This window comes from Moschus berezovskii, chromosome X (assembly GCF_049115385.1).
Source record: "Moschus berezovskii isolate FMDL1 chromosome X, NW_MosBer_1.0, whole genome shotgun sequence".
NCBI classification, from domain to species: Eukaryota; Metazoa; Chordata; class Mammalia; order Artiodactyla; family Moschidae; genus Moschus; species Moschus berezovskii.
The window spans coordinates 1,777,924-1,922,102 of NC_142488.1; the positions used below are offsets into that span (position 1 = coordinate 1,777,924).

At 49.5% G+C, this 144,179-nt stretch overlaps 1 protein-coding gene across 2 annotated transcripts; it reads right to left on the minus strand.

Annotated features, from left to right (window-relative positions):
* Positions 1-29,788: 29,788 nt before the first annotated feature.
* Positions 29,789-92,460, minus strand: LOC129564405 (cAMP-dependent protein kinase catalytic subunit PRKX). 2 transcript variants are annotated; one of them, XM_088833684.1, is made up of 9 exons: positions 91,952-92,455; positions 69,186-69,354; positions 57,576-57,839; positions 48,462-48,581; positions 41,801-41,896; positions 39,929-39,986; positions 38,096-38,173; positions 35,936-36,084; positions 29,789-34,924 (listed from the first exon to the last, which is right to left on the minus strand). In XM_088833684.1, the coding sequence occupies exons 1-8, from the start codon at positions 92,082-92,084 to the stop codon at positions 35,959-35,961; spliced, it is 1,044 nt and encodes a 347-aa protein (XP_088689810.1). In that variant the 5' UTR covers positions 92,085-92,455; the 3' UTR covers positions 29,789-34,924; positions 35,936-35,958. The 2 variants fall into 2 exon arrangements, with proteins under 2 accessions (XP_088689810.1, XP_088689811.1); XM_088833685.1 differs by lacking the exon at positions 38,096-38,173 and having other exon boundaries at positions 91,952-92,460.
* Between the last annotated feature and the right edge of the window lie 51,719 nt (positions 92,461-144,179).

The window sequence follows — 144,179 nt, forward strand, 5'->3', positions numbered from 1 at the left end:
TTTTTGTGGTTTTCATCAGTTGGACCACAGGCTCAAGAGTTCAATGATCCTTTAGGTTTGCCAACACTCAGAATGGAGATTCCTCAAAAAGCTAGGAATAAAACGACCGTATGACTCAGCAGTCCCACTTCTGGGCACATACCCTGCTGCTGCCAAGTCGCTTCAGTTGTGTCCAACGCTGTGCGACCCCACAGACAGCAGCCCACCAGGCTCCCCCGGGCCTGGGATTCTCCAGGCAAGAACACTGGAGTGGGTTGCCATTTCCTTCTCCAAGGCACGAAAGTGAAAAGTGAAAGTGAAGTCACTCAGTCGTGTCTGACTCTTAGCGAACCCATGGACTGCAGCCCACCAGGCTCCTGTGTCCATGGGATTTTCCAGGCAAGAGGACTGGAGTGGGGTGCCATTGCCTTCTGCGGAGCATATGCCCTGAGGAAATCATTAATAAAGACATATATAATCCAATGAAAAAGACATGGGATTGAAAAAGACATATATAATGCAAAGTTCACTGCAGCACTTATTTACAATAGTTAGGACATGGAAGCAAGCTAAATGTCCACTGACAGATGAACGGATAAGTAAGATGTGGTACATATACACCATGAAATATTACGCAGCCATGAAAAGGGACACATTTGAGCCAGCTCTAGAACCTAGAGCTTATTATAAACAAGTGAAGTAAGCCAGAAGGAGAAAAACAAATACTGTATTTTAATGCATATATATGGAACCTAGAAAGATGGGACTGATGAACCTATTTGCAGGGCAGCAGTGCAGAGGCAGACATAAAGAACAGACTTGTGGGCATGCTAGGGGAAGGAGGGAGTGGGATGAACAGAGAGACTAGCACGGAAACAGAGATACACAGCACATGTAAAACAGCCAGTGGGAAATTGCTGTATCACTTCAGGGACTCAAACCAGGGCTCTGTGACAAGCTACAGGGGTGGGGTGGGGTGGGAGGTGGGAGGGAAGCTCAAGAGGGAAAGGCCACGTGCATACCTGTGGCTGATTCACGCGGATGGATGGCAGGAACCAACACGGCTTTGTAAAGCCATTAACTACGCTTCAAGTAAAAACAAGTAAATTTGAGAAACGGCCGCCTCACGTGGCAAGCTCATTCCCTCGGTGACGTGTCCTCAACCTTCACCTGATTCCTGCTGTCAGCCCTCACAGCCTACATTTCACCCCCCACTCCAACCCTTGCAGTCTGCTTGACACATGTCTTCCACGATGCCTGCGGCTTGTCAACCCCATCACGCTGCTCTGCGAGGATGTGATTTTCATTTATATAAATAGGACAGTGCTGTAAATCTCACTCTGCTTTCTAAATGTCTCTCACTCAGCAAGATGCTTTTAGGACCTCATCATGGAGCCGAGTCTCCATCTGCGGATCTCAACGTCCGTCTGTAGCGTCCGTCTAACACGCTCGGTGAGGGTTCGTGGGGTGAGGACCGCCCTCGGGCAGCCTGGAATTCCCTAAGCCACGGGAGATACCTGAGATGTGTATGTTAAAAATTCCTGCACACACGTCTATTAAGAATTCCTCTGGGCTTTAGACCTACACGGGGCTACGGCTGGGTCATGAGACAGTCCACTGGGTGAAGAATCTAAAGTCTGGCCAGAATGCTCTTCACGAGGGCAGCTACAGTGCTGTCACCCTCACTTTAGGGGTGAGCCCCTTCTCAGGCCCTTGAGAACGTCAGGTGTGTTTCCATCATTCACATCTCGTAACATCAAGGCACACAGAAATGTCTCTTGCTGTTGCTTTCCTCTGCAATTCTCTGCTCATTAAGTCATCGCTGAATAGGGCTTATTCTTTTGTGTAATGGAAACAGTGACAGACATTATTTTCTTGGGCTCCAAAACCACTGTGGATGGTGACTGCAGTCATGGAATTCAAACACGCTTGCTCCCTGCAAGAAAAGCTATGACCAACCTAGACGGCATATTGAAAAGCAGAGACGTTACTTGGCCGACAAAGGTCCGTCTAGTCAAGGCTATGGTTTTTCCAGTGGTCGTGTATGGATGTGAGAGTTGGACTGTAAAGAAAGCTGAGCGCCAAAGAATTGATGCTTTTGAACTGTGGTGTTGGAGAAGACTCTTGCGAGTCCCTTGGACTGCAAGGAGATCCAAACCAGTCCATCCTAAAGGAAATCAGTCCATCCTAAAGGAAATTTCCTAAAGGAAATATTCATTGGGAGGCCTGATGCTGAAGCTGAAGCGCCAATCCTCTGGCCACCTGATGCAAAGAGCTGACTCATTGGAAAAGACCCTGATGCTGGGAAAGATGGAAGGCGGGAGGAGAAGGGGACGACAGAGGATGAGATGCTTTGATGGCATCACTTACTCGATGGAAATGAGTTTGAGTAGACTCCGGGAGTTGGTGAAGGACCGGGAAGCCTAGTGTGTTGCGGTCTGTGGGGTCGCAGAGAGTCAGACACGACTGAGCGACTGAACAACACAATTCCTTTCTGCACTGTCTCTTCCTATACGTCACCTGTTTCTTTTCTTTTTCAATAGAGCTTCCAGTGTTCTTTCCCCACTAATCTGCAGGACTCTCATGTGTCTTCGAGAGAAGAATCTGTTTTATTTTTTGGATTTCTTTATTTATTTTTTGTTGGTGGTGCCATGCAGCCTTTGGGATCTTGGTTCCCTGACCAGGGATTGAACCCACATCCCCTGCAGTGGGAGCACAGTGTCCAAACCACTGGACCTGCAGGGAATCCTCCTTTTATATATTTGGATATTACAAATAACTGGTACCAACCACCCTCTCAACCATGCACTAAACTTTGCTTACGATGCGCTTCACAGAAAAACTTCATTTTAATTAAGTTCAGTTCAGTTCATTTGCTCAATAGTGTCCGACTCTTTGCGACCGCATGGTCTGCAGCACGGCAGGCCTCCCCGTCCATCACCAACTCCTGGAGTTCACTCAAACTCATGTCCACAGAGTCGGTGATGCCATCCAGCCATCTCATCCTCTGTCGTTCCCTTCTCCTCCCACCCTCAATCTTTCCAAGCATTAGGGTCTTTCCCAATGAGTCAGCTCTTCGTGTCAGGTGGCCAGAGTATTGGAGTTTCAGCCTCAGCATCAGTCCTTCCAATGAACACCCAGGACTGATCTCCCTTAGAATGGACTGGTTGGATCTCCTTGCTGTCCAAGGGACTCTCAAGAGGCTTCTCCAGCACCACAGTTCAAAAGCATAGCTTCTTTTTAATATGCTGTCTAGGTTGGTCATCGATTTTCTTCCAAGGAGCAAGCGTCTTTTGATTTCATGGCTGCAGTCACCATGTGCAGTGACTTCGGAGCCCTCCAAAATATAAAGTCAGCCACTGTTTCCACTGTTTTCCCATCTATTTGCCATGAATTGATGAGACCAGATGCCATGATCTTCGTTTCTGAATGTTGAGTTGGATTAAGTGAAATGCCTCTATTTTTTTCTTTACTCATAACCTCTGCTTTTATTACTTTAAGAAATCTCCACCAAGGGACCTCCCTGGTAGTCCAGTAAGTAAGACTCTGAGCTCACAAAGCAGGGAGCCTGAGATTCAATCACTGGTCAGGGAACTAGACCTCACATGCTACAGTTAAAGGGTCCTGCATGTTGTAACTAACACCCAGCACAGTCAAATAAATAAATATTTAAAAAAAAAAAAAGGAATGAAAGATTTGCCTACTCCTAGGTTAGAAAGATTTTGCTCCTTCAATTTTCTAAAACTAATTTGTCTACCAAAGTACAGTCGATGTACAATGCTGTGTTAATTTCAGCTGCACAGCAAAAGTGAGTCAGTTATATAAATACACACATGTGTTTTTCTTCACATTCTTTTCCACTCCAGGTGATTAACAGATACGGAGTACAGTTTCTTGTGCTATACAGCACATCCTTGTGGTTTATTTTATATATTTCTTGTTGATTGTTACTTAGCTGCTAAGTCACAGATGACTTTGTGAGCCCAGGGACTGTAGCCCGCCAGGTTCCTCTGTCCTTGGGATTCTCCAGGAAGAATACTGGAGTGTGTTGCCGTTTCCTTCTCCAGGGGATCTTCCCGACTCACGGAGAGATCCCACGTCTCCTGTGTTGGCAGGCGGATTCTATCCCACTGCGCCACCAGGGCGGAGAAGGCAATGGCAAGCCACTCCAGTACTATTGCCTAGAAAATCCCATGGATGGAGGAGCCTGGTAGGCTGCAGTCCGTGGGGTCGCTAAGGGTCGGACACGACTGAGCGACTTCACTTTCACTTTTCACTTTCCACTTTCACACATTGGAGAAGGAAATGGCAACCCACTCCAGTGTTCTTGCCTGGACAGGGACGGGGGAGCCTGGTGGGCTTCCGTCTATGGGGTCACACAGAGTCGGACACGACTGAAGTGACTTAGCAGCAGCAGCAGCAGCGCCACCAGGGAAGCCCATTTTATATATGTTCCTCTTGTTCAGTTGCTAAGTCGTGTCCGACTCTTTGCAACCACACGAACTGCAGCACACCAGGCTTCCCTGTCCTTCGCTATCTCATTGATCTTATACATAGTTTATATACAGTGGTGTGTTTCTGTTAACTATTTATTCTTCTCCCCTTTCCCCTCGGTAACCAAAAGTCTGTTTCCTATGTCTGTGAGTCTCTTGTTTCACAAGTAAGTTCATCTGTGTCATATTTTACAGTCTGTTCTGGGACTCAGGACCGCAACAGCAAATAAAGTCTGGTGACATCATAAATCCTAGAAAACCTGGTGACCTCTGGTTCAGAAACAGCAAGAATCTAAGGTAATCAACGAAAAGGCAGACAGATCCCATTACTGCGGGTCCAGGCTTCTGTGTGTTCATTTAAACAATGTTTTCAGTGTCTGAGCCCTGAAATCCCTATGTCTCCCTGGTAGGGGATCTCCAAGAGAAGAGAAGGCAGTCACACAGTCCAGTGCGGTCCCCAAGAAGGCATTTCAGCGGACGCCTGTCGACAGAAAACCATCACGGGCGATGGTCATCCGTGAGGAGTTTCCATGGATACAGAGCGTGGCCCCGGATGCAGAGATCTGAATCCTCAAACCCATGAACGGAAGGTCTCTCAGTGGCGACACCAACTCCCCCCTTGGCACGTCCACCGGCCACTTCCTTCTGTTCATCCCACGAATTCTGGATGTTCGTGAATCAAGACCGTCCTGTCAACTAGACCACGAACATGTAGTGAGTATGCGTGCATTAGTTGCTCTGTCGTATCTGACTGTGCGACCCCATGGACTGTAGCCCTAGCCCTACCAGGCTCCTCTGACCGTGGGGTTCTCCAGGCAAGAATACCGGAGAGGGTTGTCATTTCCTCCTCCAGGGGATCTTCCCGACCCAGCGATGGAACTTGCCCTCCTCCAGGGGATCTTCCCGGCCCAGCGATGGAACTTGCGTCTCCCGCACTGGTAGGCAGATTTTTTCTTTTTAACCACTGTGTCACATGGGAAGCCCCACAGCCTGAATACCTCTCACCAATATCTATCTCCTTTTCACTCCCTTTATTAAGAGCAGGAAGGTGGGCAGACAGACAATGGGAAGGTGCAAACTATTGTTTGCCTTCCCTGTTTTCTAGAATCTCAATGAAAACTTGGTTGTCTCCAGAGTCCAATGATGCACACATTTTTATCGGTTGCAACGATGTTGACTGCAAAGCAAATTACGTACAGGTAACCTACACAATTCATCAATAATGTTGGACCATAAAGAAGGCTGAGCACCAAAGAATACATGCTTTTTCAGACTGAGGTGCTGGAGAACTCCTGAGAGTCCCTTGGACGGCAAGGACATCCAACCAGTCCATCCTAAAGGAAATCACTCCTGAATATTCATTGGAAGGACTGATGCTGAAGCTCCAATCCTTTGGCCACCTGATGGGAAGAACTGCCTCATTGGAAAAGACCCTGATGCTGGGAACGATTGAGGGCAGGAGGAGAAGGGGACAACAGAGGATGAGTTGGATGGCATCACCGACTTGACAGACATGAGTCTGAGCAAAGTCTGGGAGACGGTGAAGGACAGGGAGGCCTGGCATGCTGCAGTCCACAGGGTTACAAAGAATCAAGAGATGACTTGTGTGCATCTGTGTTTGCAGAGATGGCATACCTCATTTCAAGACAAAATGATAAAACCCTGTGACTCAGTGTACACTTTTGCTTTCGAGGACGCTGCTTCATGAAAATAAAACGTCTCAGAAGACGGAAAGCCATCGCATGAGTTCATTCAAAACGTTTTCCTTTGCCCGGAGAAACAGCTCCCACCTGTGTAAATATCAGATGGCCAGGAAAGGATTGTTTGCTTATCATCAGAGAGCCTTCAGGACACCAGGAAGAAGAATGTTGCGTTTATTTTTCAGCACGAAGTAACAGTGAAAGCGGCTGCCACGGCAGGATGAGACGGGACAGTCCGCGCTGATAGGAGTAGTTACCAAACTGCAACCACAGCACAGATGTATCATCCGGTACTTAGTGTATGTATATGATGCTGAAACCACCTGCGGTCTCTCATGGGTAGCGCTGATGGCCCTGACACAAGCTGAAGCCCAGTGTGTTTCTTTTTTCGCTCTCTGGCATTCCGAGTGTTGCCGACCGGGGTCAACGCCAACTCACAGAGGAGAATGAGATTGTCAGCCAAGAACCACGAGGGTATCTCGGGTGGACGGACGATGTCATTTCAAGCTATCTTAAAGGGCTCTTTCTTTCTCTGCCAGACAGTCCCCTCTCTTGCGATGAATGGGAGCCTTGTCCTCTCACTTGTGAAGGTTTGTTTTCTTTAAGTCAATCCTATTGAGACTTCCTTCTGAGTACAAGCATCTGGGGACGGTGACATGATTATGCATCTTGGCACAGACGATTTGCAGCAGCGGCGCCCTTTGCCGACGGCGGCTGGTTTAGCGAACTAAATTACAGGATGCCCACGAAGACAAGGCTGTCCCCGATACTGCGTGCAGGACACACGTTCACTTACCAGCAGTGGTAACCACCAGTTACAGCTGAAGATGAGATAAACAGTAAATGCTTTTTTTTAAGCACGTCTGTGAATCAGGGACAAACTTAGGATTTAAAAATTCATTCAAAGAGATACAGAGTCTGGGATGGACATGGACACGCTGCTGTATTTAACATGGAGAACCAGCCAGGACCTGCTGGACAGCACAGGGAACTCTGCTCAAGCCTCTGTAATAACCTTATGGTCCCCAGGGGGAAGGGATAGTCAGGGAGTCTGGAATGGACATGGACACACTGCTGTATTTAACATGTAGAACCAGCAAGGACCTGCTGGACAGCACAGGGAACTCTGCCCAATCCTCTGTAATAACCTTATGGTTCCCAGGGGGAAGGAAGGGGGAAGGGATAGTCAGGGAGTCTGGGATGGACATGGACACACTGCTGTATTTAACATGGAGAACCAGCAAGGACCTGCTGGACGGCACAGGGGATTCTGCTCAATGTCACGTGGCAGCCTGGATGGGAGGGGAGTTTGGGGAAGCATGGATACGTGTGTATGGATGGCTGAGTCCCTTCCTGTCTACCTCAAACTATCACAACATTGATATATACTATACTCCAATACAAAGTAAAATGTTTAAAAATAAAAAATCATTTACCCCAACTTGAAATGTAAACGAGTTTCTTGTATTTTTATTGGGCGCCCCTTCTTCTCTGAGCTGAAAAAGTACTTTTTTTAAAGTAGCAGATTTGTTGTTCAGTCGCTAAGCTGTGTCCATCTGTTTGTGGCCCTATGGACTCCAGCAGGCCAGGCCTCCCTGTCCTTCACCATCTCCTGGAGTTTGTTCAGATCCATGTCCATCGAGTCAGAGATGCCATCCGACCATCTCATCCTCTGTCGTCCCCTTCCCCTCCTGCCTTCAATCTTTCCCAGCATCAGGGTCTTTTCCAATGAGTCAGTTCTTCGCATCAGGTGGTCAAAGTATTAGGGTTTCAGCTTCAGCATCATTCCTTCCAGTGAATACTTAGGGTTGATCTCCTTTAGGATGGACTGGTTGGATCTCCTTACAGTCCAAGGGACTCTGAGCTAGATTCAAATACACACGTGGTGGTCCCATGGCTAAGACTCCACGGTCCCAATTCAGGGGACTTGGGTTCCATCCCTACTCAGGGAACTAGATGCCACGTGCCTTAACTAAGAGTTCGTAAATCTACCTCCTGGTGCAGGAGACGGGGGTTCGATCCCTGGGTCGGGAAGAACCCCTGGAGGAGGGCATGGCAACCCACTCCAGGATTCCTGCCTAGAGAATCCCATGGACAGAGAAGCCTGGTGGGCTACAGTCCATGGGGTCGCAGAGAGTCAGACACAACTGAGCCGCTCAACAAAACACGCGCTGGAACTAAAGATTTCACGAGCCACAACTAAAACCCAGCACGGCCAAATAAACTAATGAAGTATCTTAAAATTAAAAAAAAAAATAACACATCCAATGGCAGCCCCCACAGCAGAGGGTCCTGGAGGAGGTGCGGAGGTGATGGAAGGATACAGAACTTAGAAGATGCCTTGTCCCCTTGAGCCTCGTTGCCACGGCAACCCATTTTCGGCGGAGAGATAAAAGCAGACCAATGCTGGTTTGACGGGGACAAGAGAAAACAGACTCACATCAGTTGCTCTGCATTCTTGGACCCAAACACATTAAATCACTTTGCTTCTGTGTATGGATGTGAGAGTTGGACTGTGAAGAAAGCTGATCGCTGAAGAATTGATGCTTTTGAACTGTGGTGCTGGAGAAGACTCCTGAGAGTCCCTTGGGCTGCAGGGAGATCCAACCAGTCCATCCTAAAGGAGATCAGTCCTGGGTGTTCATTGGCGGGACTGATGTTAAAGCTGAAACTCCAATCCTTTGGCCACCTGAGGGGAAGAGCTGACTCATTTGAAAAGACCCTGATGCTGGGAAAGATTGAAGGCAGGAGGAGAAGGGGACGACAGAGATTGAGATGGCTGGATGGCATCACCAACTTCATGGACATGAGTTTGGGTGGACTCCAGGAATTGGTGATGGACAGGGAGGCTTGGCGGGCTGCAGTCCATGGGGTCGCAGAGAGTCGGACACGACTGAGCGACAGAACGGAACGGAACTGTGGTAGATCAAACAAATGGACAGAGATACTTCTAATAAGGTTCTCATTCTAAACGGGGAAAATCGGCTTTGGGCCTTCCAGGAGCAAGCTTTCTAGAATTGGATCCGATGAGAAAGAGCTGAGTTTTGTATGAAACAGGAGAGAAATGAGGCTTTGATTCCCGCCTTATATTGTTATATAACGACACGGGCGAGACGCTGGCTATGTATGCCCAGCCACGACCAGCTAACCATCCAGTCCGAAATGGAAGAAATATGCCTCGAGCCTTTTCTGGATCCCCAAAAGCACTGGGAAAAAAAAAACCAGCATGTTGCCACATGTATAAACAATGATAGGATGTACTGGTGGTGTTAAAATTATTTATTTACATGTTGTCCCTAGCGGCCTGGGGGAGTTCCTTCAGTAAGTCCATTGCTGGACACAGCTAATCCTTTTGAAATTAGCTACACAGACCTCTTGGGATCAGCCCTGTCCGTGAAAACCCTGAAATAGGACATGGCTGTTTTATTTTTCAGTAACTGTGATTTTGGTCTCTCTGACTGATGTTTGGTCTTTATTCTTTTTAGCCCATCCTGGGTTTTTGTTGCTGTGCATGACCTGCTTTAGTTGTAGGGAGTGGAGCCTACTTCCTAGTTGTGGGGGCTACTCTCGAGTTGCTTGGGCTACTCTGCAGTTTCAGAGCACAGGCTTCTCATTGCAGTGGCTTCTCTTGTTGCAGAGCATGGGCTCTAGGCGTGCAGACTTCCACAGTTGCAGCACACGGGTTCAGAAGTCGTGCACAGGCTTAGTTGCTCGGTAGCACGTGGAATCTTCCTAGACGGATCGAACCCATGTTCCTTCCACTGGCAGGAAAATTCTTATCCACTGGGCCACCAGGGAAGTCCTGTCTGTGTTCTTCTGTATCCAGTGTTTTCCAGTGAATGGGGCAGAAGAGAATTGTGGTTAGCAAGGTTCTTTTGCCTAATGAAAGATCTTAAATTCGATCATGGAAAGTTCCGCATATACCTTTGGCCGGTAATGGCTCCCTTGATAGCTCAGTTGATAAAGAATCTGCCTGCAATGCAGGCGATTCGATTCCTGGGTTGGAAAGATCCCCTGGAGAAGGGATAGGCTATCCACTCCAATACTCTTGGGCTTCCCTGGTGGCTCAGTGGGTAAAGAATCTGCCCGCAATGCGGGAGAGCTGGGTTCGATCCTGGGTTAGGAAGATTCCAGTAGAGATGGAAAAGGCTACCTACTCCACTACCCTAGACTGCAGAATTCAGTCCGTGGACAGTCGCAAAGAATCAGACACGACGGAGTGGCTTTCACTTTCACTTGGCTGGTAGATATTCTCGCCGTTGTGTCACTTCCTATTGGCTGTTAAATTGCTCAGCCGGACGTGGCTCAGAAATAAAGGTTTTTCACCGTTTACAACAGCCAAGACAAGGAAGCAACCTAAATGTCCCCTGACAGAGGAACGAATAAAAAATACATGGTACATATATACACCAGAATATTCGTTGATCATTGAAAAGAATGAAATAACGCCATCTGCAGCAGCATGGATGGATCCAGAGGTTGTCACGTAGAGTGAAGTCAGTTGCACAGAGAAAGGAGAACTATCCTAAGGTATCCCTTACAGGCAGCATCGAGAAAGCAATGATACAGAAGAAGTTATTTACACAACAGAAACACATTCACAGACTTAGAGAAGGAACCTTTGGTTGCCAGAGAAGTATGGCAGGAAGGGATAGTCAGGGAGTCTGGGATGGACGCGGACACACTGCTGTGTTTAACATGGAGAACCAGCAAGGACCTGCTGGACAGCACAGGGAGCTCTGCTCAGTCCTCTGTAATAACCTGATGGTTCCCAGGGGGAAGGATGGGAGGAAGGGAGAGTCAGGGAGTCTGGGATGGACATGGACACACTGCTGTGTTTAACATGGAGAACCAGCAAGGACCTGCTGGACAGCACAGGGAGCTCTGCTCAATCCTCTGTAATAACCTTATGGTTCCCAGGGGGGAGGATGGGGGAAGGTATAGTCAGGGAGTCTGGGATGGACATGGACACACTGCCTTATTTAACATGGAGAGCCAGCAAGGACCTGCTGGACAGCACAGGGAACTCTGCTCAATACTCTGTAATAACCTGATGGCTCCCAGGGGGAAGGATGGGGGAAGGGATGGTCAGGGAGTTTGGGATGGACATGGACACACTGCTGTGTTTAACATGGAGAACCAGCAAGGACCTGCTGGACAGCACAGGGAACTCTGCTGACTGTCATGTGGCAGCCTGGATGGGAGTGGAGTTTGGGGGAGAATGGGTACATGTGTACGGATGGCTGAGTCCCCTTGCTGTCCACCCGAAACCATCACAACATTGTTAATCGGCTATACCCCAATACAATATAAAACTTAAAAAACAATAATAATAATAAAGGCTTTTCTATCCAATTCCCCAATGAGAGATACCGTGGGGCAATTACATATTGATATTTGCAAATTTCAGTCCCTTTCTCCAGGTAATAATAACTCAGAAAGTGATCTCACATATTTTGGTTTTTTTACACCTAAACCGTGTGTGCCCTCCTCATCTGCAAAAAAGGGTGGAATTCGGAAGACACTCTAGCCCAAGCCCACGTCAATTCTTCACTCACGTCTCGGAGGGCTGGCTCAACCACTGCGAAGACAAAACCACATCTTCCAACGACATGAGCGAAGACTCGAGATGCAGGCAAATGTATTTCAGAAATATACGATGCCTTGGAGTTCCAGAATTTTCCGAAATAAATTAAAACATGCGACGTGTCTCACATGCCACAGAGACCACACTGTAACCTCTAAATAGATCCTACAACGGTCTGAGGAAGAGGCATTTATGAAATAATGAGCAGACCTGCGATCTCAGGGCCCCATAAAAAAATGAGAAATCGTAAAAACCTATAATAATAATTCCCTCTTTTGTGAGCCAAAACTCAGAATGGAATCACTCCCCACCCCTGACAGTTTGTAATAAGCGGGTTGCAAACCGCCTCCTCTTACATGTCATCTGTCATTATTTGGACTGAAATTTTTAATAATAGTCATTTTCCTATTATTCTGACTGAAGAGGGGTCCGATGCCTATTTTTAAGGATGGTAATTTATCCTTTTTTTTTTTTAAATTTCGTTGCGCATGCATGATTATAATGTCTAACACATGTGCATCTCTGAGCCTCCCCCCACCCACCCACCCTCCCGAGAAGATGACGGGGCTGTTAAAAAAAAAAAAAAGGAGGTATTCAGCTCAACTCTGCTAACACCGAACAAAACAAGGCATCAAAGTGAACTCGCAGGGTATTCTTAGAACACACAAGGGGTTCCCAGCGGGAGGCAGCAGCCACAGGGCTGAGAAGGACGTGATATCTTCCCGGAAGAAGCTTTCAGTCAGAGACAAAGAGCCCTCAACCCGACTCCCAGAGAGAGCGAGCCCGGCAGGGTCATGGCGATGGGGCATATTTCAATGCAAAGGGAGGCTTCATGAAAAAACGCGGCCGAACTGGAAAGCAAGTGGACTTCTCAAGAAGGAGTCTGGAGAGGTGGCAGGATGAACCTACTTGCGGGGCAGCCGGGGGAGACGCAGGCGTACAGAACAGGCCTGTGGACCCGCCGGGGGAAGGAGAGTATCATGGAAACGTACATGGGACCGTGTGCAAAAGGAACAGCCGCTGGGCATCTGCTGTGTGCCTCAAGCGGGGCTCTGTGACCGCCCAGAGGGCTGGCATGGGGAGGGAGGTGCCAGGAGGGCTCAGCAGGGTGGGGGCCTGTGTCTACCTGTGACTGATTCATGCTGGTGCATCCACGGCGGAAGGCCCCACCGCATTATAAAGCAACTGTCCTCCAATTAAAAAACACAGACACTCAGATTAAAAGGCAACGAAAGCGCTGTACCAGGAAAGGTTACCTACTCTTGGCGGACGACCAGCAGAGCTGCACGCTGGAATCCTACGTGCCAAGAGAAACGAACGCGCCAGAGAAAACCAGAGACGTGAAAACAGGCCCTTCTAACGCTCTGGTGGGATAAATTCGGGCGGGCGTATTTTAATGTGGGGTTTGCTTTCCAAACTCAAGCCACAGGGGCATAAAAGGGAATAAGCCGAACGTTTCTGTTTACGATCGCCTTCAATTTCCCCCTAGCTCGATATGTCCCCTCCTACGTCTTCCCTACGGACTTGGGTCTACAGACACATTTTGCTGTTCACTTTCTAGTCGATAACTCACGTCTGACGCTTTTGCGACTCCATGCACAACTGCAGCCCACCAGACTCCTCTGTCCATGGGATGCTCCAGGCAAGAAGACTGGAGTGGGTTGCCATGCCCTCCTCCTGGGGATCTTCCTCACCCAGGGATGGAACCCAGGTCTGCCGCACTGCAGGCAGATTCTCCACCACTGAGCCAGCAGGGAAGTGAACGTCGCTCAGTTGGGTCCGACCATCTCTGTGATGGCAGGAACTGTAGTCCATGAGATTCTCCAGGCAAGAATACTGGAGTGGGTAGCCTATGCCTTCACCAGGGGGTTCTCCTGACCCAGGGATTGAACCAGAGTCTCCTGCATTGCAGGTGAATTCTTTACCCACTGAGCTATCAGGGAAGCCGGAGCCACCAGAGAAGCAACCCCCCCCCAAAATGTATGAAGATGCTGAAACGTGTAGTTTCCCAAGACACATCACTTTCACCCCCATACAAATAAAGCACATCATATGCATTATTCTGTAAGTTGCTTTTTGACATATACCAATAAGTCTTAGAAATCTTCCTTCAGAATACAGGGCTTGCACCAACTTTCTTTTAAACTCTTGAAGTTTACTCTGTATATTGCTTACACTGTGATTTATTTTCAAATCCCACCCTAATTGTATGATTACTTCTCAGGCCACTTTTTTCTTGTTTTGGTCGCTAGTCTATTTCTCAGTATGCTTAACACAAAAGAGTCAAAGAGCTCAAGCTCTATGGCAATTGCGTTACAGAGAAATTTTTGTTGCCTGTTGTTGAAAATAAGTCATGTACGCCCATGGCAAGAAAACGCCAACCGTATGGAATTCCTTCCTTATCATATGCTGTGGATACATCAATTATTAAGAAAAGATAATTACCACAAAGAGCAGATGGCTTTCCACCCATTTTAAAAGCCACATGAACAAAACAATATGTTACAGATGGGCAGTGCGGTTCATCTAAACATGTACATCACGGAGGAGGAAGTGGCAGCCCACTCCGGCATTCTTGCCTGGAGAATCCTACGGACAGAGGAGCCTGGCAGGCTGTATAGTCCACGGGGTTCACAAAACAGTTAAGACATGACTGAGCTCACACACAGCAGAAGACAGGATCACAGAACGTAGGACGGGACGTTAGAAGATACGGAAGCGGCAAACCAATACAATAATGTAGAGCCTCCAATTAAAATAAATGAATTAAAAAAAAGAAAAGAAATTAGGCATTGGAAGTCAGAAAAAAAAAGAGAAACGGGAAAGACGATTTAGGAACACAGAGCCAAATAAAAAATACTCCCCGCCCAAAAAAAAAAAAAAACCAAAGAAAGGACACCAGTGGCTTGGAGAACACTGTGCTGAATGAAATAAGTCACAGACAAGTGAGAATCCCTTGGACTGCAAGGAGATCCAGCCGGGCCATCCTAAAGGAGATCAGTCCTGGGTGTTCATTGGAAGGACTGATGCTGGAACTTGAAGCTGCAATCCTTTGGCCACCTCATGCGAACAGCTGACTCATTGGAAAAGACCCTGATGCTGGGAAAGATTGAGGGTGGGAGGAGAAGGGGACGGCAGAGGATGAGATGGTTGGATGGCACCACTGACTCGATGGACACGAGTTTGAGTGAACTCAGGGCATTGGTGATGGACAGGGAGGCCTGGCGTACCACAGTCCATGGGGTCGCAAAGAATCGGACACGACTGAGCGACTGAACTGACTGACCATGTATAGGTGGAATCTAAAAAACTTAAGACATTCATGAATAGAACAGAAAAGAAGCAAACTCAGAAACACAGAGCAGAGACTAGTGGTGACCAGTGAGGAGAAGGAAGCGACAGGGGCAACATAGCAGGAAGGGACTCAGAGGCACGAGTCACTATGTGTAAACTCAATAAGCTACAAGGAGATACATTGCATGTCACAGGAGATACAGCTGCGATACGTGTACATCACAGGAAACGTAGCCAATATTCTGAAATCACTGTAAGTGGAGTATAACCTTTAAAAGTTGTATAAAATATAAAAATTAAAATAGAAAGCAGTTGAGAGAAAAATAAAAGCTATTTTAAATGCCCATCGAGGGAATTTCCTGGTAGTCCAGTGGTTAGGACTCTTGAGATTTTGCTGCCAAGAGCCCAGGTTCAATCTCTGGTTGGGGAACTTAGACCAGTTCTGGAATTGAAGATTGTTGCCGCTGCTCAGTCGTGTCTGACTCTCTGCGACCCCATGGACTGCACCACGCCAGGATTTCCTGTCCATCACCGTGTCCCAGAGCTTGCTCAAACTCATGTCCATCAAGTCGGCGATGGCGTCCGACCATCTCATCCTTGGTCGTCCCCTTCTCCTCCCACCTTCAACCTTTCCCAGCGTCGGGGTCTTTTCCAGTGAGTCAGTTCTTTGCATCAGATGGCCAAAGTATTAGCGCTTCAGCCTCAGTCCTTCCAGTGAATATTCAGGGTTGATTTCCCTTAGGATGGACTGGTTAGAGCTCCTTGCAGTCCAAGGGACGCTTAAGAATCTTCCCCAACACCACAGTTCAAAGGCAAGCCGTGATTCAGTTCAGTCGCTCAGTCGTGTCTGACTCTCCGCGACCCCATGAATCACAGCACGCCAGGCCTCCCTGTCCATCACCAACTCCCGGAGTTCACTCAAACTCATGTCCACAGAGTCGGGGATGCCATCCAGCCATCTCATTCTCTGTCGTCCCCTTCTCCTCCCGCCCCCAATCCCTCCCAGCATCAGAGTCTTTTCCAGTGAGTCAACTCGTCACATGAGGTGGCCAAAGTATTGGAGTTTCAGCTTTAGCATCAGTCCCTCCAATGAACACGCAGGATTGATCTCCTTTAGAATGGACTGGTTGGATCTCCTTGCAGTCCAAGGGACTCTCAAGAGTCTTCTCCAGCACCACAGTTCAAAAGCATCAATTGGAAGGAAAATTATGACCAACCTAGATAGTATATTAAAAAGCAGAGACATTACTTTGCCAACAAAGGTCCGTCTAGTCAAGGCTATGGTTTTTCCAGTGGTCATGTATGGATGTGAGAGTTGGACTGTGAAGAAAGCTGATCGCCGAAGTCATGATTAACTATACCTAAAACAATCAAGACGACGCCGGTCCAACCACTGATGACCGATTTCAGCATGACTGTCGGAGCTGACCGTGCTGTTTCTGCAAGGAGACCCCTACCTCCGCCTGTGACCTCCGCCTGAAACTCCCTTTCAAAAATTCTTGTCCACTGCTGGGCAGAGGGGGGAGATGGCTTTTGGACTTGAGAACGTTTTCTCCCCCGACATCCAAAATAAAGCAAACTTTCCTTCCAGCCTGCATGTACCTCTTGAGTACTGCGTTTTAATCGGTGAACCTGAGTTCAGTGACACCCCTGCAGTAGGATCCTGTATTCTTGGTTCTCGAGAGAACCCAGAATACTTATGTTTGGGGGTGGAGGGGAGTAGTATTTACGGCGCTCCTTATGCCTGGAAAGCCACTGGACGGTTTTCTAAATGTGATCAGGATGCGGCTGATGGTGGAGAAAGATGGAAAAATAAAGAAGGCGTGAAACTCCGGAAGGCTTCCAGGAAACACTCTGAGTTTGCTGAAAGATTCGGAAACCAAACCAGAACACCCAAGACCTTCCACATAAATTTAGGAGGCAGCTGCCTCCCATGGGCAGCTTGCAGGTCAACGGAAAACAGAAGAGTCAACTCGGCACAGGAATAGTCTCCATACAGAAACAGACCACACTGCAAGCCCCACTGTTCAGACCAATCGGCAGGAATGGCAGCAACGTGTCTGAAAACATCTGCGCGCTGACCGTCACAGGTTACAGAAATATCTCAGACCTACGTCTGCTCAGGTGTATTCAAACGCTGCTCACGGACTGTAAAAAGCGTCAAGTGGGTGCTAATAACAAAAAAATAAAATTAATACAAGTTTTATGTGGCATTAATTACCTAAAATAACGAGAAAGCCCCTTTCCACGGAATCGTTTGCCAAGTTCAGAAGTCGACGAAACAGTGAAGGGTGACTTTTAATGATTTCTTTAAAAATTTTTGCCCCAATACGGAGAAGGAAATGGCAACCCATTCCAGGATTCTCGCCTGCAGAATTCCATGGACAGAGGAGCTGAGCGGGCTACACTCCATGGGATTGCAAATACTTGAACATGACTGAGGGACTTGCACTTTCATTAATTAAATTGATTTTTACTATACTGAGTTTCTTTTATGAATAACAGACTATCTCATGGTGTACCCTAAATTGGTCAATACATATTTTATTTCCCCTTAAGGGAAAAAAAAGACATATACTTATATTCAACCATATGAAAATACGGTTTTGTGTGTGAAATGTAGGCTATCTTTAAAATTGACAGCAACCTATGTATCTTATGTTGAATAAAGTTAAATGGAATTTAAAAAAAAAAAGAAATTCTTTGCTCCAAAACAGGACTCCATTTGAGTACAACTATTTTGAGCAAAGAGAAATGAATTCTCAGATATATTATGGGTACAGACTTCAGACAGACTCATGGAAGCAAATACAGAGACTTAAATACTTTGGGAAGCTATAATGTGGGAAAAGCTGGTTCCTTGCTCAACAGGGAAAAGATGGACTATTTAATAAATGGATTGGGAAAAGCCATCCATCAAAAAAAAAAAAAAAAAACCATACCATCCTTCACCTATCAATAAATAACAAACGCTTTAGCATTTTGATGTAAAGATAAATAAAACCAGAAAACATGTTGAGCATAAAATAATTTGAATGAAACCCTAAGTGACACCCGAGTGTGAGAAAAGATAAATTTGATAAACTTAACTTTTTAGAATTATATATATGTTGTTACATGCATGCAGAGATAAAGATACATAAATATTTCGAGAAAAAATATGTATAGATATGCCGTTATTCAGTCGCTCAGTCGTGTCTGACTCTTTACCACGGCAGATTCTTTACCACGGAGCCACCTGGGGAGTCCCTGATTCTGTTTCTTTATAAGATGTGCTACTGTTTAGTGACTATGTCGTATCCAACCCTCCTGATCCCACGGACCGTAGCCCTCCAGGCTCCTCGGTCCATGGGATTCTCCAGGCAAGAATACTGGAGTGGGTGGCCATGGCCTCCTCCAGGGGATCTTCCCGACCCAGGGGTGGAACCCGCAGCCCATGAATTGGCAGGTGGATTCTTTATCACTTAGTACCACCTGAAGAAGTGATGGCAAAGTCGCTCAGTCGTGTCCGACTCTTTGCAAGCCCACGGACTGACTATACAGCCCGTGGACTATACAGGCCAGAATACTGGAGGGGGTGGCCTTTCCTTTCTCCAAGGGATCTTCCCAACCTAGGGATCGAACCCAGGTCTCCCTGCATTGCAGGTGGATTCTTTACAAACCGAGCTATCAGGGAAGCCTCATACCACATCCTATGTATAAAATAAATAAGTAATGAGAGCCTACTGTTTAGCACAGAGAACTCTACTCAAGGCTCTGTGATGACCTAAATGGGAAGGGAATCCAAAAAAAAAAAAAAAGAGGGAACATATGAATATGTACAGCTAACTTTCTCTGCTGTACAGCAGACACTAGCACAGCATCGTAAAGCCATTATATACTCCAGTAAAAATTAATTAAAATGAAAAGAGAACCCTCCCAGGCACGCAGCACTCCCAGGTCAGCACAGATCTTCAGTGAGAGCTGCAGACCTCTCTTGGAGGGGCCTGGCTGCCTCGTCCCCAGCCGCCAAGAGCTGACGAAGACCTTCCACCACCGTTAAGGAAGGCAAATCCATCCGACCAGTATCCCAGAGCGGGTCATAAAAAACTAACGGCCGCAGGGACGGCCCTGGCAATTTTGACCCAATGGTTGTAAAAGAAGGAGAAAAAGAGCTAACTGAAAAAAAAAGAAAAGAAAACCAACCCTGGACCAACTTTTGGTCAAAGTACAAATGCTGAGAGATTGTGAATACAGGCTAGAGAAAACTGTGCCTCCCCACAAAGACAGCATGGTCATAAACATGATCTAAAATAAATGCACAGATGCCTGGCACTTGTCACGGTGAACTCAGGGAATGAAGAGAAGAAAAGGCTCACAGTTTTTAATGCACAGATGTGCTGGAAAAGGACCCACGGCTGTCTTCTGCACGCGTGCTAAGCTGCCAAAATCGTGTCTGACTCTTTAGCGGCTCCATGGACCGCAGCCCGCCAGGCTCCTCCGTCCGTGGGATTCTCCAGGCAAGAAATACTGGAGTGGGTGGCCACGCCCTCCTCCAGGGGATGTTCCCGACCCAGGGATCGAACCCGCGTCTCCTGAATTGGCAGGCGGGTTCTTGACCCCCAGCGCCACCCGGGAAGCCCGCAGCATTCTTCAAGCTCCTCCCAACCATTCGGCCCCTGGTGAAATCGGAAACGCAGAGCTCGGAGTTTACGTGGAAAGAGCAAAGGATTTGGAGCAGTCACGTAGAGCGTTCCCACAAACATGAAGCAAGGTCCATGCCTGTGTCCGGAATGGTTCTGCGAAATGTGCCAAAGCGGTCTGTCACCACGACCACAGTGAGAGGTCTGGAAAGCACGAATTAAGGGCTCTCTGATAAAGGGGACGACAGAGGATGAGATGGCTGGATGGCACCACCGACTCGATGCTCATGAGTTTGAATAAACTCCGGGAGTTGGCGATGGACAGGGAGGCCTGGCGTGCTGCAGTCCATGGGGTCGCAGAGAGCCGGACACGACTGAGCGACGGAACTGAACTAACAGAGCCCCGATTTCTCTTTACAATGACATTCTGAAAAACAGGATAAAATTCAAACTATTAGGATACCAGAGGCCCCCTTCCTCAGGGGTAGCAGGAAAAGACAAGAAATCCCAAGAAAAAAAAGCCAAGGAGCTAAACATCTGGCCACCGGCAAACGGAGAGCTCTTGGGTATCAGGACATACTCTGCAAGAAGTGAATCCTAATTTGGGCCGAGATTCTCCACGTGGGCAAGATGAGCCAGAATTCAGACCTCATTGGGCCAAATTATTCTTTGTTCCTCCCTCACTTACTGGAATGACATCATTGAAAAAGTGCTGCCTTTTCTGCATTTCCTCCCCACTCCCACCTTCCTCTAAGACACTGGTGTTTAAACAGCCTGCACACAGACTCTGATTCATGAGGAAGAATGACTGTTCAGCCAGTGGCTTTCCAAGACACGGGCCCCCCCTGCCCTCCCCGGGGAACCGTAAATGCTGAATTTGCAGCCGGCTCCAAGCCAGACCTTTGTAACCCAGATAGCAAAAGCTGGAGTCTATTGTCCGCGATGTTCTTGAGAACTGAAAAAGGTTTCTGGGGAAATGTGAAACCCGGCCCCAGCGGTGGCTGCCAGGGTCAGCGGGTAGAGGGGAATGGGCGGGGCAGGGGGGGAGAATGGGTCACTCACTCTTTGACGGGTGTAAGGTTTCAGTTCTCTGAGTACAGTGGATCCTCAAGAGCTGCTGGCCCACACATCGGTCTATGAAACAGGGAAGAGCAAAATCTGATTCCATATTAAATCTGTTCTTTTTAAACTTTTGTGTTTCCTCTGCTTTCTCGGGCTGTCTCTGCACCTTCTGTAAAAGAATTCTGTCTCTAGCCGGAAATATACAGAGTAGCGCATCCTCAAGGCATCCTCAAGGCTCCTGACTTTCAGAGTGTAACAGTTTTCCATTCCTAAAGAGATAAACAGTTGCAGAAGAGACGATAACATTTGTCCCCGTTGGAGGTTTACAGCAACGTGCAGCCCTGACCCACTGCGGTCAGCTACAAGAGCAAAGGATTGCAGCACGAGAATTTTGCAACAACTAACCACGCTCTCCCTCCTCCTGCCTTGAAAAGTGCTTTGCTGACACCATTCCCGGAGTTTGGGGGCTTTCTTGAGCACAAGCTCCTGGTCTCCTTGCTTGGCCCCGCAATAAAACCCTTCTCTACTCCAAAGTCTGACATTTTTTACTTTGTTTCACCTCACTACGCATCGGGCACATAAACTTGTCTTCAGGAACATCTATACTTAACAACAGGCCATCCTAAAGGAAATCAAACCCTGAACATCCACTGCAAGGACGGATGCTGAAGCTGAAGCTCCAATACTTTGGCCACCTGATGGGAAGAGTTGCTGCTGCTGCTAAGTCGCTTCAGTCGTGTCCGACTCTGTACGACCCCATAGACGGCAGCCCACCAGGCCTCCCCCGCCCCTGGGATTCTCCAGGCAAGAACACTGGAGTGGGTTGCCATTTCCTTCTCCAATGCATGAAACTGGAAAGTGAAAGTGAAGTCGCTCAGTTGTGTTGGAAAAGACTCTGATGCTGGGAAAGACTGGGGGCGGGAGGAGAAGGGGACAACAGAGAATGAGATGGCTGGATGGCATCACCGACTCTGTGGACATGGGTTTGAGTGAACTCCGGGAGTTGGTGATGGACAGGGAGGCCTGGCATGCTGTGGTTCATGGGGTCGCAGAGAGGCGGACATGACTGAGTGACTGAACTGAACTTAGCGACCCCATGGACTGCAGCCTACAGAGCTCCTCCGTCCATGGGATTTTCCAGGTAAGAGCACTGGAGTGGGTTGCCATTGCCTTCTCCAGATGTGAAGAGCTGGCTCATTAGATTGATGTTGGGAAAGATTGAAGGCAGGAGAAGAAGGGGATGACAGAGGATGAGATGGTTGGATGGCATCACCGACTCAATGGATATGAGTTTGAGCAAGCTCCGGGAGATAGTGAAGGGCAGGGAAGCCTGGTGTGCTGCAGTCCATGGGGTCGCAAAGAGACGGTCACAACTTACCCGCTGAACAACAAACAAAATAGTTAAGAATAGTGTACTTCTTGCACTTAATATTTTATTGAAGGTAGATCTCATGTGATGGGCTCCTTACCGATTCTTTCCTTAAATCGTAGGAACACTCCAGGTAATTTTAACTAGAAATAAGCAAAAACAAAAAACTACGACATGTTCAGACAGAGAAATATTGTAAACACTCTGTGGAATCTAAAAAGAAATTATACAAATGAACTTATTAACAAAACAGAAACAGACTCACAGACTTAGAGAAAGAACTTATGGTTATCGGGGGGAAGGATGGGGTAACAGATAGTTAGGGAGTCTGGGATGGACACGGACACACTGCTGTGTTTAACATGGAGAACCAGCAAGCGCCTGCTGGACAGCACAGGGAACTCTGCTCAATCCTCTGTAATAAACTTATGGTTCCCAGGGGGAAGGGTGGGGGAAGGGATAGTCAGGGAGTCTGGGATGGACATGGACACTCTGCCATATTTACCATGGAGAACCAGCAAGGACCTGCTGGACAGCACAGGGAACTCTGCTCAATGTCATGTGGCAGCCTGGATGGGAGGGGAGTTTTGGGGAGCATGGATACATGTGTACGTATGGATGAGTCCCTTGGCTGTCCACCTAAAACTATCAAAATATAGTTCATAGGCTACACCCCAATTCCAGCTGAGCTATTTCAAATCCTGGAAGATGATGCTGTGAAAGTGCTGCACTCAATATGTCAGCAAATTTGGAAAACTCAGCAGTGGCCACAGGACTGGAAAAGGTCAGTCTTCATTCCAATCCCAAAGAAAGGCAATGCCAAAGAATGCTCAAACTACCGCACAATTGCCCTCATCTCACACGCTAGTAAAGTCATGCTCAAAATTCTCCAAGCCAGGCTTCAGCAATGCATGAACCGTGAACTTCCAGATGTTCAAGCTGGATTGAGAAAAGGCAGAGGAACCAGAGACCAAATTGCCAACATCCGCTGGATCATCAGAAAAGCAAGAGAGTTCCAGAAAAACATCTATTTCTGCTTTATTGACTATGCCAAAGCCTTCGACTGTGTGGAAAATTCTGAAACAGATGGGAATACCTGACCTCCCTGAGAAACCTGCATGCAGGTCAGGAAGCAACAGTTAGAACTGGACATGGAACAACAGACTGGTTCCAAATAGGAAAAGGTGTACGTCAAGGCTGTATATTGTCACCTTGCTTATTTAACTTATATGCAGAGTACATCATGAGGAAGGCTGGGCTGGAAGAAGCACAAGCTGGAATCAAGATTGCTGGGAGAAATATCAATAATCTCAGATATGCAGATGACACCATCCTTATGGCAGAAAGTGAAGAGGAACTCAAAAGCCTCTTGATGAAAGTGAAAGAGGAGAGTGAAAAGGTTGGTTTAAAGCTCAACATTCAGAAAACTAAGATCATGGCATCTGGTTACATCACTTCTTGGGAAATAGATGGGGAAACAGTGGAAACCGTGTCAGACTTTATTTTTTTGGGCTCCAAAATCACTGCAGATGCTGACTGCAGCCAGGAAATTAAAAGACGTTTACTCCTTGGAAGGACAGTTATGACCAGCCTTGATAGCATATTAAAAAGCAGAGACATTACTTTGCCAACCAAGGTCCGTCTAGTCAAGGCTATGGTTTTTCCCGTGGTCATGTATGGAGGTGAGAGTTGGACTGTGAAGAAGGCTGATCGCCGAAGAATTGATGCTTTTGAACTGTGGTGCTGGAGAAGACTCTTGAGAGTCCCTTGTACCGCAAGGAGATCCAACCAGTCCATTCTAAAGGAGATCAATCCTGGGTGTTCATTGGAAGGACTGATGCTGAAGCGAAAACTCCAATCCTTTGGCTACCTGATGCAAAGAGCCGACTCATTTGCAAAGACCTTGATGCTGGGAAAGATTGAGGGCAGGAGGAGAAGGGGATGACAGAGGACGAGATGGTTGGATGGGCATCACCGACTCAATGGACATGGGTTTGAGTAAACTCGGGGAGTTGGCAATGGACAGGGAAGCCTGGCATGCTGTGGTTCATGGGGTCACAAAGAGTCAGACATGACTGAGCGACTGAATTGAACAGAAAATAAGAAGCTTAATTTTAAAAGTTTAATCATATACACATTACTATACATAAAGAACCAGGCGATCAGGGTCTACTGTATAGCCCAGGGAACTCTACCCAATACTCTGTAATCACCTATATGGAAAAAGAATTTTTAAAAGAGTGGATATATGTTGAATAAAATGTAAATCCTAAAGTGTGGGCTGATGGAAAAATTGTGGGTTGAACACAAAACACGCTTTCCGTCCTTACGAAGCTCAATGCCCCTCACCTATGTTCACATCAAAAGCAGTATCCATCAAAGCCTGAAGTGTTAGGGAAGGATTAAAACCATCATTGAAAATTTAAAGGAACAGGGGCTATTAATTCCCTGCAACAGTCCATACAACTCTCCTGTTTGGGGTATAAAAAAGTCAAATGATAAATGAAGACTTGTTCAAGATACACGAATAAGTAGGGTCTAATCCTTATACTGATGGAAAGTTTTGACCAACCTTGATAGTTTATTAAAAAGCAGAGACATTACTTTGGCAACAAAGGTCCGTCTAGTCAAGGCTATGGTTTTTCCCGTGGTCATGTATGGATGTGAGAGTTGGACTGTGAAGAAAGCTGAGCACTGAAGAATTGATGCTTTTGAACTGTGGTGTTGGAGAAGCCTCTTGAGAGTCCCTTGGACTGCAAGGAGATCCAACCAGTCCATTCTAAGGGAGATCGATCCTGGGTGTTCATTACAAGGACTGATGCTAAAGCTGAAACTCAAATACTTTGGCCACCTCATGCGACGAGTTGACTCACTGGAAAAGAGTCTGATGCTGGGAAAGGTTGGGGGCGGGAGGAGACGGGGACGACAGAGAATGAGATGGCTGGATGGCATCACCGACTCTGTGGACATGAGTTTGAGTGTACTCCGGGAGTTGGTGCTGGACAGGGAGGCCTGGCGTGCTGTGATTCATGGGGTCGCGGAGTCGGACACGACTGAGCGACTGAACTGAACTGAACTGAATCCGTATACGTTATTGTCTGTAATTCCTGAACGAGCCAAATATTTTTCAGTCGGTGATTTGAAGCTTGCTTTCTAGAGTTGAACCTATACTAAACCATCCTCTGCCCATAACTTTTAAGACAGTTGAGGGGATTCTTGGCCATTATAGGATATTGCCTCATTTGGATTCCGGGTTATGGGGAACTTGCGCGGCCTTTATATAAACTTATAACTGAGATTCAGCAGGTCCAAACACAAACTGGTTTGGTCCCCAGAGACTCCAAAGGCTTATTTTAAGGCTCTTCAAACTGCTCTCTTGAAAGATCCTGCTTTCAGCTTGCCCACAGAATCAGTTTGTTTGTTACTGAAAAAAAGGCTATGGCCACACTGGTTAAGGGTAATTGCTACTATTGTTTTGCTAATGCCTAAAGTATGGATGTGAGAGTTGGACTGTGAAGAAAGCTGATCGCCGAAGAATTGATGCTTTTGAACTGTGGTGCTGGAGAAGACTCTTGAAAGTCCCTTGTACTGCAAGGAGATCCAACCAGTCCATTCTAAAGGAGATCAATCCTGGGTGTTCATTGGAAGGACTGATGCTAAAGCTGAAACTCCAATACTTTGGCCACCTCATGCGACGAGTTGACTCACTGGAAAAGACTCTGATGCTGGGAGGGATTGGGGGCGGGAGGAGAAGGGGACGACAGAGAATGAGATGGCTGGATGGCATCACCGACTCTGTGGACATGAGTTTGAGTGAACTCCGGGAGTTGGTGATGGACAGGGAGGCCTGGCGTGCTGTGATTCATGGGGTCGCGGAGAGTCGGACATGACTGAACGACTGAACTGAACTGAACTGTAAGTTCCTAAGTTTACTAATGAGCAAAATCTTACAGTACTGACTGCTCAAGATGGAAGTGGGATCTTAAACTCTAAAGTTCAGAGCACCTTAACTCAAGGGGTGTCAAAAGCTCTAGGAATAGAATATCATTTACACTGTTCCTGGAGACCCCAATCTTCAGGAAGAGCCTTATTAAGAGGCGTCTGCATAGAGCTAACTCGGGAAACACAAGACGGTTGCTTTCAAGTTTTACCCACAGTTTTAATGAGGGCTCAAACTGTTCCTAAGAAGGGATTGTCTCTCCAACAGAACGCTTTCACGAGCAGATATTGTCACAGATCCTGAAGCTTTAAAATTAACTATGTGACCCAGCTTTCAGCTTTTCAACTGCCTCATCAATTGAAGGCTTCCCGTGGTAGGTTTCTCCACCTCAAGGAAAGGACTTTCCTCAACTCCATGATGACATCTAACAATCCTAGAGTGGACTGGTATAACATATTGTACCTTAACTATGGACATACTGTAACTGTTAATTTTGTTTATGTTTTAACTTGGCTTAATGACTAGTGACTTAGCAGCAACAGCAGCAATGACTATTTTGCGTTACATCCGTAACCTTATAATGTGGTTTGTTTCTAACCATCTGAAAGCTTTTAAGTCACAAACGGTTTGTCCAGGCTCCTTCAAGTGCCACAACCTCCTCCACCATATCATCTTGGGGGTCCCTGGATCAGAGACCCTCAACATGAGGGTCAGGAGAATACGTTGCCTCAACAATTTAGGGTCGACGCCCCTCAACAGCAGGAAGCAGTTATGGAAGGAAAATGACGCCCGTTTCCCTTGGCAACATAATTCTCCTAAAAGAAAAGGAGGAAATGAGAGAGTCAATTCCTAGGCGGACTGATACGTCTGGGGTCCCTGAGGAGGAGAAAGGGGTCGAGGGTCCCCAAGAATGAGACGGGACTGGGGCTCTCGAAGAGGAGACAGGGGTCTGGAATTCTCAGGGAGGAGGAAAAGACAAACGGCTTTTTTTTTTCCTCTACATTCCTTAGTCTTAGTCACATAAAACGTTTTTTTCTGTAAGCCGAGAACTGATGGTTACACAACAGCTCAGTTTAATTCTGCGCTAAGGATTATATAACCACCCTGTATCCTGCGTGAGGGCAGTTTCTCCTGCCTGAAAACCTTGGGACTAATCCTGATATCTCAGAATGTACATTATGGGAGTGGGTCTGCTTAAGATCTTTCTATTGGGAAGTTCCAACCCTCTCATCTTAAAACGCAAACTGTGGGTGTGGGTCTGGTAAAATTTGTTTACAACCTTGAGACCCTCTTTTGAGTTATTGTAAGAACCAATTAAAAACGTCTAACTCCCTGGCTAACGCTAGCAAGGGGGGCTGGCAACTCTCCATCCCTCTTCTGATATTTGATGAAACAAACCATCTTCTGATGAAACGAACCGCATTATCCGGTTACAGATGGAAGGCAAAATAGTCATTGCCGCCGCTGCTGCTGCTGGATCGCTAGTCGTTAAGCCGAGCTTTCCCAGTCGCTTTTCATACTTTAATAAAACTCTGCTTCACACACACACACACAAAGAGAGGGGATGTATGTCTATGTAGAACTGATTCACTTTGCTATACACCTGGAAGTACCACCACATTGTAACTCAACTCTACTCCAATTAAAAAAAAAAAAAATTTAAGTTTATCTGAACTTGCAGCTTCACAAGTTTCTAAAACAGTCTCTGGTCTGTATATTTTTTTGGGAAGGGAATTTGCCAGTAATAAATGTGTCTCTCAACAGGGTTGACGGACCCGGGTTCAACTAGATCAGGGCTTTCTGCCTTAAGGCAAACCAAAGCATCCAATGGTCCGCAGCGATATCCTGACTGGAGGTCTTCGGCATCCAGTGTTGGATACAGAGAAGCTAGTTCTTTGTGGCTTCAATGACCATCCCGGTATTTTTATTACTGAGATGTCATGTGGTACTATGGGATGAGCAGAGATCAGCTGGGAGTCTGAACCTCAGCCCCACGATTTATTAACTATGAGACGTTGCATGACGAACTTAAGTCTTTCTCAGCCTCCATTTCACTACCTTTAAAGGATACAGGGGGAGGAGAAAATAACTGTGTTTTAAATGTTAAATCATAGCGTCCGCCCAGGAGTGGAACTGCTGGATCGCATGGTAGTTCTTGATTCCCCTGGAGGAGGAATTGGCATCCAACTATAGTGTTCTTGCCTGCAGAAGCCCACGGACAGAGGAGCCTGGCGGGCTACAGTCCACGGGGTCGCAGAGAGTCGGACACGACTGAGCACAACAGCAGCGGGACTCCTACTTTTAATCTCTGAGGCGCCTCCACGCCGTTTTCCACACTGGCTGCACCGGTCCACGTTCCCACCCACGGAGCACGAGGGCTCCCTTTTCCCCACATGGTCACCAAAATGTGTCACCTCTCAGCTTGTCGATAAAAGCCATTCTGACGGGTGTGGGTGAATATCTCCCGGTGGGTTTGACTTCCATTTGGAAAGAGGTATCTGGAGTGGCGGGTTCACCGCAGCATGACTCGCGACAGCTGGGATATGGAAGCAATCTCAGTGTCTGTCCGCATATGGATGGACAAAGAAGCTGCGGCAGATCCATACCACGGAATATTCACTCGGCCATGAAGAGGAAAGCCTCCCCTTTTTACACAACGGAAATAGACCTGGAGGCTATGATGCTAAGTGACATAAGTTATACAGAGAGACAAATACTGCATGATCTCATTTAGACGTGGAATCTAAAAAGGCTAATTAAAAAAAAAAAGTACAATGGTGGTTATCAAGGGTTCTGTGTGTACTGAGTGGCTCAGTCATGTCCGACTCTTTGTGACCCCAAGGACTGTAGCCCACCAGGCTCCTCTGTCCATGGGCTTCTCCAGGCAGGAATACTAGAGTGGGATGCCATTCCCTTCTCCAGGAGATCTTACCAACAGAGAGATAAAACCCATGTTTCCCGCCTTGCAGGCAGATTCTTTACCTTCTGAGCTATCAGGGAAGCCCTGTGAAGTTTGATACTCAGCTGCAACAATGTGATTCAACTGTTACAAGTCACACATGGGTTTGACTTACAGTGAGAAAGGCAGGATTATTTTTTATTTTTAAAAACCAAACTGCAAAGGTGACTTGGAAAGTTGAGTGTCAAGCCAAGCTATGTGAGTGAGTGAGGAGAATGAAATTTTATAATTTTGTAATGACAAGGATGAAGGCACACTTTGAACAAGCTGCAAAGATGACTTGGTAAAGATACCAACAGGGCACCAGATGAGAGACTGGCAAACCCGGCCCCCCAGCCTCCGTTTATAAATAAAACTTTATTTCAACGCAGCCACAGCCCTTTCGTTTTACACACTGCCTGAGGCTGCTTTTGCACACTGCACAGGGAATGCCAAAAATACTGGCCATCTGGCCCTCTGCGGAAGAAAATACAGTGCTGTATCATATACCTGCAACTTGTTTGAAAGGAGTAGAATGTGAAAGATCTCAGCACAAGAAAAACATTTTGGAACTATGTAAGGGGATGGATGTTACCAAGATGTACTGGAGTGTTTTTCTTCATTTTGCTTTATATGCATATATAGAATGACTTATGTTTTAAACCTGAAACAAAGATAAAATTTTGTGGTCACTTCCATCTCAGCAAAACATAAAAATTTAAAAAGAAAGATTGCCACTCGGGGCTCAATGAAAGCAGAGAAGCTATAGTTTTTCCATGACCAAAGAAACAAATCAGAGTCAGATTTCTATCTGAAAAGATACAAAGTTTTATTAAACAAACCTGGAATCAACAGTATTATTTCATAAATTAGACAGCAGTAAAATCTTCCCAGGGTGTGTGTGTGTGTATATATATATATACACAAATCACAGTGATTTTCATTGTGCAAGGAATGGAGAGGTGTAGAAACAGGCTTTTTTTTTTTCTTTCTTTCTTTCTTTTTTAAACCACATAAGAAGCTGAGACGATCAGGGCGGGGCTCCCAGTATGACTCGGGCAGGAAGATGGCACCAGCCCTGGATGCTTCATCTCTCAAGAAAGAAGGAACCTCCGACTGCCCTGCAGAGCCGGAGAAACCGTCTCGGGGAGCCAGGAAAGGCAGCCGGTGAGCAGAAACGCTTCTGATCCCAGTTGCAAAAAAAACACACGTGCCATGAGTTTTATTTAAATAACACAGGAGTCCACACGGAAGAGCAAAGAGAATATCAACAGAAAACGTCTCCAGACACAATAACTTAAGAGGGTTCCAGAATATTTTCCTTTTTGATTATCAAGGATTGTGTGTGGTGGTGACCACACGGGGTCAGCAGGAACAAGCTCGGTATGAAAACGTGATGCTTGGTGGAAGCATCGCTCACCACTGAACCTCCACCAAGACACAGACAGACAGACAGACAGACACACAGACTCAAATATATTATTTAAGACAATCATACACGTGCTCTTCTGTTTGTTCTTGGTGAGTAGAAACGACCGCTCAAGTTGAACTGATTAGTCAGAAACAGGTCAAAGAGTATACAGTATACACAAAGTTTCAGCAGGTACAGAATACACGCCGGGTAGATGGACCAACGGGAAAAAAAAGAACACAGGCACCTCATTTCAAATCTCAACTGGGAACGAGCAAAAGACTTGCACGATGCTGTCAATTTTGTGATGCAAAATCAAAGGGGTGGGAACCAAAAAAAAAAATAATAATTCCAATCTTTCCTGCACCTGAAGCTGCAGGGAAGACTCTGTTGTGGGGAGTGAGTGCAGTCTGCAGCGTTCACCCAGGTGGGGAGGCCCTCGGTGCCTGCAGAACAGGGCGCCGGGGGTCCTGCATGAAGAGGATGGAGCCAAATCTCACAGCTAAAAGTGGTTCCAATCGAGAGGCAACGTAGGTCGGAGGCAGAAACGGCAAAGGCAAGTCACATCACTCAACTGCTTGGCGCGGCCGGTGACTCGGATGGGCGGCAGGTGGGTCCCAAAGTGCAGATGGAGGCAAGGAAACCAAACATCGCCCGAGAAGGTGAAAAGCAGGTGAAGCCAGACCTGCTGGAGGAGCCAGAATGGGAGGCGTTTTAAAGCGTCGTGATGCTGTGACGTGCACGCCGGTTATCTGGTGACTGCGTTCTTTTTTCCTTTGCATATTTTGACAAATTGACACCAGAAATCATGGTTGCTGTTTTTTGGGTTTTTTTTTTTCCATTGCTGGCCAATGATACATGTCTGCTGAGCAGGATATCCCAACTGCCATGACCACGGGCAACACGCCATTATGACCGACTGGCGTTTTATCTCCTTGTGAGTTTTACAGATGGCTCTCAAAGCAGGCTGGCTTTATTCTTCCCTGAGGAAAACAAGACCCACTGCGATCCACCTCTTGAAATCAATGCATTTCCTAAAGACTTTATAAATTTTTTTTTTTTGGGGGGGGGATAAGGACCATTTTTAAAGTCTTTACTGAATTTGTGACATTGCTCCTGTTTTGTATTTTTGGCTTTCTGACAGTAAGGCCTGTGGCATCTCAGCTCCCCCGACCAGGGACTAAACTCACACCCCCTGCCCCCAACATTGGAAGGTGAAGTCTTAACCACTGGGCCACCAAGGCGGGGGTGGGCGGGGAGTCCGAAGACTTTTTAAAGAGTATTGTCACTTAGGGAGATATTGCCGACTTGTCAAATGGCAGCAAACAAAAACCAGATCTCTCCTTTTCCGGTCTGAAATGTTGTCACGGTGGCCGTGAACTTTCTTCAAAACCGTGCACACCCTGATTACTTTTGATCCAAGACGCGAACGTGACAGAACGCCTCCAGGGAGTGAATGATTCTCTGGTTGTCTGCGGTGAGCCGTTCACGTGTTTAAGACTCATTTGGATCACGCCCAGCATTGCATGACGTCAGACCATGTAATTTACGGCCCAGCCACCAGCACACAATGTTTTCAATGACTCAGTGGGCACCAGGGGTGTGTGAAAGGTGAGGTAAACCCCGCCTGGCAGTGTTGGAATTCCTCCTCCCTTCCAATTTGCTTTGTGTGGCTGATGGTCAACCACCATGCTTTTATGAAGAAGCAAGCCACCCGCGGTATTTGAACCTTTGTTTTCCCTGCATAGTTCTTCAAAATTAAGGCAAAATTAACGCATTTCCATGCGTTCTTGTGCTGTTTCCATTTCATAAATTAAATCCTAGAGAAGAAGAACAAAGCCAAAAATATATGCATCGGGATCAACATGTGTATTTACAATTTTTGTATCGTGTTCAAGAAAGGTGTTTCATTTATTTTGTATTTTGTTAAGCATAAGGCTCCAAATAATACTCATTTATTTTTATAGTCAGAGGACTCAAGACTTAATGTTTTTCCTGGTGGGTCTGTATCTCTGTGCAGGTTCGTGCTGCTCATTTAACCTTGTAACATTCAATGACGTAATAGTTCAGGAACGGCATGGTAAGATTTTAGTCCCGGTTGGCTCACCATTTAATCCAAAGAGCATGGTGATGGAAAAGTACAGACCCAAAATAACAGTTCTCTGGGAACATTTTTCCAAGTGCACCCTTTGAAAGCAAATCTTTAATGAGTTGCCCATTGTAATGTTTGTTTTACTTAATCGTGGACTCTCTCGGCGGAACGGACTGCTCTCTGAAGACGAGGTCGTTTATGAGAAGGGGGTGATTCAGCGTCTTCGGCTCAAAGCTTTTATAGGTGTCATTTCTCTTCACATCTCCTGCAAGCACACACACCCCGTGTCTTCTGATCCAGGAGCTGCTGTTGTTCCATTGCGCAGTCGTGTCCGACTTTTTCTGACCCCACGGACTGCAGCACGCCAGGCCTCCCTGTCCATCACCAACTCCCAGCGCTTGCTCAAAATCATGTCCATCGAGTCGGTGATGGCATCCAACCATCTCATCCTCTGTCGTCCCCTTCTCCTCCTGCCCTCAATCTTTCCCAGCATCAAGATCTTTTCCAAAGAGTCAGTTCTTCGCATCAGGTGGTCAAAGAATTGGCATTTCAGCTTCAGTCCTTCTGATGAATATTCAGGACTGATCTCCTTTAGGATGGACTGGTTGGATCTCCGTGCAGTCCAGGGGACTCTCAAGAGTCTTTTCCAACACCAGTTCAAAAGCATCTATTCTTCAGGGTGCAACTGGTCAAATCTGACATAAACATGTATGTCCTTTGACATTTGTGCCACATTAAAAAAAAGTTTACTTTTCCCAAACAACAACTCTCCACACCGGGAGATGTGCCTACAGAAGCGAGGGGAGCAAAAGCTGGGAAAGACACACCTTTCTGGCCCAGCACAGGAAAGAAACAGTGTGGACAGCAAAGAACTCACCAGGTGACCCAAGAATACCTGAGTTGCAGAGACCTGAGAAGAGCTGTAAGTTGAGGGCGCAACCCAACCCTTGAGAGCAACACCTCCCGAGGGCACACTCTGCCTGCAAGCCTGTGGTCCAAGGAGCTGAACTTTTCTGGCCAGGAAAAGGGAGGATGCAGGGCTTGTGGGGAGGGAGGGATCTCAGAGGTCTATTGGGTGAGCCCCCGCAGCCACTGAAGGCTCTGGAACCAACTGCTTAAATGCACAGACCTCCGCCAGGCAAGGGCATGGCTGGACCCTATGACTGGATTTTACACAACGGGTTTGGGCCACTCTTGTCTTTCCAGCTGAGTCAACAGGAAAAGCACGGCCTGCTTTTTCACAGCAAAGGTTAGAATCAGAAAGCAGAAGAGAAAGAGGGTCAAGAAGGCAAGGAGTGAGGATGCCAAGCAGCTCTGAGCACGTCCTGCTTCTGGGAAGACAGACGCAAGCTTAACCAGCGACGCGTGCTCACGGCGACATGCTCAACACCTGGCCGTCGCGAGCGACAGGGTTCACGGTCCTCACCCAACCCTCGGGTCCAGAGGGAAAACAAAGCTCCCCCCAGGCTTGTTCGGCACAGGCCCAGCAGGTCTGTGAAACCAGAAGCACACGAGCAGAGAAACCAAGCAGAAACAAGGAAGGTTCAAACGGTTCCATCGTATCCCCTTCCGATCCTTGCTTTTCCCAAAACCAAAGGGGAAAAGAAAAACATGTGCGTTAAGTTCCCCGAGCCAGCGCTGAAAGAGAGACTCTTCCGTATCGGGAGATGCATTTTTGGTCCAGGGATTGAACCTGGAATATGAATAGCTAGCCATCTCCCTACAGAGTCTGAAATTTTTTTTTAATGCCACAGACAAAATTCCTTGAAAAGCATCTGCGGTCAGTGGCTAGTCTTGCATTAAATTCTAACTCACATCTCCTTCCTTTGCCTTCTGGTTTCAAGACCCAAAGGACTATATATACTGGATACAGACAGTCATAGGATAGAACCATAAAATGCACCTAAGATGATAAAACATGCATAAAATTTTGTCCAGCAAGACAACAGATTCATTAAAAAAACAGAAAAATCTGAAATATAAATATAATCTCTGGAAAGCAGGAACATGTACACCATGACACAATTTCTGTGCTCCAAGCATACCGCCTTTTTTTGTACACAGACATGAGCAGACGCACAGACACACACACAATTTGTGGTTATATCTGAACAAGTTCAGCTCAAAACTTAAAAAGTCAAGTCTATGAAAAAAAAAGAAAACAAAACGAAACCATGATATTCCAGTAGGAACACACACGACTAAAAAGAAGAAGAAAACCTGCAACCAAACGAATGTTCAAAGTATCCTACTGTGCAGTCGGTTTCCAGTAGATTAAATAATTCCAGGGCCACGAACGTCAACAGCTCTGCAATTTCTTTATACATATCCAGGTGCACACAAATGCGGAAGCATCCTTACTCCGAGAAGAAGATGCTTCCTCGGGTCGCATCGGTGGGCCACTGTGTGTTCCGGGCAGGCTCAGATCACCCTGTGTCTGGCATGAAATAAAACCAAGGGTTTGGTTACTTTTGCAAATGTTTATTCTTTTTTTATCTTTTGCTTGTCCTGTGTAGCACATGGGATCTTATTTCCCCAATCAAGGATTGAACCTACACCCTGCCCGCCCACCTACCCACCCGATTGGAAGCATGCAGTCTTACCCACGGGACTGCCAGGGAAGTCTGGATTTTGTTAAGCTTTCAAAACACCTGGGTACCATTTGTCATCTAAACAGGAACAACAACGGAAGCGCAAAAGAAGCCAGATTCCTTTCACAATCTTATTGCAAAGACCCAAAAGCCTGAACTCTACAGAGCAACAATGCCGGACATACAGTAACTTGAAAGGAGTTTTTTAAAGGTGGGTTCTCCATGTTCCATAGAAATAGCCCAAGCTCGTCCACAATCTGAAAAGAGATTCAGCCCAGAAAACAGAACTGGGTCCCCGTTTCCTGGTACGTTGCCACAGGACCTCACCATCGGACAAAACATTTGATGATGAAGAAAGAAAACCACACGACCCAGACCCGCAATCTAAGTCTGCTTCTGTTTTGTAAATAACTTCAACCACAAAGACCCCCTGTATGGCACAGGGGACTCTGCTCAGTACTCTCTAATAACCTATATGCGAAAAGAATTTGAAAAAGAAGAAATACATGTAAAAAAAAAAAAAACTAAGTAAGAAATTTAAAAATAAACAGAATTCAACTGATACAGGGCTTCCCGGGTGGCTCATATGGTAAGGAATCCGCTTGCCAATGCAGGAGACCCGGGTTCCATTCGCTGGGTTGGGAAGATTCCCCTGGAGGAGGAAATGACAACCCACTCCAGGATTCTCGCCTGGAGAATCCCATGGACAGAGGAGCTTGCTGGACTACAGTTCACAGGGTCACAGAGAATCAGACACGACTCAGCGACTAACACTTTCACACACTTTCAAGTGATATCATGGATGAATGAAATAAAAGACGCCTTGATATTTCAAAAATCAAGACATAAAGATATACCTTCCAGGCGGGGAGTCCCGAGGTCAGAAATTCTTGAAGACATCCAGCTCTTTCTGTGACACCGGCGGGGCAGAAGTCCAGTCGTTCTCAGGATACGCTTCGAAGTTGGAGGTATCATCCTCGCTGCACAGCTTGGGGACGATGGGGGGCTGGGGACCAGCAAAGATACAGTGCCGTGGTCAGAGAGGAACAGTGTTCACCCAGTGATGTTACATTCAGCCACGCTTCAGTTTTACTGCACTTTGCACATACTGTGTTTTGTTTTGTTAATAAATCAAAGGTTTGCAGAAACCTTGCCAGTCTGCACCAGGAATTTGTTACGTTTAGGCAAGCCGAGTTTTATCACACTTTTAACAAACTGTATTTGTTTTCTTTTTTTTTTTTTTTTTAAATCAAAGCTTTGCAGAAAGCTTGCATTGAGCAAGTCTGCACCAGGAAGTTGTTACATTCAGGCATGCCTAGTTTTATTGCACTATACAGATACAATTTTTTTTCTAAATCAAAACTTTGCAGAAACCTTGCACTGAGCAAGTCTGCACCAGAAGTTGTTACATTCAGGCACGCCTAGTTTTATTGCACTATACAGATACTATTTTTTTTTTTTTCTAAATCAAAACTTTGCAGAAACCTTGCACTGAGCAAGTCTGCACCAGAAGTTGTTACATTCAGGCACGCCTAGTTTTATTGCACTATACAGATACAATTTTTTTCTAAATCAAAACTTTGTAGAAACCTTGCACTGAGCAAGTCTGCACCAGAAGTTGTTACATTCAGGCACACCTAGTTTTATTGCACTATACAGATACAATTTTTTTCTAAATCAAAACTTTGTAGAAACCTTGCACTGAGCAAGTCTGCACCAGAAGTTGTTACATTCAGGCACGATTAGTTTTATTGCACTATACAGATACTATTTTTTTTCTTTTCTAAATCAAAACTTTGCAGAAACCTTGCACTGAGCAAGTCTGCACCAGAAGTTGTTACATTCAGGCACGCCTAGTTTTATTGCACTGTACAGATACTATTTTTTTTTCTAAATCAAAACTTTGCAGAAACGTTGCACCGAGCAAGTCTGCACCAGGAAGTTGTTAGATTCAGGCACGATTAGTTTTATTGCACTTTACAGCTCAGGTGGTAAAGAATCCACCTGCAATGCACGAGATGCTGGTTCGATTCCTAGAGCGGGAAGAACCCCTGGAGAAAGCATAGGCTATCCGCTCCGGTGTTCTCGGGATTCCCTGGTGGATCACACTATAAAGAATCTGCCTGCAGTGCGGGAGAGCTGGGTTCAATCCCTGGGTCGGGAAGATCCCCTGGAGGAGAGCATGGAAACTCACCCCAGCATTCTCGCCTGGAGAATCGCCATGGACAGAGGAGCCTGGTGAGCTATAGTCCACGGGGTCGCAAAGAGTCTGACACGACTGACCGACGAAGCAGACACGCACACACACACATACTATTTTTTTTTTTTAATGTAATCAAAATTTTGCAGAAATCTTGCACGGAGTCTGCCCCAGGAGGTTGTTATATGTCAGCATGCCTCATTCTATTGCTTTTTGTACGTACCGTGTTTTCTGCACTCTGAAGCTTTGCAGAAACTATTCACTGAGCAAGTCTATCTGTGTCCTGACTCCAACAACACTGCCTAACTTTTTGCTCTGTGTCACATTCTGATAATTCTCACATTTCAGACTTTTATGATTTTACTTGTTAGACTGATCTGGGACCACTGAGCTTTGATGTAACCACTGACATTGCTATCTTTTGTTTTGTAATTTTTCGATTAAGGTAGAGATGTTCTTGAAGACTGTTCGCCACTCCATGGACTTCAGCCCGCCAGGCTCCTCTGTCCATGGGATTCTCCAGGCAAGAATACTGGAGCGGTTTACCAGTCCCTTCTCCAGGTGAACCTTGCTGACCCAGGGATCGAACCAGGACTCCTGCATCGCAGGAGGTCTCTTTACCGACTAAGCCACCAGGGAAGCCCGACTCTTCAGCTAAGGTCTTCCCTCAACAGTGTGAACTTATTAACGACTTGAAATCACTTCATTAGGGATTTCTCCTAAGGAAGTGAGCCACAGACTCAGAGCCCGTGTTTGTGTTCAGGAGAGCTTGAGGCTTCCCCGGGTACGAGCCGCCCGACTTGACGTGTGGTCGTACCTTCAGCTTCCTTTCCGGGACCGCGCCCCAGTCCACGACCCGGAACCACCGGTGCTGTTTGACGTCCTCGGCTCCGTTCTGCAAAAGGGACAGCCGGCATCAGCGCAGAGAAGGCCGGAAGGACAGGAAAGCGAGGAGCACAGAGATGCTCCGTACGATTCCACGCAGAGAAAAACACGGCTTCGCTATGACGCGAGCCTTTGTCCCCGGAGAAAACCATTAGTGAAGGCATCTGAGCGTCATTACACACTTTTGCTCATCTTAGAGAGAATGCAGTCCTGGTGTTCGGGCTTACCTGGTGGCTCAGGGGTAAAAGAACCTGCCTGCCAATGCAGGACTTGTGGGTTCCATCCCCGGGTCGGGAAGATCCCCTGCAGAAGGAAATGGCAACCCACTGCAGTGTTCCTGCCTGGAGAATCCCACGGACAGAGGAGCCTGGCGGGCTACAGTCCATGGGGTCGCAGAGACTCAGTGACTAAACATCAACAACATGATGTTCACGCGTATAGTGCCCTGGACGACAAAACCAAAAGGTGATTATGGTTCAGGCCTTCCCAACGTAAAGTGGCATTTTCACCTGGACAATTTCCTTCAGCTGAAGCTGTGGCTCACTGTGTGTGTGTGTGTGTGTGTGTGTGTATTAGTCGCTCACTCGTGCCCGACCCTTTGCGACCCCATGTACTGTATAGCCCCGCCAGGCTCCTCTACCCATGGGGATTCTCCAGGCAAGAAGACTGGAGTGGGTTGCCATGCCCTCTTCCAGGGGATCTTCCCGACCACACAGACAGAACCCAAGTCTCCTGCGTCGTAGGCGGGAAGCTTTACCACCTGAGCTACTTTTACAAACGTATAAAATGAGGTTCACAAAATGATGTCATTTGCTCACTATGGCCCAGAGATTAGGTCACGTGACTAAAAATGCAAACTGAGCATGTCACACTTGAAAGATGGGTTTTTGTTTTTTATTTTTAAAAAGACCTTGTAGCGTGTGGGATTTTAATTCCCCAACCAGGGATCGGAACCGGGCTGCCTGCCGTGGAAGCCTGGAGTCTTAACCACGGGACCGCCTGGGGAGTCCAGAAACTTCAGAGAAGTGGTAGCTACAGGGTACTGGCTTCTTTGGGAAGGAGCAAGCCTGCTCTTTAAAACTGTGGTGACGGGCGCATCATTTTGCAAACATATCACGAGCCATCCAAGACTGTCGGATTCAAAGGGGTAAACCACATGGCACGTGAATGAGAAAACGGAGGTTCAAGGGCGTGGGGACACAGGTATCCCTATGGCGGACTCGGGCTGATGTGCGGCAGAAGCCAACGTTAACATCGTAAAGCAATTATCCATCAATGACGATTAATAAGAATATTCAGAAACAAAAAAATACATACAAAAGTCAATAAAGAAAGCGATGATTAGTTAACTTATAGACCACCGCTGAGCCACTGACTCCTTTGGAGAGGTGAGGAGACCCGATTCTGGGTGAATCAAATCTGAAATTTGGCCAATGAAAAGGTAAGACTGTTCTGCCATTGTTGACACGTCTGAAGTCAGATGAGAGGCATTTAAAATGAGTAGCACTTAACAGGTGCCGAGACACTCAGTCGTGTCTGACTCTCTGCGACCCCCAAGGACTGCAGCCCGCCAGGCTCCTCTGTCCGTGGGATTCTCCAGGCAAGAACACTGGAGTGGGTGGCCATGCCCTCCTCCAGGGGATCTTCCCGACCCAGGGATCGAACCCACATCTCTTACGTCTCCGGCACTGGCCGGCACACTTTCCACCACGAACGTCACATGGGAAGCCCCTACCGTCCCCCATACACGGATAGAAATACTAACCTTCATGTTTCCCAGTCTCCTTGTTCTGTCGGTAACAAGCAGTTTCCTGATGAGGTCTCTGTTCGGGCCGGGGCGGGGTGGGGTGGGGAGGAGACAGAAACACACGTTGATACGGACCCACGCAAACACAGCAGGTCAACAGCAACAAAATCCACACCATTCCACACGGACACCCGCCCAGTGGTTCAGGCTGCACGTTGGCTAAACACCTCCCAGCCTTTCTCACCATTGTTGCGTGCTAAGTTGCTTCAGGCAGGCCTGACTCTCTGCGACCCCATGGACTGCAGCCCGCCAGGCTCCTCTGTCCACGGGACTCTCCAGGCAAGAACACTGGAGTGGGTTGCCGTGCCCTCCTCCAGGGGATCTTCCCGACCCAGGGATCGAACCCGTGTCTCTCATGTCTCCCGAATTGGCAGGCGTGTTCTTCACCACCAGCTCCACCTGGGAAGGCCCTTTCTCACCATTATCTGTTCCTAAATAACCTAAACAATTTACGCCATAAGGAGTTGCAGCCCAGCTAAGGCGCAGAGGTTGATCAAATCATCGTAGACATGAACAGCCTTTGAACAAGAGCAGGAGAAACCCTGTCTGCCCTGGGGATGTCTGACCATTCATTTCAAAAATACCTGCCAGGCCAACCCCGGCCAACTACACAACATATGATTCTACCAAAATCAGTCATCACGCTTTTCCGGTGGGTCTAATTATCTGTGGGATTCTTCTCTGGACATCTTTGCTTTCCCGGAAGCAAGGGAAGTATTTTTGTGTTTGCTGGGTCACTGAGATTTTCCTTCTAAATAGCAGACAGTATCAGAATACTGACTCACTGGACATCAACCCTGAATATTCATTGGAAGGACTGATGCTTAAACTGAAGCTCCAGTACTTCAGCCACCTGATGCGAAGAGCTGACTCATTGGAAAAGACCCTGATGCTGGGAAAGACTGAAGGCGGGAGGAGAAGGGGGCGACAGAGGATGAGATGGTTGGATGGCATCACCGACTCGATGGACGTGAGTTTGGGTGAGGTGCGGGAGTTGGTGATGGACAGGCAGGCCTGGCATGCTGCAGTCCATGGGGTCATAAAGAGTCAGACACGACTGAGCTACTGAACAACAATAAAAAAATTAGAACCCAGAAGGATAGAGAAGGCTGCATTCACACAGCAGATGAGGATTCAACACAATTACGTCAAAGTGTGTTTCCACAAACCATTTCCTTTGAGTCCCCCCCTTAAAAATTTTACTGAACTAACGTAATCACTCACAGTACTTACATATTATACAAGGGCTTCCCCGGTGGCTCAGCAGTATAGAAGCTTGCCTGCCAATGCAGGAGATGCAGGAGACCCTGGTTTGATCCCTGGGTCGGCAAACCCCCTGGAGGAAAGCATGGCAACCCACTCCAGTGCTCTCAACTGGAGAATCGCACGGACAGAGGAGCCTGGCGGGCTACAGTCCATGGGGTCGCAAAGAGTCGGACACGACTACAGCGACTGAGCACGCAAAGTCATCAACTCCCGCACCAGCCACCAAACTCGCTGGAGGAACAAGGGCCTTCTTCTCGAATAACAAAGCTGCTTCCTTACTCAGTGTGATGACAAACGGCCTTTATTCGCTAATGATAAATACACCCACTATCTCAAAAGACGTAAAATACGGCTGCAAGTCACGAAGAGGTGACGTGTCATCCCAGCAGAGTCATGAAAAGCTTTCCTCTTTTTGGGGGGAAAAGATGACCCACCTAAAGAGCGTCAGCTGAGCTCAGAGGAACAAACCAGGATGGTACCCAGCGGGGCAGGATGCCTCCACTGGGGGGTTTCTCAGCGGCTTTAGAAATAAACACCCCCGATGACCAAAGACGGCTGACTTACTTGACACTGAACTCCAAATGTCTGGGGAAGTCTATCTTGCCAGCAAGAATCTTCTGATAGATGCCAAAGGCGTTGTCATCGAAAAATGGAGGGAACCTGTTAGGTACATAAAAACAGCTATTTTTAGTGGCCAGAGTGGAAAACAAAAAACACCCCCAGGCTTTATAAGGATGGCTCCTTCCGCCTGACACGGGCAGAAGAGAATTTCATTTTGGGGTGTGCGCTTTCTCCTCCCACCCTGGAGTCACGGATGACTCAGGACCAGCCATGAAGGTGCGGTTCCAAGAGGCCAAGCGTGAAGCACTTTGTCCCAACTGCAAAGGACGGGCAAGTCTGGAAAAGGCAATGCCCACGAGGCTATGTCACTAGCTAGACAACACACAGTGACTTGTTGTGTGTTGTTTAGTCACTGAGTCGTGTCCGAGTCTGTGCGACCCCGTGGACTGTAGCCCCACCAGGCTCCTCTGTCCATGGGATTCTCCAAGGCCAGAATACCAGAGTGCGTTGCCATTTCCTCCTCCAGGGGAATCTTTCCAAACCCAGGGATCCAACCTGCGTCTCCTGTCTTGGCTGGCAACTTCTTCACCCCTGAGGCCACGTGGGAAGCCCATTACAGTCTCGTAACTACAACTAACCCAGCCAGTTGTACTTCTAGGGTAACCAGCTTCTGTGGATCGCGAACCTACCCCGGCCAAGAGACACCCAGCCCTCGCCGAGTGTGAACGCCTTCGAGTGAATAAACCCCCGAGCCGGGCCTGCACCCCTGAGCCAGGAGTCGGTTCCAGCAGCGGCCGGGGGTTCGTATTCCTGCCTTGGATGGCGGCTGTGCATGAGGACACGCCGAGGGACGGTTTCCATTCAGAAACGGGCCCGGGAGGAAACGCGTCATACATTTCCTCCACGGGCTCCCGGAGAATACGGCATGCGGAGCTCCGAGGGAGCTGGCGTGGCACGCCACCGTCAGGTGAAAGGTATGTGAGCAACAGCTTTAACGAGCGGAAAAAAGTCATCAGGAGGGAGCGCTCACCGAACCAGCCAGAGAGAAGGAGCAGAAGGCACGCGTATCCCAGAGGTCGGGGTGCGGGAAGCGGCCAAAGACGGTGCCCAGATCTGACGTGGGTGTTAGTCGCTCAGTCGTGTCCGACTCTTTGCCACCCCAAGGCCTATACAGTCCATGGGATTCTCCAGGCCAGAATACTGGAGTGGGTGGCCTTTCCATTCTCCAGGGGATCTTCCCAACCCAGGGATCGAACGCAGGTCTCCCGCATTGCAGGCAGATTCTTTACCAGCTGACCTATCAGGGAAGCTGGCCCAGAGTTGAAAGTTATCTTCAAGTGTCTATCTTTAATCCAACAGAAACCTTCCAATAATTTATTTATTGGCGCATGACATGGGGTATGGGGTACTAGTTCGCTGACCAGGGATCAAACCCACACTGCTCACAGTGGAAGCTCGGAGTCTTAACCACTGGACTTGCAGGGAAGCCTCCCTCCTTCTAAAGCCTTTTTCCCCCCCCTTTATTTGACTAATTTAACTGAAGGATGACCAACCTAAACAGCATGTTAAAAAGCAGAGACGTTACTTTGCGAACAAAGGTCCGTCTAGTCAAAGCTTTGGTTTTCCAGTTGTCATGTATGGGTGTGAGAGCTGGACTGTAAAGAAAAGCTGAGGGCCAAAGTTTTGGAGTTGTGCTGGAGAAGACTCTTGAGAGTCCCTTGGACTGCAAGGAGATCCAAGCAGTCCATCCTAAAGGAAATCAGTCCTGGCTGTTCATCGGAAGGACTGACGCTGAAGCTGAAACTCCAATACTTTGGCCACCTGATACGAAGAACTGACTCATTTGAAAAGACCCTGATGCTGGGAAAGATTGAAGGCAGGAGGAGAAGGGGACGACAGAGGACGAGATGGTTGGATGGCATCACCCACTCAATGGACATGAGTTTGAGCAAGCTCTGGGAGTTGGTGATGGACGGGGAGGCCTGGCGTGCTGCGGTTCATGGGGTGGCAAAGAGTTGGACACGACTGAGCAACTGAACTGGAGGATAACTACTTGACAATATGGCGATGGTCTTAATAAAACACGCAGCGAGTGTCGTTCACACACGTAGGCACGACTTGCATCTTGACATCAGCCGTGGTGGGCTGTAGACAGAAGGACCGCCTGCACTGCCCCATGAAGGCAAGCTCAGGAATTTCATCTGAAAAAATGCATGGCCGGGAACTTTTCCGGCGGTCCAGTGGTTGAGAACCCACCTTACAACACGGACGACGCCAGTTCCATCTCTGGTTGAGGAACTAAAACCTTGGAGAAAGTGAGCCCAATGTGCTGGATCCACCGAGTCCAAAGTTACACGAGAGTGTCTGCAGGCCGCCATGAAAGAGCCGGCAGGCTGCAACTGACCACTAACCCCCAATTCAGCCGAATAAATGTTCTCTTTAAAAAATGCACGTCAGATAATAGTTGAAAACTTCCCTAAAATGGGGAAAGAAATAATCACCCAAGTCCAAGAAACCCAGAGAGTCCCCAACAGGATAAACCCAAGGCGAAATACTCCAAGACACATATTAATCAAATTAACAAAGATCAAACACAAAGAACAAATATTAAAAGCAGCAAGGGAAAAGCAGCAAATAACACATAAGGGGATTCCCATAAGGATAACAGCCGATCTTTCAATAGAAACTCTTCAGGCCAGAAGGGAGTGGCGAGACATACTTAACGTGATGAAAGAAAATACCCTACAGCCCAGATTACTATACCCAGCAAGGATCTCATTCAAATATGAAGGAGAAATCAAAAGCTTTACAGACAAGCAAAAGCTGAGGGAATTCAGCATCAGCAAACCAGCTCTCCAACAAATGCTAAAGGATCTTCTATAGACAGGATACACAGAAAGAGTGTATAAACTTGAACCCAAAGCAATAAAGAAAATGGCTACGGGATCGTACTTATCAATAATTACCTTAAACGTAAATGGGTTGAAATTTTCAAAAAGGTTAGGAAACAATTCTCATAGCCATCAATAGTTCAGTGTTGAGTTCATGAATAGTTTTTAAGGTTTGGGACAAACTTTAGTATTTGCTATTTGAAGTACTATTTGTAATTGGCATATTACGATGTAACATTGGTCTTCATTTCCAACTTAAAGCGCCTAAAAATGCCTAACAGGTTTTTAGATTTGTGAATTTTAGTTGAAATGTATTTTACGATGTTACGAAACCTGCAGAAATATTGAAATATTTCAGAGAACTTATTCACTGTACATTTAATTTATTTTATTTATAAAAGTTATGAACTGTAGAAAGTTTTACTTGTCGGGTCAAATGCTTGTTGCTTCAAATGCTTGTTGCATTTGAAGTGCTAGTTACAAGAAAATCAAATACCTTCAATGTATAAATGCTATTAAGTTTTTAAAGGACTCTGGAGTATAAGTAAGTTTGTTTAAAGAAATTTAGTCTGTTCAACTTGAAAAAAAAATAAATAAAATTGGATTATTTGATTTAAAAAAAATAAAAATAAAAAATGCACGTCAGGGCCTCCCTGGCAGGTCAGTGCTAAACAATCCGCCTGCCAATGCAGGAGACATGGGTTCAATCCCTGACTCGGGAAGATCCCACATGCCTCAGAATACAGGCCAATTTTGCAATTGTTTTTCCCCATCAGCTATCCGTGATCTGCTTTTTATAGACATCTTTGACCTACCTCAGCATTCCTGGTGGCTAAGAAGGTAAAGAATCCACCTGTCAGTGAAGAAGACTTGGGTTTGAACTCTGGGTCGGAAAGATCCCCTGGAGAAGGGAATGTCAACCCACTCCAGAATTCTTGCCTGGAGAATCCTGTGGACAGAGGAGCCTGGCAGGCTACAGTCCATGTGGTCGCAGAGAGTCAGACACGACTGAGCAAGTTTTCACTTTACTTCTGCATTACAAGGCCAATTCTGACCCCGTGGACTGCGGCCTACCAGGCTCCTCTGTCCATGGGGTTTTCCAGGCAAGAACACTGGAGTGGCTCACCATGCCCTTCTCCAATTAACTCAGAGAGGTCTCACATACTGTTCAGTCACTCAGTCGTGTCTGACTTTTTGCGACCCGTTGGACTGTAGCCCGCTAGGCTCCTCTGTCCATGGGGTTCTCCAGGCAAGAACACTGGAGTGGCTCACCATGCCCTTCTCCAATTAACTCAGAGAGGTCTCACATATTGTTCAGTCACTCAGTCGTGTCTGACTCTCTGCGACCCCTTGGACTGTAGCCCGCCAGGCTCCTCTGTCCATGGGATTCTCCAGGCAAGAACACTGGAGTGGGTCACCATGCCCTTCTCCAATTAACTCAGAGAGGTCTCACATATTGTTCAGTCACTCAGTCGTGTCTGACTCTTTGCGACCCCTTGGACTGTAGCCCGCCAGGCTCCTCTGTCCATGGGATTCTCCAGGCAAGAACACTGGAGTGGGTCACCATGCCCTTCTCCAGGGGATCTTCCTGACTCAGAGATCGAATCCTGGTCTCCCGCATTGCAGGCAGCTTCTTTACCGTCTGAGCCACCAGGGAACCCCTTTTGTCCTAATAATATGCCATTATCTTCCAACAACATATTTTCTAATTGTATACTATATTCCAACATTATCTTTGCTATGATATTCCATATTACCATATTCCGTGAAGTTACATTTTTGCCCCCGTAATAATACAGACAAAAAAAACAGAAGACACAGCAAGTGCATTCTAGCAAAAACGTCTTCTGGGCAGAGGGATTCCATTCTCAGGCAACGCTACCCTCTGCTGGTCAGAAACGCTCAGGAAGCAACATGGCCACCCTTTGCTGTGGGACACCGGTGGAACACTGATCATACACACAGGTGCAGACAGATGCACGATTCTTACATTCTGACACCGCAGGGAATACATTTCAGCCCTTGTGTTTCTGACCAGGACTTCCTGGGCTGGGGTGCTCAGGAAGGGATTTTTTTTTTTTTTTTTTTTTTGGTCTATGTGATTGACTACAGAGGCGTGTGAGCAGAGAGAGAAAGAAGAACAGGAGAAGGGCAATGGGAAGGAGGAGGGGCAGGCGGGGGCGGGGCGGAGTCCTGGGCGGACACCCCAGCCCCACCTCGCCCACCTGCCCGCCAAGCACAGCATCCAACAAAAGAGCCGTGTGAGCGCAGGACAGCCAGGAAGCAGCGGGTCCACAGATGTCCACAGGGAAGATGCTAGATCAGTGTGCCTGGTGTGGGGAAAATGCTGTGCGTGAGTGCTCAGTCCCATCCGATTCTTTGCGACCCCGTGGACTGTAGCCCCGCCAGGCTCCTCTGTCCATGGGATACTCTAGGCGAGGACACTGGAGTGGGCTGCCATTCCCCTTCTCCAGGGGAATCCTCCCGACCCAGGGATCGAACCCGCCTCCTCCGTCTCCTGCACTGGCAGACAGATTCTTTACCGCCTCACGGAATTCCTAGCAACACCTCACAGAAATGCCAGACTTGAGTGTTTAATCATGCTGATACAGGGTGCGTCTCTCTGGAATCTAGAGCGGGGAGGTCAATGGAATTCCAAACATCCCCCGAGGCATGTTTGGGGTTTTCAGGAAAGAATACACTCTTTCCTTTCTGGAGGGCTGTTTCTTCCGAAAGTCCGAAAAAGCATTTCTTTATCCAACATGCCCGCTCCCCAGCTCGGGGCTTCCCTGGTGGCTCAGATGGAAAAGAATCTGCCTGCAATGCAGGAGACTTGGGTTTCACCCCTGGGTCGGGAAGATCCCCTGGAGGAGGGCATGGCAACCCACTCCGGTATTCTTGCCTGGAGAATCGCACAGACAGAAGAGCCTGCTGGGCTATAGTCCACAGGGTGACAAAGAGTCGGACATGACTGAATGACTAACATATACACCCAGCTCTGGGAATCACTCCAGAGTGATCGGTGCATGATGAATCGTATATTCTTGGCAGACGGGGACACTTAGAGACAAAAGATCTCAACAGACACGCCCTGCTAGTCCTCCAAGCTCCTGCTGTTTCCTCCTTAGAGAGCAAGCCAAATGGTCAGTTCATAGCATCATCACCCACAGTGGAAACTTTTGGAAGACTCCACTCCAAGTACGTCCATCCGCTGATCCCCATGCATCAAATCCTGGGGGCTGAGAACCTTGGGAACTGTGGGAGACCCCACTCCAAGTGTGTCCACCCCACTACGCCCTGCACCAAATCCCAGGGGCTGAGCCCCCAGGGAACTGTGGGAGACTCTATTCCAAGTGTCTGCATCCCCTGACAACCCTGCACCAAATCCTAGGGGCTAGGCACTCAGGGAACTGTCAGAGACCCCCCTCCAAGTATGATCACCCCCTGACTCCCTACACCAAATCCTAGGGGCTGAGTACCCAGGGAACTATCAGGAGACTCCACTCCAAGTGTGTCCACTCCCTGACTCCCTGCACCAAATCCCAGGGGCTGAGCCCCCAGGGAACTGCGGGAGACCCCACTCCAAGAGTGTGCATCCCCTGACCCCCTGCACCAAATCCCAGGGGCTGAGCCCCCAGGGAACTGCGGGAGACCCCACTCCAAGTGTGTGCATCCCCTGACAACCCTGCACCAAATCCTGGGGGCTGAGCCCCGCAGAGCAAGCGAACAGGGCGGGAGGCCACAGGCATCTTCCCCAGGGAAGGCATACTCACCCTGAGAGCATCTCGAATATCAGCACGCCAAGTGCCCACCAGTCCACCGCTCTGCCGTGGCCCTTGCTCTGAATGACCTCGGGGGCCAGGTACTCGGGGGTCCCGCAGAGGGTCCACGTCCTGTGGGAGGAGGGAGGGGGGTGTCCTCAGAACTCGGCTGTGATTGGCCGACGCGTGCACCTCAGGAGCGGGGAGGCTATGTCAATGCATTAACCTACACGGAGCCGTGAACCCCAACCCCGTAGATCAACACGGCAGCGCTGTCCTCTGTGACGTTCTTCCTTTTATAAACACTTTTTTTTCAATTTAAGGTTTTTAACTTTTACTTCATATTAGCATATAGCCGATGAACACTGTTGTGATGGTTTCAGATGGACAGCAAAGGGACTCAGGCGTATACATAAACATGTACCCGTTCTCCCCAAAACTCCCCTCCCATCCAGGCTGCCACGTGACATTGAACAGAGTTCCCTGTGCTGTCCACCAGGTCCTTTGCTGGTTCTCCATGTTAAATACAGCAGTGTGTCCATGTCCATCCCAGACTCCCTGACTACCCCTTCCCCCATCCTTCCCCCCTGGGAACCATAAGGTTATTACAGAGGATTGAGTAGAGCTCCCTGTGCTGTCCAGCAGGTCCTTTGCTGGTTCTCCATGTTAAATCCAGCAGTGTGTCCATGTCCATCCCAAACTCCCTAACTATCCCTTCCCCTCTGGGAACTATAAGGTTATTACAGAGGATTGACCAGAGTTCCCTGTGCTGTCCAGCAGGTCCTTGCTGGTTCTCCATGTTAAATACAGCAGTATGTCCATGTCCATCCCAGACTCCCTGACTATCCCTTCCCCCTTCCTTCCCCCTGGGAACCATAAGGTTATTACAGAGGATTGAGCAGAGTTCCCTGTGCTGTCCAGCAGGTCCTTGCTGGTTCTCCATGTTAAACACAGTAGTGTGTCCATGTCCATCCCAGACTCCCTAACTATCCCTTCCCCTCTGGGAACTATAAGGTTATTACAGAGGATTGAGCAGAGTTCCCTGTGCTGTCCAGCAGGTCCTTGCTGGTTCCCCATGTTAAATCCAGCAGTGTGTCCATGTCCATCCCAAACTCCCTAACTATCCCTTCCCCCCTGGGAACCATAAGGTTATTACAGAGGATTGAGCAGAGTTCCCTGTGCTGGATTTTGTCTTTATCCTACCCCAAACATGAAGACAATAACCTTGTCTTCCCTGAGTTTCTTCCTTTTATGATCATGACAAAATGATGAAAGTCACTCTGTCACGTCCGATTCTTTGCAACCCCATGGACTGTGGCCCACCAGGCTCCTCTGGGATTCTCCAAGTAAGAATTCTTGGAGTAATTCTTCTCCAAGTAAGATTCTCTAAGTAGGAATACCAGAGTGGGTTGCCATTTCCTCCACCAGGGGATCTTCCTGACCCAGGGATCAAACCCGGGTCTACTGCATGGTAGCTAGATTCTTTACAGTCTGAGCCACCAGGGAAGTCCTGCTTCCTTTTATAAACACTCATTAAGCAAAACAGACTCGAAGGAACAGTCCTGTTATCACGGCCGTGTGTTGTTCTTGGTCTGTGTGTCCCTTTGCTGCTCAAAAGCAAACCCCCCAAAGTCCTGTTTCCCCATAAAACGATATGAAAAAAGATTCCAGCTACTGACTCGTGAAGCCTGCTGTACCTGGGAGTGACCGTCAGGAACCTGTATGTCTGCTTTGTAAATAAATGAACTGGTTCTCTTCTCCCAGAGGAAAAGCAAATCCACAGTGAAGCATCTTTTCTGCCCTCTCTGCAAAAGGTCTGAAGTGTGTGCTGAGCTTTTGTGGGCTCACTGCCACGTCACTATCAGCAGCGGCATTTAAAAATCCTGAGGTTGAGGGGCTCCAGGATGTTTGGAGGAGAAATAGGTCTGAGAACTTTGGAAAAGGTTTCTCCCCGAGATGAGCTGAGACCTGCAGAAAAGTTAGCTTTGGGCCCCACCTAGAGGACAGCCGGGAAAAGACCCTGATGCTGGGAAAGACTGAAGGCCGGAGAAGGGGACGACAGAGGATGAGATGGTTGGATGGCAGCACCAACTAGATGCACATGAGTTTGAGCAGGCTCCGGGAGTTGGTGATGGACAGGGAGGCCTGGCGTGCTGCAGTCCATGGGGTCGCAGAGAGTCGCACACGACTGAGCTACTGAACAGTGGACATTGGGCTGAAAGCCGGAGATCCAACCAGGGAAGACGGACCCAGCAGAGAAGCTGTCTCCTTAAGTCTCCTGCACCAGCAGGTGGTATTTAAAAAAAAAACAAAACCACTATCAGCACCTTGCTGCTTTGGCTCACAAAATTCTTGAGCTCTGCTGTCCGATCCCATTAGAGGTGTGCTTCCAGCCTGGTGGCACATCCACAGCTGCCTGAATACGGCTGGAAGGTCCAGACCAGCCGGAGGCGGTGGCGGGGAACCATACCCAGGGCGGGGGCGGCGTCTCCGCTTACACGCGCAAAGTTGAGTCTCTGGCTGGCGGCAGCCTCAGGTGAGGGGCCCACACATCGAAGGCTGTATGAGTTAGCAGTTTCCCAAGCAGACCCTGGTAGCCTGACACCTTTTTCTTTTTTTGGTTCTACCAGTTTATTGCTACCAACCCACCTCCCCGCACCCTCCTCAGACACGCGTGCTCAGTCATGTGACCCCACGGACTGCAGGCCGCCGGGCTCCTCTGTCCATGGACTTTTCCAGGCAAGAATACTGGACTGGTTTGCCATGTCCTTCTCCATATCTTTTTGAAGCAAAAGTTTTTTCCAAAAAGACTCCACGCTTCTGGGGAGCTAGAGAGGCATAAATTGCTAAGCAAGAGCTTCAGAATGGAGCAAATATTCTTAAAACTTTACACCTCGAAGTGGAATTGCAGTTCCATGAAACGTTACAAGAGAATTTCGACAAGCCCCAGAAATGTCACTCCTCAGTTAATATCCCCATAGAAAACAGAAAGCTGGGAGGTGAACAGACTTGTGTAGACCCCACGTTCCCAGCAGACAGTTACTGAAAAGCGGGAACAGCTGTCTTCTTGTTTTAAGAGAATTCTCTTTATACTTAAAAAACATTTTCCCAATCCTCCTGGGCACAGAGGCATACGTTGTTAGAAACGAGCTTGTGATTGCAGGGAGTATGGAAAGACAAAGATGGATGGCTGTCGATGCTGGTGGGAAAGTGCTGGTCCAGGCTGTGAACTATCAATGCTCTGCTGTTCCGTTTTGCACTCACTCAGCTCGTGGAGAGAAGGCAAGGTGATACCCACCAGTGTTATCATTTCCACTATGACACGGGGCTTCCCTGGTGGCTCAGACAGTAAAGAATCCGCCTGCAGTGTGGGAGACCCGGGTTCTATCCCTGGGTCAGGAAGATCTCCTGGAGGAAGGCATGGCACCCCACCCCAGTCTTCTTGCCTAGAGAATCCCCATGAACAGAGGAGCCTGGCGGGGCTACAGTCCATGGGGTCGCAAAGAGTCGGACACGACTGAGTGACTAACAGTTTTGGGGGTAGGAGGCTGTTATCCAAGGAGGGAGAAGATGCCCTGTACAACACGTCCAGCTGGTGCTCTGTTCATATTCCCCAGTGTCTGCCACAGAATCCATACTGGGTTTAGCTGTGTTCCACCCAAAAGGCCTAATGAAAGCCTGCTGCTTGTGAATGTGATCTTGCTTGGAACAGGGTCTTGCAAGATGTAACCAAAAGACTGGGAGTAACCCCAGCACTCTTGTCCCTGTAAGAAGACGGAGGCAGACAGATTCCTCTTTACCACGGGAGGACATGGGGAGAATGAGCCGGGAAGAGACCGTCATCAGGAACGCAGGACAGCCAGCAGGCTGATCGTGGATTTCCAGAGCTGGGGGGGTGTAATAAATGTCTCACAGGGTCACACGTCGTGTAGTTTTAAGACCACACTGCCATGATGTCAGTTCAGCTCAGTTCAGTTCAGTCGCTCAGTCGTGTCCGACTCTTTGCGACGCCACGAATCACAGCACGCCAGGCCTCCCTGTCCATCACCAACTCCCGGAGTTTACTCAAACTCTTGTCCATCGAGTCGGTGATGCCATCCAGCCATGTCATTCTCTTTCGTCCCCATCTCCTCCCGCCCCCAATCCCTCCCAGCATCAGAGTCTTTTCCAGTGAGTCAACTCGTCGCATGAGGTGGCCAAAGTATTGCAGTTTCAGCTTTAGCATCAGTCCTTCCAATGAACACCAGGACTGATCTCCTTTAGGATGAACTGGTTGGATCTCCTTGCAGTCCAAGAGTCTTCTCCAGCACCACAGTTCAAAAGCATCAATTCTTCGGCGATCAGCTTTCTTCGCAGTCCAACTCTCACATCCGTACATGACCACGGGAAAAACAGCCTTGACTAGATGGACCTTGGTTGGCAAAGATGTCTCTGCTTCTTAATATGCTATCTAGGTTGGTCATAACTTTCCTTCCAAGGAGTAACCGTCTTTTAATTTCCTGGCTGCAATCAGCATCCGCAGTGATTTTGGAGCCCAGAAAAATAAAGTCAGCCACTGTTTCCACGGTTTCCCCATCTATGTCCCATGAAGTGATGGGACCAGGTGCCATGATCTTAGTCACCTGAGCTTAACTTCCCTTGCAGCACGACCATCTCCACATAAAGTCAGAATGCGGGGGCAGAGCTTTAAGACACGGATGCTGGAGGAAGACAGATGCAGTCCACAGCAAAGGAGAGTGATCGCGATGGTGGCGATGGCGGAGGTGACAACACTGATGGTGGCGATGCTGATAATGGTGCTCATGCTGATGATGCTGGTGGCGCGATGAAAGTGCAGGTGACAATTATGGAGGTGACACTGGTGCCGTTGAGGGTGGCTGTGATAAACTCAGGAGCGCTGACTCTCGACTCGACGTTCACTACCTGACTGGAACTCAACTGTTTCCAGCACACACTTTCCAAGGAGCAGATCCAGCCATCCTTACCGGTCACCCTACCGGGCAGGAGCAGCTGTCGTTTCACAGTGAGGTGCGCCACGCAGGGAACACACAAGTGAGCACAACGTATAACACACTCCCTCCGACCCTCTAGAAATGGGCAAAAACACAAGTCCAAGGAAGGCTAGTGGCCCCCGTAGCAAGCCTTCATTTGTCACTGCCCCTCAGGTGCTTCCATGAACAGAGGCTCTTCGTAAGGGAAATAAACTTAACCTGAAACTCATGAACCACTATCGCTTGGCAACTGTGGGGATACGGGCAGACCGCCTCAGCTCTCAGAACCACAGACTACTCAGCTGGCAGCTGGTGACGGTCGGGGAACCTGATCTCCCAGCGAATCTGTGAAGCAGTTTACTGACGGTGTGTTGGAATCAGGCTTCCAAACAAAATGACATTGGAAACAAAAAAGCAAACCAAACCAGGACTTTCGTGTGGATGTTTGGTAGGCACCAACACACTACTCTCGGAGAAGGCAATGGCAAGCCACTCCAGTACTCTTGCCTAGAAAATCCCATGGATGGAGGAGCCTGGTAGGCTGCAGTCCGTGGGGTCGCTAAGGGTCGGACACGACTGAGCGACTTCACTTTCACTTTTCACTTTCACACATTGGAGAAGGAAATGGCAACCCACTCCAGTGTTCTTGCCTGGAGAATCCCAGGGACGGGGAAGCCTTGTGGGCTGCCATCTATGGGGTCACACAGAGTCGGACACGACTGAAGTGACTTAGCAGCAGCAGCAGCACCAACACACTACTCTAGAGTATTATCCTTCAACTAAAAATAAATAAATGTAAAAGAACAAAATTCTGTAACGCAACTACCCTTCAATTAAAAAATAAATCGTGCAGAAGGAAATGGCCACCCACTCCAGGATTCCTGCCTGGAAAAGTCAACAGACAGAGGAGCCTGGTGGGCTACAGCTCATGGGGTTACGTGACGGAGCATGCATGCATGAGGGTGCAGGGAGACGGGTTGGTAGCAATAAACTGGTATAAGCAAAAATAAATCAATAAAAATTTTTAAATAAAATTAATTAATTAAAAAAAAAAAACTGGCCTCCCCTGGAAGTTGAAAGATTGGGAATCCACCACTGGGGGACGGCACAGGTAATCATCACCACTGTCTCCTTGCTTTGTCCCCTGGGTCCCATCCCTGCTCCAGGAAGATCGCACATCACACAGGGCCATGAAAAGCCCGCGTGCCACCGTGAGTGAGCCCGCACTCCACGACGGGAGAAGCCACTGCAATGAGAAGAGCCTGCAGATCACAACCAGACAGGGGCCCCTGCCCGCCGCAACTAGAGAACGGCCCGAGTGCTCTGCGCAGTCGCTCAGTCGTCTCCGACTCTTTGGGACCCCAAGCACTGTAGCCCCGCCAGGCTCCTCCGTCCGTGGGGATTCTCCAGGCAAGAACACTGGAGTGGGCTGCCATGCCCTCCTCCAGGGGAAGTTCCTGACCGAGGAATTGAACCGCGGTCTCCTCCACGGCAGGCAGATTCTTTACCAGCTGAGCCACCTAAGTACAGCAATGCAGACCCAGTACAGCCAAAAAGAATAACTTTTTTTTAAAAAAAAGGGTGGACGTTATACCCAAGGCTGCCAGTAGTGGGCAGCACCACTACCATCCCACCATAGAATAAAACTGAGGTTTAAAGCTACCTGCTCTCTGCTAGGTAAATGGAAAGTGAAAGGCGTGGAGTATACAGTCCACGGAATTCTCCAGGCCAGAGTACTGGAGTGGGGAGCCTTTCCCTTATCCAGCGGATCTTCCCAAGCCCGGGATCGAACCCAGGTCTCCCTGCATTGCAGGCGGATTCTTTAGCAGCTCAGACACAAAGCACCCCATTTTATTCTTAGCCATGTAAGTGATGAAATTCTATAGGGGAAAAGTGACACTGACTTTAACTGCATCAGAGAAAGGAATCCCAGGAGGGCCCCTGTCTAAAAGCCATCACATATGAGTTATTTAATGTAAGTCAGTTCAGTTCAGTCGCTCGGTCGTGTCCGACTCTTTGCGACCCCATGGACTGCAGCACGCCAGGCCTCCCTGTCCATCACCAACTGCCGGAGTTCACTCAAACCCACGTCCATCGAGTCGGTGATGCCATCCAACCATGTCATCCTCTGTCGTACCCTTCTCCTTCCGCCTTCAATCCTTCCCAGCATCAGGGTCTTTTCCAATGAGTCAGCTCTTCACATGAGGTGGCCAAAGGATTGGAGTTTCAGCTTCAGTCCTTCCAATGAATACCCAGGACTGATTTCCAATGACTGTTCAGGATTGATTTCCTCTAGGACTGCCTTCCTTTAATGTAAAACTGCTCCCCAACTGTTTGCCATAAACAGATGTTTCTGCAACGTGAGGAACAGTTCTCACGTGAACCAACCCCAGCTCGTCACAGGAATGGACACCAGGGGCGTCTGTTCCAGATCTAGCTTCTGATACGGGAGTCATCAGCTGAACCTTCACTGAACAGAGTGAAATTCTAACCCGGTTTCAATTTGAATTTAAATGCAACAACCCACACTCAATGCACGGACTGATAAATGGACGGGAATCTGCTTTCTTTCCAACTGCTTCAAGCGTCACCGCCAATAAACGCAGATCTAATGTCTCTGATGGGAAATCAGGGCCCTCCTTAAAGACACACCAAAGGAGAAAGGGTGTTTGGAATTTCAAAACCTGAGTACCAAAGAATCACGGAGGCCTTCCCTGGAGGTCGAGTGGTTCAGACCCCACGCTTCCCAAGCAGGGAGCACGCAGGTTCCACCCTTGGCTGGGAAACTAAGATCCCACTGCGCCATGTGGTGAGGACAAAAAATATTCACGGAGAGTCTGTGAAGGCTGATACGGACAATACGTTGAAATGGTCCCATTTGGGACATCCTGAATTAAACCAACTTCTGAATGAAATCATTTACGCCTGGTTTGACTTTTTGGAACGAGGCTCCTTAAAAATGTGAAATAACGCAAGAGGTCTGTGCTGAATTTGTTCTGGACAGCGATGCTCTCGATAGCAACGTCAGGAAGTTAAATTAGTAAAACCATGCAGAGGAAGGGAACACACATCGTGGTCCTCGAAAATACAGTACTGTATGTTCCTCTGTGTGCTAAGGTCTGTCCGACTCTGTGACCCCACGGGGTGTCAGAAGGACTGGGCCCTGGGGCAGTCTGTAAGACTTTCCTAAACTTGTGGGGGCAAAATAACATGCCTCTACCTCTTAACACTTCATCATCCTTGTTACAGACAATGGCCAAGGTGTGGAAACAACCTCAATGTCCATCAGTAGAGGAAAGGATAAAGGAGATGTGGTGAATATATTAAGTGGAATATTACTCAGCCATGAAAAAGAATGAAAGCATGCCATTTGCAGCAACCTGGATGGACCTACAGATGGACATATTCAGCAAAGTCTGTCAGATAAAGACAAAACCCATACAATATCAGTTGTAAGGGTGAGTGTTAGTCGCTTGGTCACGGCTAACTCTCTGCCATGGATTGTAGCCAGCCAGGCTACTCTGTCCATGGGATTCTCCAGGCAAGAATACGGGAGTGGATTGCCATTCCGTTCTCTGGGGGATCTTCCCAAGCCAGGGATCGAACGCTGTGTCTCCTGCTTGGCAGGCAGAATCTCTACCACTGAGCCACCATGGAAAGCCACGTATATCTATACATATATTGCTATGTGTGCATGCTCAATCGTGTGCAACTCTTTGCGACCGCATGGACTATAGCCCTCTAGGCTCCCCTGTCCACGGAATTCAGAGGCAAGAAGAATACGGGAGTGGGTAGCCTTTCCCTTCTCCAGGGGATCTTCCTGATACACAGATCGAACCCAGGTCTCCCGCTTTGGAGACAGATTCTTTACTGTCTGAGCCACTAGGGAAGCCCAAGAACACCAGAGTGAGTAGCCTTTCCCTTCTCCAGGGGATCTTCCCAACCCAGGGATGGAACCCAGGTGTCCCACACTGCAGGCGGATTCTTTACTGTCTAAGCCACCAGGTAAGGCCCCATCACTTCTGCTGAGATGCAGAATCTCAACAGAAACTCCCAGCACAGAAGACAGAGTGGAGGCTGCCAGAGGCAGAGGGCGGGGAGAAGGGGAAACACGGGCAGAGCCACGGTCACTCACTTGTCCACCAGCTTCTTGGCGAAGCCGAAGTCGGTGAGCTTGACGTGGCCGTCCCTGTCGAGCAGGATGTTCTCCGGCTTCAGGTCCCTGTAGACGATGTCCCGGGAGTGCAGGTACTCGATGGCGCAGACGATCTCGGCCGCATAGAACAGCCCAGTGTTGCTGGAGAAGCGGCCGCGGTTCCGCAGGTAGCTGAAGAGCTCGCCGCCCGGCACGAACTCCATCAGCATGTACAGGAAGCGGTCGTCATGGCCCGTCCAGAACCTGCACCGGGGGGGGGTGGGGGGGGATCACAGTGAGACTGAGCGCTGCGCCTCGGCCAGACAGACAAAGGCTCAGGTGGGGAGAGATTGAGTTCATGGTACAAGAACAGGTTACGTGAAGATACATCTTCAGGGGCGCTCCAGCAGTCACGTATGGATGTGAGAGCCGGACCAGACAGAAGGCTGAGTGTGAGAATGGACGCTTTTGACCTGTGGTGTTGGAGAAGACTCTTGAGAGTCCCTTGGACTGCAAGGAGACCCAACCTTGCAAGGACTGATGCTGAATCTGAAGCTCCAATACTCTGGCCACCTGATGCAAAGAGCTGACTCATTGGACAAGACCCTGACGCTGGGAAAGATTGAAGGCAGGAGGAGAAGGGGACGACAGAGGATTAGATGGTTGGATGGCATCACCCACTCAACGACATGAGTTTGGGTAAACTCCAGGGAGTTGGTGATGGACAGGGAAGCCTGGCGTGCTGTGATTCATGGCGTTGCAAAGACTTGGACACAATTAAGCGACTTTCATTCCTTTTCATACACGTCATGAAAAGTGAAGTCACTCAGACGTGTCCGACTCTTTGCGACCCCATGGGACTGCAGCCCGCCAGGCTCCTCCATCCAGGGGCTTTTCCAGGCAAGAATACTGGAGTGGGTTGCCATTCCCTTCTCCATCTATTGAATAAATACAATTGTATAAGATATGCCCCTGGAAAAGGTACGCGTAAGAAAGAGATGGTCATACGAAGTGAAGTCAGACAGAATCACAGAAATACTATATATTACTTATATGCGGAATCTAAAACAGAATGACAAAGTCCTGTAAGCAAAAGTTACAGACTCACTGGGAAACCAAATCCCTCTTGTGAGTTGCCTTATGGCGCTCTCTGCTTTACTGAGGGGCACTGCCGCTGAAGCCACTGTGTCTCTGAGGCCTGCCTAAACTGTTATCAATATACAGACGAAGCCCTGGAGGAGATCGCGTGCAATGCCTCAAAACCTAACTGGAAGGGAAATCAGAAAATAAGAAATCAAGTACAGTGGTCAGGAAAGTATATGTGCTCAGTCATGTCTGACTCTCTGCAACCCGTACACTGTAGCCCGCCAGGCTCCTCCATCCATGGGATTCTCCAGGCAGGAACACTGGAATGGGTCGCCATGCCCTCCTCCAGGGGATCTTCCCCACCCAGGATCAAACCCAGGTCTCCTGCACTGCAAGCAGATTCTTTATCGTGTGAGCAACAGGGAAGTTCCCAGGGAAGTATAAGTTATGCAATTAAAAAAAAAGATAAGAAAGTATACGTTTATGCAATAAAAAAAAATAGATAAGGGAATTCCTGATGCTCCAGCGGTTAGGACACTGCGCTTTCACCGTTGAGGGCATGGGTTTGATGCCTGGTGTGAGAACTAAGATCCCACAAGCTGCACAAGGTGGCCAAATTGAAAAAAGATGGGCTGCAGAGAGGAAAAACATCTATGTCCAAGGAAAGCCTTTCAAAAAGAAAAAGCAACATACCGTTCTGATGTTCAAATGAATGTCTATTTCGCTCATCACGGTGGAGAGAAAAGTATGGGTCCTGCATACAAGAGGCTTTCCCTAAGTGTGCATTTAAATGTGAAGACTCTCTGAGGCTAGCCTTAGATGCGTACTTACTCGCTCAGTCCTGTCTTACTCTTGGCAACCGGAAGGACTGTAGCCCTCTAGACTCCTCTGTCCATGGGACTTCCGGGCAAGGAGACTGGAGTGGGTTGCCATTCCCTTCTGCAAGTGGATCTTCCCCACCCAGGGATTGAACCTGCGTCTCCTGCATCAGCAAGCGGCATTCTTTACCATCTGGGCCACCTGGGGAGCCCACTGCCCTCAAACAGAGCTGCTGTAATTTGCCCGACACCCACTGAGACCAAACAATACTAGAATACTGGAATTTGAAACACAGAAAAGTCTGTTACAGGGCCATACAAGGAGATGGGTGCATCAAGCCTTAAGAAACCCAAAGTTACTGGAAACTCTCAGCAAGCCCTTTTGTATGGAAGCTGAAGGACGGGTGTGGTTAGCTGTTGCCAGATTCTTGATGTCAGAATCTTTATTCAAGCTTCCTAGGTGGCTCAGGGTGAAGAATCTCCCTGCGATGTAGGAGACACAGGTTCGATCCTGGGTCGGGAAGATCCCTTGGAGGAGGTCATGGCAACCCACTCCAGTATTTTTGCCTGGACAATCCCACAGGCAGAGGAGGCTGGTGGGGCAACAGTCCACAGGGTCGCAAAGAGTCAGACACGACTGAGCACATTCACACGCACGCACATCCTTTGCTCTTGAGGTCACATCAAGGTCAGCGAACAGTGTTCCGCTAAATGTCTACGACACATGTTATATTCTCTGTTCGGAAAAGAAGGGGCCAGGTCCCCAGGCACAGTCTTCACCCTCCAGGGTCCCAGGCCTGGCTCAGAAGGGACAGAGCTCAGAGGGCAGCTCCCTGAGGGCAAGGTTCCCAGACCCTGTCCAGCTGTCATCACTGAGGGAGCCAGGCCACGCCACCCACTGACCCTCGGCTTCTCAGGGTGCCCAGATAGGGGGAGATGAGTTCCCATGGGGGTCCCTGACTGCAGAGTAGCCAGGACAGACACCCACTCTAGTTAGATCACAGAACCCAGGATGGGGGAGACCCCAGGCTTCTCAGGGTGCCCAGATGGGGGAAGATGAGGTCCCATGGGGGTCCCTGACTGCAGAGTAGCCACAACAGACGCCTGCTGTAGGTAGATCGCAGACCCAAGGGTGGGGGAGACCCCCAGGCTTCTCAGGGTGCCCAGATGGGAGGAGATGAGGTCCCATGGGGGTCCCTGACTCAGACTAGCCAGGACAGACGCCCACTCTAGTTAGATCGCAGAACCCAGGATGCGGGAGACCCCAGGCTTCTCAGGGTGCCCAGATGGGGGAAGATGAGGTCCCATGGGGGTCCCTGACTGCAGAGTAGCCAGGACAGATGCCCGCTGTAGGTAGATAGCAGGCCCAGGATGGGGGTGACCCCCAGGCTTCTCAGGGTGCCCAAATGGGGGGAAATGAGGTCCCATGGGGGTCCCTGACTTCAGACTAGCCAGGACAGACGCCCACTCTAGTTAGATCGTGAACCCAGGATGGGAGTGACCCCAGGCTTCTCAGGGTGCCCAGATGGGGGAAGATGAAGTCCCATGGGGGTCCCTGACTGCAGACTAGCCAGGACAGACGCCCGCTGCAGGTAGATCGCAGGCCGAGGATGGGGGAGACCCCCAGGCTTCTCCGGGTGCCCAGATGGGGGGAGACAAGGTCCCATGGGGGTCCCTGACTGCAGGGTTACCAGGACACACGCCCGCTCTAGTTAGATCACAGACCCAAGGATGGGGGAGAGGGTCACCGCGGCCTGAAGCCCCAGGTCCAGCCAGTGGGTGGCCCTGGAAAGCACCCTTGAGCCCCCCAAGCCACAACTCCCAGCCTGCTCCCGGGGCCCTCCGGGCTCTCCTGCTGGACCAAGGCTGGGTGAGCTGGGGAGCCCCCGGGGGTAAGGCCAGGACCCGCGTCTGCACTGTGTGTCCACCCGACGTCCACCAGTCCACTCACCTTTGCACAAAAGCCCTAAGGGGCAGTGAATGACAGCTGCTGGCCTGTGGGCGGGGCCTGCTGCAGCACCGTCCAATGGCTGAGCAGCATCACTAAGGGCTGTTCATTGATGGCTGGTTGCCAGTGGGTGGGGCCCACTGCGGTGCCGTCCAATGGCGGAGCAGAACCACTAAGGGTCGCTCATTGGTAGTTGGCTTCTTGTGCAGCTTCTTGTGCAGCTTCTTGGTAGTTGGCTTCTTGTGCAGCTTCTTGTGCAGCACCGTCCAATGAACTTAAGGGTTGTTCATTGATAGTTGCTTGGCAGTCCACTGCGGTGCCGACCAATGGCGGAGCAGAACCACTAAGGGTCGCTCATTGGCAGTTGGCTGCTTGTGGGCAGGGCCCACTGCAGCACCGTCCAATGAACTAAGGGTTGTTCATTGATAGTTGCTTGGCAGTCCACTGCGGTGCCGACCAATGGCTAAGCAGGACCACTAAGGGTCGCTCATTGGCAGTTGGCTGCTTGTGGGCGGGGCCCACTGCAGAGCCGACCAATGGCTGAGTGGGACCAAGAATGTCGCTCATTGACAGCTGGTTGCCTTTGACAGCTGGTTGCCTGTGGGGGGACGTGGCACCGCCCAATGGCTGAGCAGGACCATTAGCGGGACTTCATTGGCAGTTGGTTGCTTGTGGGCGGGGCCTTCTGAACTGCCAACCAATGGAGGTACGGTACCACTAACGGTCTCTCATTCGTAGTTGGTTGCCAGTGGGCGGAGCTCACTGAGGCATCAACCAATGGCCGGGCAGGACCACTAAGGGTCGCTTATTAACGACTGTTTCTGGGCGGGTCCTTCTACAGCACTGACCAATGGCTGAGCGGGACCTGTTGCTTAGAAACGGTGTAGCGTAGTGATGCACATTGAGGGCTGCATCCTAAGGGATGTACTCACCTCACTTTGTTAGACTCCTATAAACGCCTTTCTTTCTGCATTGCTAGATTTCTGCCTCTTGCGGCCAGGGCTGCCCAGAGACCCCCATCTTTAGGAAGCCCAGTGGCAGCCACTTCTAGGGGTTTCTCTTCCCCCAGTTCCTGTGTATCTTTGTCCCGTTCCCAGTCTCAAGGCTTGACATCTGCAGTGTTGAGATGTGACGGAAGACAGAGGGCTTGGGCTGGGGTGGGAGGTGGTTTGTGGCTGTTGTTACTGGAAAAGGAACAAAACCTGCCCTCCCCCAGTATCTCTCTGGCATGCAGATTACCTCCAGCTCAAAACAAACGAGGTCCAGCAGACTCAGGAGAAAACCTGGACCTTCTCCCTGAACTGCCTAAAAGAACGCAGATAGAGGAGTTGGTCCTGGAATCTCCAGTTTCAGCAGAGATGTCTGCATAGGGATACGGGCCCCCCTGTGATGGGGCGAACAGCCTGGAGACCAGAGTTCACGCTCGGTCTCTAGGTCTCTCCTGGCCCAGCAAACATTTATGTAGAAGACTTTTGTTTCTTCTCCGTCTCCATGTCAGCTGCCCTTCCTCCTCTCGGATATCTCAAACCACTACCCCCAACATCCTCTTTTTGTCTTCAGCTGAAGACGGTGTTTAAGCGGAGGGTTAGGGCCATTTGGGGCGTCCCAGTTGGCTCGGTGGTAAAAGAGTTCGCCTGCCGATGCAGGAGACGCGGGTTCGATTCCTGGGTTGGGAATATCCCCGGGAGGAGGAAATGGCAACCCCCTTCAGTATTCTTGCCTGGGAAATCCCATGGACAGAGGCGCCTGGAGGGGCTACAGTCCATGGGGGTCACGAAGAGCTGGGACACAACTGAGCATGCAGACTACGCGTTGGGCCATTTTTGGGAGTGACTCCATTTTTGCAGCTGTCTCCCATGTATAAGTTTTTGTGTGCTTTTTCTCCTGGTTCATCTGTCTCAGGTCCATTTCATTCTTAGACCAGCCAGAAGGGCCTGGAAGGATCAGGAACATGTCTTCCTCCCCAGCATCACTATCTAGAGAAACCAGGTGACCAGACACCCGTCTTTTTTCCATCATTTATAATCGAGACAAGTCTCTTTCTCTGCACGCACTCCTTCTCTGGGTCACATCATGACATGTTTCGGTCTAACCAGGCTGTTCCTTGCCGTGATGCTCAAACAGAAGCACACAGCATCCCAAAGTTATGACAACCTCACTGTTCTTTCATGGCCGAGCTTCGCACCCAGCGAGGGCTTTTCTGACAGGGAAAGTCTTCTGGAGTCCCAATGCCACCTGACTGATGACCCTGCACAATGAACCTCTATGGAAACTCGTGAGAAATGGAATTATTTCCGGCCATATCAGTAAACTAAGGATGTCACGGTCATGAGTGACTGCAACCACGATGGATGGTGAGTCCGTGAGCCCTGAAGGAACTCAGGAAACAACACGTGCCTTCTAGCAGCCACTCCCCAGGGTGAGCCCTGAGGAAACTCGGGAGGTGAACACACGGGACGCTGGCCCCAGGTAGCTGAGATGCAGAATAAAGCAATGAGTTCAGTGAGTCCAGATTCTTGCATATTCCTACGTATCAGTTCAGTTCAGTCACTCAGTCGTGTCCAACTCTGCAACCCCATGGACTGCAGCACGCCAGGCCTCCCTGTCCACCACCAGCTCCTGGAGCTTGCTCAGACTTGTGTCCATAGCGTCGGTGATGCCCTCCAACCATCTCATCCTCTGTCGTCCCCTTCTCCTCCCGCCTTCAATCTTTCCCAGCATCAGGGTCTTTTCCGGTCAGTCGGCTCTTCACATCAGGTGGCCAAAGGATTGGAGTTTCAGCTTCAGCATCAGTCCTTCCAATGAACACCCAGGACTGATCTCCTTTAGGATGGACTGGTTGGATCTGCTTGCAGTCCAAGGGGCTCTCAAGACCCTTCTCCAGCACCACAATTCAAAAGCATCAACTCTTCAGCATTCAGCTTTCTTTATGGTTCAATACTCACATCCATACATAGAAAAGCACTAAATTCCTTAACTTCGGATATCTAATTTCTTTCACTAACAATCATCTTCTGATGTTCACAATATCTGCTCTCTGTTGCAAAACTTGTATATAACCTGGCTCCCCCCACCCCGTCCTGCTTCCTCAGAGCAATTCTCAGGGTTAACAGAGATGCTGCCTCCTGGGCTTAAGTCCTAAAAATGTCAGCGGTGCTGAGAACACCTGTCCCGGTGCCACTCTCGAAAGAACACTAAAGCGTTAGCCACTCAGCCGGGTCTGACTCTTTGCGACCCCATGGACTGTAGCCCACCAGGCTCCTGTGACCATGGGATTCTCCAGGCAAGGATACTGGAGGGGGTTGCCACGCCCTTCTCCAGGTCCCACTCTTAGATGCCAGCAATTTCTATACAGCAGAAACTACAAACAGCAGACAGAGGGTTGCCTTCTTCAGACAGGACCGAAGCCGTCCTCCCCTGGGAAATCTTGACTGTTGTCACAATCCTTCAACACCCTGGACGCTGAGTTACTCAGCTCTTCTAAAATTATCTCTCTGCTAGCTGCACTGACCTTCGGAATGGCTTTATCCCAGAACAGAAAAGTTTTGTCCGACATCTATGCAATGAACCTCCTGGCTGGTTTTCAGAAAAATGCAACCAGTAGCACTTCAAATTCCGAAGTTGCTGATAACACCCCAGGCGAACGTGCCAAACCGTTCAAGCAGAAGTTCAAACTGGAGTCTTTCTTCGGCGAGATCTTCCATGCTCCACACAGCTTCAGGTAAACGCAAGGAAAACCCACTTGGGGTTTCTGGACAGTGTTTGAAAAGGTAGATATTGGGAGAAGTGACTCACTTCCAAGAAAAACTGCGCAGCTGGGAGGATTGAACACCTGCTCACCTCCTGGTTTCTTCCCACTCAACTGAGTGCTTTATCCCGTGTCTGTGGGCGTCCCCCACCGTCTGTTCCCAGGGCTGGTCACACAGATCCCTCTCCCCCCTGCTCTGTACGGGGACGCATCCAAAGCCTGCTGGCCCTGGATCAACACAATCGCAGTTTTCAAAGACAACCTGGTCTCTGAAGTAATAAAGCATGGAAAACATTCCAAACCTCAAGGACCTCATAATAGTACCCTCATGGGCTAAAAGACCTGCATTTAGCAAGTCAGTATGTAGGTGCTCTGGGCTGGATGGTCAAAGTGTCAGTCGCTCGGTCATGTCCGACTCTTTGTGATCCCACGGACCATAGACCACCAGGCTCCTCTGTCCACGGGACTCTCCAGGCAAGAATAATGGGGTAGGTTGCCATTTCCTCCTCCAGGGGATCTTCCCAAACCAGGGATCGAACTCGCATCTCCTGCCATTTCAGGCAGATTTCATATATATATGTGTGTATACACCGTCTGCATCACCCCATATCTGGATGTTGAACTGCTAACCCCTCCAGGACCTAACAATATGGTTGTATTAGGAGATGGGTCTTCAGAGAGAGCATGAAGGCAAAATGAGGTGAATAGGGAGGGTCTTGATCCCACAGGACTGGGGTCCATACAGAAAGAGGAGGTCAGAAAAGAGACACACAGAGGGACAGCTGTGCAGACTAAATCACAAGCAAAAATTCCCATTGCCTTCTCCTGGGGATCTTCCTGACCTAGGCTTCTTGGTATAAGGACACCATCAAATCGGATGAACAACACATTTCTACAGCACCTCCACATACAACTTAATTGCACCTGCCAATGACCCAATTTCGAAACGAGGTCACTTTCACAGAAGCCTATGGTATCTTTCTGGGCTTGGGTGCTAGTTGTTCAGCCGTATCTGACTCTTTTGCGACCCCATGGACTGTAGCCCACCAGGCTCCTCTGTCTATGAGGTTCTCCAGGCAAAAACACTGGAGTGGGTTGCTATTTCCTTCTCCAGGGGATCTTCCCGTCCCAGGGATCGAACCCAGGTCTTCTGCATTTCAGGCAGATTCTTTACCATCTGAGACACCAGGGAAGACCCATCTTTTGGGGAGGCAGGCACAATTAAACCCACAAAGAGGTGGGATATCCAGAGCTGGAAGAGCCCCCAGACCAGGATTCACAAGAGCATCACCCTAATGTTTCCTGAGCCCAGAACACACGCAACGAGGTCATCTCAGCATCTCCACCCCGCCACCTCCAGCCCTGAAAAGGGCTTCTCCCGCCAGCTTCCTGCCTCTTTTCCAAACTCTTGTCGTCTCAACAACATCTCGGACTTTTCCTACCACCATCAAGTCCATCTGCTTCTCTTCCGTGTAAGCGCTAGTCGCTCAGTCGTGTCCGACTCTTTGCGACCGCACGGACCATAGCCTGCCGGGCTCCTCTGCCCGGGGGATTGTCCAGGCAAGAACACTGGAGTGGGCTGCCTTTCCTCCTCTTGTTCCCAGCCCAGGGATTGAACCCGAGTCTCCTGCATTGCAGGCAGATTCTCTCACCATCACATAAGCTACCACAGCAGCTCAACAGACCACTCAGTCTCCAAAACAAACAGGAATCCGGCCACCAGGAGGCCTGTCTTCCTGGGAAAACTGGGCCACGAAGCACCCTCTGGGACACACCCTTGGGTTCTGGTTTGAGGACTTCCTGTATTCGGCTTAAAAAAAAAATGGCTCAAGCCAGTTCTGCTAAATCACGTGAGAATGCCTTGGCCACAGACAGAGCAGTCCACATCTCCTTTATAAAAGATTCACTGAAAAACGCTGGGCAACGGGAGTGCCTTCCCAGAATCACTGAGTTCACAGTTGAGACATCATTAAGTAGAAGCTTTGGTTTGTTGCAGAGGAAGACATACACGCACTGGATTGTCTACAAGTCTGCCCGTCAGACACCTGGAGACTCAGACTTGACCGGGGTCAGGGGGTTGAGTCCGATGCACCAGCTACTTCTGTTCTGATGACTCAAAAGCATGAGACTCTAGTGACCCGTCCACACGGGCCCCAGACTGCCCTTCGGCTCCGTGAAAGGAAAGTCAGACACACACACACACAAAAACCAGCTGCTCCCGTCTGTCCTCCATCAAACATGCCTCTACTCATCTGCAGACGCTACTCCGGTGGTTTTGAGTTTATGGGTGTTTTTGTCCGTGCGTGGGGGCGGGAGGGGAGACACGCAAGACGTACCGAGACCACAGTAAACGGTCCTGTGTCTGCATGCCCGGGCAGGTGAACTGCAGAAGCAAGGCAGGTGTGGATGGCTGAGCTGGGAGATGGTGCGGGTCAGGGCAAGGCAGAGGAGGCGAGCATCACAGCGGTGGGGTGATCCTGGGCTGACCACGTGGGTGGCACCCCCACCTTCCAGTGAGGGTCCAGTGCTGGGATGCTGGAGGCCAGGGCATCTCAAAAGGGTCCCCGTGCGTGCGTGCTCAGTCGCTTCTGTCATGTCTGACCCTCTGCGACCCCGTGAACTGTAGCACCCCCCAGGCTCCTCTGTCCGTGGGGATTCTCCAGGCAACAGCGCTGGAGTGGGTTGCCCTGCCGTCCCCTCCAGGGGATCTCTGAAGAGCCAGGGATCGAACCCACGTCTCCTGCGTTGGCGGCTGGGTTCTTAACCCACTGAGCCACCTGGGAAGCCTGAAAAACAGTCAAAGCCAGGGACAAAGCCAGAGCCAGCCGTCTTGAGGACATGATTAAATAAAGCCCCTGGGGTCATTCTCTACGGAATTGCAAACAGAGACGCAGATGGGCGGCGGGCTGCAGGGAAGCAAAGGATGCCTTCAAAGCAGGCGAGTCAGGGAGGCCAGAACAGCTTAGAGTACAGAGGGGGCCCCTAGTCCAGGCTTGGCTCGGGCAGAAGGGGGGTTGAGAGTCATACAGTGCAGGCAGGAGGTGGGAACCAGGGAGGAAGCACCCCCCCACCTCCCGCCAGGGATGGGGACAGACAGCCTCCTGTGGACGCCTACACCTCTGGGCCGTGGGCCAGGGTCATACCTTTCAGTAGCAAAGAGCGTGGGAGAGCTGCTTTTCCAGTGGCTCAGTGGTAAAGACTCCCCCGGCCCGTGAGGGGCAGTGAGGGAGTGAAAGTCACTCCGTCCTGTTCGACTCTCTGCGACCCCAAGGACTGTACCCTCCAGGCTCCTCTGTCCGTGGGATTCTCCAGGCCAGAACACTGGAGTGGGTCACCATGCTCTTCTCCGGGGGACCTTCCCAACCCAGGGACGGAACCCGGGTCTCCCGCATTGCAGGCAGATTCTGTGCCCTATGAGCCACCAGGGGAGCCCAAGAACACTGGAGTGGGTCGCCATGCCCTCCTCCGGGGGATCTTCCCCATCCAGAGATCGAACCCGCGTCTCTCGGATCTCCTGCTCTGGCAGGCGGGTTCTTCACCACCAGCAACACCTGGGAAGCCCAACAATCATGCACCTCAGCCCGCAAGTCAGAAATCAAGTAATGAAGCAAACGTCAAAGGGCGTGGGAGAGAGAGGCAGGTATGCGCTGCGCACCGGGAACCAGCAACTGGCTGATGCCACGATGCATCCACGTGACGATACTCGAGAGTCCACGAGACACCCTGGAGAGGATGGGAGCAGGCAGAAGTGAGCGGGTGCCTGAGGTCCCGGGAAAACCCAGGAGGTGAGAGCTCTGGCGATGGGAGGCGGGGCGCCCACATGGATGCCTTGCTGGGGCAGACAGACACCGCTTCTCCCCGCCGACCCTGGGCAGGCACTTGGTGGGAACAGCACCCTCTCGTGCTTGAGGTGGTGTCAGGACCCGCCGGGGACACGCTCCGTCCCCAGCACACACAGGAGAATCCCACATTGGGGGGATGCAGGCGGGGACCCAGAGCCAAGGACTCACAGTTTGACCAGGAACGGGTGGTTGACTTCCTTCAGCACCGACTTCTCGTTGTGGACGTGCTGTTCCTGCTTTAGGCGGATGATGTCGGGGATGGTCATCACCTTCAGGGCGAAGAAATGCTTGCTTGTCTTCTCCTGGACCAGCTGCACGCGCCCGAAAGTCCCCGTACCTGCACGCGGGAGGCAGAGAGGGCTCAGAGGCGCGCTCAGCGACCACCACCCAAGACCCCGGGAACGAAACGCAACCTGGGGGGTCGGATGACTCCATTCCCTACGAGACCCCAGGTGACAGACACGCCTCTGGAACGGTCAAGTTAAATTCGTGCGCACACACACAGCATCAGTTGACTCTACGACAATGCTACGAAGAGTCACAGCTGTGGTTCTTCCAGGAGTGACGCACGGATGTGAGAGCTGGACCATAAAGAAGGTTGAGCACACTTGGGCATTGATGCTTTTGAACTGTGGTGCTGGAGAAGACTCTTGAGAGTCCCTTGGACTGCAAGGAGATGCAACCAGTCCATCCTAAAGGAGATCAATCCTGGGTGTTCATTGGAAGGACTGATGCTAAAGCTGAAACTGCAATCCTTTGGCCACCTCATGCAATGCGTTGACTCACTGGAAAAGACCCTGACGCTGGGAGAGATTGAGGGCAGGAGGAGAAGGGGAAGACAGAGGACGAGATGGCTGGATGGCATCACCGACTCAATGGACGTGGGTTTGGGTGGACTCCAGGAGTCGGTGATGGACAGGGAGGCCTGGCGTGCTGCAGTCCATGGGGACGCAGAGAGACGGACACGACTCAGCAGCTGAAGGACAAGAAGCGTAGCTCGCCCCTGAATGGTCCTTTGATGAGAGCGACTGACCATCGTGTCTGGAAATGAGTCACCCCAGAGAAAACACACACATACACACACACATACGTTGCTTCGACGCGCCTTTGTCTTGCCACTTTTCTAAATCAGGATGAGACACACAAAACAAACGTACGGCAAAGGAAGGGCAAAGGGTTGGGGGAGGGTGAAATGAGGAGTTTGGGATGAACCGCTACACATGACTGGACGGAAAATACACGAAGCAGCAGCTACTCCTGTACGGCACAGGGAATTCCTCGCCACATCTTGTAACAACCGTATATGGAAAAAGAGTGTGCAAAAGAACAGACATGTAACTGACTCACTGGGCTTTACCCCTGAAACGGACACAACGCTGTAATTAACTATTGCTGCTGTTTAGTTGCTCGACTAACTGACTCTCTGTGACCCCGTGGACCGGAGCCTGCCGGGCTCCTCTGTTCATGGGGGTTCTCCAAGCAAGAATACTGGAGTGGGTTGCCATGCCCTCCTCCAGGGGATCTTCCCGACACAGGGATCGAACCCCGGTCTCCTGCATTGCAGGCAGATTCTTTATTGTCTGAGTCACCAGGGGTGGCCGTAAACCCAAGGACAGGGTCCTCATAAGACACAGAACAGGAGCGACAATGAACAGAGGAGAAGCCACATGAAGACAGCAGCAGAGACAGGAGGGAGGCGGCCACCAGCCCAGGGATGGACGCCCGGAGCCCCCAGAAGCTGGAAGAGGCGGGGAGGACCCTCCCCTGGAGCCTCTACAGGGAGCTCAGCCCTGGGACTCCTTGACCTCGGACGTCTGGTCCCCAGGGTTCAGAGAAGATGAATGTCTACGGTTTCAAGCTTCCCAGTTTGGTGGAAATCTGTTCTGGCTGCACCAAGGGGTACGAATTCAACCAAACAACGCTCAGGAATCGTCCGAGCATCCTTGTGGTTTAATCACTTAATACTACACGTTCATGTTTGCGCGTACAGAACCTAATACAGCTTTAATCTTCCTCCTGTTTGAGAACAGGTCTGGACATGGAAAGGTACACGCTTCAAGTGCCCCAACGGAGCTCCGCTCAGGTCTTCTGATACGCTGACGGGGTCTGGGAAAATTTCGGGGAAATTAAAGGCCACAGTCAGGACACCAGGCTTAATTGTCCAGATTACCGCTGATGAGGAGAAATTCAAAAGAAAGACAATGCGAAATCGTGAAAAGAGAAGCCAGCCTGTTCTGGAAAAGTGATGAACTTTGCAAAAGCTTATCAAAAGAAGCAGGCACAAACAGTGCGCCTGCTTCTGGCTAAGAATAGCAACATTTTCTTGGCAAAGGAAAGGCTGCTGAGTTTCTGCTACCCGTGGGGTAAGCCCCTGGGCGGTCCTTACTGGGAACACACCCTGGCTAGAAAGGAGAATTACTCTCAGACTTCCTGAAAGAGGAAGTTTCTCCAAAAAGGCTGCCACAGTTCACATTCCTTTTTATGAGCTCCACTCGTATGCCACGCTTTAATTACTGGAAGGGAAAGGATTCCTCATCTTATAAAAAAGAGTTTCTAAATGGGTCCATGCACGGTTATCTCAAGCAGAAAATGGACACAGTAATACTTCTCTTAAGACACAAAGCCTTGCTTCCCAAAAACTACTTTTTATTCTTGAGACTGCAGGAAGCAAATATATGATGACACCATATCTTTTTTTTTTTTAAAGATAACCTCTGACACAATTTAACTTGGAAGAATCGCACAGCCTTTTTTTTTAGTACGTTTACATCATGGAGACCACTAGGAGCATTTTCTCACGTTTCCATCTTGCGTTTAAGAACGAAAAGACCCCGTCATAAAGGACATATTCACTCTTTGAAGATGAAAGTAAAAGGAGAAAATGGAAGTGTTAATTCGATCAGTTGTGTGCAACTCTTCACCACCCCCGTGGGCCGTAGCCCACCAGGCTCCCCTGTCCATGGGATTCTCCAGGCAAGAACACTGGAGTGGGTTGCCATGCCCTCGATGATGAAAGGGTGACAAACAAACCATCTGAAGACACGTTTAAAAAGAAACTCTATTTCACACATAAAGGAAAAGACAACGTGAAACAGAATGATGATGACAGCTGGTGAATTCAGAGTCGATGGAGAAATCCCGCCAGAGGAGGCAATGGCAGCCCACTCCAGTGCTCTTGCCTGGAGAATCCCATGGATGCAGGAGCCTGGTGGGCTGCAGTCCGTGTGGTTGCTAAGAGTCAGACACGAGTGAGCGACTTCACTTTTTACTTTTACACATTGGAGAAGGCAATGGCAACCCACTCCAGTGTTCTTGCCTGGAGAATCCCAGGGACGGGGGAGCCTGGTGGGCTGCCGTCTATGGGGTCGCACAGTGTTGGACACGACTGAAGTGACTCAGCAGCAGCAGCAGCAGCACAAATCCCACCAAAGTAGAAATTTACCAAAGCGTGGTTAAACGTACAAGAAGATCGTACACGTGGGCATTTAATCTCCTGTTCTGCTGAAAAACAGGGAACTGAACTATTTGTTTCACCTGATGAGAAATCACCCTTTCTTCCTGTTTCAGACATTTAGGAGCACTGGGTGGGCCAAAAAAAGTTCATCCAGTTTTGAGTAAAAGTGAAAACCATTTTTCATTTTCACTAAGAATTTTAGAGAACAATGGGTTTGCTAGGCAAACGAACTTTTTTTGGCCAACCCAAGAGCATTGGGTCCTTGAAAATGACGGAGTTCGTGCATTAAACGGGCTTCTCTAGTGGTTCAGACAGTCAAGAATCTGTCTTCAATGCTGGAGACCCAGGTTTGATCCCAGGGTTGGGAAGATGCCCTGGAGAAGGAAATAGCAACCCACTCCAGTCTTCTTGCCTGGAGAATCCCATGGACAGAGGAGCCTGCCAGGGCTACAGTCCATGGGGTCGCAAAGAGTCAGACAGGACTGAATTACAGAGCACCCCCCCCACACACACATAATAAAGAAAATAGATCATGAACACGGACCTACTATACAGCACAGGGAACTATTCAATACTCTCTAATGCCCTACATGTCAAAGAATCTTAAAAAGCAGAGGAGATATATGTATAACTGACTCACTGTGCTATCCACCGGAAACTAACACGACACTGCATATCAACAACACAAAAATGAACTTACACACAAAACAGAAAGAGACTCACAAGATTTAGAAAAAGAACTCATGATTGCCAGAGGGAAGAGGTAAGTTAGGGAGTGTGGGATGGACATGTACACACTGTAGTATTGAACATGGAAAATCCGCAAGGACCTGCTGTCCAGCACGGGGAAGTTTGCTCAATGTCACGTGGCAGCCTGGATGGAAGGGAGTTCGGGGGAGAATGGGTACATGTGTATGGATGGCTGAGTCCCTTTGCTGTCCACCTGAAGCCATCACAACACTGTTAATCGGCTATCCTCCAGCATAAAATTAAAAAGAGTAAGAAACACAGCATAAAAGTTGGCTTTTGGAAATTATGGCTGCAAACCAACTCCTGTTTCACTGGTGGCGGGGGGAAAGCTTCAGGTGTTTTGTAAAGAATGTGTGCTAACTTTGATTAAACTTAAAATCATGGAACTGGACCCTTCAAACAGGTGAATTTTATTGATTTGAGAATTATCTCTTGAGAATCCCAGGGATGGGGGAGCCTGATGGGCTGCCGTCTATGGGGTCACACAGAGTCGGACACGACTGAAGTGACTTAGCAGCAGCAGCAGCCTCAAAAAAATGTGTGCTTTGGATAAAGTTACGAAGTTTTGTTGTTTTGCTTTTTTAAGCTTGGAATGTTCAGCTTCAAAGATCAGCTGAATAAGCTGGGCACAGTTCAGCTGGGCGCTGGGTGGGGCAGACGGCCCTTGTGAGTCCACTCGTCTAGACAGGCTTTCAAAAACAAAAGCCAGTCATTCCCTCAAAATGCTTGAGAGACAAGCCGCATTCCGTCGCGCAAAAATGCTGCGGGAGACAAGCCGCATTCCGTCGCACAGTGCCCTCCTTCATTCTGTAAGATATTTATTTTTAAAAGATAAAAATAGAACAGATACTTCAGCACCCACCCAATTCTTCCAGTTACAGGCTATTTAAGTTACGCTGTCTCCCATCAAAGATACAAAGTGTATAATCGCAAAAGAAAACCAGGAACACGGGAAGTTGCCAGGCCAACTCCCACTGCTAACAAATGTTACACAAGGAGACGCCTGGAATTCCTGGTCTTGCACTGGGCTCCCGGCGAGAAGATAGGAGCTGCTCTGAACCTCGCCTGGTAGCTCTTGACCCAGAGGCAAAGGTTGGCCTCTGTAATTTGATAACACGAGCCGGCCACTTTAAAAGTCCAAGCCGTAAACTGCATCCAGGGTGGGACCTGACAACGTCATATGGTTCGTGCTTTGTCGTGTCTGCCTCTTTACAACCCCATGGACTGCAGTCCACCAGGCTCCTCTGTCCATGGGATTCTCCAGGCAAGAAGACTGGAGTGGGTTGCCATTTCCTCCTCCAGGGGAGCTTCTCGACCCAGGGATCAAACCCAGGTCTCCCACACTGCAGGCAGATTCTTTACCGACTAAGTCACCAGGGAAGCCCTCCCGGAGGCTAGAGTTACATTTGGCTGTACTGTGCCTCTGTTTGCACACGCAGTGTGTTTAATCATGGCATGTGGGACGCAGTTAGCTGACCAGGGATGGAACCTGGGTTCCCCTGTACTGGGAGCGTGGAGTCTTTAACACTGAACCACCAGGGAAGTCCCAAGACACTGTCTCTGGAGGAAGCCAGTCCTAAAGGAAATCAGTCCTGAATATTCATCGGAAGGACTGATGCTGAAGCTCCAATCCTTTGGCCGCCTGATGCAAAGAGCTGACTCATTGGAAAAGACCCTGATGCTGGGAAAGATTGAAGGCGGGAGGAGAAGGGGACGACAGAGGATGAGATGGTTGGATGGCATCAGCGACTCGATGGACATGAGTTTGAGTAAACTGGGGGAGTTGGTGATGGACAGGAAGGCCTGGCCTGCTGCAGTCCATGGGGTCGCAAAGAGTTGGACACGACTGAACGACTGAAGTTTGCAATGTAAACGGGGGAGGAGGGAGAAGACTGGAGCTTGCGGTCTAGTTGAATGAACGAGCTGAGATTCAAGGCGGCGGGGGAAATGGGGCAGAGAAGGGCCACCCTTTCGAAAGGCTTCCATCAAGTTCTTTGGGAGAGACAGGTTCCAGGAAGTCACGGGGCAGACAAGGGGGAAGTGGCCCTGGCTGATCTGGGCTCTGGCGTGTTTTCAGTTTGTTTCAGAGCTCTCCCTGTGGCCACAGAAGGCAGCGGGAAGAACCAGAAAACAGGGACTTGCAAACTCAAAGAGAAAATGCTGCTTGAGGATGGGCGGGGATGGGGCTGGCAGACGGCAGGGCAGGGCAGGGAGCACCACAGGGGCGGGTGAAGCATCTGAGAAGGTCCCAGAGGTCCCCTCGCAGACAGGGCAACCCTGGCGGGTGTCCAGAGGGGTCTGCGGAGTTGGTTTGTTTCGGGGAAAAGCTGGCGACAAGTTCCGTGCTGGTGCCTCTGGACAAGCGGAGGATGTGGCATATAGTGGCTGGAAAAATGTTTGTCCCTGAAACAAGATTCCTGTCCGCCTGCAACCCATTTTTCTTTTTTAATATTTATTTAATTTGGCTTAGCTGGTAAAGAATCCGCCTGCCATGCAGGAGACGCCGGTTCAGTCCCTGGGTGGGGAAGATCCCCTGGATGAGGGAAGGGCAATCCACTCCAGTGTTCTTGCCTGGAGAATCCCATGGACAGAGGAGCCTGGCGGGCTACAGCCCATGGGGTCCAGAGAGTCGGACGTGATTGAGCGACTAACACACACACTCTTTTAATTTACTTGGCTCAAACCTGGTCTCAGCTGCTGCATGAGGGAACTACTTCCCTGACCATGGATCAAACCCACGCCCCCTGCGCTGGGAGTGTGGAATCTTAGCCACTGGACCACCCGGGAAGTCCCCACCCAGAACTTGAGAATGGGGAGTTACTTGGAAAGAAGGTATTTGCAGACGTGATGCAGTGAAGGGTCTGAGATGAGGTTCCTCCTGGATGGGGGTGGCCCTAAACCCCACGACAGGGTCCTTATAAGACACAGAAGGGGAAAGACATGGACACAGAGGAGAAGCCACGTGGAGACGGAGGCAGAGACGGGAGGGAGGCGGCCACCAGCCCAGGGACGGACGCCTGGAGCCCCCAGAAGCCGGAAGACGCGCGGAGGACCCTCCCCTGGAGCCTCTGCAGGGAGCTCAGCCCTGGGACACCCTGATCTCAGACGTCTGGTCTCCAGGGCTGGGGGAGGATGGATAGGTGTGGTTTTAAGCCACCTGGTTTAGTAATGGTCTGTAACAACAGCTCCAGGAAGCCAACACAAGGGGACCCCTGGATGTTCATGGAGAAAGAGACGGACCCGCAGCACGCACCGCCTTGGCGACACCCCCTCAAGCCCAAAAGAGAAAGGTGCAGAGGAAAACGATGCCTTTGGGAGCCCCCAGCTCCCGAACGATAACAAAATTCACCAGGATGAAGAAGACCCCCCTCCTCTGTCATGTCCAGCCAGCCTGCCAAAATCTCGGACTGTTACTTATCACCACTTCCTGCTTTCGCTCATCAACACAGTATCCTGTCAAAGTGCTCTGAAAATGGGACTCAAAGTGAGACTTGTTAAAAGAAAAAAATTCCTGCCAGGCTCCCCTCTTGGTTTTTATCATCTCCTGGGTTCCCTTAATTCTTCGTCTGTTCCGGGATCTCAAGCCTTCTGCCAGCTTGATGTCTCAGACCGTTGTCAATGTACCGATCACAGCGAGGCTGCTGGTCTTTTCCTGTTAAGAAGGAGAGAAAAAGGACTTCCCTGGTGTTTCAGAGGTTGAGACGTCACCTTCTCTCATGCAGGTTTGATCCCTGGTCAGGGAACTAACAGTGAAAATGCTGGCTTAAAACCCAACATTCAAAAAACTAAGGTCACGGATTCCGGTCCCATCACTTCATGGGAAATAGATGGGGAAACAGTGGAAACAGTGTCAGACTTTATTTTTGGGGGCTCCAAAATCACTGCAGATGCTGATTGCAGCCATGAAGTTCAAAGACGCTTGCTCCTTGGAAGAAAAGCTATGACCAACCTAGACAGCATATTAAAAAGCAGAGACATGACTTTGCCAACTAAGGTCTGTCTAGTCAGAGTTGTGGTTTTTCCAGTAATCATGTATGGATGTGAGAGTTGGACTACAAAGAAAGCTGAGCGCCGAAGAATTGATGCTTTTGCACTGTGGTGTTGGAGAAGACTCTTGAGAGTCCCTTGGACTGCAAGGAGATCCAATCAGTCCATCCTAAAGGAGATCAGTCCTGGGTGTTCATTGGAAGGACTGATGCTAAAGCTGAAACTCCAATCCTTTGGCCACCTCATGCGACGAGTTGACTCACTGGAAAAGACTCTGATGCTGGGAGGGATTGGGGGCAGGAGGAGACGGGGACGACAGAGGATGAGATGGCTGGATGGCATCACCAACTCGATGGACATGAGTTTGAGTGAACTCCGGGAGTTGGTGATGGACAGGGAAGCCTGGCGTACTGCAGTCCAGGGGGTCGCAAAGAGTCGGACACTCGTTAACAATTCAACAACAACAGCAGGGAACCAGTTGCCAGGTGACTAGGAGCTCGTGTGTCAGAACTAAGATCTGGTGCAGTCAGATAAATACACAAATGAGTAATTTTTTTAAAAGATGCTGAAGCACATTAAAGAAAAATGTCCCCCGTGACCCCGGACTAGGGCAAGCTCCCAACCTTCATTTTTGCACGATGCACGCACACCGTGTTCTGGGCAAGCCCACAGGATCCATAAAGCTACGAGGAAAAACAAACAGCGGTGTGTCTCCAAACGCCCCTGGCCTGAGGCTGGCCCGGCTGGAGCCAGAGAGTGCAGTCATCACCCAGGACACACACCGTTCTGCAAGCCCAGGCACGGCGGGTTGGTGCAGAGTCTGGACATGCCAGAGATGTATTTTCAAAGGGCGACGCCACGCCAAGCCACTTGGGAAAGTCAAGTTCAACGCCGGCAACAAATAAAAAGCCACCGAAAGACAACGTCTCCACTACTCAAGTTGACCAAAAATATGTGCTGGTTTGCTCAGTTGCGACCCCATGGAGTGTAGCCCACCAGGCTCCTCTGTCCATGGGATTCTCCAGGCAAGAATACTGGAGTGGGTCGCCATGCCCTTCTCCAAGGTATCTTCCCGACCCAGGGATGGAACCCAGGTCTCCTGCATGGCAGGCGGATATGTTACCCCTAGGATTACCCCAGTCATTCTCAAGAGTCCTAAGAAAAGCTAGTCACTCCGTCTCCATAGACCGCCTGTCAATCTGCCTTCCTTCAGAAATCTGCCTGCTCTCAGTACGGCTGGGTGGTTCCTGGGCTGGGCTGACATCCTAATCTTAACGCTAATGCAGTCTTCTGCTCTCATATCACTGCAAGATGTTTGTCCCCATTCACTGGCGTCTTTTCTGGGCTGCGAACACAGCAGCCTGGGACCCCGACCCTCAGAGGTCACACTGCTTCCGAACTAAGACGTTCTAAAGGGACAAATACTAACCACCTTCCGGGGCAGGTTTGGGACTGTCTTACCTGGGAACTTCTCTGGTGGCTCAGCTGTGAAAGAATCCGCCTGCAATGCGGGAGACCTGGGCTCCATCCCTGGGTTGGGAAGATCCCCCGGGAGAAGGGAAAGGCCACCCACTGGAGTATTCTGGCCCGGAGAATCCCATGGACTGTACAGTCAATGGGGTTGCAAAGAGTCGGACACGACTGGGCGACTTAAACACACACACACACACGCACACATAGATACACGTACACAGACACACACAGAGACACGCACACACACACACAGCACACACACACACACACCTGGGAACTACCTGCCCAGGCAGGAACTACCTTCGAGCTGACTCAACAGTCAAGCCAGGCCATGAGTCCCAGAACAGAGGATGGCTTTTCCTGTCCTAAGAGGGAGCAGGCCTCAGGTTTCGTCCAGAGCTGTTTGTCAACATGCAAAGAACCGGAGTGTTTTCAACAGCCAGAAGGGTTCTCCCACCCGCGCCGCCCCTGCCTTGGCCAGAATCCTTCCCACGAATACAGGTGTGTGCTCCAACTCGTGTGGGCAGAAAAGCACACGAAATCGCTGGACAATTAAAAGACGGTTGCTTCTTGCACAAAGGCAGACCTCACCCAGGAGGTCAAGAACCAAGTCCACCCAACCACACACCCCACCGTAAACAGCATCCCAGGTGCTAGAGGCGATGCTAAAGCTGTCTAGCTGTCTAGCTGATGTCGAAAGCTGTCAGCCCCTGCATTTTTACTTTTGCTCTTAAAGGAAGCCAGGCCAATTGTCCCGAAATGGGCACCTCTTAGAAACAGGCTTCTGGGAGAACACGATGGAGAATCCTTAAAAAAAAGAGAGAGAAAACTAGGAATTGTATTGACCAAGTCAATACAACAAATACCCCAGAATCCGTTACCAAAGGAAAAAAAAAAATGCTAACTAATTTTTTTGAGGATCAACTAAATGAACCTCTTTGTGAGTAAAATTACATCCCAACAGGAACTGTTTACATTCAAGGATCCACGTAATGCTCTGACTCCTTGGTGGGTTTTTTTTTCTTATAATGGGTAAATTTGCTTTTTTTTTTTTTTAATGAAGGTGTTAAGGATAAATGGAAACTGTCACTCAAGTAGAACTTCCAAAAAATGAAACTGTATACAGCTTCCCATGTTAAATACAGCAGTGTGTCCATGTCCATCCCAAAATCCCCGACTACCCCTTCCCCCATCCTTCCCCTCTGGTGGCCGTAAGGTTATTACAGAGTATTGAGCAGAGGGCCCTGTGTTATACAATAGGTCCTGATGGGAAGAGCTGACTCACTGGAAAAGACCCTGATGCTGGGAAAGATTGAAGGCAGGAGGAGAAGGGGACGACAGAGGACGAGATGGTTGGATGGAATCACCGACTCAATGGACATGAACTTGGGCAAGCTCCAGGAGATGGTGATGGACAGGGAGGCCTGGTGTGCTGCAGTCCAGGGGGTCGCAGAGAGTCGGACACGACTGAGTTAACACTTTAGTTAGACTCCAAGCTCGAGTTTTCAACCTGAACTAATTTTTTTTTGAGGGGGGAGGAACTGCTCCCAAACGTAAGCCGGTTCACTGTCCGCCCCTTGCCTGCTTCCTGCAAGCCCCAGGGCTTAAGTGCGCGCCCACACACACCCCGCTCAGGATCACAAGAGCCCTGCTTCCATCTCTCCCTCCACACTCAGACTCTGGGCGCCCTCACCGCTACAAAGGCCGGCTTTCTCTGCAGTCAGAGCCCCGCCGGCCACACCCAGCCTCAGCTGTGCTGGCTCCTTTGTTCCGCGGAGAGGCTGCCCAGAGAAGGAGCCAGCAGGGTGAAGCCATCAGTTCAAGTCCTTGTCCACCTTTTCACAGGAACCCCAGGGAGGCTTCCCTCCAAAGCCGTCCCCCGCGGTGAGCTGCCTCATCAAGAAAGTGTGCACACGAGCCACCTGGAGAGAATTCAGAGGCCAGCAGAAACCCAAGTACATTCAGCAACACGGACCTGAACACCATTTCTCATACAAGGCTAAAAGTGAAGTGAAGTGAAGTGAAGTCGCTCAGTCGTGTCCGACTCTTTGCGACCCCATGGACTGTAGCCCACCAGGCTCCTCCATCCATGGGATTCTCCAGGCAAGAATATAAAGCACATCGCATTTCCTTCCTGATCCAGTCCCCATCTCTTGGAAAGAGATACGCTTCAACTGAATTATTTCATCTGATTGACGACTCGCAATTATGACTTTATTGCTACTTCTCTCTTGGGTATTCCTTTGGAAAAGGGGTGTGGACTCACGTATTCTAATGTACTGTTTACAGACTGTAAGATAAAGTCAAGCACGTACGTGCTCATCCCTCCTCACCTCATCCTTAGAAATGTCTCTTCAGATCACTCAGCCGCGTCCGACTCTGCAACCCATGGACTGCAGCACGCCAGGCCTCCCTGTCCATCGCCAACTCCCGCAGCCTACTCAAACCCATGTCCATCGAGTCGGTGATGCCATCCAACCATCCTACCCTCTGGCATCCTCTTCTCCTCCCGCCTTCAATCTTTCCCAGCATCAGGGGCTTTTCCAATGAGTCAGCCCTTCGCATCAGGTGGCTGAAGTATTGGAGCTTCAGCTTCAGGAATTTAGCAAAAGATGCAGCATTCTGTCTACCCAGTCCACCATAGCATCGGAGATCCCGGCCCTGAAATGTGGGGAAGCCTATTTCTGCAATTAAGAGTAGCTTACAAGCATTCATCGGAGAAGGCAATGGCACGCCACTCCGATGTATGTACTCTCGCCTGGAAAATCCCATGGATGGAGGAGCCTGGTGGGCTGCAGTCCATTGGGTTGCTACGAGTCAGACACGACTGAACGACTTCACTTTCACTTTTCACACATTGGAGAAAGAAATGGCAACCCACTCCAGTGTTCTTGCCTGGAGAATCCCAGGGACGGGGGAGCCTGGTGGGCTGCCGTCTATGGGGTCGCACAGAGTCGGACATGACTGAAGTGACTTAGCAGCAGCAGCAACAAGCACCCATTAATTTCTCTGGTGGCTCAGACCATAAAGAATCCGCCTGCAAAGGCAGGAGACTGGGGCTCGATCCCTGGGTTGGGAAGATCCCCTGAAGAAGGGAATGCCTGGAGAAACCCATGGACAGAGAGGCCTGGTGGGCTACAGTCCATGGGGTCGCAAGGAGTGGGACATGACTGAGCCGCTGACACAGAAACACAGAAGTATCTGTAGTGTTGATTTTGTTATTCTTCGAAGGGTAACCTCAGAAAAAAAGAAAAGCCTGCTAAGTCTGCCGATGGACATGAATTTCAGTAAACTTGGGGAGACAGTGAAGGATCGGGAAGTCTGGCGTGCTGCAGTCCATGGGGTAATAAAGAGTCAGACAGGACTTCCCAACTGAACAAAGCCTACCAAAAAAAAAAAGGGAAGTAAATGGACTCGTGATGTTCAACCAAGCGACACTCTAAAGGCTCCTTTTGAACAAGCCTCTCCTCCACCACCCGCGTCTCTGCTGCCGGGGTGGATATGAGCATGGTTTCCGGGATTCCACGCGGCTGCCCACCCGACGTCCCCCGCTCTGAGACCCGCGGCTCAGAGCTGTGTGTCTGAAGGTGCATCCCGGAGCCAGAAGCTCCTCCTCGAAGGGAAGGTTTTGGATCTATCTTATCCAGGAGCAGTCCTGGGGCTGGGGCCCTCCTGTAACATTCAAAACTGGTTCTGCTTCTCCAGCACCAGGGAGGGGCCTGCCTGGTGGAGGTGGCAATTAGTGGTGGACAGCCTCAAGCGGTCATGAACACCTTCCCCACTGCGCACACACTCCCACCTCCAGCCCCATATGTTGGTCAATGTGTTTCCCATTTGTCGTAAGGAAGAGTCTTTCTTTTACTAAAGTATTTATTTATTTGGCTGCGAAGGGTCTTAAATTGTCCCAAGGCATTCCCCAGTGGCTCAAATGGTAAAAAATCTGCCTGCAACGTGGCAGACTCAGGTTCGATTTCTGGGTCGGGAAGATGCCCTGGAGAAGGGATGGGCTATGCACTCCAGGATTCTTGGGCTTCCCTTCTGGCTCAGCTGGTAAAGAATCTGCCTGCAAAATGCGGGAGGTCTGGGTTCCATCCCTGGGTTGGGAAGATCCCCTGGAGGAGGGCGTGGCAACCCACTCTGGGATTCTTGCCTGGAGAATCCCACGGACAGAGGAGCCTGGTGGGCTACACTCCATGGGGTCGCAAAAGAGTCGGACACGACTCAGCGTCCTGGTGGGACAGTGAGTGGAGATGAAACCTCTAATGAGTAAGGATGTCCTGAGGGTGGAGCCCTAATCCAGGAGGGCCCATCTATGTGTCCTCAGAAGAGGAGACCCCAGACATGACACTTCCTTCTTCTGTCTCTCTGCGGACACGGCACAAGCACAGCTGTCTGCCAAACCGGGAGCCACGTGCTCTCACCGCAAACCCCCATCAGCTCACATCCTGAGCGTCTGGGGAGGATACCCCGAAAGGCCCTGGTTGGTCCTTTTCTTCCCAGAGCCCTCCGTGAAAATCCACGGAGACGCCTGTGGTCCTCCCCGGGACCGGAGCTCCCAGAAAGTGAACCTGCCTTTCTCCCGGTATCGACTGGTTCTTCCCGGCAAGAAAAAGCACTTGCAGTTTCAACAAAGGGAAATGTTTTCGAATGGTCTGAGGGTGGGGACATGTGGGTGTCTAAAAAAAAAAAAAAAACTTGGGGAAAATACCAGGAAAGCCCCACGGAGTGATGCCCAAAGCGAATGAGAAAGGTTTTCTTGAGAATCATGACTGCGGCTTTTTTTCTTCCCTCTCCCCGACAGGAAGGACAAGGTGGTTGCAAGGGTCAAGTGACCCAGGGAGGGGATAGTCACGCCTGTGTCACAGGCTGTTCTGGCCCTTTCCTTAGAGACGGATGTGACCTCCTCGGTGGTACCCACCCAAGAAGCAAGGCTGACGTCCGCATCACGCCACCGTGCCCTGATCTACACGGATGACCCAGGAGGGGGTCAAGCAGGCTTCGTCCCCAGCCCCAGGGGGACAGGTGTTCTCCTGTCAGGATTCTAGGATGCAGGAACGTGATGGTGCTGCTGGAGACAGCCGCCTGCAGCCCCAAAGGCAGGTCAACCTTTGACCTCGAGGGAAGGTAGGTCAACACATCAGCAGACATCAATCTTATAGTCTGAATGTGTGTGTCCCTTCAAAATGTTCAGGTGGAAGTCCAAACACCACACACACACACACACACATACACGCGGGCACATCATGATGGTGTATTGAGGTGGCTCTCTGCGACGGGATGAGGTTGAGAATTCATGAGGATGGGATTAGCATCCTTAGAAGAGCTTCCTACTATCTAGCACCCTTGAGGACGCCGCTAGAAGCCAACCCAGGAGACCTCTCGGACCAAAATCCAACCGCCCCAACTTTGAATTTCCAGCCTCCAGAATCGTGAGAAGTTGATCTGTGTTGCTGATAAGATACCCCATGGATGGTGTGCCCAGCAAGACGCCAAGGTCGGGATGGATTCAAGATGGTAGCCGCTGGCCTGACCACACAGGAGGCTGGTGGAGGCTCTGCCCCAAGGAGCTCTGCCAAGCGGTGAATGAGGGACGCCTCGTCCTCTGAAGGGGCTGCCCCAGGTGGCACCAGTCGTAAAGAACCCACCTGCCCATGCAGGAGACGTCACGGATGCGGGTTCGATCCCTGGGTCGGAAAGATCCCCCTGGAGAAGGAAAGAGCAACCCACTCCAGTTGTTCCTGCCGTGGAAAGAGGGCGCCTGGCGGGCTACAGTCTACAGGGTTCCAAAGAGTCAGGACACGACTGAGTGACTGAACACGCACGCACGGTCCTCTGAAATGAACACGTGGCTTCCTGGCTTCAGACACCTTCTGCATGGGGTAAGAATAACCTTGGAAAACACTCATCTGACGTGGAACCGGGCTTCCTCGACCTCCGAGGATTCAGGCTAACCCATTATTCACGGATCAAGCTCCAAAGTCGCGTAGAAAGCAACTCCGCAGTCCTCTCTGCTACCTACATTAGCTTCCTGGGGCTCCTACGATGTGGGGACTTAACAACCACACACATCCAGCCTCCCCCAGCCCTGGAGGCTGGACGTCTGAGGTCAAGGGGTCCCAGGGCTGAGCTCCCTGCAGAGGCTCCAGGGGAGGGTCCTCCCTGCCTCTTCCGGCTTCTGGGGAGTCCAGGCGTCCGCCCCTGGACTGGCAGCCGCCTCCCTCCCAGCTCTGCCTCCGTCTCCACGTGGCTTCTCCTCTGCATCTGTGTCTCTCCTGTTCTGTGTCTCATAAGGACCCTGTCCCTGGGTTTAGGGCCACCCCCATCCAGGGGGAAGCTCATCTCAGACCCTTCAGTTCATCACGTCTGCAGAGAGCCTGTTTCAAAGTGAAGGTCCCACTGTCAAGTTAGAGGGGCCATGATTTGTGTGTGTGTCCGTGCCCGAGGGTCTAGCCGACCCAGGACCACAGGCTTTGTGGGGACGTACCTCTGGCTTGTTAACTCAGCCCCCTCTCCCTCTTTCCCCGAGGGAAATGAAAACGCGGTTGTTTTCCATTGCACTCTTCTACTCCTGGATGGCCCTCCCCGTCCTGTGTTTTTCCTTCCTCAGGCTAGTTTTCCTTTTCTTTCTCCCGAGCAGGGAACTTTCGCCTCTGCACCTCCCAAGCTTCTCCTAAAGCGAAGTGTCAGTCGCTCAGTTGTGTCCGACTCTTGGTGACTCCATGCACTGTAGCCCACCGGGCTCCTCCATCCACGGGATTCCCCAGGCAGGAATACTGGAGTGGGTTGCCATTTCCTTCTCCAGGGGAATCTTCCCCGACCCGGGGATCGAACCCGGGTCTCCTGCACCAGCAGGTGGCTTCTTTATCCGCTGAGCTACAACCCTTGGAGATGAAAAGTTTACAAAGGCCCCACCCCGCGGAGACGGAAGCTGAGAAAAGAGTCTATGCGAAGATGCCCAGGGAACCGTGGAGACAGACAGCAGACAGGGTGTTCTCAGCGGCTGGAAGGGCAAGAAACGGCTGGGGTGCGGGGCAGGCACGACTGCAAGAGAGTCTCCTTGGCGGGGGACAAACACGTTCTGGAACCTCACAGAAGGGAGGGCCACGCAACTCTGTGGATATGCAAAAGGTCACTAGACGCTTCCCTGGAAAACAGTTCCTTTCACGTTACATCAATGTCACTGCAGTCTTTAAAAAAAATGAGAAGGAACAGAGGCTTCCCTGGTGGTCTTGGGGTCAAGACTCCATGCTTTCAACACAGGCGGCACAGGTTCAATCCCTGGTCAGGGAACTAAGATCCCACAAGCCACCCAGCATGGCCAAAGAGTAAAACAAAATAAATAAACTTTTTTTTAAAAAAAAATGAGGACAAAGAGCCTGCAGGACTTGTGTAAGAAGCAATATTCTTTTCTGGTCTTTTACCTAACTTGCAAAGTTGCCGCGATGTTTTCAGGATGAAACTCTCCTCTGCACCCACGCAAGGTGAGTTCAGATCAGAAGGTGAACACAAACAGCCTCGTGGCGCAAGAGACCACATTCCCTCCTAATGGCGGCTCCTGTCAACACCGCCCAGACAAGGAGTCAATCCACCAGCACGGGGGATCTCGCCCGTCGGGATTCCACCTGCCACGGACGTCCTGTTTGTCTTGCGGTTTGGGAGCAGAAGCCCGTTCGCGTGGGAGGGAGAGAGATTAGGGTCGATTCTGGGGAGCCAAGAGGCGTAGCAGCTGAAAGGAAAACGATGGTTAAGAGAGAAGAGTACAGGTTTAATTATTCACTACGGGAAGGCCTCCCAGATCGTAAGAACACACGGCTTTCCGACAGCGTGACGCTATGCTAAGACACAGTCAGATGGGAGCACACTCCCGGGGTCAGGGAATGAGTTTTGTGCCTTGATCTCGATCTCAGTCACGGGCGGGGGCTGCCCAGACGGACTCCCAGCATAAAACTGCACAGAACTACACACACATGCACACACACACACAGACACACACCCTTCTCACACATTCAAAAGAGCTTCCATGACAAGTGGGCACAGTGATTGGGGCTACGCTCTCTTAACAGAATATGGAACCCATTCCAACATCCTGGTTCATTTTCTAAAAACGTAAAAGACAAAAAGCTTTGTACTTTATACTGGAATATAACCGATCAACAATGTTGGGACAGTTGTAGGTGGACAGCAAAGGGACTCAGCCATACATATACGTGTATCCATTCCCTGCCAAACTCCACTCCCATCCAGGCTGCCACATGACATTGAGCAGAGTTCCCTGTGCTGTCCAGCAGGTCCCTGCTAGTTCTCCATGTTAAATACAGCAGTGTGTCCATGTCCATCCCAGACTCCCTGACTATCCCTTCCCCCATCCTTCCCCCTGGGAACCATAAGGTTATTATAGAGGATTGAGCAGAGTTCCCTGTGCTGTCCAGCAGGTCCTTGCTGGTTCCCCATGTTAAACACAGCAGTGTGTCCATGTCCATCCCAAACTCCCTGAGTATCCCTTCCCCTATCCTTCCCCCTGGTGACCATAAGGTTATTACAGAGCATTGAGCAGAGCTCCCTGTGCTGTCCAGCAGGTCCTTGCTGGCTCTCCATGTTAAACACAGCAGTGTGTCCATGTCCATCCCAAACTCCCTGACTATCCCTTCCCCCACCCCACCCCCTCGTGACCATAAGGTTATTACAGAGGATTGAGCAGAGTTCCCTGTGCTGTCCAGCAGGTCCTTGCTGCTTATCTACTTGAATATAGCCGTATGTACAGCCAACATCCTGGTCCTGATATCGAATGACAGCTAAAGAAGATGTTGCAGGAGGGAAAGCGTTGTGATTGATACGCAAGACTAGCTGTGGGTTTTGGGAATCCCCTGCGCGCTTACTATTATTCCAAAACGTTTCTTTTTAATACAACCACTGTTTCTGCTGAGGACAAGAAATCAAGCGTGGCTGCAAACCATTCCTGCTGTAACTGAGCCTGAGTTTTCCAATCCAGGAAATCAGCTTAGCCAAGATGGTACCCCACCCCACTCCCGCGGCTCCAAGCCCTTTTAAAAATGCCCTTTGTGGACTTCCACGGTGGTCCAGTGGATAAGACGCCACACTCCCAACAAAGGGTGCCCAGGTTCACTTCCTGGTCGGGGGACTAGATCCCACGTGCCACAGCGAAGACCTGGCACCACCAAATAAATAAACATTTTCAAAATAAATAAAAACGCCCTTTTGTGAGATTTTTCACCAATACAAGTAAAGCTTTCTTCCAAGCTGTTTGAATTCGTGGAGAACTGCAATTCTGGACAGTTTCCCAGAGAGGGTTTATCCAGGAGCACAGAACAAGAGCATCTGATCACTTACTGCTCACTGGCTGTCCTCCCTATTGACTAAGCTCTCCAAGATGTCGTGGCCTCCCCATGAACGGGGCCGTCTGCTGCCAGCTAGCTTCTGAGGTCATGGTCCCTCTGCCCAACAGCAGGGAGGCTGGGGGGTGGAGGGGGGCTGTCCCACCATCTGAGAAGCCCTGGCTCCTTTTTTTGCTAAATCAGGCAGAAGCACACCTGTGCCCACCTGCCGAGTTCCACCTGCGCTAAGAGATCAAACATCATCACAACCATCCCTGGGGGATGGTGAGTCAGAAATTCAGTCCCACAGGTCACTCCCCCGGGGCTCAGCTCACAGGCAAAATGAAAGGAAGACACGAAACCAGATGAAAATGCCTCACTGTGTGATGCCAGGGCTCTAATACACCCTTCAGGGTGGTGGCTCAATTGGTAACGAATCTGCCTGAAAATGCAGGAGACCCGGGTTCGATCCCTGGGTGGGTAAGATCCCCTTGGAGAAGGGAGTGGCAACTCACTGCAGTATTCTTGCCTGGAGAATCCCCATGGACAGAGGAGCCTGGCGGGCTACAGTCCATGAGGTTGCACAGAGTCGGACACAACAGAGCGAATGACATATTCAGGCTGGGGGACAGGTCCAGCCACCCTGACTCATTCTGGAAGTTTCCGAGGGGGTGGGGCCCGTGATAAAGGCTAAGAGGCTTGTGGGAGCGGTTAGTTTGTTTTGTGTTTTGTGTGTGGGTTCCTTTCATGTCATGCAGAAAGGCCTTCCTCAGCTGGAAGAGTGTGTACAGACAGTTCATAGACACCACGGGAGCCTGTTTGTGATGAGGGCTGGTGAAGCATGGGTCTGTGAGCAGTGAAAAGGGAAACTGTAGTTTCCCCGAGTGGAAATTTAGGATGAAGAGACAGCAGGCTAGTCTGGACTGCATTCTAACAGCAGGCAGCCTCTCACTTTTGTTTGGGACAGCTTATTGTATAAAGTTACTGGAAACTGTGACACCTCTGGAGGATTGAGGACTTTTCCAAGCTTATTGTGAATTTCTTAGCATCTCAGGCAGTGCATCTGCCTGATTTTTCTTTAATGTTGCAAGATTCTCACACGAATCTTGCAACATTAAAGAAAAAAGTCTTGGCAAAAGGTGATTTCAAAACAAACGTGATTTCAAAACAAAAAGCAGTATACCAGCTGATTCATCTTGAGGTTTGACGGAAAACAACAAAATTCTGTCAAGCAATTATCCTTCAGTAAAAAATTTTTTAAAAAAAGTCAGCAAAGCTCCAAAGCGACACACACACACACACACACACACACCCACCCTGGTCCCACACCTGAGCTAGTCCAACATCCTGAATATGGATGACCTGGCTCTCCCTTCATACCCTTGGAGCCCACAGGAAGTTATCCTTGAAGCGCTAGCATCTTCTTCATTATGAAAGGCAAAGAGAGCTCGTCTTACCCTATCCGGCCCCGCTTCGTCCCCAGGGGCAGTGGCGCTCTATTTTTAAGGACCAGATGACTCACCAGGGCTCCCCATGCCCACCAGGCAAGCGCCCAGAGTGTCCCCAGGGGGCTGCAGACACCAGGCGACCTCAGGCCTGCAGCCCACCCACCTGCCCCCGGGGAGGGGGGGGGCCCTGCCCGACACCCTGGCATCTTTCACAAGAGACTGGCTTCAGTGCCCCAAACAGATCCAATTGCCAGAGCTGTGTGCCAAGGGGCCAGCGGGGCCTCTACCAACTTTCCATTGTTGATGAGCGTTTTACAGCTAGCGGGGGGAGGGGGGGTGACTGCGCCCCGATCTGGGGTTTCTCACCTCCTCTGCTGCCCTGGAAAAATAAAAAAACACGGGCAGCTTCTTAAATCAGCCCAGTGGAGTGCCCCAGAGGGAGGAAGAGAGAGAGAAGCCAGAGACGGTGAGGGACACAGAGACAGTGAAAATGGGATAGAGATGAAATTGAGAGGGAGGGGCAGACAGGAAGGGGAAGAGAACAGACGGAGACAGAGAAGCCGGAAGGAGCTAGAGAAGAACCGGACAGACAGGGAGAGGACGTGAACGGCAGGACAGACGGAGGGTGCCATCCATTCTCTCCATCCCAAACCAGGCTTCTTGCGGACCCTCCCCTCACTGCTGACTACACACGGCCAAGAAGTTACGGAAAAAAGGGGAAGTTTCAAGGCCACTCTGGCTGTGCCCTTTGCTCTTATGAAGCCTCAAGCATGACCCTGAACTCAGTGCTTCCTCCCTTGAAAAGGAGGGTGGTGATGGCGGTGGGTGTCGAGTTGCTAAGTCACGTCTGACTGTTTGGGACCCCATGGACTGCAGCACACCAGGCTCCCCTGTCCTTCACTGGCCAACCACTGCAGTATTCTTGTCTCTCCACAACCCCACAGCAATATGAAAAAGGCAAAAGAGGGACAGGCTGGCACAAGGCCCTTAGCAACAAAGGGGTGTCAAGAAGTGACAGGCTGGCTTGAGCCCCCGGGGCTGAATGAAGCGCCCTTGTGGGGTTGGGACATTCTAACCCCTCGGGGGCAGACTCCAGAAACCAACACGTCTGGGGACCGGGAAACTTTATCTATTCAGTTGCGTAGGAGTGTTCAGGTACAAAGGTGGAGGTGGAAAGTTAGTGTTGCATTAATAAAAAAAAAAAAAAAGAGAGATGCCAAGTTTCAAAGGCAAACAGGAAAGGTACCACGACGTAACAAAACGTGTAGTCTGCTATCATCTACCTCCAATGCCGTGCATTGCCCCCCAAAACTCCATGGGCCACGCCGAATGTTCAAATGCACACACAGGGAAAGAACTACGATGTAAGGAACCTCCTCCCAGAACGCCACTGGACAGCCTAGAATTGTAAAGCCCAAGCGGGAGCATCCTGCCGCTGGACAAGGGGAGGGGAGACGGACCAAGGTGAAGTCGGCAGGTGTCTCCACGGACCCTGCCTGTGTGCCCAAGAGTCCCGGCCCCGGTGGGGGGCGCGGTGGGGAGGGCCCGCGCGGGACCACCAGTGTGCACTGATCCCGGCAGGCTTTGTGACGTCGGGGTGGTGGGGGTGATGGTGACAAGGAGATGGTTGCTGGGGGGCACCGCCCGGCGTTGGGATGGGGGGGCGGGGGGCTCTCAATAAAGAGACTTTGAAAGATCGAGAGTGCCCGCAGGTGGGGGAGACGAGATCTCAAGGGCCGGGGTGGTGCCTTCTAAATCTAGGAGCGCTGGAGAGGGGTGGGGGGAGACAGTCCAGCGAAGGGGATTGGGGGGGGGGGTGTGTACCGGGCGGGAAATCGCAATAAAGAGACTTTGAAAGATCCCGAGAGTGCCCGCAGGTGGGGCTCGTAAGGACCACGTTGGGGAGGCCTCAATCGGGGAGCGCTCGGGAGGTGGGGGGCAGTCCAGACCAGGGGAAGACCGGCGGGGAGGCTCTGGGGAGGGTGGGGAGAGATGTAAATAAATGGAGTTTGGACGATCGGGAGAGAGGGACGGCTCTCCAGGACCAGCGGGGGTCGGGCGGGGGGCGCCCTGCAAGTGGAGGGGCGCTGGAGGGACCCCCGCGCAGGCGGGCGGGGAGGGGGCGCGCCGCGGGAGAGCCGGCGCCGCAGGTGGGGCTCGTAAGGACCACGGTGGGGAGGCCTCAATCGGGGAGCGCTCGGGAGGTGGGGGGCAGTGCAGACCAGGGGAAGCCCGGCGGGGAGGCTCTGGGGAGGGTGGGGAGAGATGTAAGTAAAGAGTTTGGACGATCGGGAGAGAGGGACGGCTCTCCAGGACCAGAGGGGTCGGCGGGAGGCGCCCTGCAAGTGGAGGGGCGCTGGAGGGACCCCCGCGCAGGCAGGCGGGGAGGGGGCGCGCCCCGGGAGCCGGCGCCGCAGGGGCGAGCGCACGCGACCCTTTTGTGTGCGGGATCCGAGTCCAAGCCGGGGGCCGGCGGCGCAGAGAACTCACCCACGGTGGCCCGCATGTGGAAGTCGTCCGGCCGGTAGGCGAGCGGCTCGGGCTCGGGCGCGCCCGCGGTGGGCTCCGCGGGTCCTGCTCGGGGGCCGGCGGCGTCCGCCTCGGCCGGCGCGCGCGCCTCCATGCGGGGCGCGCGGGGGGCGCGGGGGGCGCGGGGCGCGGAGCGCGGGGCCGGGCTCCTGCGGACGCAGCCTCGGAGGGCGGCGGCATCAGCCGGGCCCCGCCATGCGCGTCCCGGGGGGCGGCCGAGCGCGCCGGGGACAAAGGCGCGGCGCGGCGCTCAGTGCAGGGGCGGCTGCGGGGAGCAGCCCGCGGCCTCCGGGGGCGGCGGCGGCGGCTGCAGCGAGGCGGGGTCCCGGGGGCCGCGGCCACCGCGCTGCGCGTGCATTCCTCGGGGCACGCCCGCGCCGCCCCGAACGCCGGCCGCGGCGAGCGCGAGGCTCCGGGCAAGGGAAGAGCCGGCGGAAGCGGGCTGGGCGGGGCCGCGAGCGCGCTCCCTGCGCCCGCCCCGGGCGCCGGCCCCGACCCTGCTCGCGCGGCTCGGGCGTGGGCCCGCCTCCGCCGCTGGCCACGCCCCCTCCGACTCTACGTTCGCCATTGGCCCGCCTCCGCTGGCTGCACCGCCTCTGGCCACGCCCCGGTCTACTATACGTTCGCCATTGGCCCGCCTCCGCTGGTCGCGCCGCCGCTGGCCACGCCCCCTCCTACTCTAGTTCTCCATTGGCCCGCCTCCGCTGGCCGCACCGCCTCTGGCCTCGCCCCGGCCTACTCTACGTTCGCCATTGGCCCGCCTCCGCTGGCCGCGCCGGCGCTGGCCACGCCCCTGCCTACTCTACGTTCGCCATTGGCCCGCCTCCGCTGGCCGCGCCTGCGCTGGCCACGCCCCTGCCTACTCTACGTTCGCCATTGGCCCGCCTCCGCTGGCCGCGCCGGCGCTGGCCACGCCCCTGCCTACTCTACGTTCGCCATTGGCCCGCCTCCGCTGGCCGCGCCGGCGCTGGCCACGCCCCTGCCTACTTTACGTTCGCCATTGGCCCGCCGCCGCTGGCCGCGCCTCCGCTGGCCACGCCCCTTCCTACTCTATGTTCGCCACTGGCCCGCCTCCGCTGGCCGCACCGCCTCTGGCCACTCCCCTTCCTACACTACGTTCGGTTACGCCCCGCCTCGAATGGCCACGCCCCCGCTGGTCCCGACTCCATTGGCAACGCCCTGCTAAGCCCCGCCCCCTCTGCCCTCGGTTACGGCCCGTCTCGCTAGCCCCGTCTCCGACGGCCACGCCTCCTCTAAGCCCCACCCCTTCTTACCGTACGCTCGGCTAAGGCCCGCCTCCTCTAGCGCCGCCTCCACTGGCCACACTTCCGCTAAGCCACGCCTCGTCTCATCCGCGACCCCTCTGTGTTCGGATACGGCCCGTCACCGCCCCGACCCTGCGCTCACGGTCGGGCGTGGCCCCGCCTCCTCTAGCCACTCCCCTTTCCAGTCTACGTTCGGCTATGGCCGGCCTCTGACCCGCCCACTTCCCTGGCCACGCCCGCTAGGCCCCGCCCCTCTGGCTTGGTTACGGCCGGTCTCCGCCCCGCCTCCGCTAAGCCACGCCTCCGCTAAGCCACGCTCCGCTAAGCCACGCCTCCGCTAAGCCACGCCTCCTCTACACCGCGCCTCCGCCCCGGCCTTGCGCTGGGTACCACTCCCTCCCCCGCAGACCGCGCGGCCTCCCGCAGCAGCAGAAAGGCCGCTGCGGTCCGTGCACCTGCGTTAGTCTCTCAGCCGTGTCCGACTCTGCGCGACCCCATGGACTGCAGCACGCCAGGCCTGCCTGTCCATCACCAGCTCCCGCAGTTTGCTCAAACTCACGTCCATCGAGTCGGTGATGCCATCCAGCCGTCTCATCCTCTGTTGTCCCCTTCTCCTCCCGCCCCCAATCTTTCCCAGCATCAGGGTCTTTTCCAGTGAGTCAGCTCTTCGCATCAGATGGCCAAAGCATTGGAGCTTCAGCTTCAACATCAGTCCTTCCAGTAAAGATTCAGGACTGATTTCCTTTAGGATGGACTGGTTGGATCTCCTTGCAGTCCAAGGGACTCTCTGGAGTCTTCTCCAGCACAACTCCAAAGCATCAATTGTTTGGTACTCAGCCCCTTTTAATCGTCCAGCTCTCACCTCTGTACATGACTGCTGGAAACACCATAGCTTTGACTGTACGGACCTTCCCAGACAAAGTAATGGCTCTGCTTTTGGCTACATGTCTAGGTTTGGTCATTGCTTTTCTTCTAAGGAGCAAGCAACAGCAGGTGCTCATAGGGTGAGGTGCGCACTCGGCCTCCACATCCCGGGGCACCCCAAGGGTGGAGTCCCTGCCAAGCTCTTCTGGGAGACTCGTGGGCGTGAGAGGTGGCAACAGCCCAGGAGCCCGAGGGCGTGGTTCAAAGTTTAAAAAATAACTTTTTTAAAGAGCTTCCCTGGTGGCTCCCTTGGCATTCCCTTATAGCTCAGTTGGTAAAGAATGTGCCTGCAATGCAGGAGACATGGGTTTGATTCCTGCATGGCAAAGATCCCCTGGAGAAGGGAATGGCAACCCACTCCAGTATTCTTGCCTGGAGAGTCCTATGGACAGAAGAACCTGGTGGCCAAGAGTCCATGGGCTGGCAAAGAGTTGGACACGACTGAACGACTATCGCTTTATACTAAAAAATAAAACTGGATTTGACCGGTTGCTCAGCCGACTACGCCATGCCCATTAGTCCACAGCAGACCTGGTGAGGGACCAGGGTGACTTCCAGCAGCCCAGCCTTGTTGGACAAAAGTGATGTTATAACGGTGTCCACAGTGCGGGAAGCAAGAAGCTGCACAGGGACCTCCCTTGAGGGTTTCTTGGCAGCTTCAGATAAATCATTTCTTTCTTTTTTTTTTTTTTAATTTATTAGGCTCCTCCAGGTCCTACTTGCAGCATGTGGGATCCAGTTTCCTGACCAGGGATTGAACCCTGGTCCCCTGCATTGGGAACACAGAGTCTTGACCACTGGACCACCGGGAAATCCCTGATAAATCTTTATTTCAAAAGAACTGTTTTCAAAACTACTAAGAGGCAGATAGTACAACAAGCAAATGCAGTGCATGGGAGCTGATGGGACGCTGGTTTAAACACACCTGGGATGATTTGGGGAAAGAAATGCAAGATGATCAGATACATTAAACTTTCAGACACACAAGGATAGTTTTTGTTTTGTTTTCGTTTTCCCTAGTGGAGGTCTGTCTCAGGCCATCTGTGATTACAGCTATACCACTTATACCAGCCAGCCACTGTTTCTCTGGTTGCTGGTCAGTCGCATAGTCGTGTCCGACTCTTTGTGACCCCATGGACTGCAGCATGCCAGGCTCCCCTGTCCATCAACAACTCTCGGAGTTCACTCAAACTCAAGTCCATTGAGTCAGTGATACTGTCTAACCACCTCACACACCCTCTGTCGTCCCTTTCTCCTCCCGCCTTCAATCTGTCCCAGCATCAAGATCTTTTCCAATGAGTCGGTTCTTCGCATCAGGTGGCCAAAGTATTGGAGTTTCAGCTTCAGCATCAGTCCCTCCAATGAACATTCAGGACTGATTTCCTTTAGGATGGACTGGTTGGATCTCTTTGCAGTCCAAGGGACTCTCAGGGATCTTCTGCAGCTGCAGCTTGGCTGGCCCAACTAGAAAGGCCTCGAATGAACCTTTCTGAGCCGTCCCCACCACACCCCCACCTCCCCACGCCCCCCACCCAACCCGGCTCAGTTCAGTTCAGTTCAGTCTCTCAGTCGTGTCCGACTCTTTGAGACCCCATGAATCACAGCACGCCAGGCCTCCCTGTCCACCCGGCCGCAAATCCACGGCTCACAATCTGAGCACCGTGCCAGCGTATCAGTTCAGTTCAGTTCAGTCATATAGTTTGGCGCAATTCCAGCCCTTCCGCCCTTGGAAGGGAGTGTCCGGCCCCTGCGTCCTGGGGGTCGGGGTGGGGACCGCCTATCGCAGCGGCAAGAACTTCAGGAAGGAGGCGTGGGCCCGCTGGGAGCAGGTGGCAGGAAATCAGAACCAGCTCTGGGTGTGGCTTTTCTGACAGCCTCGCCCCAGCCCTGCTGTGCCCTTTGTGGGTGGCTTTTACCCCCGGGTGTGACGGCTGCTCTGGTCAGGTTGCCAGTCCTCGGGCTGGAATGCCAAGAATGCGCTCCGGGAGTGGGCGGGGCAGGGGGAAGGGGCTGCTCGCCCCTGCCGCTGGTTCAGACAAGGGCCGGTGCCCTGAGCTCAGACCACCTGCCAGGTTCTGTCCCGCAGAGTGGTCGCCGGGGGGTCTGACTGGCTGATGAAGGTCGGTGGTCAAGGCTGGGGTTTTACACCCAGGGAAAGGCACACCTTCCCCTTCTGAGTCCAAGCTCTCTCTGCTTAATGGCTGCTGCTGCTGCTGCTAAGTGGCTTCAGTCCTATTGGACTCTGTTTGACCCCATAGAGGGCAGCCCGCCAGGTTCCTCTGACCCTGGGATTCTCCAGGCAAGACTACTGGAGTGGGTTGCCATTGCCTTCTGCAGCTCAAGGGCAGGACAGGCCAGTGAATCCGAGCGAGGAGGTGTTGAGGCAAGAAGCGACTTTAAATCTGGGAGCCGGGAGATCGAGAGGAGGGCAGGCTAGCGCCTCCAAAATAAGCATCTTATTGGGGTCTGGATGCCAGGTTCTTTTATAGATCCGAGAGAAAGACGCAATCAGGAGCTGAAGTCAGAAGCCGGCTCAGAGGGGGACAGGCACTGGGGAGGTAAACTGAAAGGCTCTTCAATCTTGCAAAAACATCTCCAAGGGAGGGGTATGTTAATCACATCTATTGAGAGTCCCCTGGACCGCGAGCAGATCCAACCAGTCCATCGTAAAGGAAATCAGTCCTGAATATTCACTGGAAGGACTGATGCTGAAACTAAAATGTGTACACTTCGGCCACTGGATGTGAAGAAGTCACTCATTTGAAAAGACCCTGATGCTGGGAAAGATTGAATGGGGGAGGAGAAGGGGACGACAGAGGATGAGATGGTTGGATGGCATCACTGACTCGATGGACATGAGTTTGAGTAAACTCTGGGAAGCGGTGATGGACAGGGAGGCCTGGCGTGCTGCAGTCCATGGGGTCGCACAGAGTCGGACACGACTGAGTGACTGAACTGAACTGAATCTCATCTATTCACAGGTGGGCAGAGACAAACCATCTCTCCCTGAGCTGAACAAAGGCACTTTAGTTTTCAGTCCAGCAGAGGAGCAGGGTCCTCCCGGGAAGCTACTGAGTATGATTATAATAGTTAGAGCAAGTCAGACAAACAAGTTTCCAACATGGAAACAGACTTGGCTTTCTCCCTGCAACAATGATATCCCAAGGGGAAAACTGTTACCAGAGAAAATTTGAGCATTAAAGTCGGGGTTGCGGGGTGGATCTGACCCTTGCTCTCCGGTCCACGGGAGTGAGATCACGTACCTACCTGTTGCTATAAATATCCTGGGCGGGTCTCATCACACCTTGAAAACAAAGCAGCTTTCGTCTGCAAGGTTCATAAAAATTCTTCAGCAACCACAGCGTATTTCTTGAAAGGCAAAACAGAGAGGGGAAAAAAAAAAACGCCTTTTAAGCAAGGCATTATACAGTCATAACCACCTTTGTGATGAGCTTGAGGTTGTGGTGGGGGACAGGGAGTTACTGAGCTTTGTAATCAAGAACGAATGACAGCCACCTCTACCAAGGATGAGGTGTCAGTTCAACGCCATAACAGGTGCAGGCAATATTGAAGACAGGAGGGAGACAAAGGATGGTCTGGAAGTGCAGCCGGACACTTCTTTTTGGATTGCCTGCATGTTAAGTCGCTCAGTCTTGCCTGACCCTTGGCAGCCCCATGAACTGCCTCCCTGGGACTGAGTGAGCTTCCCCAGTGGTTCAGATGGTAAAGAATCTGCCCACAATGATGTGGATTTGATCCCTGCCTTGGGAAGATGGGACGATCCCCTGGAGGAGGGAATGGCAACCCACTCCAGCAGTCTTGCCTGGAGAATCCCCTGGACAGAGGAGCCTGGTAGGCTACAGTCCATGGGGTCGCATAGAGTTGGACAAGACTGAAGCAGCTAGGCAAGCACTGCAGCCCACCTGGCTCCTCTGTCCGTGGGGTTGTCCAGGCAAGAATACTGGCACGGGTTCCCATTCCCTTCTCCAGGAGATCTTCCCAACCCAGGGACTGAACCCAGGTCTCCCACAATGCAGGCAGATTCTTTACTGTCTGAGCCACCAGGGAAGCCCAGGAAGTATTACAGTCATCCACATTTTCTAACAGACTCTGATCTTCATTGTATAACAAGATGACTCACCCACCCCAAAAGTAGGGAAATATCCAAAAAGTTTTAACTGGATTAGAAAAACCTTTACCGTAAATTTTCTATTGTGCAGATTATCTGATTCTGAGGACACAGGTTTTGAAATACACAAGATTTCACAGGAGATGCAGATGGAAAGGCCTGGAAACCTGCTTTTATTGTATTTTTAAATAGTGCTGGATTAGATTAATGTTCAGGTCTTGCTCAGAAGCTGTGGTTCTGTAGTTTATCTTAACTTCCAGGAGGGACATCAAGAACATTAATTAATCCTTATCTGAGAAAGATTGTTGTCACTGGTCATCAGTGCTTATGGGTACAAAGAGGAAACTTGAAAACTCTTGAAGGACGTGAGGGAGATATGACTAAGTAGAAACATTCCCCCAGACCTTGGAGGAAGGCGTCTGTGGCTAGAATTCTCCCTTCATGCGTGATGCAGGCCAGCGCCACAGACCACCACAGTAACATTCCCTCGGAGGTTTGCTGGTTAAATGAAAATTAAGAGTCAGTAGCTCATTCGTGTCCAACGCTTGCAGACCCCGTGGACTGTAGCCCGCCAGGCTGCTCTCTCCATAGGATTCTCCCGGCAAGAAGGGTGGAGTGGGTTGCCATTCTCTCTTCTCCAGGGGAATCTTCCTGACCCAGGGATCAAACCCAGATCTCCCGCATTGCAGGCAGATTCTTCACCAACTGAATGACCCGGGAAGTCCATGAAATGAAGCTGTTTCCTACTGCATCTGTGAGCAAGAAATGTCACAGCCATGAGCGATTCCTGGCCTCCCACCGTGAATGAGGGCTCCCAAAACGGTACACAATGCCTTCCGACCAAACGAATGCTGTCCTCCACCCCGGCCCTCCCCAAGGTGATTGCTGATGAGCTGGGGGAGGGTGAGATGGAAGAAGCAGTCATCTGCCATCTCTGCCACTCCTTCAGGTGAACCAGCAACTTCCTACGTGGCGCATGTGGTAAAGAACCTGCCTGCCAATGCAGGAGTCATCAGAGACTCTGGTTCCATCCCTGGGTTGGGAAGATCCCCTGGAGCAGGAAATGGCAACCTACACCAGCATTCTTGCCTGGAGAATCCCATGGACAGGGGAGCCTGGCGGGCTTCAGTCCATGGGGTCGCAAAGAGTCGGACACAACTGAGCGACTTCAACTTTCATTGGGAATTTGCTGTGTAACACAGGGAGCTCAATCTGGTGCTCTGTGACAAGCTGGAGGGGTCTGACCGGATGGGAGGTGGAGGGATGTTCACGAGTGACCTAGCAAGGGGAACAGGGAGTGGGATCTGGCCCCAGATAACCAAGGTGCTTTTGAAGTGTGGTGCTGGAGAAGACTCTTGAGAGTCCCTTGGACTGCAAGGGGATCCAACCAGTCCATCCTAAAGGAGATCAGTCCTGAATATTCATTGGAAGGACTGATGCTGAAGCTGAAACTCCAATCCTTTGGCCACCTCATGCGAAGAGCCGACTCATTTGAAAAGACCCCGATGCTGGGAAAGATTGAAGGCGGGAGGAGAAGGGGACGACAGAGGATGAGATGGCTGGATGGCATCACCGACTCCATGGAGACAGATTGAGTAACTCTGGGAGTTGGTGATGGACAGGGAGGCCTGGCGTGCTGCAGTCCATGGGGTCGCAAAGAGTCGGACGTGATTGAGCGACTGAACTGAACGGAACTGAACTGAAGAGCATATGAATGCAGTGAGCCCAGAGGCTTGCATCCCCCCAATCATAGAACGCTCACTTCCTTAACCTGATACCTGATCTTTGATGTTTGGACTGCCTGCTCCCTTTGTAGCAAACTTGTACACAGCCTGACTTCCCTTCCCGTGACTCCTGTCTGGTGGCTAAGCCGCTAAAGAGTCTACCTGCGATGCAGGAGACCCGAGTTCAATCCCTGGGTGGGGAAGATCCCCTGGAGCAGGAAACGGCAACCCCCTCCAGTATTCTTGCCTGGAGAATCCCATGGACAGAGGAGTCTGGCGGGTTACAGTTCTTGGGGTCCCACAGAGTCAGATGTGACTGAGTGACGAACACTTTCCCTTCCCGCCTCCTTGGAGCAGTTTTCTCAGAGCTCCTGAGATGCTGTTTCCTGGGCTCCAAGTCCTAAACAAGCTCACCAAATAAAATATCTCTCTGCTTCAGGTTGCGACTAACTTTTAGTCAACAGTTTAAACCAGAGAGAGTGAAGTTACATTTATCGTGAAGGAGACGTGTGAGAGATGATGCGCTAAAATCCTGAAAATTAAGTTTGGTGGTGAGGTGGGAACTAGCTTTGCTCATGATCAAGCCATGATTTTGAAAACCTGTTTGAGATTGGAGAGGAAAGAAAGAAAGTTGAGAAGTGCGGTTCACAAGATTCCAGAACGCACATGCCATTTTCACAGGGCAGAGAACAGGGGTCACCCAGAAAATATTATTCAGAAGAAATGTCATATATTTACGCATGTATGGGGAATCTATGGATTTTTCTGGTGGTTCAGATAGTGAAGACTCTGCCTGCAATGTGGGAGACCTGGGTTTGATCCCTGGGTGGGGAAGATCTCCAGGAGAAGGGAATGGCAACCCACTCCAGTATTCTTGCCTGAAGAACCCCTTGGAAAGAGGAGCCTCGCAGGCTGCAGTCCATGTGGTCACAAAAAATCAAACATGACTGAAGTGACGGAGCATGCATGACATAATAAAATATACAACTTATGCCTATATATATTACATGTTATATATAATCACAGATGTACAGCAGAAAAACAACATTCTAAGTCAATATACTTCAGTTTAAAAAATAAAATATGAAGAAAGTTTTCATATTTCATATTTGAAATATAATATGTTCAAATTTTGGAGAAGGCAATGGCAACCCACTCCAGTACTCTTGCCTGGAAAATCCTATGGGCAGAGGAGCCTGGTGGGCTGCAGTCCATGGGCTCGCGAAGAGTTGGACATGACTGAGCGACTTCACTTTCACGCATTGGAGAAGGAAATGGCAACCCCCTCCAGTGTTCTTGCCTGGAGAATCCCAGGGACAGAGGAGCCTGGTGGGCTGCCATCTATGCAGACATGACTGAAGCGACTTAGCAGCAGCAGCTGCTGCTGCTGCTGCTAAGTCACTTCAGTCGTGTCCGACTCTGTGCAACCCCATAGACGGCAGCCCACCAGGCTCCCCCGTCCCTGGGATTCTCCAGGCAAGAACACTGGAGTGGGTAGCATGTTCAAATTGTGGTGCTGGAGAAGACTCTTGAGAGTCCCTTGCACTGCAAGGAGATCAATCCAGTCCATCCTAATGGAAAGCAGTCCTGAATGTTCATTGGAAGGACTGAGGCTGAAGCTGAACTTCCAATCCTTTGGCCACCTGATGGGAAGAACTGACTCATTGGAAAAGACCCAGATGCTGGGAAAGATTGAAGGCGGGAGGAGAAGGGGACGACAGAGGGTGAGATGGTTGGATGGTATCACCGACTTGATGGAAATGAGTTTGAGTAAACTCCGGGAGATGGTGATGGACAGGGAAGCCTGGTGTGTTGCAGTCCAAGGGGTCTCAAAGAGCTGGACAGGACTTAGTCACTGAACAACAACAAGAAAACTACATCTAGACCCATAATTAGGACAATTTGTGTTGTTCCTACCATTTGGTCTGTATTTATGAAGTAGATGGAGGCAAAAACAAAAAACACTTAAAAAATAAAGGCAGGGTATAAAACCATCTAGTCCATACTGGATGCATTTAACGATCTTGTGGTTCTCATTTTTTATTTTTTATGATTTCTCCTGTATAATTAAGCCAACCCACTTGAGACCCAAAATGATGGGCTATGAAAAATCATGCCACTAATTGCTGTTTATTTATTTAATTTGTAAGCATAGTTCTCATCATAAGATGCCTTGAGATGGAGGATGGGAGAGAAGACACTCACAGAGAAAAAATAAACTCGGCTCTTGACATCTTTCTAAGGAATATATGTGGCTGGTTTTTAAGGTAATACCCAACTCCACACTTGGGGAAACAGAGTCAAGAATTGAACACTTTGCATCATCTCTAGGATTTGGAACTGAGCTGAGAAGACCTTGGGAAACTTTTGAAGGCATCCAGTGTTTGTTAGATTAGAACGGGGCTTTGCTGGTTTCCTTTCTTTGGGATTGGGATGAAGACTGACCTTTTCGAGTCCTGTGGCCACTGCTGAGTTTTCCAAATTTCTCTGTGAGTGCAGCGCTTTCACAGCATCATCTTTCAGGATTTGAAATAGCTCAACTGGAATTCCATCACCTCCACTAGCTTTCTTCGTAGTGATGCTTTCTAAGGCCCACTTGACTTCACATTCCAGGATGTCTGGCTCTAGGTGAGTGATCACACCATCGTGATTATCTGGGTCATGAAGATCTATTTTGTACGGTTCTTCTGTGTATTCTTGCCACCTCTTCTTAATATCTTCTGCTTCTGTTAGGTCCGCACCATTTCTGTCCTTTATCGAGCCCATCTTTGCGTGAAATGTTCCCTTGGTATTAGAGTTGGACTGTGAAGAAAGCTGATCGCCGAAGAATTGATGCTTTTGAACTGTGGTGTTGGAGAAGACTCTTGAGAGTCCCTTGGACTGCAAGGATATCCAACCAGTCCATTCTAAAGGAGATCAATCCTGGGTGTTCATTGGAAGGACTGATGCTAAAGCTGAAACTGCAATACTTTGGCCGCCTCATGTGTTACGTTGACTCACTGGAAAAGACTCTGATGCTGGGAGTGATTGGGGGCGGGAGGAGACGGGGACAACAGAGGATGAGATGACTGGATGGCATCACCGACTCGATGGACATGAGTTTGAGTGAACTCCGGGAGTTGGTGATGGGCAGGGAGGCCTGGCGTGCTGTGATTCATGGGGTCGCAAAGAGTCGGACACGACTGAGCGACTGAACTGAACTGAACTGAACTTGCCGGTTTCCTGGAAGCTGCCTGATAAGAGATGTGCTTGTTAGTAGCTCAGTCATGTCCGTCTCTTTGTGACCCCCTGAACTGTAGCCCGCCAGGCCTCTCTGTCCATGGGATTCTCAAGGCTAGAATACCGGAATGAGTTGCCATGCCCTCCTCCAGGGTATCTTCCCGACTCAGGGATCGAACCAAGGTCTCCCACATTGCACGCGGATTCTTTACCATCTGAGCCACCAGGCAAGCTCAGAAAATGTGCATAGACTTGAATAAAAACAGGTAATGTACTCCAAAAAAAAACCATTCAGACATCGTATCCTGAATATTCATTGGAAGGACTGATGCTGAAGCTGAAACTCCAATGCTTTGGCCACCTGATGGCAAAGAGCAGACTCATTGGAGAAGACCCTGATGCTGGGAAAGATTGAAGGCGGGAGGAGAAGGGGATGACAGAGGGTGAGACGGTTGGATGGCATCACCCACTTGATGGACGTGAGTTTCCGAAAGCTCCGGAAGTTGGTGAAGGACTGGGAAACCTGAGGTGCTGCAGTCCATGGGGTCGCAGAGAGTTGGACACATCTGAGTGACTGAACCTGAACAGTCAGTTGAACACAGAGATGATGCAAGTGTGGCTGATAAGCCTGAGGGTAAATACAGAGAGAAAACGACCTTCGTGGGAGAGGGACCTCGAGTGGTGTGAAAGCTTTGAGGGACACAGAACCGACAACAACTTAGAAATGAATCTGATGTTCTGTGTTGACTTAGGCTGACCTGGAGTTCGCTGAATTTCAGGCATAGCACTTTAGCGTTTATTAGTTGAAGGATAATCGCTTTACAGAATTTTGCTGTTCTCTGTCAAACATCAACATGCATCAGCCAGGGGTATACATGTGTCCCCTCTGTCTGGAAGCCTTTTGAACCTTCGTCCCAAGCCCTTTAGGTTTTAAAAGTGAGGAGTACATGTGTAGGCTTGTCCAGAGATGGAGCAAAGAGTTTCACATTTCCAAAAGAAACTATAGTCTGTGGCCTGGGATAAGCCATAACAAGAAAGAACACATATATATACATTCTGGGCTCTCTCTCTCTCTCTATATATATATATATATATGTATGTATGTATGTATGTATATATTGGCCTTCCCTGGTGGCTCAGATGGTAAAGAATCCACCTGCAATGCTGGAGACCCGGGTTTGATCCCTGGGTCGGGAAGATCCCCTGGAGAAGGGGATGGCAACTCATTCCAGTATACTTGCCTGGAGAATCCCACGGACAGAGGAGCCTGGTGGGCTACAGTCCACGGGGTCGCAAGGAGTCAGACACGACTGAGTGACTAAGCATTTCACTTAGGAGATCAGAACATAAGGACAGGAGGTGTCAGGTCACCTCTGGAGCATACCACCCACTGCAGATCTCAAACGGTCTTGTTTCTCAGGGACCGTGGAGAATGGTGAGGTCGCTCTGAGAGGACTCAACTCTGAGAGGCATCATATCGGCCAGGATGTACCAGGGAAGCTCCGGGGTGCATCTGATACCCTTAGCTCCTTCAGAGAGTCTTCATTACTTCTCAGAACACTGGGACCACCCACAACCAGCCCCGCCCCTGACATTCCCTGCTTCGGTTTGCAGTCAAAAGCTATCAGAATGTTTTCCTAAATCTGGATGTGTCAACAGTGCGTGCTCTGAGGTTGGAGGGGTTCAGGAGGGGCTTTTGAAAAAAAAAAACAAAACTGTTTTGTTGCCATTAAAAAAAAAAGGAAGAGCAACATGTTCCCATTTGCAACAACATGGATGGACCTGGAGGGGTGAGGTTGAGTGAGACAGATCAGAGAGAGACAAATACTGAACGGTATCCCCAATATGTGGAATCTAACAAAATACCGTAAACTAGCTGAGAAGGCAATGGCAAGCCACTCCAGTACTCTTGCCTAGAAAATCCCATGGATGGAGGAGCCTGGTAGGCTGCAGTCCGTGGGGTCGCTAAGGGTCGGACACGACTGAGCGACTTCACTTTCACTTTTCACTTTCACACATTGGAGAAGGAGGTGGCAACCCACTCCGGTGTTCTTGCCTGGAGAATCCCAGGGACGGGGGAGCCTGGTGGGCTTCCGTCTATGGGGTCACACAGAGTCGGACTCGACTGAAGTGACTTAGCAGCAGCAGCAGCTGAGACCATAACAAGAAAAGAAGCTGAGTCACAGGGCATGTTCCTGACCAGGGATCAAACCTGGGTCTCCTGCACTGTAGGCAGATTCTTTGCCACTGAGCCAGCAGGGAAGCCCAAGATACAAAGAACAAACTAGTGTCGACCAGTAGGGAGAAGGGAGGCGGGAGAGGCCCCTGTGGGAGGGGAGGAAAACGCACAAACTGTTATCTTTGTAATAAATAAGTTGCAAGGATGTATGGTGCAGCACGCGGAGTATAGCCAATATTTTATAATAACTATAGATGGAGTATCAGTTTTAAAACCTGTGAATCACCATGTTATGCAGCTGAAACTAATGCAATATTGAACAGCAACCATACCTCAGTTTTGCTTTTCTTCTTCAGTCGCTCAGTCGTGTCAGACTCTCCACAACCCTATGAATCTCAGCACGCCAGGCCTCCCTGTCCATCACCAACTCCCGGAGTTCACTCAAACTCATGTCCATCAAGTCGGTGATGCCATCCAGCCATCTCATTCTCTGTCGTCCCCGTCTCCTCCTGCCCCCAATCCTTCCCAGCATCAGAGTCTTTTCCAGTGAGTCAACTCATTGCATGAGGGTGGCCAAAGTATTGGAGTTTCAGCTTTAGCATCAGTCCTTCCCATGAACACCCAGGACTGATCTCCTTTAGGATGGACTGGTTGGATCTCCTTGCAGTCCAAGGGACTCTCAAGAGTCTTCTCCAGCACCACAGTTCAAAAGCTTCAGCACTCAGCTTTCTTCACAGTCCAACTCTCACATCCATATGTGACCACTGGAAAAACCATAGCCTTGACTAGATGGACCTTTGTTGGCAAAGTAATGTCTCTGCTTTTTAATACACTGTTTCCCTCCAGGGAGCAAGTGTTTCTTGTATGTTTTTTGTGGTTTCTGTATATGCCTGTGTTAAATAGGCTTTGACAGAGGTAGATTGATGGATAGGTGAATAGGTACATGATTGATGGAAGATTCTTGAGTGTGCTGACTCGCTTCAGTCATGTCCGATTATTTGCGACCCCATGGACTGTAGCCCGCCAGGCTTCTCTGTCCATGGGATTCTCTTGGCTAGAATACTGGAGTGGGTTACCATGCCCTTCTCCGGGGTATCTTCAGCCCCAGGGACTGAACTCGCGTCTCCTGCATTGGCAGGTGGGTTCTTTACCACTAGCAGCACCTGGCAAGTTGGATAGATAGAAATTACATATGAGACATTTGTTATATAATAATAAGACAATTTAGATAGATAGATGGAGTGGCGGAGTGGCGGGGGGGTGGGGTGGGGAGTCCAAAGTGGTCTTTTTAAATTTGGCTACAGTGTTCTCTTTGTTAAAATTTTTATTTTTTGTTAATTGGTTTCACCAGGGCTTAGTTATGGCTGGCAGAACCTAATTCCCTGACCAGGGATCAAACCCAGGGCCCCTGCATAGGAAGCGTGGAGTCTTAGCCACTGGACCACCAGGGAAGTCCCATGCAATTGTCATTTTGGGGATTAAAAAAAAAAAACCCTGTAAAATTTATTTCTCTCCATTTATTCTTAAATAATGAATCTACCAACTTAGCTAGTAGCCCGGTATCTGCCCTCTGACAATAAAACTCAATGAAATATTTTATCCTGACAGGGTGTTTTAGGGAGGTAGGCAGACTCCTCATGCTCTGAGAAACTCTCCAGTTTGAAAGAGGCTCCATTTAGGGAAGCTGAACTATTTCCATAGAAGATACTGCAGCTAGAAATCCAATCGGAAATCACCAAAACCAACAAACACAAGCACTTAATCAATCCATTTTTTTCTCTTTATAGTGGGATACCAGGGGTTGGATCCCTGGGTCGGGAAGATCCCCTGGAGGAGGGAATGGCAACCCACTCCAGTATTCTTGCCTGGAGAATCCCATGGACAGAGGAGCCTGGGGGGCTACAGCCCATGGTGTTGCAAAGAGTCGGACACGACTAAACAACTTCACTTGCTTTATAATTTGAGGCATAGTTGACTGACACTGTTTCAGGTGCTTAGCGAGGTGATTCAGTTATACATATACACATATATTATTTTGGGACTGTTTTCCGTTATAGATTACTATGGGCTTCCCTGGTGCCTCTGAGGGTAAAGAATCCGCCTGTCAAAACAGGAGACGCATGTTCGACCCCTGGGTTGGCAAGATCCCCTGCAGAAGGAAATGACAACCCACTCCAGTATTTCTGCCTGGAGAATCCCATGGACAGAGGAGCCTGGCAGGCTACAGTCCATGGGGTCTCAAAGACTCGGACACAACTGAACGACTAACGCTTTCACTTTCCCTTCAAGTGAACAGCTTAAAATGAGGTTGAAGCCAGGTAATGATGACTCTTCAAAAATACTTAGACACTGGCGCTGACTTTTGAGGCATTTTAAAATGTTTCAAGGACTTCCCTGGAAGTTCAGTGGTCAGAATTTCACCTTCCAAGGCAATGGGTGCAGGTTCGATTCCCAGGTAGGGGAGCTAAGATTCCCCCATGTCTCGAGGCCAAAATATGAAAACATAAAATGTTGGAGCTGACCACCCTAAGGCATCTGTTCAGTTCACTTCAGTTCAGTTCAGTCGCTCAGTCGTGTCCGACTCTCCGCGACCCCATGAATCACAGCACGCCAGTAGACCTGCTCATATTCTTTTTGTTTGTGGTGTTTGGTTTAAAGGGAACCATCGGGACTTAGAGGGAAAAAGGGTGTTCCATCTATGGAATTCTAATCTTATCTATCTGATGAGTCTCTGCCTTTCCTGGGGGTTGAGAGGGTTTATGTCAGTTGACCTTACTGTTCCCGGCATTAGGGCTTATCTCACAGTGACTCAGAATGGAAAATCTAGGGTCAGTAGTCTGACTCATGGGTCTTGATTGATCTGGAGGACCTTTTAACAATGGACAAAAAAAAAAAAAGAAAGGAGAAAGTCCAGTTGTACGAACAGAGACGTGTTTCCATATTCATTTAATATGAATGCATTTAATCTTTTATTAAATGAATTTAATACTCATTTAATTTAAATGTTCATTAAAGATCTTTTGGAGAAGGGTTAGGCTACCCACTCCAGTTTTCTTGGGCTTCCCTGGTGGCTCAGCTGGTAAAGAATCTGCCTGCAATGTAGGAGACCTGGGTTCGATCGCTGGGTTGGGACAATCCCCTGGAGAAGGGAAAGGCTACCCACTCCAGTATTCTGGCCTGGAGAATTCCATGGACTGGATAGTGTTTCTAACTCTTTGGACTCTATCTGACTCTATGGACTGTAGCCCACCAGGCTCCTCTATCCAGAGGGATTCTCCAGGCAAGAATACTGCAGTGGGTCGCCATGCCCTCCTCCAGGGGATCTTCCCAACCCAGGGATAGAACTGGGGTTTCCAAAATTGCAGGTGGATTCTCTGCTGAGCCACAAGGGAAAAACGCCACCAGCTATCTCTTTTATACGTGGTCATGTATATAGTTTTTAAAAGGAAGGAGAAACAGATATGTTATGTTGATTGTTTTCATAAAGGGTTTTTAAAAACGTGAGACAATGTGTCGGTACATCTGTACTATTTAAGTGGAATTTTATGAAGATGCAGGTGAGCTGGATGTTTTCCGAAGCATTGTTGTTACTATTGTTTAGTCATTTAGTCCGACTCTTTGCGACCCCGTGGACTGCAGCACGCCAGGCCTCCCTGTCCATCACCAACTCCCGGAGCTTGCTCAAGCTCACGTCCATCCAGTTGGTGATGCCATCCAACCATCTCATCCTCTGTCGTCCCCTCCTCCTCCCGCCCTCAATCTTTCCCAGCATCAGGGTCTTTTCCAAGGAGTCAGCTCTTCCCATCAGGTGGCCAAAGTAGAATTAGCAACTAAAATGAAACCTCCTTTATTGATTTCAGTTGGAATTGAAATACACTGTCCTTTCAATGCTGGGTTTAGCTTTCATCCTCCCAATTTTTCTGAGATACCTGAGACCGCTGTGTTTACTCCATTGCGTCAAAACAGCCTCTGATTCTCCTAAGAGGTCTCATCGGTTTTCACCTACAGAAATACAGTCGTGAGCTCTACTCCCGAGGCTTATCTGTATTACAAACACACACTGGCAAACCCAAATGCAGTTCCTAAAATATATTTTGGCTATTGGAGTGGAATAAAATACTTCAAACAAACGAAGCCAAAAAGAATTTTAAAAGGTCTAAAGTGTAAATCAAGATTGCCAGGAGAAATAGCAATAACCTCAGATATGCAGATGACACCACCCTTATGACAGAAAGCAAAGAGGAACTAAAAAGCCTCTTGATGAAAGTGAAAGAGGAGAGTGAAAAGTTTGGCTTGAAACTCAACACTCAGAAAATGAAGATCATGGCATCTGGTCCCATCACTTCATGGGAAATAGATGGGGAAACAGTGGAAACAACGTCAGGCTTTGTTTTTTTGGGCTCCAAAATCACTGCAGATGGTGATTGCAGCCATGAAATTAAAAGACGCTTACTCCTTGAAAGGAAAGTTATGACCAACCTAGACAGCATATTGGGCTTCCCTGGTGGCTCAGATGGTAAAGCGTCTGCCTGCAATATGGGAGACCCAGGTTAGATCCCTGGGTCAGGAAGATCCCCTGGAGAAGGAAATGGCAACCCACCCCAGTATTCTTGCCTGGAGAATCCCATGGAGGGAGGAGCCTGGTGGGCTACAGTCCACAGGGTGGCAAAGAGTCTGACATGACTGAGTGACTTTACTTACTTTACTAGACAGCATATTAAAAAGCAGAGACGTTACTTTGCCAACAAAGTTCCATCTAGTCAAGGCTATGGTTTTTCCTGTGGTCATGTATGGATGTGGGAGTTGGACTGTGAAGAAAGCTGAGCGCCGAAGAATGGATGCTTTTGAACTGTGGTGTTGGAGAAGACTCTTGAGAGTCCATTGGACTGCAAGGAGATCCAACCAGGCCATCTTAAAGGAGATCAGTTTTGGGTGTTCATTGGAAGGGCTGATGCTGAGGCTGAAACTCCAATACTTTGGCCACCTGATGCAAAGAACTGACTCATTTGAAAAGACCCCGATGCTGGGAAAGATTGAAGGCAGGAGGAGAATGGCACGACACAGGATGAGATGGCTAGATGGCATCACTGACTCAATGGACATGGGTTTGGGTGAACTCCAGGAGTTGGTGATGGACAGGGAGGCCTGGCGTGCTGCCGTCCACGGGGTTGTAAAGCGTCGGACACGACTGAGCGACTGAACTGAACTGCAGGGGAGGGATACATCCTTAAGAACTGAAATGTGAACTATGCTTGTATGGGCCACTTGAAAGGTGTTTTAGGATTCTGTGTTTGTTTTCCGGCAAGCGAGAGAGAACATTTCACAGACGTTTTATTTCTGAACAAGAATATCTAAAACACAGGGCTTGCTTATGAGATGAGACGTGAGCGCAGAGAAATTGCACGTGGCTCATTCCCCCCACCTCCACCCTCAAGCAAATTGCAGTGATGTTCATTTCCGTTCAGTTCAGTTGCTCAGTCGTGTCCGACTCTCTGCGACCCCATGAATCACAGCACGCCAGGCCTCCCTGTCCATCACCAACTTCCGGAGTTCACTCAAACTCATGTCCACAGAGTCGGTGATGCCATCCAGCCATCTCATTCTCGGTCGTCCCCTTCTCCTCGCGCCCCCAACCTTTCCCAGCATCAGAGTCTTTTCCAGTGAGTCAACTCGTCTCATGCGTGTGAAATCACTCTTTCCTAAGCTCAGCATGTCTGACACCTGTGGCCGGACGAGTCTCTGATGTGGGGCGTCCTGGGTCCTGCGGGGTGTGGAGGAGAGTCTCTGGTCTCCACCCGCCAGGTGTGACGAGCACCCCCTGCCCCAGGTTTGGCCGCTAAAAACGCCTCTGGGTATTGTCATATGTCCCCTCGGGGCAAAGTCGTCCCTGGTTGAGAAGCGCGACCATAGCAGATAAGTGGACGGGTGGGTGCATGGAAGGATACATACATGGATGGATGGATATATATAGATAGATAGATGGATAGATAGACTCAGTGGATAGATAATTAGACAGTCTCTTATGCTAGTTCAGGATTTCTTAGCTTCACTCTGATTGATGGATGGACGGATGGGTGGATGGACGGATGGATGGATACATGGATGGATGGATATATATAGATAGATAGATGGATAGATAGACTCAGTGGATAGATAATTAGACAGTCTCTTATGCTAGTTCAGGATTTCTTAGCTTCACTCTGATGGATGGATGGACGGATGGGTGGATGGATGGATGGATGGATACATGGATGGATGGATATATATAGATAGATGGATAGATAGACTCAGTGGATAGATAATTAGACAGTCTCTTATGCTAGTTCAGGATTTCTTAGCTTCACTCTGATTGATGGATGGACGGATGGGTGGATGGACGGATGGGTGGATACATGGATGGATGGATATATATAGATAGATAGATGGATAGATAGACTCAGTGGATAGATAATTAGACAGTCTCTTATGCTAGTTCAGGATTTCTTAGGTTCACTCTGATGGATGGATGGACGGATGGATGGACGGACGGATGGATGGATGGACTGATGGGTGGATGGATAGATGGATGGATGGATAGACTAAGTAGATAGATAATTAGACAATCTCTTATGCTAATTCAGGATGTCAGGACATATGACATCCATCACTCTGATGGATGGGTGGATAGATAGATGGATGGGTGGGTGGGTGGATGGATGGATGGATATATGTATATATAGATGGATGGATAGATAGACTCAGTAGACATATAATTAGACAGTCTCTTGTGCTAGTTCAGGATTTCTCAGCGTCACTCTGATGGATGGATGGACTGATGGATGGATGGACGGATGGATGGATGGGGGGTGGATGGGTGGGTGGATGGATAGATATATGGATGGATGAATGGATGCATGCATCTATGGATGGATGGATGGATGGATGGATAGATAGATGGTTAGATGGGTGGATGGATAGAATAAATGCTGTGCTTAGTCGTTCAGTCATGTTTGATTCTTTGCAACCCCATGGACAGTAGCCCACCAGGCTCCTCTGTCAATGGGGATTCTCCAGACAAGAATACCGGAGTGGGTTGCCATGCCCTCCTCCAGGGGATCTTCCCAACGCAGGGATCAAAGCCAGGTCTCCCACACTGCAGGTGGATTCTTTACCATCTGGGCCACCAGAATAACTAGATGGATAATGCGACAGTCTCTCACGCTATGTCAGAGGTTTTCATCCTCTCTCTGAAGGATGGATGGGTAAACGGATGGAAAGATATCGATAAATGGAGTTGGACATGACTTAGTGACAGAGCAACAACATGCTTTACCAAGAAAGGCAACTCTGAACTACATTTCAATTTATTTTAAATAGCTGTTTTTTATTTTTTTCAGAAACAACCATGCTTGAAAAGCACTTTTTAAGGACACGGCGAATTGATTTAACATCTACGTTTTTCAAGGAACATCGGCTCTGAGTTGTATCACCCAGCCCCACCAAGCAATTACATGGTTTTGATACAGACTGAGCTGGTTGCTATAATTATGCTAACCATCTAATCCAGTGCATAATAAAAATGCCATTACAAGCCTAATTACTATACAGTTAAGTATAATCTGAAGTTTTCCAGCTAATGGGACCACATTCTTTGCAAGGAAAGGAATGTGTGTGTGTGTGTGTGTTTGCATTAGTAATTATAGTGCTATTACAGTGGTTTGGAAAAAACAAGGTGGATTTTGTTTTACTTTGCATGTGTGCCAGGTTGCTTCAGCTGTGTCCAACTCTTTGTGACCCTGTGGACTGTAGCCCGCCAGGCTCCTCTGTCCGTGGGATTCTCCAGGCAAGAATACCGGAGTGTGTTGCCATGCCCTCCTCCAGGGGATCTTCCCGACACAGGGATCGAACTTGTGTCTCTTATGTCTCTTGCACTGGCAGGCGGGTTCTTTACCACTAGTGCCACCTGGAAAGCCCTTTATTTTACGTTGCTGCTGCTGCTGCTAAGTCACTTCAGTCGTGTCCGACTCTGTGTGACCCCATAGACGGCCTCCTACCAGGCTCCCCCGTCTCTGGGATTCTCCAGGCAAGAACACTGGAGTGGGTTGCCATTTCCTTCTCCATTATTTTTTTTTACGTTAGCTACCTTTTATTAAATGGTGCTAGTAGTAAAGAACTTGAATGCCAGTGCAGGAGACATAAGAGATGTGGGTTAGCTCCCTGGGTGGGGAAGATCCCTTGGAGGAGGGCATGGCAACCCACTCCAGTATTCTTGCCTAGAGAATCTCATGGGCAGAGGAGCCTGGCGAGCTAGAGTCCATGGGGTCACCAAAGACTTGGACACAACTTAGCAACTTTCACATCACTTCATATTCTACATCTGAGAGTTAGATTGTACATTAACTATTTTGTTGTTTGCTGTTCAGTTGCTCAGTTGTGTCTGATTCATTGCGACCCCATGGACTGCAGCACACCAGGCTTCCCTGTCCTTCACCATCTCCCTGAGTTTGTCCAGGTTCATGTCCATTGAATCTGCCATCCAACATTAACTATACCTGCTAACTATACCTCGATAAAATATGTATATATATATATATTTTAAAGACAAGACAAGGTTCAAGGGGGCTTCGGCAGGGAGGGACACTGTCTGCATCACCCTCTCTCTTCAAAATCAGCACAAACAAGCCGCCAACTCTGCCACCCAGAAGATGCTCAGAAGCTTGTAGCATCTTTCATGAATTATGCCATCTAAGTGCAAAGACACAGGCGTGAAAGCGAATTCTCTTCCATGCTTTCCCTCTGGGTCTTGTTTGTGTGATTTTGGGTCACCGAGTCACACGGTCACAGATGCTTTTAGCGTGGGCAAAAGGAACGGAGATCTGCCTGCCTGCTTCTTTTGTTCAAACGACACAAGTCTCCCCTAAGGGGCTCAGGGAATGGTGTCGATTCAAAATGTGGTGGGGGAGAAGACTCTTGAGAGTCCCTTGGACTGCAAGGAGATCAAGCCAGTCAATCCGAAAGGAAATCAACCCTGAATGTTCATGGAAAGACTGACGCTGAAGCTGAAGCTCCAGTCCTCTGACCACCTGATGCAAAGAGTCGACTCCTTGGAAAAGACCCTGATGCTGGGAAAGATTGAAGGCAGGAGGAGAAGGGGACGACAGAGGGTGAGATGGTTGGATGGCATCACAGACTCGATGAACATGAGTTTGAGCAATCTCTGGGAGCTAGTGAATGACCAGGAAGCCTGGCATGCTGCAGTCCACAGGGTCGCAGAGAGTCCGGACAAGACTGAGCAGCTGAACAGCCACACCTCTCTTAAAGTGATGCCTTTCTATCATAGAAACGAAAAAAAGTATCTGCTCTTTCCAAACTTACTGCTGAGAAGAGAGTGACCTTCACGTGGGGCAAATGTTTGTCTTTGAATCTCAACTGCGCCCATCTCTTTCCCGGGACAATCTTGTTTTCCCGAGAAAACGTCTGGGAGTTCCATTTTCGGCTGCTTGGTGCCCACGTGAGCGGTTTGGAAGCCGTGGGACAGCACACAGGTCCCGTGGAGAGGTCCAGGCTTTGTGTCAGGAAGGAAGAACTGGCGTCAGAAAGAAAAAAAAGAGAAGAGTCTGACCTGTGAGGTTGCAAAGAGTACAACAGAACACACACCGCACGGGACCAGAAAGGAAAGCAAGCAGGAGTGTACATTCCATTAAAATAAAATAAAATGAAGCCAAGGGGAGGAAGTCGAGGGTGGGACTAAAGGGGAGAGTAACATGAAAGCATATACACTCCCACATGTGAAACAGCTAACTGATGGGAATTTGCCATCTGACTCAGGGACCTCAAGCAGGAGCTCTGTAAACACCTGGGGGGGTGGGGGGTGGGGTGGGAGGTGGGAGGCAGGTTCAAGAGACAGAAGACCCACGCATAGCTGTGTCTGACTCATCCTGACGAATGTCAGAGGCCAGCAGAACGTTGTGGAGCCATTATTCTTCCATGAAGAATAAGAACATTAAAAAAATCACCAAACAAGAGATCCACGTGGTCAACATTAAAAGCATTAAAAATTTTGTACTAAAATCCATTCAAAGTGAACACTGAATTTTGCTAAAATTACTATTATTTAAGGCTGCACTTGTAACACGTTCATGTAAAGTTTAATCTATTTATATATTATTTTGGTGGCACCACACGACTTGCAGGATCTCAGTTCCCCCAAAAAAGGATTCAACCCGAGACCCCTGTGATGGAAGCACACAGTCCTAACCACTGGGCTACTAGACACGTCTCTCCAATAAAATTTAAAATAATAATAACAATAAAGGCAATCTCAGATAATGCAGATCAATAAATGAAACAAGCACATGTATCTTGAAGTCAGCATGGTTTGTTCACTCTTATTACTTTCTTGTAAAAGACCGGGATCTGGAGTAAGGATCATAAAAATAACAAGTGAATTCATTTCTACCGCACCCCCCACTATCATCAAGCTGGTAGTTCCTTTACTCAATATTAAAAAAAAAAAAAATACAGGTTTCCGTTCAATCCTGCTGGGTGCTAAAGGGTACGTTATCTATGCCTTTGTTCTCTTTTTTTCCGGACGCGGGTCATCGCCACATCCTGTTGACTGTGGTCTTATCAGGTCCTTCAGATGGAAACCTTTCTCCCCTAATCTCTGCCATCAGCCTCCCAGCCAGGACTGCGAGGGGCCCGTACCTGTGTGCTGGCCACAGCCGTCCTCTGGGGTGCTCTTTGGGCTGTCACACACCCTGATGAAACTGACTGAATGATTTTTCTTAGATAGTGCTATTCCATCCATTGATGGATAGACGCTCATCCATCCATCCACCAACCCATGCATCCATCCGTCCACCAACTCATCCATCCACTGATCCATCCACCCATCCACCCATCCATCCACCCATCCATCTACCCATCCATCCATCCATCCACCAACCCATCCACCATCCATCCATCCACCCACCCATCCATCCACCCATCCATCTACCCATCCATCCACCCATCCAGTCATCCATCCATCCATCATCCATCCATCCATCCACCCACCAACCCATCCATCCATCCATCCATCATCCATCCATCCACCCACCCATCCATCCACCCATCCATCTACCCATCCATCCACCCATCCAGTCATCCATCCATCCATCATCCATCCATCCATCCACCCACCAACCCTCCATCCATCCATCCACCCACCAACCCATCCATCCATCCACCAACCCATGCACCCATCCATCCATCCATCCATCATTCACCCACCCACCCATCCACCCATCTATCCATCTTTTATTCTCTGTTTGTCTTTGTGTATCTTGAAGCCAAAACTGAACTCAATGTTCCATTTTTTTTTTTTTTCTGCTGACCAGGGAAGTTGGAGACAGTTTACGATGGAGAAATGCAAACACTTTTTCTCCCAGGTAAAGATTCCTGTTTGTAAACATATCCTCTGGCTTCCAGAAAGTTCTTCTCCTTTTCCACTGATTCTGCAAATTTACACTGCTCTCCCCAAGGCACATATCAAGTCCCTCATAAGACCCAGAATATCACCAAGATTTCTGTTTCGGGAGAGTCCGTCTTCTTTGTTCACCCGCTGCGAAGAGCTGACTCATTGGAAAAGACCCTGATGCTGGGAAAGATTGAAGGCAGGAGGAGAAGGGGACAGCAGAGGATGAGATGGTTGGATGGCATCACCGGCTCGATGCACATGAGTTTGAGTAAGCTCCGGGAGTTGGTGACGGACAGGGGAGCCTGGCGTGCTGCGGTCCATGGTGTCACAGGAGTCATATGTGACTGAGCGACTAAACAACAACCTCTTAAAATAGCTGTAGTTATAAATGTATGCGTGTGTGCGTACTCAGTTATGTCAGACTCTTTGCGGTCCCATGGAGTTTCTCCAGGCAAGAATACTGGAGTGGCTTGCCATTTTCTTCTCCAGCGGATCTTCTTGAGGCACGGATCGAACTCAGGATAAATAGCAGCATTTTTTTTTCTTTCTTTTTTTTAAAATCTTTTGACATGGAGGATCTGTTTCCTGAGCAGGGATTGAACCCGTGGCCCCTGTATTGACAGTCCAGAGTCTAAACCATTGGACTGTCAGGGAAGTCCCAAACAGCAGCATGTTTTACATTGAATGTTTATGTTTTAATCAGACTGTCAAGGCTAAGAAAACTGGCCTTCAAGCCCAACCACCCTGACGTTGCATCCTGGCTGCAAACCCATCTGATGGAAACAGCACAAGCTATTTCCTGTAAAGAGCTTCTGACAACGTCTGATGTGCCGTGAGTAAGCAAAAATAAACATTGCTTAACAATAACAATAATAATCGGTTTTGTGGTGCTTTGCATACTGAATAATAATAATGCTACAATAAATTTCATATTTGGTACACTGTTTGATGGCTTTCCCTGGTGGCTCAGTGGAAAAGAATCCACCTGCCAAGGCAGGAGATGCAGGTTTGATCCCTGAGTTCAGGAGGATTCCCGTGGAGGAGGAAATGACAAGCCACTCCAGTATTCTTGCCCAGAGAATCCCAGGGACAGAGGAGACTGGTGGGCTGGAGTCCACGGGGTCAAAAAAGAGTCGGACACGACAGGGGGACTGAACAAAGAGACTTATCTGCTCGGGGCGATCATCACAGAAAGGGGGCAGGGAGTGGCTCGATTGGTTCCACAGACCTTGATGGTTAAGGTCCAAGGTTCTAGAATGCAGGGCTGTAAGAGCAGCCAAGAGATGCTACAGGGAAGACTCGGCTCTGTTTGCTGAGTGATGAAGTTCAAGGAGAGAGAGAGGCTTTCATCTGGAGGGTTCTCACCCGCTGGCAGAACCAGGCAGTGGGTGGGCTGGGCTGATGACTTGCTTTCAGCGCAGGCCAGAAAGAAGGGCATCATGGGTGATTCGTTAAAGGGAGCCAACATGAGTTGTCCGTTCGTGCATTTGAAATTTTTTCCTCTTCCCTGGCTTTAAAGCTCTGTCTGGAATCCAAAACTAATTTTTTCCTTCTTTTTTCTTTTTCTGAGACATCCTTCCATAGTGGCTTTGTTATAGGGGAAAAAAAAAAAAGAGAATCAGACAGTTTTATCTGGGAGTTTCCCAGAGGCTGGTTAGCTCTCTGCGTTGGTTCCCTGGTGGCTCAAGACAGTAAAGAATCTCTCTGCAATGCACAAGATATGGGTTCGATCCCTGGGTCGGGAAGATCCCCTGGAGGAGGAAATGGCAACCCACTCCAGTATTCTTGCCTGGAGAATCCCAGGGACGGAAGCGCCTGGCAGGCGACACTCCACGGGGTCACAAAGTCTCAGATACGACTGAACAGCAAAGCTCACACGCACACTGCGTAGGTTCAGACTGTGTATGTGTTTAGTTTAATTTGTATTTCATATTGGAGCAGAGTTTGATGTACAATGTTTTGTCAGTTTCAGGCAAAGTGAATCAGTTATGCATATACCTATGTTCATTCTTTCTGTATGTATTTTAAGAAGCAGAGTCCCAGGCGGTCTTCCCAGGAGGTCCAGTGGTTAAGACTGCTCCTTCCAAAGCAGTTTGGAAGGGGTAGGGGTTTGATCCCTGTTCTAGGAATAAGATCCCACAGGCGTTGCAGTCAAAACATCAAAAAGTAAAAGAGAAGCAATATTGTAATACACGCAGTAAGTGGTGGTTGTTTAGTTGCTAAGTCCTGTTGGACTCTTGCAACTCCCTGGACTGTAGCCCTCCAGGCTCCTCTGTCCGTGGGATTTCCCAGGCAAGGATACTGGAGTGGGTTGCCATTCCCTTCTCCAGGGAATCTTCCCAAGCCAGGGATTGAACCCAGATCTCTTGTATTGCAGGCAGATTCTTTACCATCTGAGCCACCTGGGAAGCCCCAAGAAATTCAATAAAGACTTCAAAAAAAAAAGTCCATATCTTAAAAAAACAAAAACAAAAACATGGAAGCAGACCTGAGCATAGGCAAGGTTCCCTTCGATGGGTTTTACTTTAATTGCTCAGTACAAAAAGCTTAGAGGTGGAAAGTTCACTTGCTGGTGATGATCAGGGCATTGTCCTGGAAGGCTTCTGTGGTCAGTAATGCAGAAGGCAAAGAGAACGGCAAAGTGCTTCCTTGAGAGTCTCCAGAATTTTCCATATTAAGAATTTAAATGGATTTGTGATCAAGCTCTGGTGTGCAGGCAGAGATAAGCACTTTGAAGATAAAATGGAAAAGGCAACTGAGTGTCTGGGAAACAGATGCTCTACATGAAGTTCCCATGTCAGCTGTAAGCTCTCAGTAAACTCTTAGAAGTGGTTTCATTGCTCTGTGTCAAGCATCCTCATGCTATGAACCAGGGGCCAAGTATGGCCCTCGGTCTGCTTTTATAAATAAAGTTTTATTGGGACACAGCTGCATACATTCATTTGTATATGGGTATGCAAATTTCCTGTTACAATGACAGAGTTGCATATTTTCAAAGGAGATGGTATGATCCTCAAAGCCCAAATATTTATTCCCCATATTTTTTTTTTGCTGTTTGTTTTGTTGTTGTTGCAGAAAACATCAGCTGACACTTCCTTGGGGGTCTACTAGCTGAGAACTCACCTTCCAAAGCAGGGGGTATAGGTTTGATCCCCGGTCAGGGAACTAAGATCCCCCGCCAAAAAAAACAGAACATAAGCAACAGAAGCAATATTGTAACAAGCTCAATAAAGACTTAAAAGAAAAAAAAAAGAAAGAAAACATTTGCCAGCATTTCTCTATTTGATCTAACTTCACTGCCTTTCAGACAGAACCCTCTGTGTCCACGGCTTTGGAGGTAAAAATGATCAGTTGGGAAATCTTCCCTTTCTGTCTGGAAAGCTTGAACAGATATATTCACCTTCCCCACTGCACTCCCAATATTTCCCACACCTACTTGGCTGCAGTGAGATGCTGTTATAATGCAATGATTAAATGCCATGAAACATGGAAAGTGCAACTGAAGGCCTGAGTCGTTTTAGTGGTTTCATTCCAGACGGAAATACCTGAAATATCCATTAATTTTGCCAACATGTAAGGCTTCCTTTCCCAAATCAACCTCTTTAAGTAGCAGCTTTCCTACTAAAGGACATTAAGGAGTCAACATCCTTGGAATGCTTCAGTCTGCACAAATTTCTCCAGTCCGAAATATCTCATGATACCGTCAGAGTTCTGCTAGGTACCCTCAGCTTGGTTCAAAAATTTCCAGTCCTGGGACTTCCCTGGTGGTCTTGTAGCTAAGACTTTGATTTCCAAAGCAGTGGGGTATGGGTTTGATCCCTGGTCAGGGAGCTAAGATTCCACATTCCTTGCAGCCAAAAAATCAAAACATAGCCTTGAAGCAATGTTGCAACAAATTCAGTAAAGACTTTAAAAATGATCCACATAAAAAAATCTTAAAAAAAAAACAAAAAGAGTTGCAACTCCCTGCCTGTGACCCATTGGTCTTAAAAACCAAAGTAAATTACAAGAGCATGACTGTAGAAATTGTTCTTTCTTCCCTGCAGTGAGGATTGTACCATCAATTCTATCCATAATTACAGGTTTCACATAGCATGTAAATAATGCATGGGGCTGTCCGCATCCATCAGATCTTAAGTCCTTTTCTCGTGGAGAGTCTCCCGTCAGTCATTTGAAATCCACTCTTCAAACACCATCTCAAATCACCTAACGGCGTTTCTGTGGTCGTTGAGATAATCAGAAAGAAACCACGGTCAACAGGCTCACCCGCAAACAGGGCAGAAAATGAACATGTTGACAGCAGGTGGGGTTCATATTACGGACTTACGGTCACGTAGGGCAATTGACGTTTAACAGGGAAGCCAGCCAGCAAGTTTTCTTCCAAAAGTGGGGGACACTTAAGCGGATGGTCCCAGGTGGGAATGCATGGGAGCCTTGAGTTTTGCGATCTGACGATGACTTGTAAACAGGAAACTCATTTCAAAAGTCTGGGAAAGACACAGGCAAGAACGCACGAGACTTCCCTGGTGGTCCTGCAGTTATGAATCTGCCTTGCAACGCAGCTGACACAGGTTCAATCCCCGGTTGGAGAGCTAAGATCCCACGTGCTCTGGAACAATGAAGCCTGAGTACCACAGCTAGAGGGCTATGTGCCACAAGCAAAGGTCCCAGCTGTGATGCAATGAAGGCTCCACGAGGTGCAAATAAGACCCGGAAAGCCAAAAAAAAAAAAAAAGGAGTCCCAGTAAAAGGAAGGAGTGGTATAGATAATCCAACCTGAACACGGCTCTGAAAGGAGTTATGAGACCTGTCAAAGAAAAAGGTAAATGTATATCAGGAAATAACCAACTATTAAAAAAAAAAAAAAAGAATGCCAAAGTCTGCATCACGAAGGACTTTGTCTTCCTGGGAGGGAGGAAGGTTCCCAGAACCTGGAGGCTCAGAGGGCTGTGTGGTCAACACCCCCATCCCCCGCAATCTCCCACCTTCCTCTCTGCTGCTGGGAAACCGCTCCTTTCTGACGCACTGGAAACCAGAGGGCAGGAAATCTCTCCAAGCTATCCACCCAGGTCACTGTCTCTGCTGCTGCTGTTCGGTGGTTCAGTCGTGTCCGATTCTCTGTGACCCCATGGACTGCAGCAAGCCAGGCCTCCCTGTCCATCACCAACTCCTGAAGCTTGCTCAAACTCATGTCCATAGAGTGGGTGGTGCCATCCAGCCATCTCATCCTCTGTCGTCCCCTTCTCCTCCCGCCCCCAATCTTTCCCAGCATCAGGGTCTTTTCCAGTGAATCGACTCTTTGCATCATGTGGCCAAAGGATTGGAGTTTCAGCTTCAGCTTCAGTCCTTCCAATGAATATTCAGGACTGATTTTCTTTAGGATGGACTGGTTGTATCTCCTTGCAGTCCAAGGGACTCTCAAGAGTCTTCTCCAGCACCATGGTTCAAAAGCATCAATTCTTCAGTGCTCAGCTTTCTTTATAGTCCAACTCTCACATTCATACATGATAGTGAAAAAACCACAGCTTTGACTAGAGGGACCTTTGTCAGCAAAGTAATGTCTCTGCTTTTTCGTATGCTGTCTAGGTTGGTCATAAGTTGACTCCATTTAGCATACTGTTCTCCAGGTTCATTCAAGTTGTTGGAAATGTCTGAATTTTCTTCTTTTTTAAGGCTGAATAATACTGCATTGCATATATATGTATATACATACACCAAAATTTCTTTATTGATTCATCCATCAGCGGACACTTAGATTGTTCCATGTGTTAATGGCTTATGTTAATAACACAATGGGGAGTTCCCTGCTGGTACAGTGGATAAGAATCTGCCCGCCAATGCAGGGGACACAAGTTTGATCCCTGTTCCGGGAAGATTCCACCTGCCACGGAACAGCTAAGCCTGAGAGCCGCAACGCATGCTCTAGAGCCTGTGATCTGCAGCAAGAGAAGCCTCTGCAAGAAAAAGCTAAAGAAACTAGAAAACTAGAGAGAGCCCAAGGGCAGCAAGGAAGAGCTAGGCCAGCCAAAAATAAACAAACAAATGATGCTGAAGTGGATATCAGAAGACAGAAATCTCTTTGAGACACACATTTCATTTTCCTTGGGGATGTGCGGTGTGTGTTAGGCGCTCAGTCGTGTCCAACTCTTTGCGACCCCGTGGACTGCAGCCCACCAGGCTCCTCTGTCCTTGGAATTCTCCAGGCAACAAGACTGGAGTGGGTTGCCATTTCCATCTCCAGGGGATCTTCGTGACCCAGGGATGGAACCCAGGTCTCCCATATTAGCAGGCAGATTCTTTACCACCTGAGCCACCAGGGAACATGCACTTTTATTCATTTAAAATGAGGGACGGTCACCCACTGTCAAGTTAGGATACCCACACGAGGTGAGGTCTCACGGTTAGCACCCGGGGAGAAAATGGTATAAAGCAGGTCATATCCATGACCGTACCTGATAACCCTCCACCCTCCAAATCCCCTCATAGGCAAGTTCAAGGCAAACATGTCATGTTCAAGATGATGCTCTGTACCAGAAAGGCAATTTCTCTTCTCCCAGGATTAGAGACAAGCTCATCCATCTTTGCCTAAACACCCCGGCTCCCTGCTGGCAGTCTGGTTTTTTTGTTTGTTGTTTTTGCTTTTTTTTTTTTCTTCATCTCATTAGACACACAGACGTCTGGGCCATTATCTCCAGAACGGCTTCTGCTCATTGTGGTTTTACAGTAATGTGATTCCGGAAACCAGACCCCAAATATGATATGAACCTATTTACGAGAAAGGGACGCCTGACGCGGTGGTTCTCGAACGTCAGGGTGGTTCAGAAAGATGCAGGACGTGTGAAAAACTTTTTTTTAAGTCATTTTAATTGCTTATTTTTGGCTGTGTTCTTGTTTGTTTAGTTTTGGCTGTGCTGTGCCTTGATTACGGAGTACAAGCGTTTCTCAAGTTGCGATGAGCCGGGGTTCATTGTTCATAGCTGTGGCTCCTCATGGCAGTGGCTTCTGTTGCTGCAGAGCACAGACTCTGGGGCACTCCAGATTCCGTAGTTGTAACGCCCAGGCTCTACAGCACAGGCTCAATAGCCGTGGCATACGGGCTGACTTACTCCAAGGCATGTGGCATCTTTCCGGCGCAGGGATCGAACCTGTGTCTCCTGCGTTGCTAGGCAGATTCTTTACCACTGAGCCACCTGGGAAGCCCCACAAACAGTTTTTGTTTCAGTGGGTCTTGCGGGGTGGTTTGTATTTGACTTGAAGACTTGCATTTGGATCAAGTTCCTAGGTTGCGTTGATGCTGTTGGTCCAAGAACTGGCTTTGAAAACTATGGTCTTAGAAGGGTTTGTGAGCCTTATTTAAGCACTCTGATGGAATTATTCAATGAGCTCATGATTGGGTAGGTTTGGTTGTCGTTCCTTTGTTCAATCGTGTCTGGCTCTTTGCGACCCCATCAACCGCAGCACGCCAAGCCTCCCTGTGCATCACCAACTCCCGGAGTTTCCTCAAACTCATGTCCATCGAGTCAGTAATGCCATCCAACCATCTCATCCTCTGTCATCCCCGTCTCCTCCTGCCTTCAATCTTACCCAGCATCAGGGTCTCTTCCAATGAGTCAGCTCTCCATATCAGGTGGCCAAAGGATTGGAGCTTCAGCTTCAGCATCAGGCCTCCCAGTGAATATTCAGGACTGATTTCCTTTAGGATGGACTGTGGTGGGTTTTGGTTCTCACCAATAATGAAAATCCACCTAATCTGTGGCAGCAAAGTTTCCCAGACGACAGTATTTGATGGCAGTGACACTGTGTTTCCCTTCTGGTCTGTTCTCTACAGCATTGGGTAAAACAAACTCACATTTAGAATCTGAGCTTTTATTTCTGTAAGTTTTTATTTTGTATTGGGGTATAGCTGATTGAAAACATTGCGATAGTTTCAGGCGGACAGCAAAGGGACTCAGGCATACATACACATGTATCCATGCTCCCCCAAACTGCCCTCCCATCCAGGCTGCCACAGGACATTGAGCAGAGGTCCCTGTGCTGGGCCTTCCTGGTTCTTCATGGTAAATACAGCAGTGTGTCCATGTCCATCCCAGACTCCCTGACTATCCCTTCCCCCATCCTTCCCCCTGATAGCCATAATGTTATCACAGAGGATTGAGCAGAGTTCCCTGTGCTGTCCAGCAGGTCCTTGCTGGTTTTCCATGTTAAATACAGCAGTGTGTCGTGTCCATCCCAGACTCCCTGACTGTCCCTTACCCCATCCTTCCCCCTGGTGATCATAAGGTTATTACAGAGAATTGAGCAGAGTTCCCTGTGCTGGACACCAGGTCCTTGGTGGTTTTCCACGTTAAATACAGCAGTGTGTCCATGTCCATCCCAGACTCCCTGACTATCCCTTCTCCCATCCTTCCCCTGGGAACCATAACGTTATCACAGAGTATTGAACGGAGTTCCCTGTGCTGGACACCAGGTCCTTGCTGGTTTTCCATGTTAAATACAGCAGTGTGTCCATGTCCATCCCAAACTCCCTGACTATCCCCTCCCCCATCCTTTCCCCCAGCAACCATAAGCTCCTTCTCTAAGTCTGTGAATCTCTTTCTGCTTTGTAAATAAGTTCATTGGTATCATTTTGGATGGAAGCTTCATCCTGTGACCTGCACAGCTGGGAGTGTGTAAGACCCCAGACTGTGCAAGAAGAGTGGTCTGCAGGCAAGAATGCAACTGCTTCCTTGGAGGGGTCAATCGCCAAACTGCCTCCACGTTTATTTTTCAGCGGTGAAAGCAGGTTATGAGCTGATGCAGCGCCTTCAGACAACGTGGTTCGGCCGCATCATCTATTTCCCGGAGGTCAGAAGAGGAGGAAGTATGAATGGATCAGAGCATGTGGAGGAAATACAGGATTCTGATCCTGCATATCCCCGTCTTCTCATTTATGTATCTTTCCCAATAGTATTTCATTGTTTTTTTCATAGACATCTTATGTATCTGTTTGTAATTATTCCCATGATTGAAATTTTTGGGGGTGTTATTTTATTTTTGATTTATTTTTTTATTTTAAATTTATTTGGCGATACTGCATAGCGTGTGGGATTTTAGTTCCTTGACAAGGGATTGAATCCACTGCCCCCTGCATTGGAAGCACACAGTTCTAAGCACTGGAGCACCAAGGACGTTCCTCTGATGCTATTTTAAATTGCAATTCTTTTTCTTTTTGTAATTATTATTTTTTTGATAAATAGACACCGGGTCTTCTGTTGGCTTTATTCTGAGAAGCTCAGCCATGTCAACTATGGCGACGTTTCTCTTTGTAGGCACTCGTTTTCCACTTTGAACACTTGTCTTTCATGGGACTGTATGTGATTCAGTGTTCCGCTGTCAACATTTGGGTGAAATAAAAGGATTTCTCAGGGACGTTCCTTGGTGGTCCAGTGGTTAGACTCTGTGCTTCCAGTGTAGGAGGTGTGGGGTCCATCCGTGGTCAGGGAGCTAATATCGAGCTTGGCTTGCAGCTAAAAAGCCAAAAATGTAAAAAAGAAGCAATATCATTAACACTTTCAGTAAAGACTTTGCAATGGTCCACATTCCAAAAAAAAAAAAAAAAATCTTAAAAGAAAAGTAAAAGATTTCTCAACAATTCATACTGGTGTGTAGACGTCAAGGAAGGTAGACATCGAATGTTTCCCTGTGAACTTGTGGGTGAATTAACTTGAGGGACTTGCCTGGCGGTCCAGTGGTTAAGCCTTCACCTTCCAATGTCAGGGGTGTGGGTTCGACCCCTGGTCGGGGACCTAAGATCCCACACGCCTTGAGAACAAAGAACCAAAACGTAAAGCAGAATCAATATTGTTACAAACTCAATAAAGACTTTAGTGCTCCACATTAAAAAAGAAATCTTAAAAAAAAAAAGATTTCTCAGCAACTCATGCTGCTGTGTAAATATCAAAGAATCCAAAACAGAGAATGTGCTCCCTGGGGACTCATCTCATTCAAGAGCTGACGGCTGTTTGAGGAAGTTCTTGTCATAAGCAATCAAACGCTTGCCTGAACCGACAAATGACTTGCCTTGAAGAGAAGAAAAGAAGACATAGGAGAGGACTTCCCTGGCTGTCCCGGGGTTAAGATTCCGGGTGCCACTGCAGAAAGAGCGTGGGTTCCATCTCTGGTCTGGGAGGTAAGATACCAATGCCTTATCTGGACACTCAGTCATGTCCAGCTCTTGGGGACCTCGTGGACTGCAGCACGCCAGGCCTCCCTGCCCTTCACCAACTCCCAGAGTTTACTGAAACTTATATCCATGGATTCGGTGATGCCATCCAACCATCTCATCCTCTGTCATCCCCTTCTCCTCCTGCCTTCAATCTTTCCCAGCATCAGAGTCTTTCCCAGTGAGTAGGGTCTTCCCATCAGGTGGCCAGAGTATTGGAGCTTCAGCTTCAGCATCAATCCTTCCAATGAATATTCAGGACTGATTTCCTTTAGGACTGACTGGTTGGATCTCCTTGCTGTCCAAGGCACTCTCAAGAGCCTTCTCCAACACCACAATTTGAAAGCATCGATTCTTTGGCGCTCAGCTTTCTTTGTGGTCCAACTCTCACATCCATACATGACTACTGGAAAAACCATAGCCTTGACTCGATGGACCTTGGTTGGCAAAGTACTATCTCTGCTTCTTAATACAGTCTAGGTATGTCATTAAAAAGAAAAGAAAAAAGATCTATTTATTAAAAAATGGAAGAATAGCAACATCCTGTACAGAAGACAGGAAGGGGTGCTTTAATCTCTCACTCATGATTCTCCAAGATTACAGTTCTTAGTCGGAAAAAGGCAGAACTGCCCAGGGAGCATTTAGGAAACGATGTTTGTCACCAACCTCTTCCTCCTGCATTTGGTTTAGAGTATTTCACTGACAGCACAAGACGTACAAAAATCAACAAAGTGCTCCTCTGAAGGAGATCCTAATGATCATCTGCTTCCTGTGGAGGACCTTCCTTGTCTCCACAATGCTTCCCTGGTGCCCAGGGTGGCTGGACTCTACTAAACGGACGAAAGAGAATTTCTCTTGACGTGTGCTCTGAAAAACACAGGAGAAACTAAATTTCTCTCTAGAAGAAGCAGCGACAGATCAAAGCGGTCTTCAAGTCGATGCTTCTCTGTAATTGCCAGGAAAGAGCTGTCTCTATGAAAGTGTGTTATGAGTGAGTGATCAGCTGGGTTTCTTCACTGTTCCAGTTATGAAGAGAGTGGCATTTGTACGAACCAGAAAGTATGCCGTAGACGCAGAGTTTCAAAGAAATTTTGAAAATGTGCATTGCTCTCATGTTGGATTTCTCACCAAGGTAATTGGCCCTGATTCTCTTCTTTCCTTGACTATAAGAAGTCAAGCAAGGTTCCCAGGGACAGGGAGACCTTCATCTGGGGGCTGGGTTTCAATGAAAACAAGAGGGAAACAATGAAATAGATTCAAGTTTCACCTGAGGTTGGGCTTCCAATTAGTATTGGCACTAATACTAAAGGACTAATACTAAAGGACTTGCCTGCTAATGCAGCAGGCATAAGAGATGTGGGTTCAATCCCTGGGTCGCGAAGATGCCTTGGAGGAGGGCATGGCAACCTACTCCAGTATTTTTCACTTTCTTTTTCAAACTACTATATATAGGATGGATAAACAACGTTCTACCGCATAGTGTGAGGGCTTCCCTGGAGGCTCAGTGTTTGAAAGAATCCGCCTGCAATGCAAGAGATACAGGAACACAGGGTTCGATCCGTGGGTCTGGAAGATCTTCTGGAGGAGGGCGTGGCAACCCACTCCAGTCTTCTTGCCTGGAGAATCCCATGGACAGAGGAGCCTGGAGGGGCTGCAGTCCATGAGGTCGCAAAGAGTCGGACGCGACTAAGTGACTGAGGACACACACACGCTGTGTAGCACGGGGATGTATCTGATATCCTATAGTCAACCATCGTGGGAAAGCATGTGAAGAAGAACATGTGCATACCAAAAGGAATCACTCTGCTGTAAATCAACCAGACGTCAATCAAATCAATAGAAACAAAGCAAACCAACCAACCAACAAAGACGGAAGGCCAAAGGGACTGTAGGTTCGGAAGATGTCGTGGATGAGTCTCCTTCCCACAGCCTCTGTTCACACGCCATTGGAGGACAGCGAGAGACCACGGGTCTTAGTGTCTAAGCAGGGAAGACGGCCACCTAAGATATATTTGGGCTTCAGATCATAAAATAGTCATTGGAAGGACTGATGCTGAAGCTAAAGCTTCGGTACTTTGGCCACCTGATGAGAGGAACCGACCCATCGGAAAAGACCCTGATGCTGGGCAAGATTGAAGGCAGGAGGAGAAGGATGGGACGGTTGGATGGCATCACCGACTCAATGGACATCAATTTGAGCAAACTCCAGCAGACAGTGAGGGACGCTATCTTGTTTGCGGTCGCAAAGAGTCAGATAGGACTGAGCGACCAAACACAAAGTTTCCAGTGTCCTCCAGCATGTCCTGCATCAGGTCTTCCAGGGCCATGAAGGGAATTCAACTTTGTTCTTTCCCCAAAGAGACAAGATGCTCAGTCCATGACCGCTGTCACTCAACAACTGCTTCAAACTGCCATTGTTTTGAGGCTTGCTAATTTTTTTTTAAGCTACCATTTAATCCACGTGATTGTATTTTGAATAAGGGAGGGAGTCAGGCTGCTTATCCATTTGCAGATCTTGTTTCCTGCTCCTGAGGGTGGGTGAGTGATTTAGGTCTTGACAGTTTTCTGAGATCTTTTTCTTTTTTTTCTTCAGTTCTTAGAAATGATCTGGGGCAGAGATATCAGGGCTTATCTCTGGACAAACAATGACTTTGGGACTGCATGGGTCTGCTTTTAACATCTGGGCAAAATGACAGGCAAAAAGGCTGGTTTCTGTTGGATTGCAATTAGTTGAAGAGTTTGCATTTAACATACACACAGTCAGTCAGTTCACTCGCTCAGTCGTGTGCGACTCTCTGCGACCCCATGGACCACAGCACGCCAGGTTTCCCTGTCCTTCACCAACTCCCATAACTTGCTCAAAGTCATGTCCATCGAGTCAGTGATGCCATCCAACCATCTCATCCTCTGTCATCCCCTTCTCCTCCTTTTGTCTTGAATCTCTCCCAACATCAGGGTCTTTTCCAATGAGTCAGCGTTTCCCATCAGGTGGCCAAAGTACTGGAGAGTCAGTTTTAGCATAAGTCCTTCCAGTGAATATTCAGGGTTGATTTCCTTTAGGATAGTCTGGTGTGATCTCCTTGCTAGTCCAAGGGACTCTCAAGAGTCTTCTCCAACACCACAGTTGGAATGCATCCGTTCTTTGGCACTCAGCCTTCCTTATGGTCCAACTCTCACATCTATACATGACTACTGAAAAAAAAAAAAAAACCCTTGATTTTGTACGGACCTTTGTTGGCAAAGTGATGTCTCTGCTTTTTAATACGCTGTCTAGATACTGCAGGAAATATTCCATTTCTTAAATCCCATTTCAAGCTTAACATGAAACAAAACCTTTTATGCAGGATTGATGCCCCGTGACAAAGCCAATTTTAAATATGGGAACCATTTGAAAGACACTTTAAAGCCAGCCAGGAAAGCACTTTCTGGTGTGTGCAGTGGACGGTGAGCTTGACTCCCCACCCCCACCACGTCTTTAAGTCTATTCTCTACGTGTTTCTCCATTACTGCCCTGTCAATAAATTCTTCAGTCCCATTATAAATGGAATCTAGAAAAATGGTACTGAACTTGACTTTGTCGTTATCAGTAGGAGGGGTGAGTGACAGAACAGGAGGCTCCAGGGACCACAGTCCCCTTCGAGACGTCTCCTTGAGCGCTGGAAAGTTTGCTTAAATTCGCCAAGAGCGTCGTGGGTGTGAATCGCGCGGGGAATGACCCCTGGGCGAGCTGAGTGCCTCGCTGGAGGAATTTTCCACACGCGTTGGCCCCTTTCCCACCGTAGGGGATAAACAGATAGGAGAAAGGAACTTGAGGGTTAGCTCAGATCTCAGGCCTGACGCTCGGAGCAGCTCAGGAGTGAGCGGTCCCGTGCGCCTGGCACTCGGGGGTGGGGTGGGGTGTGGCGTGGCTGGCTTTGCCGCTCCTTCCTGCCCCGTTTCAGGAGGTGAGCGGGGAAGACACAGCAGCCTGAGCTCCTGATTTCCCCGAAGTCTTTTTTCACTTTCTCTTTCTCTCCGGCGCTCTGTAAATGGATGCCACGGTGGCGCCTCCCTGGGAGACCTCGCCAAAGGCCTGAAAAAATAAAAAGAGATGGGAGGGACTGTGGCAGAGACCTGGTTCCTCTGAGCCCCTTAGGAGCTCTCCCAGCAAAGCTGGGGCGCCCTGGATGGAGTCCAACCCCACAGCGGTCGTGCAGAAGAGGATCTGTGACCCCCCACACCCGCCGCCGACCTCCGAGGCTGATCCTTTGAAGCCAGTCTCCAGTCCCTCTGTCTGCTAAAGGCTCTGCCCCAGATGCAGCCACAGGAGGTTTTGCAGACAGGCCTCCTCCCACCGCACCCATCCCTGCCCCCCAGGGCTGTGAAGGGAACAATGACCCTCCTCTGGCAAGGGATGGGGGTGGGGCCAGCTCTCCTCCCCCACCAGGGCCCACCCGACCGACCCCCTGCCCCAGCAGCGCCTGAAAGGTGAGTTTTCTTTGGCTCTGAGCCATGGCTGTAAAGGGGTTCTTTTTTTCAGATGGATTTGGGCAATTTGGGCTTCCCTGGTGGCTCAGCGGTACAGAACCTGCCTGCCAATGCCAGAGACATAGTAGACATGGGGTCGATTCCTGGGTTAGGGAGATCCCCTGGAGGAGGAAGTGGCAACCCACTGCAGTGTTCTTGCCTGGAGACTTCTGTGGACAGAGAAGCCTGGTGGGCTACAGTCCATGGGGCTGCAAAGAGTCAGACACGACTGAGCAGCTGAGCACGGGGTGGGGGAAGCATAAGGCAGGAAGCTGTGGACTGCAAAAGTGTTCACAACCTAAAAGCCGAGGGTTATGTGTGTGTGTGTATAAACATATATATATAATTGAGGGATAGTTGACTCACAATGTTCAGTTGCACAGTGAGGTGATTCAATTATACAAATGGTGGTGGTGTAGTCGCTAAGTCATGTCCGATTCTTGCAACCCCATGGACTGTAGCCCCGCCCGGCTCCTCTGTCCATGGGCTTCTCCAGGCAGGAATACTGGAGTGGGTTGCCATTTCCTCCTCCAGGGGATCTTCCCAACCCCGGGATCAAACCCAGGTCTCGTGTATTGCAGGCAGATTCTTTACCTCTGAGCCACCAAGGAAGCCCCAATTATACATACACACATATATTATTTTTCAGATTATTTTCCTTTTTGAAGGTTATTACAAGATATTGGCTATAGTTCCCTGTGCTATACAGTAAACTTTTGTTGCTTTTTGTGCATTTATTTTTGTAAATTAGATAGCTAGCATTCTATTCATACTAAGCCAAACAAGTGGAATCAAAGTGTCATAAATTTTTTCGCTAGGTAAAAATTCAAGTATTTTCAAAAATTCATGTATTACACACACTATTTATATGGGCTTTCCAGCCAAAAAAAAAGGTCTCTGGAATCTCCAAGTGCCCCCATGGGGGCAGAGCCACTTCTGGTTGAGAACAGGTGCTAGACCAGCTAGAACAGCTCGTCTAGACCACAGAGTTTGAGCAGATTAAGGAAATGCCCTATAAGTTAAGGGTTTCACAATCATTAACTTGCAAAGGGATCACTTGCAGATTGTATGAAAGTGCAGAGGCTGAGTTCAGAAGTCTGGGTGGGATGTTTCTTGTCCTAACCAGCTCGTGGGTGATGCTGGCAGCTTCAGAAGCGTGGACCACGGTCAGATTTCATGCCATGTGACATGTAATAAGCAGAGAGGTAGGTTAGAGGCAGAACCGAGGTAGGATCATGGGCTGTTGCCCTTCCCCCTCCTTTAGAAAAAGGACATCAAATGAGTGCTTATTCCCAAATGTCATATTCTTTTGGGCAGGGGAATTCCTCGGATGCTCCTTCAGTGCAAGTCCTTGGGTGACTACGTATTTTTGTCAGGACCTCCTCTCTCCAATATGGCACAGCGAAGCTCATGTTCTTCTCCAAAAGGCAGTTTTCTTGTTGAAAGAAACGGTGAAAGGTGAAAGCGTTCGTCGCTCAGTCGTGTCCCGACTCTCTGCGACCCCATGGACTGCAGCCCGCCAGGCTTCCCTGCCTCTGGAGGCCTCCAAGCAAGAACACCGGAGTGGGTTGCCGTGTTCTTCCCCAGGGGGTTTTCCTTTTCCGACCCGGGGATTGAACCCGAATCTCCTGTATTGCAGGGAGATTCTTTACCGTTTGAGCCATCAGGAAAGCAAAGGGGGTCCCAGGTGTTGAACTTAGGTCAGCCCTTAGCTAGTTTCCAGCATCATCCAGATTGCCTTTTTCTGCACAAGGTAGAAGAAAAGAATGAAAATTTCGCTATGTCAAGTGGGTGCATCCTAAAACTCTAATCATTTAACCCTTGACATGTTGGTTTGTTAATTGGCTTCTGGTCACTTTTGAAAAGTGCTGGGGTGCCAAGTTTTCAGTATCTCCAGGTGGACATGTGTCTCTGATCACCCTTGAAGTATTAGTTGTTGTTTGGTCGCTCAGTCGTGTCTGACTGTTTGCAACCCCATGGACTGCAGCTCACCAGGCTCCTGTGTCCTTCACTGTCTCCCGGAGCTTGCTCAAACTCATGTCCATCGAGTCGGTGATGCCATCCAACCATCTCATCCTCTGTCATCCCCTTCTTCTCCTGCCTTCAATCTTTCCCAGCATCAAGGTCTTTTCCAATGAGTTGGCTCTTCACCTGGAGGGCCATATTGTAAAGCTTTCTGCATAGAGGTTGGTTTTCTGATCACCCTTGAGGTATTGGACTGACATATTTTAAAACTTCCCATGTGGTCACAGGTCTCTGATCACCCTTGAAGAATTGGGGTGCCGTGTTTTCAACCTCCCCACATGGACACAAGTCTCTAATCACTTTTGATGTGTTAGGGTACCATCTTTTAAATCTTCCCACATGGTCACAGGTCTCTGATCACTCTTGAAATATTTTGGTGCCGTGTTTTAAAAAAGCTCTTTGCATGGGGACAGGTTCTGATATGGGAACTGTGTTTATTTCACATGTGGGGTCGGACACGACTGAAGTGAGTTAGCGGCGGCGGCAGCTGCAGTCTGATCGTGAGGCTTGCCTGGGAGCCCCGAGGGATTAAGAAGGAAAATCACACCCGTTTCATCGTCCTGGTGGTGAGAGAGCATCCCCGTTCCCAGAACAGACCCTCTCCTTGGAGACTCAATTACCAGACGACCGATGATGTAGTATCAGCCATCTGAGTCCTGGGGTTTTGCCGGTATTGGAGCTGCCAGATACCAGCTCCTGTTAGCCCAAGAAGGCTTTCCACCCAGTTTCAGATAGAAGCAGTTCCTTCCAGTCACCAAAGAAACTGACCTGTATGGTCTTGCTCCGGAATATGGCTTCCTAGTTAGCAAGAAGGGATGGTTGAGGCAAAAACAAATAATAATTTAAGGGGTTTGGGGAAAGAAGACATGAAGGAGGCGTGTATCGCGCAGCTTGTGATGGGATCGGGGCATTGCGGGGGGGAGGTGATGAGGACAATTTCCCGGGAATGCCTGAAATCAGAGGTCAACTCTGCGAGCGTGTGTGTTTTAATTGAGTTAAGATACACATGACAAAAACTTCCACGTCAGCCCTTTTTTCGCGCACAGTTCGGAGGAGGCGTTAAGCATATTTACATGGTGGTGCTACCATCAGCACCATCATCTCCAGAACTTTTTCCACTTCACAACCAAAAGAGCTGTGTGCTCAGTCGTGTCCGACTCTTTGCGACCCCCTGGACTGTAGCCCGCCAGGCTCCTCTGTGCGTGGGATTCTCCAGGCAAGAACACTGGAGTGGGTTGCCATGCCCTCCTCCAGGGGATCTTCCCGACCCAGGGATCCAACCCACACGTTCTGCAGCGGCAGGCGGGCTCATGACCACTGAGCCACCTTGGAAGCCAACTCTGTCTGCGTCAAACACCAACTCCCCATCCCCTCTTCCCCGCTCCCCAGCCTCTGGGAATCGGAACTGTACTTTGTATCTCTGTGAAGTTGCCTATTCCAGGCACCTCCTGAGTTGATTTACATTAGACCTGTTATATGTGCATTTGTGGAGAAGGCACTGGCAAGCCACTCCAGTCCTCTTGCCTGGAAAATCCCATGGGTGGAGGAGCCTGGTGGGCTGCAGTCCGTGGGGTCGCTAAGGGTCGGACACGACTGAGCGACTTCACTTTCACTTTTCACTTTCACGCATTGGAGAAGGAAATGGCAACCCACTCCAGTGTTCTTGCCTGGAGAATCCCAGGGACGGGGGAGCCTGATGGGCTTCCGTCAGTGGGGTCACACAGAGTCGGATACGACTGAAGTGACTTAGCAGCAGCAGCAGCAGCATGTGCGTTTGCAAATACGATGCTAACATCTTGCCGGGCATTTATGATGATGATGAAAAGGGGGGGATGTTGGTGACCGTGATAATGGTGGTGATGACGATGGTGTTGATGACAGAAGCTGCGTCTCTGCTCTCTGCTCTGGGACCTGTGTGTGTGCGCACAGCTGAGTTTGCATCTGCCTGAGACACCATCTTGCTGCTGAGTGGGAGAAGAACAGTGAGTGCTTGGCTTTCTGCTCTTCCCTGTGTAGGATTCATCACGTCCTCTTTACAGTCAGAAAAATCCTCCAGTAATCTCATCTCAAACGTGGGCTTCCTTCTTCTTTGTCTCTGAGAAAACAATAACGGTTTTGACTACCAAAGAAGTCCTAAGACTGCAAGAAAACAAAGTCTTTAATCAGCTGCCCTCTCCGCAATCCAGGAGAAAGCAATGTTGTGACAACAATACCCCTTGGATCCCCCACACAGGACCACTTTGCTTGGTCAACATGTTTTAACTACAGAACCATAATTAACACAAAAGTATCAGATTTTCCCAAGGAGAGCTTCCTGGGCAGCTCAGACAGTAAAGAATCTCCCTGCAAGGCAGGAGACCCGGGTTTGATCCCTGGGTCGGGAAGATCCCCAGGAGAAGGGAACGACTACCCACCCCAGTAACCTTGCCTGGAAAATCCCATGGACAGAGGAGCCTGGAGGGCTACAGCCCGTGGGGTCACAAAGAGTTGGACACGACTGAGGGACTAACCCTTTCGCTTCCTTCTTTACACTTTCCCAAGGAGAAAGATCCAAATGTTTTGTCTGTATGCAAGAAAGGTTGCATCCAACCTGTACGCAAGGAGATCCGACCAGTCCATCCTAAAGGAAATCAGTCCTGAATATTCACTGAAAGGTGTGATGCTGAAGCTGAAACTCCAATCCTTTGGCCACCCGATGCGAAGAGCTGACTCATTTGAAAAGACCCTGATGCTGGGAAGGATTGGGGGCAGGAGGAGAAGGGGACGGCAGAGGATGAGATGGTTGGATGGCATCACCGCCTCGATGGACATGAGTTTGGGTGGACTCCGGGAGTTGGCGATGGACAGGGAGGCCTGGCGTGCTGCAATCCACGGGGACGCAAAGAATTGGACACGACGGGGCGACTGAACTGAACTGAACTGAACTGACCGAAGAAACGTCCATCCACCTGAGGACACGGAAGGGAATGCAACTTGGCAGAAGAGTCACTCAGGCATGTCAGCCTCTCTGCGACCCCATGGACTGTAGCCCACCAGGCTCCTCAGTCCATGAGATTCTCCTGGCAAGAATACTGGAGCGGGTTGCTGTGTCCTCCTCCAGGGGATCTTCCCAACCCAGGAATCGAGCCCAGGTGTTCTGCTTTGCAGGTAGATTCTTTATTGACCGAGCTACAAGGGAAGCCCATATTGTCTCTAAATGCCCCCCATTTCCACAACTGCCCTCATGATGAAATTTCTAAGCAATTTCTAAGGTTTTGATGTTTACCCCTTGTTTCTGCACGCTCTGTCACTTGGTAATTTTTTTTTTTTTTCCTATCCCTGATTCGGTATTCTCTATGCAGAGGCTGCTGATGACAAAGGCTCTCCTAATCCTCAGGAAGCTCTGGTTAGTCTCGGCGGGGGTGTTGCTGCCAATCAGAATTAAACGTTAGTTAATGGAAACATGGAGGGAAATGCTACCAACACAATTGAATCTGCGAACTCTTCACAGCGTTCCGGGCTGTTTAGGAACGATGACATCACCAGCCCATGTAGCCGTCAGTTTCCTGAAGGGCCAGGGGAGAGGACTCTACGACAGACCGGATGTTTAGGGTCTGACGCTGCTAATAGGGAAAGGACCAACTGAAGGGTGTCATATCCTTGTAGGCTGAGAAGGGTACTGGTGGAGACCCGTGCTCATCTGTAGGGCGTTCTCTCACCACCATCAGCGTAAAGAGTCCATTGTTGTTCAGTCGTGTCCGACTCTTTGCGACTCCATGGACTGCAGCACGCCAGGCCTCCCTGTCCATCGCCAACTCCCGGAGTTTACCCAAACGCATGTCCATCGAGTCAGTGATGCCATCCAGCCATCTCATCCTTGTCATCCACTTCTCCTCCTGCCCTCAGACTTTCTAAGCATCAGGGCCTTCTCCAGTGAGTCAGCTCTTTGCATCAGGTGGGCAAAGGAGTGGAGTTTCAGCTTCAGCATCAGTTCCTATGAATATTCAGGGTTGACTTCCTTTACGATGGACTGCTTTGATCTCCTTGCTATCTAAGCGACTCTCAAGAGTCCTCTCCAACACCACAGTTCGAAAGCATCAATTCTTTTGGTGCTCAGCCTTCTTTATGGTCCAACTGTCACATCCATATATGACGATTGGACACTAGGTGTGATTTCAGTTAAAAAAAAATGAAGACCAATCTGAGTTGTTCAGTCTCTTAAGTTGTGTCTGACTCTTTGCAAACCCTTGGACTGCAGCACTCCAGGCTTCCCTATCCGTCCTTCCCTGTCTCCTGGAGTTTGCTCAGGCTCATGCATGTCCATCAAGTTGGTGATGCAATCCAACCATCTCATCCTCTGAATTACCGAGGTACTCAGTTTCAATTCTTTTCTGCCTGGAACATTGCTCTTCAGAGTGGTTATAGTTTCGTGACTCTCACGGCCTGCATAGTGGGCGCTCTTGCCCTGGTTGCTGCTGCTGCTAAGTCACTTCCGTCGTGTCCGACTCTGTGTGACCCCATAGACGGAAGCCCACCAGCCTCCCCCGTCCCTGGGATTCTCCAGGCAAGAACACTGGAGTGGGTTGCCATTGCCTTCTCCAATGTGTGAAAGTGAAAAGTGAAAGTAAAGTCACTCAGTCGTGTCCGACCCTTAGCGACCCCACGGACTGCAGCCCACCAGGCTCCTCCATCCATGGGATTTTCTAGGCAAGAGTACTGGAGTGGCTTGCCATTGCCTTCTCCGCTTGCCCTGGTTAGAGAAGTTTTATCCAGAATTGTTTTGGTCCACTCCAAGGATTTCTTTTGAAACTGTCTACCTTAGATTGGAATGAGATGAGATAGCATCACCGACTCAAAGGACATGAGTTTGAGCAAGCTCCAGGAGTTGGTGATGGACAGGGAGGCCTGGCGTGCTGCAGTCCACGGGGTCACAGAGAGTCAGACACAACGGAGCGCCTGAACTGAACTGACCTCCAGTTGGGACTTGAACCTACGTGGCTGGGACTCAAACCCGGCCAAAACCCGTGGTCTTCCGACTGAGATCACAGACGTGGTTTCAGGACGTAACGACGCTCAGGTTCGTGATGTCTCATCGTAGAAAGAATTCAGTGAGAGACAAAGTGTTAGGTAAGAAGGGAATTTATTCAGAGAGAAACACACTCCACAGACAGAGTGGAGCCCATCGCAGAGGGTGAGCTCAGCAGCTGCAGAACGTCGCGTGGTTAGTTTTCATGGGCTGGGTAATTCCACAGGCTAATGAGGAGGAGGATTAGTCCAGCTGTTTTGGGGAAGGGGTGGAGATTTCCAGGAAGTCGGCCGCCCGCACACTCTTTGGTCTTTTGACAATGCCTTGGAAGTGCTTTGGAATCTGCCTGCAATACAGAAGACCCCGGTTCAATCCGTGGGTCAGGCAGATCTGCTGGAGAAGGAAATGGCTACCCACTCCAGTATTCTTGGGCTTCCCTGGTGGCTCAGCTGGTAAAGAATCTGCCTGCAGTGCTGGAGACCTGGGTTTGATCCCTTGGTTGGGAAGATCCCTCGGAGAAGGGAATGGCAGCCCACTCCAGTATTCTGGCCTGGAGAATTAATTCCATGGACTGTATAGTGCCTGGGGGGTTTGCAAAGAGTCGGACATGACTGAGCGACTTTGACCTCACGTGGAAGTGTCACGGAGCCCCTGGATGTGTCATTGAGCTTGCTGACTGAGGATCAAGGTCTCGCCAAGTTGGCTTGTCTGCCATCTTGGTCCTGTTTGATTCTGATCAGCTTATGCTTTGTCCTTGGGCTGTGTGGTTCTTTTAAAAGTTGTGCCTTGACCTCTTCCTTCCTGTCTCACTTTGCTTGATCTTAGGTGTCTGAGACAATGGTTTTGCATCACCCACCGGTTTCTAGGTCATGGGAAACCCAGCCTTGCTTCCCAGGGAGGACAGCAGAGGGCAGAAAAGAAGCACCGTTGGGGCTTGTCAAAAAGCAAATCGTATCGCTGCCACCAGCGTTCAGAAACGACCTTCACATCTCAATAAGGAGGTCCCTTGAGGCCACAGTAGCCCAACAATGTTTGTCAGGCAGACCGGCGAGGGGACATCCAAGAATACACGGACCCGGGGCATATAAAGCCCTTGAACTTCCTTTCTGTCCAAAGAGGACGGCTAGTATTTTGTATCTATGCTTCTGAACTAAGTACTGTCCTGGCTTGAAGATGTATAACTGTGATAAAAGGGAAAGTCTTAATCCCTCAGCTGTATCCAACTCTTTGCGACCCCATGGACTGCAGCCCACCAGGCTCCTCCGTCCATGGGATTCTCCAGGCAGGAATACTGGAGTGGGTTGCCACGTCCTTCTCCAGAAGGGTAATTGCATTACAGAATTGTGTCGGTTTCTGCCAAACACCAACAGGAACCAGCCATAGCTATAGACATGTCCCCTCCGTAATGAACCTCCCTTCCACCTCCCACCCCAATCCACCCGTCTCGAGAAGTTTCTCAATGAGGAATAAAACAGGAATACATTCTAGAATTAATCTTGAACAGGAAAAAAAAAAGGTATGTTGTCTCTTTCTTCCAACCACTTCTTTGCAGTTCAGTAAGCAAAGGATGTTGCCACCAAAAGTCACTGCAGTCACATTCAAATGTGAACCCTTAGGGCGCTCCAATACCCTGGCCACCTGTTGCGTAGGACTGACTCACTGGAAAAGACCCTGATGCTGGGAAAGATTGAAGGCGGGAGGAGAAGGGGATGACAGAGGATGAGATGGTTGGATGGCATCACCGACTCAATGGACAGGACTTTGAGCAAGCTCTGGGAGTTGGTGATGGACAGGGAGGCCTGGCGTGCTGCAGTCCATGGGGTCGCCTCAGGACTCAGCGACGGAACTGAACTGAAACAAAGGATATTGCCGCCGACAGCCACTGCAGTCACATTCAAACATACACCCTCAGGGCACTCTGGATGACAAAGCACAGGAAACTGGCCCCAGACAGCTGCAGGGCTTGTCAAAAGAATGATTTCAGCGAGCCCAGTGTTTGCATTTTTGCAAAGCTGTTCAGTCGTGCAGTCACATCTGTCTGTTTCTGATCCCCTGGACTGCAGCACGCCAGGCTTCCTTGTCTCTCGCCACCTCCTGGAATTTGCCCAAATGCACATGATACTATCCAGCCATCTCATCCCCTGCTGCCCCCTTCTCCTCCTGCCTTCAGTCTTTCCCAGCATCAGGGGTCTTTTCCAATGAGTCAGTTCTTGGCATCATATGGCCAAAGTATTGGAGTTTCGGCTTCAGCATCAGTCCTTCCAATGAACACCCAGGATTGATCTCCTTTAGGATGGACTGGTTGGACCTCCTTGCAGTCCAAGGGACTCTCAAGAGTCTTCTCCAGCACCACAGTTCAAAAGCATCAGTTCTTCGGGGCTCAGCTTTCTTTATAGTCCAACTCTTACATCCGTACGTGACTACTAGAAAAACCAAGAGTACTGGAGTGGGATGCCATCGCCTTCTCTGAATTAAGATCTGCTGCTGCTGCTGTGTCACTTCAGTCGTGTCCGACTCTGTGTGACCCCACAGACGGCACCCACCAGGCTCCCCCGTCCCTGGGGTTCTCCAGGCAAGAACACTGGAGTGGGTTGCCATTTCCTTCTCCAATGTGTGAAAGTGAAAGTGAAGTCGCTCAGTCGTGTCCGACCCTTAGCGACCCCACGGACTGCAGCCTACCAGGCTCCTCCATCCATGGGATTTTTTAGGCAAGAGTACTGGAGTGGCTTGCCATTGCCTTCTCCGGAATTAAGATCTAGTATTTACTAAGAATCACTTCTGAGATAGTTCGTTGTTGTTATGTTATATTGCTAAAAGACTGAATTGTTATTAAAAAGGAAACTCTAAGTTTGTTTCTAAAGCTTATCTAGTAAGCAATCTTCAGATAAAGATCAGATGCTCCATGATGTACAACCAGGAGATTAACACCAGGGTATAGTCATTTAACAAATACAGTCAGATGACCTGGGGTATACTGGGCTCTACCTAATGAAAGTTGTGACTTGCAGTTCTTATGAGCTTACTAATAACTGCTAGCTATATTATTTTCTATGTAACTTGTTTCAGAAGATTGTTTCTTATGTTACTAAATGTGTGACTGAGCCTGCAATAAAATGCTGATATGCAGTTGCAAAAAAAAAAAAGGAAAACCCATAGCCTTGACTAGATGGACCTTTGTCGGCAGAGTAATGTCTCTGCTTTTTAATATCCTGTCTAGCTTTGTCATAGCTCTTCTTCTCAAACTTTGAAAAGCACTAAATTCATTAACTTGAGATGCCTGGTTTTCTTTAATTAACAATAATCTATTGGTGTTCCGACTATTAGGATTTTGTTGCAAAAATTGCTGTTCAACCTTTCTCCTCCCTTTCTTCTTAGGAGCGGTCCCTCAGTGGCATCTGAGAGGCTGCCTCCTGGGCTTGAGTTAAGAGTCCTCAGAACGCTCGCAGAATAAAACATAATTCTCCACTTTTAGGCTGGGCACTTTTCTCAGTGGACACCATTAAACCAGATATCATTTTAATCATAAAAAATGCTAATGTCCACATTTCAAGCGTGGGTTCCACGATCATTTTTGAGAAGAAGAGTCTGTGTTTCACTGATCTTGAAAGGGTTCCCTGGGACTTCCCTGGTGGTCCAGTGGTTAAGACTTTGCCTTCCAAGCTGCAGGGGTTGTAGATTTGATGCCTGGTCGCGGAGTTAAGATCCCACATGCCTCGAGGTCAAAAAAGACACAAAAACGTAAAATAGAAGCAATACTGTAGAAGTCAAATGAAGATTTTAAAAAATGGTCCATGTCAGAAAAAAAAACAAACCCTTAAAAAAAATTTTTTTTCTGGCTTTCCTTCTATTAATGGCCAAGAAATAGTTAAGTGGCGTCATAGCAAAACGCTCCCGCAAGGTGGCGTCAAACACCACCATAATTTTTTTTTTTCTATTTTACTCAGAAATATTATTTTGGACACATCTTAAAAAGAGTTTTTAAAAGCTCGTTGGAGACAGCAGGTAGGTGGAAACGTGAATTGGTAATAATTTGCAATGGGAAGCTCCACCTGGTTCATGGACCCCCAGCTACAGCGTGTTTATCATCACATTAGAGGTCCCCCAGGTGTGTTTAGAATATGAGAATAAACAGGCTTAACACCTCCAAGGGAGAAGGCAATGGCACCCCACTCCAGTGTTCTTGCCTGGAGAACCCCAGGGATGGGGGAGCCTGGTGGGCTGCCGTCTATGGGGTTGCAGAGTCGGACACGACTGAAGTGACTTAGCAGCAGCAGCAACACCTCCAAGGGAGGTCAAGCAGAGGGTGAGTAAAGCCTTTATTATCATCGCCTGCCGGGGGCGATTCTGTGCAGGAAAGACAGGAGGAAGGTGGAAAGCTGGAAGGCACAGGTGTAACGGCACTTCCCAGGTAACACTAGTGGTGGAGAACACGTCTGCCAATGCAGGAGACCTGGGTTCGATCCCTGGGTTGGGAAGATCCCCCGGAGAAGGGAATGGCCACCCACTGCAGTACTCTTGCCTGGCGAATCCCATGGACAGAGGAGCCTGGCGAGCTACATTCCTTGTGATCCCCGAATCAGACACAAGAATGAGTTCGCACACATGCACAGCTGTAATCAGTATGTATTCCTGTCTATATTTTCTGGGGGGCACTTCCATGGTGGCCCAGTGGCTAAGACTTTGCCTTCCCATGCAGGGGGTGTGAGTTCTATCCCTGGATGGGGAGCTGAGATCTCAGGTGCCGTGCATCAAACAAACAAACACGAAACTTCAAACGGAAGCAACATTGTCATAAACTTAATAAAGACGATGATTTGGGAGAATGGCATTGAAACACGTATGTTGTCATATGTGAAACGAATCACTAGTTCAGGGTCGATGCATGTTATAGGATGCCTGGGGCTGGCGTGCGGGGATGACCCAGAGGGAGGATAAAGGGAGGAGGGAGGTGGGAGGGGGGTTCAGGAGGGGGAACTTATGTACACCCGGGGCGAATTCATGTCAATGTGTGGCAAAACCAACCAATATAATATTGTAAAATAATTTGCCTCCAATAAAAAATAAATTAATTACTTAAAAAAAAATAAAGACTCTAACAAAGCCAACAAATAAATAAAAAACATTTTGTGTGTGTGATGCTTATGCTGAACATAGTTTGTATAACCAGTTAATCTGTTTGGCTATTTTGCATGAAAGTGAGAGTGTTAGTTGGTCACTCATGTCGTGAATGTTTGTGACCCCATGGACTATAGCCCGCCAAGCTCCTCTGTCCAGGGGATTCTCCAGGGAGGAATACTGGAGTGGGTTCTCATGCCCTCCTCCAGGGGAATCTTCCCCACCCAGGGACTGAGCATGAAACTGCAATAACATTAGTACAGAAATCTTTTTTTTTTTGTATTAAAAAATTTCATTTTTCCCCCCAGCCATTTTTTTCCCCTTTGGTTCCATACTTAGGGATGAAATTTCTGGTTCGTATGCCAGACTGCTATTTTTCATAAGTAGTATCATTTAATATCGCACCCAGGAAGGCATGAGGATTCCACCAGGTCCACACGCATTGCTTATTACTGTC

Coding starts and splice junctions, on each gene's coding strand:
- LOC129564405 (XM_088833684.1), bottom strand. CDS start 92,084: ATGGAGGCGCGCGCGCCGGCCGAGGCGGACGCCGCCGGCCCCCGAGCA. Junction 69,355..91,951: donor CCACATGCGGGCCACCGTGG/GTGAGTTCTCTG, acceptor TCCCGCGTGCAG/GTACGGGGACTTTCGGGCGC. Junction 48,582..57,575: donor GCCAAGAAGCTGGTGGACAA/GTGAGTGACCGT, acceptor CTCCTCCCACAG/GACGTGGACCCTCTGCGGGA.